General features: G+C 38.8%; 2 protein-coding genes across 4 annotated transcripts in view; one reads left to right on the top strand and one right to left on the bottom strand.

The window, feature by feature from the left end:
• Positions 1–48,624: 48,624 nt before the first annotated feature.
• On the top strand, positions 48,625–97,163 carry snx7 (sorting nexin 7). 3 transcript variants are annotated; one of them, XM_042400160.1, is made up of 9 exons: positions 48,625–49,057; positions 59,954–60,139; positions 62,912–63,022; positions 63,912–64,070; positions 64,283–64,481; positions 65,011–65,210; positions 67,620–67,706; positions 73,482–73,634; positions 91,737–91,813. In XM_042400160.1, exons 1-9 carry the CDS (start codon positions 48,974–48,976, stop codon positions 91,758–91,760), a joined length of 1,203 nt encoding a protein of 400 aa, XP_042256094.1. In that variant the 5' UTR covers positions 48,625–48,973; the 3' UTR covers positions 91,761–91,813. The 3 variants fall into 3 exon arrangements, with proteins under 3 accessions (XP_042256094.1, XP_042256095.1, XP_042256093.1); XM_042400159.1 differs by lacking the exon at positions 91,737–91,813 and adding an exon at positions 96,244–97,163 and having other exon boundaries at positions 48,628–49,057; XM_042400161.1 differs by lacking the exons at positions 73,482–73,634; positions 91,737–91,813 and adding an exon at positions 68,446–68,604.
• A 41,810-nt stretch (positions 97,164–138,973) lies between these two features.
• Positions 138,974–144,179, bottom strand: part of plppr5b (phospholipid phosphatase related 5b) — a 173,678-nt gene continuing 168,472 nt past the window's right edge. The window contains exon 8 of the mRNA XM_042399259.1: positions 138,974–144,179. This exon is cut by the window's right edge and continues 551 nt beyond it. The gene's annotated coding sequence lies outside the window, so the exon portion shown is untranslated.

The following is a 144,179-nucleotide window of genomic DNA, read 5'->3' on the forward strand; positions in this document are numbered from 1 at the left end:
CAAATTGGTCACTGTAAGCAGATTATTATAACTATTTTTTTTTTCTTTTTCTTAATTTCTCATGCAGATTACCATCTAATTGACATTTGTGTATTTATTACATGAATATAAAGTAATGAAGCGGACAACTTCGCTATTTACTGAATTTTACTTTTATACTTTTATTTACTGAACTTTTTCCTTTTCTTTTTCCTGTCATGATTTCAATGTGCCCGCGTCACCAGCCTGAGGTCACCCACTGGCAGCAGACGGGTTTTGCGTTTAGGCTGTGGGGGTGGGGGCTGCAGGGATGCCACAGCGAGAAAGTTGAGCCAGAATCAACTTTTGAAGAAACGCAACCTCTAATGCTGTACAACCCTGCCATGAGGGACGACAAAAACATTACTAGGAAGAGAGGAGGACATTTCTCTTCATTTGATAACATAAAAGTAAAGTTAGGCTTTGTTGATGGCTTCCCGACTCATTTTTAAAAAGGCGAGAGAGGTAGAGAGAGAGAGAGAGAGAGAGAGAGAGACAGAGAGCGACAGAGAGAAGCAGTGGTCGAGTGGACTAGAAAGTGAATGAGGAGACCGAGCAGTGGTAGTGAGAAAGCTGGTGAATGAGAGGAAGAAAACATTATTTTCTGATTTTCTGTTTCACCGCAGTTACAAATAAACACCCACACCCCACACTTCCACACAACCCTGCAGAGGTACACTGCAACACCTGATAATGGTGCCACAGCCACTAAATAGATATCATACATGAACTATGGGAGTAAAGTAAAAAATAGAAATAGAATAGAAATAGAAATAGAAATAGAATAAAATAGAAATAAGAAAAATAGAATTACCATAGTTTAAAAAAAAAATTTCCATATGTTTTCATGTATGACAAGATCCAAAATGAACACTGTAAGTGGACTGCTTGAATACTATAAGCAAATTATTTTAAACAGCATTTGTATAGGAATGATTCTGTCCTGAGCTTTTTGTTTCATATAAGTGGTTGATCACTGTAACCATGATCACTATAAGCAGTTTCCACTGTACTACAATACCTATGATCCTCAGCTGTCATTGCCATGGAGAAGAGGCCAGTCATAGTCGTGAATCAGAGTGTGATGAATTCAAAACGCTTTGTTGTTGAAGTTTTAAGTAAAATGTGATGCCATAATTGCTGAATTCATTCAAAAGTTACCCAGAAATTAAATGGCCGTTAATAATTTAACCAATTAGAAATATGTTAACCAGAAGTGCAGAGGAAGAGGGAGGTGCAGTGATTTATTGATTATTGATTAATTGCTGTTAATAATTTAACTAATTAAAAATATATTAACCAGAAGTGCAGAGGACGAGGGACATGCAATATAACGCTGTCTAGACAGCAAGCGTGATGCGAGCAGCACGTCAGCAGAGTAGCAGCAGCAGTGAGTTCTCCGCCTGTGTATCTAAACGTCTGAAAAATGTGTCTGACACGCTTGCTGTCTAGATATGCGGAAACAGCAGATTTGCTGTTGTACGCGGTTGCGCCACCAGGTGGAGCCTCTTACTTTTTAGTGAGATTGAGTTACAGGTGTGTTCGATGACTGCCCGTAACGGCTGCACAAACTGTGAAACAAATGCACATCCCTGCCTTCAGAGGAAGAAAAAAGTCGCAGTGTTCCTCGATCTGCTCACTGTGGCATATTTATCTGTCCATCATTTATGTCAATGTCATGTTATATCAATTTCAAAAACTCGTCAGATCTACATGAATCACACAAATCATATTTTGGATTCAAAATGGCAAATATCACTAAAGGGTGACAAGTTTGCACCCTTGAAATCCAAATCAACTCATGCTGCAGATTGTAAAATCAGTTCTCTCAACACTTTAGCTTCTGCCTGCTGTCAGAGGCCCATGTGACCAAATTTTAATTTCAGTGATTGACTGTTTCTTGCCTAAATGCACCTTCCACTTCTTACTAAAGAAACATATTTGCTAACATAGTTGTTCATCTTTTGTACTGAGGTTTAACCAAGTGAGTTTCATGTCGATCCAAGCTGTAGAAGTGCTCAAACTGTGAGTCACACAACATTGTCTATAGGAAAATCGATGGGTTTTTACTCCTGGAACCAGGGGTGCCTGAAATATCCTCTCCCACTACACAACTCACAACACCACACAATTAGCCTATCAGAGAAGTTTGTTTTCTTGCATAACCTATTTCTAGGTTAAAACATAACCCTAAACATATGTAGATATGATAATACCATAAGATTAATTTGTCAAACATTTAAGCAAAACTATAACAGAATCGTCCTGTTTACCTCAATTTCACCAGTGACTTAGAGCAAATGCCAAGACAAGAAACTGTCTGCTACTGTGGGAAGAAAAAGCCTCAAAACTCTGAAAACCTGATGTGTGGACATAAATGTTTGTTTCTCTAATGGTAGTAAACTGGGGGAAGAATGAGAAGGAAGGTCAGGTGAGAGGAAGAGAGGAAGTAAAAGCAGAGAAGGGAACAAGGAAACAAGACAGGAGCAACATCCTATTGTCCCTCCCCCTGTCCCCCTCCCCCACTTTATAAATAATGCAGAACGCGACGACCCCCGGTGTTGTGAAGTGTTTGTTAATGGCCGTGCTAATTGCAATAAACAGGAGTGGTGTTTGAGCCCTCTAACAGGCACAACACTCCTAATTAGGTTGGCTCGGCCTGATGGGACACTGGGACGGGAGAGGGGGAGGAGGAGGGAGACAAAGAGAGTGGATGAAGCAGAGGACCGGGGAAGAGGGAGGGAGGGGGGGAAGGCAGGTCAGAGTGAAGGAGGAGGAGGAGAGGGAAAATGGGAGGATGGTGAGAGGATGTTTCAGAGAGAGGCACTTGTACTTGTACAGACACTTGTAAGAGGAAGTAGAGGAGGAAGAGGGGGATACTGAGAAGAGGAGGGGTAACAAGGAGAAAAGAAGAGGAAGAGGACAATGTGAGGTTGAGAAAGGAAGAAAGAAAAGAATGCCAAGTAGGAGAGGTAGAGGAGGAGCTGAGTAAAGGTCAGATCATATCTGATCAGAGGTCTGATCAGGAAGAGGTCATGCTATCTATCTCAGCATCCCTCCATCACCTGTTGACCAGCACTGTTGCTCACAGTCTGAAACTGATGATTAGATGAAATCAACACACCAACACACACATAACACACACTTCAAGTTAAATACTCTTACTGCTCTGCAAATAATGCATGCACACAAACTTAACTATCACAATAAAATCACACTCAAACACCAATACACATTGGTGTATACAGGATCATTCTGGTTTTATTATGACTAAATCTTATTTTTGTAGTTTTTTCAGCCATTTTATATTGTATAATGTTATCATAGCTAGACTTGAGCCAGCTGACAATCATATCGACTGAAGATTGAAGATTATTATTATATATTGTTTCTGAAATATACATTATTTCTGACAATTTATTTATTTTTTGGGCAGGTGAACAATGAATTGTATAAAAATCATAATCAGTCTGTTTTAGAATTCCAAATGTCTTCTACTTCCAGTGTGTCTCCTGTATATTGGTACACATATCTGACGCTGGGCTCTTCCAGCTTCAGCTCTGTCTGTTCTGCACTCAAACTGATGTCATGTTTTGGAAGAGGACAGCTAGCCAAGCTGAAAACACAATGGGCTTCATGCAAAAAGCACTCTTACTAACATATCCGTTCTTAAATATCACGTACAAGTGATTTAAGAAAATGTGTGGCATTCACCAACATTCTTGTATGTATAATTTTCTCTTATTCAAGTAAAGTTAAGTCAATTTACATTTAAAAGCAAAAAAAGTTGACAAAAGTGCTTTACAGAGACTGAGAAATATGATCAAATAAAAACACAGACATAGTTATGAAGATCAAGGGGGAAATTAATAAAAGTTTAGAATAAAATAAATAAAAATTGGATTAAACCCTAAAAACACAACAGCGTTGTGAGAACAAATAAATAATAGAGAAAAACAGATCAATAAAGAAAAGCAGAGTGTGACCATTCATGTCTTGATGGTGACTATTAAAAGGCCAAAGAAAAGAGATGAATTTTAGGATGGGTTTGAAAAATGTCAACGGGGAGGATCTAATAATGAGAGGCTTACTGTCCCACAGTTTAGGGCCAACAATGGAAAATGCCTGATCACCTCTGAATTTTAACTGGGAGCATGGAATGACAAGCAGCGATTGGTCAGCAGACCTGAGGGGACCTGAGATGGTCTGGGAATAAGGGATGAGGGGTTCACTAAGATAAACTGGTGCCAGCCCATGCAGAGCTTTAAAGACAAATAAAAGAACAAATTAAAAACAATTCTGTAGTTCTCTGCTAACCAGTGAAGATAGGCCAGTACAGGAGTGATGTGGTCTCTCTTCTTGGTACTATTGAGTCCCTTTACACCTTGCATTAAAATGCATTTGTATCCAGATTGTATCTAGATATGATTTAACCTGATTACATTTACACCTGGTATTGATATTTGTCTCCAGTGTGCACACTGAGATCCGATCCAATCACTCTGTCCAGCTCAAACAACAAATGTCACATCCTCCTCATCCTCATCACCAGGGCAAAATGCGGGTCAATCGCCCAGCACTGCATCCAGTTCATTAAAAAAGGGACAAGTGCCCCTGCCACTTTTCTTGCTGTTGTCATTGGCTTTTCTGTATGCCAGTATCATGTCTTTAATTTTTCTTCGAAATTGCAGACAGGACCGGTTGTAGCCATTCTCCACCATTTGCCTAGCCACTGCTTCATAAATGGCTTGATTGTGATATTAATTGCCACGTTTCTTTGAAAGCGGACACTTGGTCTTGTCTTGACCCTACAAGTGTCTTGAATATCCATAGCTTTCCTTCCTTTAGGACACCTCAGGGTCTTCTCTTTAATTTTGAGCCTCTGCAAATCTGAGACAAATGTGAATTTATGTGAATTAAATATCTAATCATCATGTTATGTTGTCTGTTGTAGAAAAATATAAAGAATGGTATAACTGTGATAGCTGTGTTGTAAACTATTGAGGAGATATTATTTTTTGAATTTATTACATTTTTACTACATGTGACAATACTGCCATCTAGTGATAAGATTTTGAATTTTCTTATGAAGAGTTAATGAATGTTTATATGGTAACTGCAATGGTGTTCTACCTCGTAGACGATCATATTTAATAGTTAAAATAGATGAGTATTTGTATTGAATGAATTAAGTTTCTGAAGTAATAGGAATGTAAAGATATAATGTGTGAAGAATTTCAGGTTGAACATTTTCTTTCATTAGAAAATAATAGTCATATTGAATGTTTTATATTATGAAGTAAAAGTTATGTTGAATTTATATTTGAGTATGTTCTGAAAGTTTGATTTAATCCAATCACGAAATTGTTGCTTTAAACTTTTATTTCATGACTAGACATGTAGCTGTTTTGAGAAGGTTGAATCAAAGAAGATTGGATGTCTAAACATGGAGAATCGTTAATATGAATGTTAATGTTTGGTACGTTCATAGAAGGACTGACTTATAATGAAATGAACGTATAGAACATTGGACATTGAAATTCATCTTCAGTCAGGAGTTGTGGCTTCTTGATACTCGGTATCTGGAGTCCCGGTTGGCTGATGTTAGTTAGCTCCCATGCTAAAAACAAGCCAGTTTGTGCAAGGCTTGGCAGGCTGATCCAACCAGGAGACGTACAACTTAAAATCGCTTAAAAACCAGGTGGATAAAACCCATGTAGATAAAACAACCAGGATCTAAAAATGTAGCTTAAAATGCGACTTAAGACTTAATAAAAATGTCAATTTTTTAGAGAACAAGGCATGTGTACTCCCAACCAAACTGAGTGTGAATTTTGCATATAAAACTCAAAACTGAATTCTCCATTGTAGAAAAATAATTCATTATCCAAGTCAAAGTCAGACACACATTAGACTTCCCCTGAAACAAAGACATTAAATATCCACCAGTAATTTGGCGTGAAAACATTTAAAACACACCCAAAACTCTGCCTATCTTGTTCAAAATTATAAAAATGACCTCAGAGGAATCTTCCTCTGAGCTGGCGTCCACCTCATGAGCCAAGACACAGTCCTTATTAAGATGTCTCCTTTCTTATGTCTCTTTTCTAAGTATATGCATATTTTAATATTTTACTGAAACAAGTTCAGTTTGTTTTTGTTTTATTTGTAACATTAAATCATGTGTTTCCATGTACAATATTTCATTTTTGAAGTTTACACCACTCAAGATTTGAGTGTAGTCAGGTTAAACTTTATTTGGCACTAAACTAACATTACAAGAAGCCAGCCAAAGCCTGAATCCTCAAATCAAGAAGAGGATAGCAATGCTTAAACTGGATCTCAGCTGGCTTGCTGACCACAGTCAGCCAACTAAGAGTTAAACTGAAAAGACTCTTTCCAGAGCAGCCTGAAATGGCTTGACTCCTCTTCACTGGTGTTCAACACTGCTGCCTCCACAAGACGTGCTCACAGCCCACGGCTCGATCCGGGCCATGCAACTACCAAACACCACTGGTGACTCTACACCCTTGCTAACTACAGACTGACCCCAGCTTAGCCCAAAACAATGCTGGACCTGTCGAGACAACATCTCTGCAGCAACATAACTCGTCAACAGCAAAGCATTATATGGCTTTGTGATCAAGGGTTGATGTTAAATAACTTTAATATTAAATGATATTCTCTCCTCTAATATCTCTGTGACTGTCGCATGACCGCGTCTCATATTAGTCATGGAGTGCTTTGCTTTAGAAACATGTTTTTTAGCATGCCATGTCTGGCCAGTTCATCCAGTCAACAGTGTCCTTGGGGACTGGGGCTGGATTTGGAGGGGCATGATGAGGTAGGAGGCTAACCAACTCAGGAGCAGAAGTAGACTGGAGGCTAGCCATCCCAGGTGCAGGCCAAAGTGCAGAGGAGGCTGGAATGACTTGGAAGAAACAGGATAGCTTGGCTGCTGGTGGCTAACAGGCTGAGGGCTAGGAGACCGGAGTGCAGGGTTGGAGACTACAGAAGAGTCAACTGAGCTGGTCTGCAGGAAATGGCTGAGCTTCTCATGGACTACATCCAGGTGGGGAAGACCTTCAAGCCTCTCCTTGAAATACTGATGCTGTATAAAGATCTTCTTCAGGAGTACGTGATGAGAGCGAGAGGCAATGAGTTTTGCCACAGTCCAGTCAAACTCAGAAACCGTTGCCCTGCTGGGTCCATATCTATCACTTGCTCTCTCATGGTATAGCAGAGCAAGTGGACCAAAATGCAGAGACCAAGGCAGAATTACCAATTTAAGATCTTTACTTCTACTTTATTTTTATTTTCTCGCATGCATTGGTCTCAAATTGTTTTGTTTTTTGTTTGTTTTGTTTTTTGTTGTTTTTACAGTCTACACTTGTTCAGTCTTATTCTTGGCTTGTCAGTCATCTGTGAATCAATTTGAACTGCACTAACCTGTATGAAAGGTGTTATTACAAATAAAGTTTGATTGATTGATTGATTAATGGACAAAAATTACAAAAAGAAGACCCAAGTTTTAATGAAGCTGATTTATCCTTTAAGAATGCACACACATGCATATAGAATAAGTACTGTCACACAAGAAGCACATATATAAGAGTGCCTCCACACAGATATTTTATTCTCACATAAAACATGTCACACACAAAGTTAAATGAAAATATGAACACAAAAACCACACACATGAAGTGCTTGCACTTACATACACAAAGCACTGTCACACATTGCACAAGAACATCGAAACACTGTTTGACATGTCCACACAGTGTATAACACTCCAGACTAATGATGTCTGAAGGCTTCTCCTGTCTTTTGATGAGGGCTCTGCATGGCTGCCGGCACACTTTTTTGCACTGAATCCAGGCACGTAGCATCACATGGCTTTTTGGCTAAGTGTTTGAACCCAAACTTTGATGTTTGGCAATCAGTGCAGCCTCAAAAGTAAAGGCAACATGCTAATGTGAGCAGATGAAAAACTGCAGGGTCCTCTTATGCTGCATTCATGTGATATTGGATTTACTACTACTTATTGGATGTTCACACCAGGACACAAGCAAACAAACTTAAGGTTTGAAACTAACCTTTGACTGTATTGGACACTGCTAAATCAACAGGGACCTCCAGCAGCATCCCAGTGGGGCTCTCTTATGTGACTGGACTGTCAGAACATCCAGCCAGTCTTCAATGAGTCAGCACTCACCGCAACCATTCAACACTGTAGATCTCTGCTAGTGCACCCTAAAGATAGGACCCCCCCACCCCCCCTCCGGAGAGGAAGACTGGAGTGGTGTATGACATCATCATGACATCACATGTGACAGCTGTGGGGAACACTACATCAGTGAAACAGCAAGAGAAGAGATGCTGCATTCATATGCGATGGAAGGTAGAGATGGAAAGATTACCATGTTAAGAACTTGCAAGCATTCATTTCACACTAAGCATCAGTGTCCATATTTGTTTGGTTTTCAGGCCTTTTGTAACACTAGTGCAGTGCCTGTTCAAAATGTGCCCGTTTGGGACGGGCCGATCTCTCAATACCTAGAGAGAGTTGTGCCCGTCCCCTAAACGCCTCTCATGCAGGCTATCAGCAGACACTACAATTTACCGATGCTCCCTAAATGCCTGTGATGCAGGTTATCGGTAGGCACAACAATTTACTGATGCTCCCTAAATGCCTCACATGCAGCCTATCAGTAGACGCTATAATTATAACCATGTTTCCTAAACAGCTCACATGCAGGCCATCAGTAGATCCTACAATTTACCGATGCTCCCTAAATGCCTCACATGCAGAATATCTGGAGACTACAACTTTGAGTTGAGCTGAAGTTGATCAGATGACCTGTAGTGCCTGTTCAAAATGTGCCTGAGACATCCTGCACTATGTCTTGAACATACATACAAAGTCCTGTGTGTGAGGAACGGGAATAGAGCTTAACTCTCTAAACTTTTTCAGTTCATTCTCTATGGTAGTTCTTATCACTACAGGTGTAATCCCACCTCCAACCACAACGTGGGTTGTAATGGCAGACTGGTGCTGCTGATATTTCCCCTAATTGAATCCACACGCAGAAGAAGAAGCAGACAGAACGTTGTTTATGAGGTATTATTATATATTTCTGAACGTGCCTGAGACACCCAGCACTAAGTCTTGCACGTACATGCCAAGTTTTGTTCAAAGCGCACAGTTCAATAGTAGAGCTTAAGTCTCTTAAACGTATTCAAGTCATTATCACTGCAGATGTAATCCCACCTTCAACCACAATGTGGATTGCAGTGGAAGAGTGGTGCTGTCCATATTTCTGCTCGTGACTCCACGGGCAGAAGAAGTAGCAAATCCACGTTATCAACATGATTTATGAAGTATTTTTATATATTTCTTGAGAACCGCTCATCCAAACTACTTCACACATCGACATTGCACCTTCTCATTTCCCCAGCAATCCACCTGCAAGGTATGAAGTAAATTGGATGAACGGTTCTTGAGATACGCAAAAGACAAACTTACATACATACATACATACAGACAGACAGACAGAGAGTCTTTGCTTTATATAGAGAGATTATTATAAGTGCCAAGTTGTATATATCGGAGCTTTCAGAAAAACCTGTTTTCCAGTCATAATTATGACTTGTTATGATGAAGTCAGAAACTGGTAATTATGATATCTCTGACATAACATTACATGAAGAGAGTGATATGACATTACATGAAGAGAGTGAATGAACACCAGAAACAGACAATATCAGCTGTCTGTGAAAACCAGACCAAACCCACTCATAGCAGCGACTGACAAAATGACCAAGGAGGATACACACTTCTGACATCAGAGACCATTTTTGAACACAGACTGAACATCACCCATATACAACCACCTGCTATCATGTGATCAAAGTGTACATGATGAAAACTGAGGAAACTCCATTTGCTGATGAAGGCGATACGGTTGAACACTCCTGAAAAGGCTGTTGGTGGACCTTGGGACCAGATTATTTTTTCAACCCAAGTTCAAGAATGAACTTTCACTCCACATACAGTTTTCTCTTTTGCACAGGTAGCTTTAAGGTTGTTAAAATGAACTTCTACCATACTGTCTGGCAGTATCATATATTTTTATGTGTCATGTTGTTCCAGCTCTGAAGCTAACGTTGGACATAAGAAGCACCAACTAAATTGTGGATAGAAGCTTATAATTGGTACAGATTGACAGTGAAGTGCACATCTGTACAGACTGCATGTTGACAGGTGCTGATGTTTTCCATGACTTTTTAGTCACAAGAACAAGCCAGCTATACCAGCATTCACACCCAGTTGAGGCAACCTTTTTTTCTGGACTCTACCCAGATATATATATGAAGATAAATACTACAAAAAGATAGATAATGTTTGTGTTTTGTGTGTTTTTTGCCTCCAGAACATTATGGAAATTAAACATGGCTAGGTTCTCTGGAGATGGGACTGTGGTACTTTGTTTTCCTAAATAATTAACCAGCCCCCTAAAACATTACTACCGTGTGTGTGTGTGTGTGTGTGTGTGTGTGTGTGTGTGTGTGTGTGAGCAAGAGAGAGAGAGAGGGAGGGAGAGAGAGAGAGAGAGAGAAAGAGAGGGAGAGATAGAGAGAGAGAAAGTGACACAGGCAGAACAATAACAGTCTGCCATAATGAGTCCTTCTGGATGAGGAAGAGCAGGGAGGAGGAGGTAAGAGGGGCGCAGAGGGAAGAACAAAAAGGAAGGAAGGAGGAGGAAGGAAGATGGAGAGAGGATGTAGGATAGAAAAGTAAAGGGAGGTTGGGAGGTAGACAGGATTGGGAAGAAAACAGGAAGAAGGAAGGGAAGAAAGGAGGAGAGATGATGAATGAAGAAAAAAATAGAGGCTGCTTGGGCTGAATTTTGTAATACTTTTTATTTGTACACATCCTCTTAAATACATTTTACAGTTTACACACATCTATTTTAGTCGCAAATGCGAGTGACACACTCACACTGTCGAGCCCAGCAATGTGGTGAAAGACGTTGCTTATGTTGCTCACCTTGATCATATGTCAGCCATTTCTAGCTGCTGCGAGCATGAGCGAGAGTTTCCGAACAACAGAAACACAAACCACAAAACGTCTAGCGCTGATGTTGGGACTCTTTCAGTGCCCCTCTCTTTGTTGGTTGTATATGACGCCACCTTTCTGAGCCAATCCAGTGACTGTGATAACAATCAACTCATCTGTTGGCTGTGACAAAATGACTCTGTTGAGAGCATAGACTGTATATAAAGATGGACGCAATGACAGCGCCCCCAAAGTGAAGCCAAAATATCTCAATTGCCCCCTGATGAGTTGCAGTATAGGTCATTAGTCCTTCCCCCTTAGTGGATGGGACATGAGCCAAAGTAAAAAGTAAATTTTTCCGGTGGTCATTTTAGGTAGTTCATATCACGCTGATGTATGTTCAAGTACTCATTTTTCTGATAAGTTTGTTTTTAATGAGTTATTTGACAATATAAAAAGGGGGTGTGGCATCATGATTGACAGCCGCCCTCAAACCTCCATCAGATGTGGCAGACGAGCTGACTGGCCGCAGCAGTTTCTGATGGAAGACATATCAAGACAATTTTCGCCTATTTGGCACACCCAAATGGAAAAGCTTATAACAGAAGAACTGTAAGGTCATGATGCATGTATTAGACTTCATTTGACAAGTGACATCTTCTAGTTTCTGGAAATGTGTTTGTTTAGCATGTGGCTAAAACACAAACAAAACTACATCAGTTCAAATAAGGCTCAAAAAAGTGTTTTTGGTCCTCGTCTATTATGAATCATATTTGAATAACAATAATTAAGACATGCTTTATGCCAGAACTATGCAGAACACCATATACCTTCTACATCTTGTCAACATGTATAAAATTCCAGACCTCTAGGCCTAACTTTATGGAAGCTAGGAGGTTTTTAGTTTGTAGTGTCACTGGTGTCCCCGAACCTCTCCAATCATCTCCAATTGTGCCAATTGCTTTTACTCATTACTGCATGATGCTACTGCTTACAACTGGCTTAAGCGGGTCGCCGGCGACCCGGTGGATTTTAGGAGGTTAATCTATGTTTTCATCTGTGATTCACTACCAGCTGTAGCTGTTAGTTACCGACTGGTTTATGTCAACAGGACAGCTGTGAGTCAAGTTGAGAGGCGTTTCCCACAGCCATCATCCCGCTGCCCGACTCTACTGCGCAGACTCGGGTTGCAAATGACATCACACAAGCAAGACGGCACCTCCTGGAAACGAGATATTTTGGCTTCACTTTATACAGAGTGAGGCCAGATATACAGATATATCTGGCTTGTATACAGATGTCACAACATTCAATTGATGCACTTCCTGCAGCATTACCGCAGTGATGTCATGGCAATAAAAGTAGGGGTTAAGTGTGGGCTGCACTTGATAACTATAGATGCTAGGTGGCAGCAGAGTACACCCTCCGACCACAATGTGGGTTGCAATGGCAGAGTGGCGCTGTCTGTATTTCTGCTGACTCCACAGGAAATGAAGCAGAAGCAACACTTCAAAGTTTATGACTTACAGTAACTTCACTGAAAACTACAACCAAACTATGGAATATTCGTGCTGTGTTATATTTGTAGTGAATGAAACTGGCAACTTTCTTTGTTGGAGCTGCCATTTATTCAGCTGTTTCTCCACTGCGGAACTGGATGAATGGTAAGAGGAGACAATGTGTACCTGTATTTATGTTTATTTATGTGTACCTGTGTGCACGGGGACTGCCCAATTTATCTATTTTTAAAGCCTTGACATTTTTAGCCAACTAAAAAGGAAGCTTTTTGAAACAGCATCTGCACATTTGCATGTCAAAACACACTAAGATATTAAGGGCAAAAAACTCCAAGGAGAGTGTGTATTTTTTTTCAGAGAAACGGGCCCTCGGAGCAGTGGGCTTTTGTTTTTGGGATAACAGGCCGTCAGACTAATGGGCTGTTAAAGCTGGAGTGTGACACTTTTGTCTCCGCCTTCTGGCAGTGAAAGTAAAGGGGGGCGCTCGGCTGTGATTGCCTGACACAGGCATGCAGCATGCTCTCATGCATAGCCCGAATGACAGGCACACAGAGAGGGACAGTAAAAATGGGCATGTTTTGACGGTCCACTGACCCAAAAACTTATTTTTTGAGGGTCCACCATTTCACCAGGATTTGTCCCAAAACAGTATGCCTGATAGCCACTTCACCACTGGCCATAATCTACTGTTGCGGCTGTAACAGTGGATAAATTGTTTTGAGCATCACACAACCCCCGTGAAATGACCCCATCGGAATTTGATCCATTCGGTCCGATAACATGCTGTCTGCCCTTACCCTAGTCAGGCCAAAAGCTGTTGTAAGTTTCACTGGACTGTAGGACTGTTATTACTATAGTTATTAATAAAATCCTTGAATAATTCATTGTTGAGCCTGGTGATGGTTAATGCATTGAGATTCTTTTATGACACTTTTATTTACTGAAGTTGAGTAACACAGAGATGTACACCTATTGTAACACACAAACACACACACACACACACACACACACACACACACACGTTAATGTTTGTGTCTGGAATTGTCCACCATTAATATGCTAAGGAAATAAATGGAAGTGGCCATAAGGTATACTGATACAAATGTCCAAGCGTGAATGATGTTCATGAAAATGTTTCATGTAAATCAACCTCTCTTACACATTCGTATCACAATGTATCTGATGGCTAGAAACTGGCTGTCTGCAACAGATCTTGAATGCTCACTCCAACCTACATTCTATGATTAATTCTTGCTGATGCCTGCTTGGCCTTTCTGTTATTTTAGATTAGATTAGATTCAACTTAATGGTCACACTTTCAAGCAGGTAGCCCTCCCTGCCGCGCTGGGCTGACATAAAATGATGAAATTTAAGCTCCAATATCAGATTTTCAAACCAATTAATAGACATTAGTCTCTAACATTCAAATAAATGATCAATACAGTATTCTGTATTGATAATTTATTGAGGCTTTCCAGGTTAAATAGCGGACCACTATGTGCCGGTCAACATACCGACCATAATCAGCTGACATCTCATTCCCGAAATAAAGAAATTCAAATAAAACTTTAGTTTCCTACTTGAACCAGACAGCAGCAGCAGGGTGAGCGTTAACAAAAGGAAAACATGTGGCCAGTAACACATGGCCACACATGGGGGATGTGCAAAATTTTCATTCAAATATTCAATGTAACCCCCTAACCCACTCATGGAAAAGGGGAGAGCCTGCATTAAATAGTAAATATTTCTCCCACTAATTTCAAAGATGAATGTTGATTACAGATGCCACACTCATGTCACACTTGTTATTTATTATTTCAGTTCATAATGCTGACAAGAATTTAAAAATTACATAATCTTCATATTGTGGCCTATCTTTAATATTTGGTTATGTTTTCTGTTTCATTGCCCATGTGTGCATGATATCTGAGCAAGTCGAGATCAAGTCGGACAAAAATCTAACGGGCATGCATTGCATACTTTTATCAGCCAAAGAGACAGAAAACTTTTTTTCTCCTCCTGTCTCCTTGCATTTTGACTATTGATTGATGTTTTACTTTATTCCTTATTTGTTTGTACGTTACAAAATACATTTTTAACAAAACGTTTTAATATAATATTTGATATGTGCACAAAGTCATTCATATATATAAAAACACTATAAAAACATTTGTGCACAGCTAAAACCTCTTTAGTGATTCACTGATGTTTAGTATAATCTGCTATTCCTGTGCTGCTGAAATGGGATAATTTTATTGTGAAGTAGATGGTGGGTGAAAGTAGACCGTGTGTTTTTGCTGAAGGTTTGGGGCTGTTGGCTGTTGTTAATCCAAGCTTGTTGGGTTTTGGATTAAGTGTGTCTCTTTGCTTAATTGTAGGACTAGTTAGCCTAAAAGTCATATTTGCATGTCTGTATGGACAGTAGATCTATATGATTTACAAGATAATCACATCAAAACAATGTGAATGTATAAGAGTCATGATGCACAGGTGCAGCAGCCCCTCAAAAAATGTTCAGTTCGCTAGAATTCATCAATATCAAATAACGGGACAGGACTGTTCCTTCCTTACTTATTTCTCTCGTTCCTACTCCCTCTTTCTTGCAACGTGCAAGTGAAAAACTGCTATGCACTGTGCAGAGATGCATACATCGCAGGAGAAGACAAAGGCTCGGGAAACTTGGAGGCAACCGTGAGAAGGCAGGTGCTGTTCCCTGAAGAGGAAAAGAGGAGACAGCTGAAAATAAAATTTAACATCACATATTATATTGCGAAAGAAGAGGCAGCCTTTGTGAAGTTTGGACCACTTATTACCTTACATAAGAAAAACAGAGTGGAAATAAATCCAACATATGACAATGATAAAAAGGTGTGCAGAAATGATTGGGCAAATTGCAGACAAGATAAAAGAAAGCCTTACAGCGTAGCCGAGAGCAGAATATTATCTGGCTGTTTTGATTGACAGAGGCAATGATATCTCAGACACATAATGTGAAATTGTGTATGCGGGGAACAGAAAGCCAATAAACCTTGTGATTGGACAACGGACCCTTGAACATTCACATGCCCTTGGTAAGAAAGTTGAGTCTCTTTTTAACATAATTTATTTTAGAGTAACATTTTAAAGTTACAAACAGTATTTGCAATTCAAAGAATTGAATGTCAACTTGTTTTTTTGATCATTATGGATTTTATGTTTTCCTTCAAGGGGTCTTGAATGCCACCAAGGCCACATTTGATGCACTTTGCCCAGGGGATGATGGAGGGTGGATGAGAAAATGTGTCTTTCAGTGCAGATGGGGCCATGTGCACCCATGGAGGTGTGATTGCCCACCTGCAGAGCGGGGCAGGGAGCCATATAGTCCCAATTCATTGTACGTCACACAGGCTTGTAATTACAACTAGTTATAATGCTTCTCTCATCAAATTAGTAAAAAAAAAAAATTAGCACAGTTTAACACAGTTTGTGTGTGAGTAAGTGAGAGACAGCGTATTGTCTTGGAAGATACTTACCTGTCTGCGTCTTGCATAGATTGGAACTTGTGATACTCACCCTACAGAAGACGGAACCTGAGGTGTCGGTAGTCTCAAACATGGAGTGGACATCTGCAGTCCCAGCAGTGTCAAGGAAACTCGATGGATCCCCCACAAACACATAGTTATAAAGGTGTTCCTGCAGGACAAGGACTCTGCCAGTGACCATGATCAGTACTCAGTGGTTCTTCAACATATGGAGAATCTGGCAGCCTCATCATCCACTTCTATTGACGTTCAAGGGTGTGCAAGTATATTTTCAGTTAAAATTTTTATTTTATTATTAATTTACTCACTACTCAACAGATAATGAAGAGAATGGAGAGTACATTTTTCTATGTATTTTGCCACTTTCTTTGTGACCTGTTTGAGGAGGTAGCTACCCATAGCCTCACACTATTTAGGAACGATGTGATCCTCCCTCAAGCCACCTCAGAGTTAAACAAAAAGACAGTAACCAGACTAGAGGCACTCAAGATAAAGCCAAAGCCAGGTGACTTGCTTGAGAAGATCCAGACCTCATTTGCTCAGCAGCAGGGTGATGAGATGAGATTCCAGGTGTGTTTAGGGTAAGTCAATGTGTAGGATTTAAGAGAAATAGATCATCTTAAGAATTACAACCGGCACTTTCAGAATCATTGTATTAGGTGCACAGCAGAAGGGTTTGGGGATGAGGGAAATGCAGCTGAGATCACAGCCATGATTTAAGTGTGTATGTGTGTGAACAACACTGAAGGGGAAAGTCACAGGCATAGAGCACTTAAAGTAAACGAGTTTGAAAAAGCCCATATTTTATTTTTTTAAGCTGAGCTTTCAACATTACAAAATCACAATTTAAGCATTGTATAGTTGGATATTGGTTTTGATTATTGAAAGGTGAGAGTTGAAATGAATTTAAAAGATGTCATCTTCTCTCTTAGAAGATACTGAAGTTTGTGCAGATCATACTGGTACTCCCCAATCCAGCTGCCCAAAGAGGTTTTTCTGCCCAAAACCACATCAAGAATTCAACAAGAAGCTGCCCTGGAGTTTCCACAACTGATGACTTGATGCGGATCAGCTTGGAGGGGCCTTCAGTAGAGCAATTTGATTCCAGTCCTGCTGTGGACCTGCTGACTGAGCTTGAAGCGGGCCAGACAACCCATTCACAAAAGCTGCTGGACCAGTGATATCCTTTGTGTCTAAACGGATGGAGCAACTTTTTTTGGCATTTAAAACTAAGAAGAACTACTTTATTATAGACGTGTTCATACTGTTCATACCATTTATACAGTTTATTTCATGAATGATGGAAACACTGACAGCCAACATTCAAAATCCATCCCCTAAGTCATACAGCACGACAAAATCTCCATCTAGCCTGAAATTTCCAGTAAAACTTCAAAACCCATTTTAATGCAGTTTTGCTCCTTTCTCACCAAGGACCGATGCACTGTCAGGTGGAGCAGAATGACACGCAGAGGTGATTTCTTTAGATAGGTTTGTCTCTCTTTATCATACAATGATGCTGGAACTTTGTTCTCCATTATAATGTAAAAAAATAACAGTTAGCGACCTTTTTAGGCTTCAGATCTGTGCTCATACTGTATATTCCTGCCACAGCATAATAAAAGCCGGTCGTCTGTACGCTTTTGTGCATTATGCTTCAGCGTCTGCTACTGTTGGTAAGTACAGTTTGGTCTGTAAATACTGGAACATCACAGCAACTAGTGTCCCGAAATACTTCTGAGCAACACATTGAATCACCGCCCACCTGTGAACCCTTCTGATTTTCTTTCTCTGTGCAACTTACAGCAGTAACAAGTCATCAATATCCATTTTCCTAAGCTGACAACACAGCTGGAGCACGCAGCATGTGCTTGATGCCACTGTATACAGAACATTATCATTTGTTAGTGTGGATGCTCACATCATTATCATTACAGTTATTGTTATGGTTATAATTCTTGGTGTGGACAGCCCTTAACTCTGAGAATTCACTTTTCACTTGGGATTAAGGTTCTATCCGCTGAGGCTTCACAGAAGGCTGTTGTTGTAAAAAGTAGACAGATTAGTCTTAATTTGTTTTAATTGTTTTCATTGCTGCCATTTTTTATGTAGTCAGAGTAACTTAAGTCATTATTACTAACAGTAATTATTTCTAACAAATGCACTAACTGTAATAAAAGTCAGCAAGCTGGCTGACTAGCATGGTAGATGAAGGTAAAAATCTGCTTCTCACTGAGTTCAACGATTAAAAAAACAAAACAAAACTGAATTTAACTCAGCTGGTGTTTGTACCAGTGTTATATATAATTATGTCGATAAAGTAATCAATTTTGAGGTTTCACAACTTAAGATTGAGCAACTTTTCATGATCTTTCAGCCCCTTTAATTACGGTCACAAAGCGGTGAGGTCACATGTTAAAGAGGCAGAACCTGATTGGTCCTCCTGTCTACATTACAAGCACTGATTGGTGCTTTGCAGATGGAAGTTTGAGATTAATTTTTGAGATAGAACCTTTTCTTTTTCTGAAATTTCAAGACCAATAATGCAGAAATCAAAAAATAAACCTACAAAAATGTTAATAACATGTCAAAGAATCGTTTCATGTGAACAATTTTTTGACAAAAATGTCAGACAGAACCTGATAATCCTAAGGTCATGATATGACAGACCTGGACATTTTCCATGGTTGTCAGTTCTTCATGCATCTGAACTCGGAAAAACACAAGATCTCCATCACTATTTGAGTGGGTGAGTCCAAATAGCCCCTCTAGTAAGGTCCAGAAGAGAGACTTAATCAGATACATGACATTATTACATACTTAAAGTCCATAGGAAAAAGACCTGTAAATATAGTTTCTCAACCTTTGTATATCAGAGAAGGTGACTTACTGACTGCACTGCTGGGGACACATGGTCTCCACACACCTTCTCACAAGTTGAGGCAATGACATCACGTGCAAAACTGGGGTATTTTGTCTATTTAAATTTTAAAAGCTTACAAAAGTCAAAATGTTGGTGATAAAGTTTTGAACAAAATCACACATCATTCTGCTGGTTTTGGGAAATAGAAAATTTTGTGTTTTGTGTTTTTGTATTTTTTGAAGGTTGGAATGTGAAATGTCTATAAATTTAGATTTGTTGTGATAAGCCACCCCCAATTTGATCAGTCATTACTAAATGCATGGACTGAGTTGTGACCCTTGATTGTGCAAACCAAATTTCATACAAATCTGTGCAGCCAATTACAAGATATAAACTTTTCACATTTGTGGCGCCCCCCATTGGCAGAATATCCAAAGACTGCATATAGAAGCTCAGACCAAACATCTGAACAGGTGCACCAAGTTTGGTTACAACGGCTTAAGCCAATTTTGATTCATGAGTGTTTATGTAAAGTTTAACTTAAAGACACAGGTCTAAAAATGTATAATTTCAAAACAGATTGATGTATCAAAATTTCCTTGATAACTTAGGATCAGCAAAGTCCACAGATGATCCTGACTAAGTTTTGGAACGATTGGACCTACGGCTTCTGACGAGTTGTCGAAAATAGGATTTTGAGAAAATTGAGAAAAGCTTTAAAATTTGACATTTTTAGAGCAGAAGACCAGATGCAGATGACTTGAGAGATTAAAATGATTACAGAATTTTGGTTTTGCTGGATAAACACTTTTAGCTAAGACAAATAAAGAAGAAAGAAAGACAGAATAATAAGAACAAAAACAATGAGGCTAAAGCAGCGAGCTTCGCTGCTTGGACCTAATTAAAGGAAGACAATGACGGAACAGAGGATGAACATGAAGAGAAGGAGGAAGAGGAAGAAACAGCAATACAAAAGATGCAACAAGGTATGGAGGAGTAAGCAACAAAGGAAAGGTGGGGAAAGAGGAGAGTGGAAGCACAGGAAAAGAAGTCAAAGAAGTGAGGAGGGGGAAGAAAAAGAAGGGGGTTGGAATTAGGGTTAGGGTTAAGAGAAGAGTGAAAGCAGTCGAGAAATAAGGAGAAAAAGAAAGAGTGGATGAAGAGAGAGGAGGAAGGAGGATATAATATGTTTAATATTAGTCCCACATGACCATGTTTTGGAATGGAGATATCTTCATAACATTCACTCATTAAATTCATTTGAACTGATCTCATCTTTATTAATGTTGTCCATTCATTTGGCAGATGGAAAATAAATTCTTTGTCTGGGTGCATTGAGCCACACTGTGCCAAGTCTTATCAGCTGACACTCGATGCGTTCATGCAGAACTTTGTTATTAGGATCTGTGATGGTGAGAGGTGATGCTGCATCGTGGGGATGAATAAATTTCACTGTTGTTAATTATTTCCAGAGAGGATTAAGAACAAGAGGCCTGCAGGTTAGGTAAAAAATCGACAAGCTGACCCGTTGACCTGATGAAGTGAGGTGCATCGTGGCAGATAGTTCCCAATGGTGTATGAGTGTGTGTTAGGACTTAGCACTGCTTTCAGAGGAGATGCTATGGCAGCTTCCTTCCTCTTTGTCACTTGAATGTAAACATTTGTTTTGTGGCATTTGCTGAGACAACTGATGCTGTTATTCTTCGTAGGACAGTCTTGCACATTCACTCGGAAAGGCTGGGATTTGCCACAATAGCCTGTAATAACATGACATACTGTAAATTCTTCTAGATAATTTAAAGCACCATGCCAATTTTAAACATTTTACCCCATTTACCCCAAATTACCCATAATTAACATTACTGCCCATCATTTTCCAAACAAAATTATAAAAGTTTGGCATATGTCAGCCACTGAGTTCCATTCATGTCAGGAATATGAACATACGCTTGCAGAAGTTAGTACAGTTAAGTAAGTGCAGAGCTCGAAATGAATGGAAACTAATACCTGGACAATAGGAAAACACATAATAGAATCGTGTTTTACCAGTCATGTAAAATATATGTGATTTCTTATAAATTTACTGAAAATTACTGAAAAATAAAGTTACATTTTTTTAAACATCAGGTAGCAGAAAGTTTAGAAGTCTTTGCAACAGAGTAACATGAGAAACCTTGCGTTGCTAGTAAAGCATGGTATCAAATCATCACTTGGAGTTTTAGCTGGTCAAAAACAAAAGATCAACTCCTTGGCTGGTCACACTGGGAATGATGATTTGTGAGCAAGCAGCAGTTGGATAGAAATGGAGAAGATCCTGTCTCATGCTGTGCAGACACTGTGCATTTGTATTAATCCTATACAGCTCACTGCTTACTATAGTTTATATGTATCTTTTGACAGCAGCCATTTGAGAACCATGTGGAACTGCTTGAACTGTAGACAGCCAGAAATCCAACTGATCGTCATGACCTCAAACTGCACATCAAAGACAACCGATCTGGCAGAATTTTACCCCGATTCAAAATTAGTCAAGGGGCAACCAATTTTGTGTTAAAGCCTGGCTTAATCCATACATTGTCTTCCTGGCTTTAGATATTGTGTGACTGGATCCCAGTTGGACCACCTCTTAAGTGATTTTAGGCTGTAACTGAGGTGGCAAAAATGCTTTTGATTACATTATTTTGTTCAAATCAGAATCTTGGATTATATGGTGACTATTTTTTCAGAGTCTGAACATTATTTCCTCCGGAGCAGGAGAAGTGTGCAAATATTATTTCAGATAAATAAAATATATTAAATGTATTTAATATAGTCAAACCCCTATTTTCTGCAAAACAAGTGCTTTTACTTTAAATACTAAGTAAATGTACCTGGTAATACTTTTACTTAAGTAGGATTGTAAATGCAGGACTTTTAGTTTTAATGGAGTATTTTTACCTTGTGGTATTTTACTTTTACTCAAGTAGAGGATCTGAGTACTTCTTCTACCACTGACACTCGGCACATATCTTGGTCATAGTTCTTTAATAACCAAACTTAAGTTATCGCTATGTTTATGTTATCTCTTTATGTTAAAAAAAACAAATATCGGCAAATATATATTTTTCAGATTCTTTTATGTCTCAAATATTGATACTGATATTGGTATTGGACTCAAAAATCGAGTTTTGCTCAGGCTTTGGTTAAAAACCATTCACTTTATGGGATGAGATCAAATCTATCACAGTAACACACTAATGTCTGTTGGTGATTCAGGCCTGAGGAAATGAGCTTCTGCTGTTTACAAGCCGATAGAGGATTTGATGTGTATAATTCAGCAGCTACAGGCCTTTTCCTCACCATGCAACCATTTGGCTGCAAAACACTTTTATGCAGCATGAGTTGTTTCAGACACATTTTATATTGTCTATGAATTAAATATTTCATTCTCCAACAACTTTAAGTTTGGTTGAACATTATAGATTCATGCAGGTAAAGAGATAAATACAATATGCAAAGATAAGGATGTAAAAGAATAAAGATACGGAGAGGGATGGCTGATGGAGGGACAAAAGATTCAAGTAAGAATGAATGAAGAGAGACAAAGGTCAAGATGACTAGAAGGAAAAATCTGCTGGCAATTTCAGAACACTGAAGGGTGAGAGAGGAAAAAGTACAATGACATTTGAAATATATTTTAATGAATATAACACTGACAAATGTTGACTGTGCTGCTAAAACAGATTTGAGCTGAACCGAAGAGAAAGCTAAAGAGAGACAGATGGAGAAAGTGGGTGGGGGTAGAGAAAGACGATAAATAAAAGAAAGTGAATGCTAATGTGATGGAGTACTGCAGGATACACAGGTAGCAGGTGGACAAGTGGATTGGCCTTAGATGCTTTCAAGCCCAGAGCTAATGGAAGGATTGGGGGTGGGGAGTGTCTCATTAGGGAAACAGCAGTGGAAACACTCCTAATCCCCATGCTGTTGTGTCACTTTATTAATCCCTCCTCTGTGGTTGAAATAGTCTCCCGTGTTCTGCATGTACACACTGGAAACACTCTGACCAGAAACTTTGATTGTGGTATAAAAATAAAAAAAAATGCGTCATCATCTGGAGCTTTCACAATGTCTCTATGGTGTAAGATCACCGTGTGACTCACATCTCAACTGGCTTCAATCTGAATTATTCTGAATCACAACCACACCGACAATAAGGTATATACATTTGAAAATGTGCACATATCTAATTTGCTTCTCTCACAGTGGTTGTGATGTGAACAGCGTTGTTCATATACTTGTTTGCGTACTTTGTGTGTACCTGGAGAATAAAGAAGTAGGACTGAATCAACAATGGAATCCTCTTTGAGAACTTTGCATTTAGTGAAACATAATCATAAGTAAACATGGCTACACTTGAGGATTTTATCATATTGTTGCTATTAACATCATATTTAAAAGGGACATATTATGCTTTTAGTTATTTTCTGCTATTTATACAGTGTTAGCATATCAGATATTTATGGTAAACATGGTCAAAGTTCCAAAAGTTGAGGTGAACATGTGTAGAAATGCTCACTGCAAGTCAAAATTCAGGGCTTCAACCTGCTCTGAACACTTCATTTGCAACATTTTTTTCTACCTTGCTGACCAGCTGATGCCCATAAATGGCCGTACGTTCTGTAGCCTTGGTTGCTAAGATTGTTGCTAAGGTTTTTCTATGCGTTGTTAGCATTGTCCACTCTCATATTTCAGGTCAGATTTCAGCTCGAACATGTACAGATCTATTCAAGAAGTTGACATTTCGAGTAAAGAACAAGAAAAAGTAGTAAAATCCAACTACTACACTATTAACGCTATACTGCTATACTTTGTTTCATGAGTTGTTGAAGTAGCCTCCGGGGCCAGCAGATGTCTCCCGAGGTGTAGCTTCCATGAGCTGACCAATTAGAACAGAGTGGGCTTATCAGAGGGGGAGGGGCCTTAAAGAAACGAGCTAAAACGGCCTGTTTCAGACAAAGAAGTCTCAAATGAGAAGTTTTTTTTTTTTTTTTTTTTAACTGTAAATCATGCAAAGATAGTCCAGTAGAGCCCTGGATTAAAAATATAGAACTGGAAATGTGCAGAATATGTCCCCTTTAAAAAAGTGTCAGCAGTAACAAGCACTCTAGGATTTTCTTAAAAATTGTCTGACACTGTCATTTTTTTTCAATCTCCTGCTGACTTTATTTCACATCCTGATATACTAATATATAGGTGTTCATGGGCGCAAACTGTTGGACCTGATTCAAAATGGGCCTGTGGAAATCCTATCCAAACCCAATGTGTATAAATTTATAATTTATACACATACACACAATCTGAAAGTGTCCTAGTCAAATCTAATCAAAATAGACCTGAGGATAATAAGACCCGATCCAAAATGTGGTTGACTGAAATGACAAAACAATGGAGAGTGAAGACCAGCATTGGCAGCGGTACATGTTCACATCTACTGTCCGCCTCAAACAATACATTGGTAAAGAAATGGTACTAACATTGCTATGGATTGCTGGCCAGATAGGACTTTCTGTTATCACTTATTGTGTTCTATCATAGCTTAACACACAATACAGGTGTCAATGACATACAGTATCTTTCTGTTAAAAATTAATGTGAAAAATGTGAAAAATGAATTAATCCTTTTGTAATGCAAAAGCGCATTTTCATAGTGAGTATTCAAAGCCATACAGCACGGTGGCTTTTAACAAATCACACAGTGTGGAAAAGTGCACTAAGGCAGGAATCTCAACAGATTGTTTGAAAATTCATTACTGGCAATATACTTGTTTATATCCATAACTGTGTCCAAACAAGTGTCTTATGCAGGTGGCTACTTTTGCTATTGTTAGAGTGGGATCCAGGAAAATGGTCTGTCCTCAAGAGTCCGTGAGTTTGAGTGGAACAAGTAGGCCTGGTTCATATGGCCCAAGCTTCAGGATGGAAAATAGTAAGTAGTGACTCATACACACCATACTGCATGCTCAGTTAGATTACCAAAAGGGGGGGAAGTGCTTAGTTCTTATTGGCATTCAAATTATGCTGCTGATATTAAATATTTTCAAATTTAACACATAACAATTAGAATGTTAAAAAAAATCTTCCACAACACGTCTGTCAATGACCATTTAGACCTACCAATGAGGTGACAGTGCTGCTCATAGAAAGCCTCCCATACCCCTCTCTTTGCCACTGTCCATGATCAGGCTGCTTATGCAGAGGATTAGCAAGATCCAGTGGTACCTCTGCCAAAGTAGCAGCATAGTCAAGGGAGCATGAGTATGAGGAGCTAATATCTGCAAGCCATCAGTCTCAACAATAAACCCATCACAGCTCTCTCTGAATGTTGACTCTTTTTTTTTTTCATTTAATAAAAGACTCTGATGCCACACAGTAACCATACCTGGTTTGTGCAAACACTCCAAAGAATGACTTGGATTTTCAATCATTATTGTCTTTCCTCTTTCATATCAAGCTTTTGTATAACACTTGATGATGCAATGATTCTTTAAACATATGACGCTTTAAATGATAATTCTAGTTTATTGCAATTAAGGTTTTGCGAGTTTTGTCCAACTTTTCTAAAAATTGTGATAACATCATACTCACCAAAATCAGCATAGTGTCATGGCCTGGACACACCAGGATTAAAAACAGCGGCATTTCTGCAAATTTGATTAATTTCAGTGGAATCATTGGTGGATTCACTTGTAAATTAGTACAGGTTTTTCATGTCAAGTTCAATTTTGGTGAACTTTGACAAATAACAAGCCATCTTGACAATGTTCATCACACAAGAAAACTGCACACAACTATAGTAAGTGCGATCTCTTGATTTGTCCGACTTGGCTAAGTTTTGCTGTGTATGGGGGTGCCAGGTAACGATGAAGAGTGAAGAAGGGTTCAGGTTTTGTGTGTGTGTGTGACTGTGCGCGTGTGTAACTCGTCTCACAGTCTCAGAGTTCAGTCCACTCGGCAAAGGGTCTGTTTTGTTTTCCCCACAACACCTAATCAGTTCAGTTCAATCCAGTTTCACAAACATAAAGAAAGACAACTCAAAACTCTGCTCCGGGCTTTCACCGCAGATCCCCCCCACAAAACAAAACAAACCAAAGACACTAGCTAAGCAACACAGTATATAAATAAAGCCAACAGAAATGTCAGATAGGTCGGACCACCATGTTTAACTATATATCTTCATTACAGTTACGGCGTAAAATGACAACAGAAAAAAACAAGTTTGCCAAGTTCACATATCTCTGCAATTCAAATCAACCACCAGTCGTCTACCCAGAAATGACTGTTGTTGTCAGCGCAATGTCACAGTCTGTAGTTTTAATGAATGGCAGGGTAATATTTTTAGTGATGACGCTTTTTTCATTTGAGCACGGCAAGATGCGCTGTCATGCTGATTTGAGCACGTTCTAAATGTCTAGTTGACCAATCAGATTGCTTGGTCGGAACTACGTGTTGTATTATTATCCTTTAAGATGTGCCTATGCTTGATTGTTCTTGGACAATTGAGAGGTTTATGGAATTTCCAACTGTGGTAATTAGACCTTTAGAATGGCAGAACTCCATGGTACCTATTATAGATGTTTCAGTATTGTGCAGTGACCTGTACAACACACAGCAGTGGATGTCATGGCCTAGATATGAGAGCAGCTACATGGGAACACCTGGCCTCATCCCATGGAATTGCAAACATTCCAGGGGTTTTGCTTTGTTTTGCTGATGCCTCATCTCTATTGGCCACCCCAGGTAAAATACCTGCATACTTCATTCTAGTGTATGCATACAGATGTCTAGTTTGAGTGTTTCAACAAGATGCTTAAAGGAATGCCACAATGAGTTATGGACATGACTGACACCCTCTGCTCCCCTGTGAACTCTCCACCATCTGGGAAGTTGACCAAGCTGCTGCTAGTGATTCACAGCTGGTGAATACTACAGCTTCTCAATGTAGCCAGAAAGGTCTGAGATTAGCCACCACCACCTCATCACATCATAATCATAGTGTCACCCTGATACTGAGAGGAGGGAAGCAGCTGTCTTCCCATCATCGGCAGGAGTTCAATGATGTGAGGGAATCGATTCCAGATGTCCCATAGACCACACCAACCGTCATCCTCCACATCTACCAGGAGTGATGGGGAGGCAGTGACCTTACTAGCTCTGTTAGCACAACACCAGTTTGTTGGGCTATAAGGTAGTTGTGTATCACTGAGAATGCTTGGTCCAGAACCTCACTGATTGTGCCCAGGCAGAAAAAAAAGCTTCACTTCAGAGATTACCCCACACACATCGACATAAGGCTACTTCATTTTTACCTTAAAGATCCCCTTTAGACATGTTTTAAGACATGTAAAAATACTCTGATTGGAATAACAAACAAAACAACAAAAACCGCAAAAGTTTAAAATCATGGCACATCATCATCATCGGGTCAAAATTCAGTCCAATACTTTGGTTTATGTGTGACAATACAGCTGCTGATAGTTCTAGACACACCTTCATTGATGTTCCTGGAATCATCGGGTGCTTTGGGTCTTTGAACATCATTCACACCTCCTCCAGGCGACCCAGCTGATGCTGATCAGACTCCAGGTTGTGGTCAGATGGCTAGCTGGCTACTTTGCCCCCCATGGTTATCCTTCCTTGAGCCAAAACCATGTTGAGGCTCACTCTGCTGCTTCGGTTGTGTTGCGGATGGTTCCCTTTTCTTCTTTCCTTTGATGCTTAAATAATTGAAAGTTCTGGACAGGGATTGGGCTGCAAGGCCCTTGTACCTGACCTCCACTGACACCTTGCTCTCCAGCCATCTTGATTGATGTCACTGACTAGTCCCTTATACTTGCCGAAATTCTTTTCAAAGGCCTCTTCTAAGTGGTCTTCCCAGCGGACTATTAGCTCCAACAGCACTGCTTGCTTGGTGGACTTGGACAAGAGAACAATGTCCGGTCTCAAGGTGGTGGTGACAAGGTAAGGTGCCTAAAAGACTAATGATGATCCCATCCTTTGTGTTCAGTGCTAATTAACAAGTATTGGAAGAAGTAAAGTAGGACACAAGCACAACACAATTCGGTCTTAACTCCTTTTCACATTTTTATTGATAAGGGAAAATCACTGCTCTGATGTGGTAAAGTCCATAATGTTATCCTTGATACCAACCATTTTATTTACATTTATTTAACAACTATAGTTATATACCTTTCAGATTAGGATTTTACATGTAAAACATATGACCAGTTTGTAAGATACGATGCATTGTTATAGATTAAACAATATAATCACCAGTATATAAACTTATTAAAAGTAGTTTTGACAACATTAGTATGCATTAGTGCATCAGTAATGATATTCAAATATTATATATTATAGATATAAAACTCATGCCACTTTGCATGACTGTTTTAGTCTAGTTTTTTTTATACATTTAGATGACAATAATACTACTTTTATTCAGATACAGTTCTGAATGCAGGACTTTTACCTTTAATGGAGTATTTCTATGGAATTGCTACTTTTAATTAAAGATCCCCCCAGACATATTTTAAAATATATATATAAAAAACTATATTTTAAAGTTCAATTACCTTCATTATAACACTTCTCAGTCTGTCCTTGTATTCTGTGAGTCATCTTTGCCCTCATGAAATGCTTCAAAATGTTCAGTTTTCATGCTGCCATCGATGAAATATTTCTTAGTGTTATCTCTAAATACTTCTAAACCATACTTACAGTTGGTTGGGTGGTGTTCAAACCCAAAATCCATCCCCTTGGCTAGGCCTTTATCTAGTAACTATGTTGTAGCTATATTTTTACATTTTAACACGGTTGATGAAGCTACTGTGCTACAATTTCATAAAGACATAAATTAGGCAAATCTGTTACTTCAAGAATCAGGCTTTGAACGGCCAAATGTTCCTGAAGGAGGACTCCCAGGACTTCCACCAAGTGGATCCTCTCTAAAAGCTTCAGCTGACATGTCTACAGGCTATGGGTCAAACACACAGACACACAGCATGCAGCAGAGACTGTGACCTCTGAGGAGTGTAGTCTCTGTGGCACCAGAGCCGCTGAGAGCAGCTGGATGTTGGCTCAGCATGCTAGCATGTTATCTCAGCACTTCAGCCCTGCATCATGCCTCTCTCTGCATTCTTATTTATCTTATTCCGGACTAATTGATTAGTAATGCCTGTTTTCATTTATTTCTGCCACACAAAGTCTGGGACTTAATTAAATTTCACAGGTTACAGGGCAAGACTCTGAGAGCTGTTAATAATTACATCAACTTTTAATTGAGGCCTGTTGCTGAGACTGGTCTGAGTTGTAACAGCAGGTTAAGAATTATTATGTTTGAAGGAGAGGACAACTGCAGTCACATTTGTTAAAGTGCTTGTGTCAAATTGAAGCATTTTATGTAAACCCGTCCTCTATCTCACAGTACATTTATCATTTTTGAATATTCTAGCGTACATATTCAAGCATGTTAGCAGCAGTAAAATTTGGGACATTCTAGGGAGAGTTAGTGAAAAAAAAAAGCATCAAGTGGCCTCTACCATCTGTCTATCCCAACTCCCTAACCCACGCTCCCCTCAAATTAGATTCAGGAATGATGCACTCTGTATACTGATATCTCTTTGTACACGTACTTCGAGATTATGTTTCCACAGAATTGCAAACCTTTACAGTGTATACTGTTGTCAGATGAAAAAAGCTGTAGAAAAACATAACCAAAGAAAATACAGCATACAACAAAATGGTAAGACATGAAAAAGATGATTATTGATTCAGCTTTTAAGAATTTAGGTTTAACAATGACAGAAAGTGTTCTTAAAGAAGCCTGGTTACATTCTCAAAGGCTTCTTTTGTGAACAAGTCTCATGTACAGAGCCAAACTATCAATGGATGGATTGTATGTCTGATATATTGTATTATTCCAAGCCTTCTGCTCTGCTGCACCACATTTGTGGAACAGCTTTCCTGATCAATCTGAGGGCAGCACAGACCCTAAACTCTTTTTTTTTTAAAAAGGCCTAAAAGCCTTTCTATTCAGGAAGGCTTTTTCATCTTAACTCTTATTACTATTTTCTTTATGTTGTGTGTTCTATGTTATTAATACTGTAGCACTTTCAGTTTCACTATGAATGATAAGTGCAGTACAAATTAAATGTATTTTTTATTAATATTATTTGTTGATTTATATCTTTTTCATCTTTATCACAGAGCTCCATTGTTGTCCAAAAACTATTAAAACTTTCACTGAACCACACTGTTGCACTGGGTGACATTTTCTTTCATTAACATGAACACACACACTGTAATTTATAGTATTGTAAAATAATTGTATTGTATTGTTATTGTAGTGTAACAGAAGCACAAGCAAAGATGAGTCAAACACTGATGAAAATCTACCTGAAGTTTGTTGACATTAGCTAATATTAGCCACCAAAAACTACTGGTCAAGTAAGACTGTAGCAGCGAGTATAATAAATTGAGCAAAGGTGGGTTTAATTGCTTATGAATTCAACTTTTTATTCATGACAGGCACAATGTGTTATTCTTTCAAAAGTTACATAGTTTCACAGTGTGGGACTTTTGTCTCCCCCTTGTGGCAGTGAGAGTTGTGAGTGAGAGTTTAAAAAACACTGTCGACACGTGCTGTTGCAGCTTTAAAACGGTGGATTAATTGTTTTGAGCATCACACAACCCCCTCAAAATGATTCATTTCACTCTTAGAATTTGATCCATTTGGTCCGATAACATTAGGAAAGTCTAGAAGAGCCACATGATTAAATTTATCCCCATTAAAGTTAGCAGAGAGCTAACCTGAAGTTAGCCACTGCTAGCCGGTGGAAGTCTCTATTGTTCATACTCTGCCCATAGAGCATGCGCAGTTTGCAGCCAGCCATCCAGCCAGCGCAGGAATGTCAAACCTGACACCAGATTCAAAACTCTGGTATTCTGTGAACTTTAGAATGCATATTTGCACAGAACCATGACTGTGGAATTGGGGATTACTTAAACCTGCAGTGCAGAACTTTTACGTACAGTGCTGCTTGAAAGTTTGTGAACCCTTTACCTTGACATTTTCCTGTAGAATTTGCTAGTACATCTCAGAACTCATAGCTCCTTCAATGATTGCAAATCGTCCTGGTTCAGAGGCAGCAAAGCAGCCCAAACCATGATACTACCACTACCATGTTTCACAGATGGGATAAGGTTCTTATGCTGGAATGCAGTGTTTGCTCATTGCCAAACATAACACTTCTCATTCAAGCCAAAAAGTTTGATTTTGGTCTCATCCATTCACAGAATATTTTTCCTATCACCTTCTGGCTATCTACGTGGTCTTGAGCGAACTGTAGACGGCAGCAATTTTCTTTTTGGAGAGAAATGGCTTTTTTCTTTGCAACTCTGCCATGCACACCATTGATGTTCAATGTTCTCCTGATGGTGGACGTATTAACATCGACTGTAGCCACTGCAAGAGAGATCTTAATTTCCTAGACATTACCGTGGGGTCCGTTGTGGCCTCCCGGACTATTACACACCTGCTCTTGGTGTGTTTTTTGTTGTTCGACCACTCCTGGGGAGAGTAACAGTGTTGCTGGATGTCTTCAATTTGTATATGATTTGTCTGACAGTCAACAGATGGAGTCCAAACTCTTCAGAAATGATTTTGTAACCCTTCCCAGCTTGGTAAGCATCAACTCTTCTAAGGTCCTCAGAAATCTCGTTTGTTTGAGCCATGACACACTTCCACAAACCTGTGTTGTAAAGGTCAGACTTTGATAGTGAAGACCCAGATTTCTCTTCTTTAAATAAGGCAGGACCTCCCAGACTCACACTTGATTGTCATCCCATTGATTGAAACACCCAACTCTAATTTCCCCTTCAAATGAGGTGATAATCCTAGGGGTTCACATACTTTCCTCACACAATTATGTAACATTGGACCATTTTCCTCAATAAATAAATGAACAAGTGTAACATTTTTGTCTCATTTGTTTAACTGATGTCTCTTCATCTACTACATCAACTGCGTAAAATTTTTTTTTAAAAAAAGTAGGATTTCACTTTTCTTTCTAGTTCTTTACTTAAAATGGCAACCTCTCAATTACATCCATAATGTTCAATAAGATGTGAGCATTAAACTCTATAAAATGTCCCCTGATTAAAAAACAACGATCTCTGCTGAGCAAATTATTTCAATTTGTGCAAATCTATTCCATGCTATACATTCTAACATACAGTAAGTGGGAGGCCACATTGGTGGCACAGAAAGTCTCTGTTGTCTGACGGATAGACTTTTGTCTGCTGAGTTGTTTCTGAAAGTCAGTGTGGTGGGCAGAGCAGAAGTGCTGTAGGAAGAAAACACTGTTTATTGCACTGTGTTTGACTGAAAAGAAATAGACCACACGTCATGAATTATCATACATTTTAAAAAGCCCCTCTTGTGGCCTGTAGATGCTGCAATGTTCATCACATCCCAGAAACAAACGAACAAACATACTGATGATATTCTTAGAGTTTATCAGTTCAGAGCTAAACATTCTGCAGGAAAGGTCATGGGGTCATTCAATCAAAAGGGTTATCTGGTTGGAAGCATAAAGCAAATGTCATATTGAAATGTGTCCGTTAGATTATGACATTTTTTGTTAGCAAAGTTGACATTTTTCCTGATGCTTGTTCTTCTGAACAAGTGTTGTCTTCATGATTGCGCTAAAGATAAGGTCAGGGGGTCACCAGAAACATTAGGAATCATCCTCTGGAGCCATGAACATCTACAGCTAATGTAGTTCAATTCTTAAGATGAGTTAAGATAAGGTTTTATTAATCAAACACTTTTTCAAGGGAGATACATTAAACCTGTTGCTGGAAATTGGCGTCTTGTTTGACTGTAATTAAAACTTTGAGCAGCACATTACAACACTTGTACAACATGCTTTTATCAACTAAGGAACATCGCCAGAATTCCACCTATTTTAAATTTTAAAGATACAGAAACCATTTTACATGGTTTTATCTCATCACACCTAGATTACTGTAACAGCCTTTTTATATGCCTAAATAGAAAAACTGTAGAGTGGCTATAGACTGTGCAGAACTCAGGTGCCAGGCTTTTAACCAGAGTAAACAGGTTTGAACACATCACCTCAGTTTTGGCCTCTTTACACTGGCTTCGAGTATAGTTTAGAATTGATTTTAAGTTCTTTTCATTACTTGCAAGGCACTAAATGGTCTGACTCCTCATTATATCTCAGATCTTTTATCCCTGCATGACCTTGCTCGCACTTTCAGATCCTCGGGCAGAGGCCTTCCAGGCTCCCTGCTGAAGACTAAGGGGGACAGAGCTTTTGAATTAAGAGCCCTGAGGCTCTGGAACTCCCTGCCTGAGGAAATAAGGCAGGCTGAGTCAGTGGTTTCTTTTAGATCTAAGCTCAAAACATACTTTTATCACACTGTCTTCCCTTATTTCATCTGATTCTAGTTTTACTCTATTTCATGGGTTTTACCATTTTTATGTTGCTCGTTTAGTACTGTTATTCTTATATTGCTGTGTTTTTATGTGTTTCTATGTGAAGCACTTTGTTTTGATAATTGCTATAAAAATAAAAATATTATTATTATTATTTTGACCTGATGTTGGTGCTAGAATAACGGTCAGGAGGGTCACGATCAGGAATCATCCCCTGGGTACAGTGAATATCTAAATTGCAATGGCAATCTGCCCAGTAGTTGTTAAGAGGTCTTGCACAGAATCAAAGTCTGAACTGATGGATGACTGACAAACAGTCATCCTTAAAATGTGGTAAACCTACAGTTATCTCTGTTTTATGCCAATGTTTCATGTTGTGTTTTCCATAGAAATCTAATGTCTATTTCCCTAGAACTATGGACAGCTCTCACTGAAAATGAATTTGAAACCATGTCCATGGACAAATCCAACAGATCAGTGTAGCTGCCCACGAATGCTCATGATACCCTTTCTTGGCATGTAGTTGCTGTTGTTTAATTGTCAAATTTTTTATTTTTTATTTTTTGCATTTAATTATATTGTAGGTGGTAAATATATGATAGAAATGAGGGAGGCCAGAGAGAGGGGATAATATGCAACAAAAGTCCCCAACCAGACTCAAAGTAGGGTCATCACTATTGCACAGACAGTATGTTAGACCTCTAGGCCACCAGGACACCCCAACGTGTATTTTTTAAAGCCTTTCAAAGCCACTTATTTTGCTTATCAGCATTTGACTTCATGCCTATTCTTATTAGATTTGTAAGATTAATGATCTCACATAGTTATCCAAAACATTAAACTAAAGTCTGAATAATAGCTGGCTACATTAGCTGTCTTGAGTCAGAACAGCCCTGTTAAGTGTGAAGTACAGTATACCTGCTGCAGTTTACGGGACTGTGGTGACTGCAAGAAGCTAGCTGCTCTGGCTATCTCATAGTTAATTTAACAACACTTAATACTGCATACTGATCTGTGCTCACTGTTTGTCTGTGGATGAGGTATCATCTCTGGTTATGAGTTGAAGTGCTGGGAGTCGACTGAACATTTTCCAGATTTTACATTGTTCGGTTTGTCTCTACCTGCTGGATAGCTAATGCTAGCTAGCAGCAGTCTGCAGATATCAGGCTGATGTGTTGAGAAGAAACACAAACAGCAGCAGATCAATTAGTGAATGGACCTTTCTGCTCTGTCTGCGCTGAAACTGATTATTAAACTGGATTCACACTAATTAGTTGAAACATCTGGTACTGACAGTCCATAGCAGTGTGAGATAACCTGTATTTTATGCATGTAGGACAGCCATGCAGATGGTGCAGCTCTTTTATTATTCTTGCTCAGTTGTCTTGCACATGATGTCCCAAAAATATGATGTGTCAAGCTAGCATTTTACTGGTAGAAAAAAAGATTAGAGGAAATAACATTTTTTGGCCATATCGCCCAGCCCTACTTTGTCATTTCTTTTAACTATGAAGGACAGTGGTTAAAACAGTCAAAACAAAACACTCCATCACTGTGAAACGATCAACAACATGGCTTCCAAACAAAAGTAAGAGTTCCTCTCATAAAGAATCAGAGTGCTGGATCAGGCCTTTGTTTTCCTTGAACGTTCATGTATTTGTTGGTATGTGTACAGTGAGTTTCATGCTCTATGAGACATTGTCATCCGCATCAGAATAAAGACTGGGCCAAACCCTGCACACCTGCTGAGAATCAAAACAAACGTGTCTCCATTTTGGCAGATACATTTAGGCCTATTGTACTAGTCTGTGCCTGAATAATACACTATTTACCGCTGCATTATCATTATGTGGGCATGTAAGCAGAGGATGAAAAACAATGGGATAGTTAGGGGGGAAAAACATTAACACGAATATGAAACAATGTGCAAGGGGGGGAAAGCAGTGCCCTTCAACAGAAAAGCCCCTCTGGCCTGCATGCAGTCCTAATTAGAAGGCAAAGCTTTTTGACGGTAAATTGATTTTTAATTGTTCAGTCCCTGCATTCATCCAGGTGGCCAAGTTCCCCCATTTAATCTCTCTCTGTGTCTGTCTCTCTCTCTCTCTTTAAGTGGAACATGTTTGGAGCTGCCTGCCACCGTTAGCAGCAATTTCCTGAACAAGAGCAATTCATTCAACATTAGACAGAGAGGATGGATGTAGAGGAGGGGGGGAGGAAAAACATTGGAAAGTGACAAACAGAAGAGTTGTGCCATAATTGTCAGTAATGCTTTTCTACTTTAGTCATTTTGGACGTGGTGCAGGGCAAACAGTCACAGTGGATGTTTTCCATTTGGTTGAATTTTTTTCCTTCTGTCTTAGCAAGAAGCCACTCAGGCCTGCGCAGGCTAATGGCTATGACAGTGTGTAAAAGCAGTTTGACAGCAGTGATCAACGTAAGCCATTGTTGAAGGGGATTGGTTGATCTGATTATTATGCTGCTGGTGGCTATGCATGGATCCTGATGCTGTGCCAGTTATCTGGTGAGTGGAGAGTATGGGGAGTTTGTTTTTAGCAGGGTTACACCAACACATCCATTTGTCAATACTGATCTTTTATTGAGAATCAGCTCTGGCCCAGTCCACCTCTCCTAGGTTCTAGGACTAGGTTCCTCTATCATATCTACAGTCAGTCAATAGGTTTTGTTATTTTTATTAGGTAATACTTTGCAGGTATTTAACAATAAATGCTCGGGACATTTTACAGAAAGGGTGGTGCAATTTGATACAAATGATAAGAAAAAATAGGGGCCCTATTTTAACGATCCAAAGCGCACGGTCTGAAGCGCATGGCGCAAGTGCATTTAGGGTGTGTCCAAATCTACTTTTCCTAGTTTAACAGCGGAAAAATGGTTGCAGCGCCAGGCGCATGGTTCAAAACAGTTGTCCTTAGTCTCTTAATTAATCATGGATGTGTTTTGGGTGTAACATGCAATAAATCAATCAGAGTGTCATCTCCCATTCCCCTTAAAAGCCAGGTGCACTTGTACCTTGGTGGATTGCTATTATAATGGTGCATTTGCCAAGTAGTAAGAAAGAACACTTCTCTGCAGAGGAAACGGATCTGCTGGTGCACGAAGTGAAAGCGCACAATCCATAACAAGTACACTGGCCCCTGATGCTCCTGGACCCTCCTGTGGCCCCAGACCACCAGTTTAAGATCCTGTTCATTAATTTGTTGCAAATATCTTTTCATTTGTTTTTTGAAAAGGTTTATTTTTTTAATTACAACTTTGGTTTCTTTCAAATCGTTTTGTTCAGTCATGGAGTTACAGGAAAAATCAGCTAGATTTTAACTGCTGAAAGTATGGAAACCTGATCACTGTACTCTCAAAAATGCTAAAGAATATTTGTTAAATATTGTCAAAAATTAAATCATTAATTCAGTCAACTTCAGTCATCAGTCAACTTAACAAACTGAACCAAGATTCAGCTGGTTCAGTAGCACTCTATAGCTTCTATAATGTACAGACATTTTACTGGTGTGATTATTACACTAACATATCTAGATGATATCTTAGTACTTTACATGTTCTCATCTAAAATCATATTTATATCAACAACTATTGGTGAATCGAAAGGAAAGGAGTTATTTGTATCTGAGAATGTATTGGGTTCCATCAAGATCTAGATAACTGTGAATAAATCTGTACTTTGATAGATTTGGGCTCATCAACTTTTTTCTTTGATAGCAGTTCTAAAACAGAAAACCAGCTCTGAATAACTGAAGTATTCAGACTTGTGTTACATAATCAACAATCAAATCAAACTAACTCAGTTATATAAAGACCAGGCTCAATTGGTGTCACCGGATTAACAGTCAGGGAGTCATTAACATCATAAGATGTTGACCAGTTGACCCACATTGTCATCCATAGTCCTCACATGAAAATAAAAGCCGGGTGAAAGGACAATCCAACAAAATGTTAATGAATAATATTACTAGAGGGAAAAAAACAAGCACTGTGTATCAAGATTCAGAGTTTAAATTATTAAATTCCCAATTCTGCACTGAAATGAAAAATATCAGCACAAAATGTTCTAACAAGCCAGCAGACCTCCTCACTCTCCGGGCTGGAGATACCAGGCTGCAATGCCGCAAATGCTCACCCACTTTTTACACTCCCATGTTATAGGAAAAATTCACCACAGTGAATATGATCATTTCTTAAAATTATGTAGCATAAATGTGCAACTATTTTGGAAATGTATGCCCTATGAATAGAGAAAACTAAGAAAAAGGCTGTAGATTCCCCATACCGCTCTTAAGAGGGAATCCTACAAAAACCAGAATGCATTGCACACATCTTGTCCAATCAGACTGACTGACTCTACTGACGATGTGTTCACAGCCAGATTAGCACCAAAGACAAATTTAGTGCAGTGGTATATCTCTTTACTGAGGTTTATTTTGATTTACAAAACATTTTTCCTCATCAAGTCTGGATTAGGGATGTGCAAAGGGCCCAGTACTTGTATTTGTATCTGTATTTGTTTAGGCTGCAAAATTATTTGTATTTGCATTTGTATTCGAATAAAAGTGGAAACAGTCGTAACAATAAACAGTGTATTTGTTTTTATTACACTTCTAATTTTAGGATATTAAAGCCTAACTTTAAATCTAATGTTTCTGCACACAGACACACACATAACGTTACTGTTTTGAAAAGAGGACAGCTATAAGGATACACTCACTAACGGTTGTTAAAACTCAAAAACAGGTGCAAGATAACCCACATTGCCATGAGCTACAATTAGCAAAATAGCAGAAAAAAACATAATTTGCTCTGCACTCCCGTTTTCACAACAGAGAAAACAGCGTTAGCTCATACCGGGAAATGTGTCACACTGAGCTTACGAAAAATAATGAAGCATAAAAACCTCAAATTCCATGTCTTTAATCAGCAGAGGTGTGCACATACAGAGCTCTCCACAATCACAAACTATCATAACTTTCATGTATTTTGCTATTGCTATTTTACTTCTCTGGTATTTTGCATCTATAACATAATCTACTGAAATGTCCATCAAAATAGGCTACAGCTATTAATGTGACTCAGGGAGGTTTGAAACATATTAGATTAATGTCTGAATCTTACAATAATGTTGTTCAGGTGTCACTGAGCTTATCAGGGATCCGGGATTTCACAGAAACATCAGTACTGATGTTCTGTTTGTTGCCCACAGCTGGCTGTGTGTCACAGCTGGCTGCAGCATCACACAGCAGCTGAAACCATAAGTGCGTCTCCAAACTGAGAAAGAGGCTGTGCACATTTATACACATGGCACAGCAGCGGTAACTTCATTAACACTGAATCAGCCAGGATCTGACGGTAATTAATGTTCTGTGTTCTGTTACACATCTACACAGGTCAGCTGCTACACACAGATTCCAGATTTATACGGTGAAATTGTTTGTAATAAAGCAGCCCCTTACTGCATGGATGAATCCTGAGTTCCGTCAGCGCTGTTATTTTATTTTTAAATCCAAGATAAGCCCACAACCCCACTTGACCCCGGCCCTCCCAATGTCTGACTGAAGACTTGGCCCTTGATATAATTCAGTATCAATTCAATACCATTCAAAGCCTCACAAGCTTGAAGATTTGAAGAGAGAGAGACAGAGAGAGAGAGTGAGTGAGGAGTGAGTGTACGTGCAGTCAACACCAGCTATCTGAAGATGCTAATAACTTCACCCTGATTGTGTGTGGCTATTAGCGCTGGTCTTTGTGAATTAGGTCTTGATGTTTTTCGAGGCTTGTTTGCATAGATATTTGCTTATTTTGCGCTGAATGTATGAATAACACCTAATTAACATACATGCAAATGAACCAGGCGCACCATGACACTATTTGCTTGGCAGTTTGCATTTCACCTTTTGCAGGTGCTTTATGAATTACACACTTCTTTTTGTCTCATTTGCACAAGTTTACTGGCCACAAAAACTGCACAATCCTTTTGTGGACCTGGTCCATAGTTTTTATTTAACCCAGCTGTAAACAATACTTTCAAACACGGACACTTGTGCAATTTTTCTTGAACACTCACCTGAGGTTTTACTCGTGGTATACTTCCAAGTTCAAGACTAACTTGTATTGTGAAAGTATCCCATATTGTTTATGTTTTTTTGTTGTTTTTTGGTTTATCATATACAGATTAGCAGTGACACATACATACACACACACACACACACACACACACACACACACACACGCTCCATTCAGTGTCACGTCAGCACAAGCATGCTGAACACAAATATCCACCTCGCTCAAATGAGGAAAACCATGTGAGAATCGTTGACATGTTTTCTTTTTTCCTCCTATAAATATTCGTAAAAACCCACTATTTGTGCTTTGCCGAATACCATATTCAGATTTGGCTCACCCCTAGTCTGGATATATCGAAATGGTGTGCAAACAAACACTGTTTCTTTTACCTAGTTTGGACGAGGTAACAGTCACTGTTGTTCTGTTCTGTATTCAGAGTTAAATGGTTAATGGACTGCAATTCTATGGCGCATTTCTAGTCTTCCAACCACTCAAAGCACTTTACAATACAAGTCAACATTTACCCATTCACAAACACATTCATACACTGATGGCAGAGGCTTCCATGCGAGGTGCCAACCTGCTCATCAGGATCTAATCTAATGCACATTCACACACACACTCACACACCTCTGGCGCAGCCACCGGGAGCAATTTGGGGTTCAGTGTCTTGCACAAGGACACTTCGACATGCAGACTGGAGGAGCCGGGGATCGAACCGCCAAATCTTCCGATTAGTGGATGACAAGCTCACCCAGCCGACTTTTGCCAGCGAATGAGTGGGGAGCACTCATCATCATCACCATCACAGGCACGAAAAGTAGACGTCCCTCTTCCTGTCTAACACTCACAAATCTCCAACAACCGCCTCCCCACCCCCCCTGCTTTCACTGTGAAAGAATAAGCAGCCACACTGAGCCTTGGAGGAGGTGAAGCTTTATTTAAAAAAAATCAATCAGACAGACAAACTGCTATGAAATGGCAAGGAGATAATGCGATGGTGTGGCGTGGTGACCTTTAAACACGGCCTGCCGCTACATCCCAACCACTGAAAAACCCTGACCTTTGTAGAACCATTACAGAAGCCTCTAATCTGAAAGGTGGGGGACAGGGAGACACACACACACACACACACACACACACACACGTGGGTAATTTGGACAGGCACACACACACACACCACATACAAGCATGTATTGCATCGGCTTTATGCATATGTACCAGTAAACACACATACACACACACACACACAGTATGCAGCCATGTACATGCAAAATACTTACGTGTGCACACACACATGCATGCACAAAAACAATTAACACAGACACACAAGGTAGAAACATGCAATCAGACTGAAACACACACACACACACTAGTGCACACACTCAGCAGCCTTCCTGTTGGCTGCAAAGGCCAGATGTGATAATGGCTTCCTGTATGTTAATGCTGCTGGCTGAAACGCATATCTGTGCTCCTCAGTATTCTGCTCAGGCGCCGCTTGCATCGTTTTGAATTGCAAAATGCCAAAAGTGGAACGACACATTGTTTGTAATGCCATTGGCACTGTGCATTTAGAGAAAATACAGAAAAAATATCCCGTGGAGTGTTTAAATAGATAATTATCTGCACCACTGTGTGTGTGCATATGTGAATGTGTACGTGCGCTGAGTGTAGACTGAGCAATCTGACCCTGGCAAGTGGAAGACTAGCTGTAATTGTTACTGTAGAGGCAAGAATGGATCAATACGTATTGATTATCTTCTGTCCATTAGAAATAATTGGTGATGTTTCAGCGAGCAACGAGATGACACATCGACATAAGTGAGTTGGGAGTAAAACACCATTGATTTCAAAGAAAATGCAGAATTTGACCGTCAGTTTAGTTGATGCGTCACAACTTGATCATCCACAGCCTTGCTTTATTGGGATCAGTCGATATAAGTGGAAACTCACTGTTGGGAATTTTCCTCCTCTGGATCGAATAATCAAGGGTCTTTTCTGATGTGCTGGTTGCTTTTCTTGATGTAACAAGCTTTGATGAAATTTAAGGAATTTCAAGTTTCATCTTTTAGAGTGTTGAACTGAAACAGCTGCCAGTTCAGAATTTCAATTTCTCAGAAAACCTTTTATTTCAAGAGGTTGTATTTTTCAAATTTCCAGTTATTTTCCTCAGTCTGATTATTGTTGCAACACTCAATGTTTTAAGAATGACTTTTGTTGGTATGAAACCAAGAAGAAATTGAGCAGAAATCATACTTTAAGGGGGAAAATATAACATCTTTTGAATTCTGATTTTATATTTTATATATAAAACATTTGGTTATGTCAATGAAGAAAACAGTTTGGAACAACCTGAACATTTCTATAAATTCTGATCATAAACAACCTGATATATTTTAAACCTTTACTGTTCATAGAATATATTTAACTCTCAGAAAACGGTTTCTTTTGACACTTACTTCCTGTGCACTTTGAAAGTTTTTGTTCAAATAATCAAATTGTTTTTGAATACTGGTGTCTTCAACTCTACCTATTTTATTCAATATGGAAATATCTCATTGCCCCAAATTATTGCTAATGATTGACAAACCAACAACAGTGTATCTTATTTGCTGGTATATATGTAAATACAGTGTTAACTGTGCAATAGAGACCCCAGCACTCTCTTGACTGTATAGTTTCCTTTCAGATCTTTTATTAATATTTTCTCTGGTAAATTCAATAGAGAAGGTGCCAAGATGCTTATCAAACCACCTACACACCTACTACATATGACAAATATTCTGTGTTTAAAAAATAACTAATCAATACGTATATAAGTAAATAAATATTACTATTACCAACATTGTCACCATCACAACAAAGGGCAATCAGAAGCACATACCATAATGCCTACGCCTAACATGTATGGTTATGTCATATCCACATTTTGTTATAGTGTATAATAGCCAGAATGCTTCATATTCAACAGAAATAAAATGAATCAATAAGTAAACTGCATGAGACTAGACAACACATCATGTATCAATGGAGCTGATGCGGTGAAATGTTTTTTGTTTTGAATGTTTTTTTGTTTTGTTTTTTAATTGTTGTTGGAATGAAATGAGTTCAAGGCTGTTTTATGGTATGTCATCAATGTTGTGAATCATGTTTTCTGTGTTTTCATTTATCTAATTATTTACTTATTTATTCAATTCACTTTTTTCTATGTAATGCAAGGGTGGTGAAGTTAGAAAACATCTGTATGCTGAGAAAAGAAAGATTTTTTTTGTCTTCTTTTTCAAGATACATAGAGTATTTGAATGAATGAAGAGGTGAATATTCTCCAGCTCCTGTGGCTTAGAAAAATAGTTCTTAATATAAAAATATGTATTTTAAAATTTATTTTTATGAATTTAATTTTTAAAAATCAAATTTTTTCTTCCTGCAAGAAGTTTTTCTTTGTCTTTCAGAAGAGCTGTGTTTGCTATGGAGTGAAGGAATGGGGAATATGTGAGGTAGCAGCTGTGGTGATGAACACAGAGAGGCAAGTGATCGATGACCAGGATGCGTCTATCAGGGACGGACTGAAGCGTGACACACAGCATGGCTTGTGCAACAGTGACATCTTTTGGTTTGTTCTCTGCTGGTGGAGCTGGGGCTGTCTGTCAGTGCAGCCTGCAGGCCAGCCACACTACAGTAAATAAAGATTATGATCACATTATGCAAATGACTGCTCCATCTGTACACAGCCCCTTCGTGTTAGTCTGCACTCTCTCTTTGTGCTCTGACAGTTATTTGAGTCCTCGAGGCGACAGAGAGTTTGACTGTGCAGCGGTGTGTTGACAAGGCTGAAGGTGATAGGAAGTCTTGCTCTGACAAATACACAGGAATACATTATATTGTTTCAGGTGCTGGCTGAGCATGACATGAGCTTTCAGAGGTGAACTGAGGCAGCCAGCGGATAAGAGTCTGGACATAGAAATGCTGACAGGTTTATACTTGTAGCTTTGGTTGCTTTTTCTCCTCTTTTTTTTTATACCTGACACACATGCTTAGTTGTGATACATTTAAAGGGACATGCAGATAGTGTTGGGTTTATTTGTACATGTTTTGATATCTGTCCATGAGATTTCTGCCTCCACCCCAGTACAGTGGAATTTAATTTGTGGTGCTCACAGCATAGAAGAATTCAGCAGCAGTGTTTTTTTTTTTCCAGCAACAATGTTTCTGTTACTCAGGATATTCCACAGTGATAATCCAATCACTGTGGATACTTTTCATAGGAACTCCTTTTTCAGAAGAAATAGTCCCTATGGAAACATCTGTTGGTAAAAAAAAAAAACCTGGTTTCATGTGACAAAAATGTATTTTGTGAGAGAAGAAAGTGAGACAGAGAAAATTTGTCATTTCAGTCAGAACACTCATGTCAAGGACTTCATTGTAATATCATGTGTTTTAATTTGGTGGTGTTCTGAGCAAGTTTGACACAGACTGTCCCTGAGTTCACAACCCCCCCCCCCCCCCCCACCCCCGGTCAGAGCCTCAGATACGCAACCATTTGATCAACATGTACACATTAAAAAGACATGTTCAACATCACAAACAACCGAATGTTAATGCTAAGGACAGGTTCACAATTTTAAAACAACAGTCAGGTACCTAAATGAACACTGAAGCAGATTTTTCTTGCCATAATCATTCCTCCTGTTCATACTGACCATTAGAAGATCCCTTCATAATGAACTTACAATGTAAGTGATGGGGGACAAAATCCACAGTCCTCCTTCTGTGCAAAAATGTATTTAAAAGTTTATCTGAAGCTAATATGAAGCTTCAGTCATCCAAATGAGTCAAATCAAGTAGATATCTTTCAATGTTACAGTCTTTTTAGTGCCAAAGTCCCTCTTTTTGTTACTATACTTCCACCAAAGCTCAACAGGGAAACACTGTCCGAGGAAACACAAAGAGGGAATTTGATGCTAAAAAGACTGTAAATGTGTCAGATATCCACTTGATATGACTAACTCAGACTGCTGAAGCTGAATATAAGCTTCACATCAACTTTTAAATGCATTTTTGCACAAAACGCCTCCATCACTTACATTGAAAGCACATTTGAAGGGGATCTTTTAATAGCCAGTATGAATAGGAGGAATGATTACAGTCAGGAAAACCTCTTTCACTGTTCATATGGACCTGACTGTTGCTTTAAGACACACTTAAAAATTATTAACCGGTCCTGTAAGTTTTATCCGTAAAAGTACTCATTATTTAGAATGGCCCCTTTCAGAGTGCTATACTATTATAGATTTTATATTATTTGATTGGATACATTAACAGTTAAGCAGTATTGTCATGTTGTAGCTGATTGAGTTGGAGCTAATTTTAACTATCCTGTTGGGTCATAAGTAAATCAGTTCCATCTCAATCAGAGGCCAGTTTGGAGGCCATGCAAAACACCAACAGATAGAAAGTGACAGGACTGCATGAATTGCAGAGGGAGAGAAGAAAAAGACGGGGATGAAAAGCAACATGCTATCATTAGACTACTGCCAGTGCAGGGGACACTGAACAGCACATAAACGTATTAACAACGCCGGAATGAGAGACTTTCAATAGAAGTGATCTCGGCTCACATAAGTCAAAAGCAGTGATAGATTTTTGTCAGATACTGAGCCGTCTCTGTGCCCTGGTGCTGCTTGTCGCTCTGGGACTGGGTTCGGAGCTGTGGGTCCAGGTCTGGCTCTCTGACGGACTGGTGACTGAGGAGGTTTTGGAGGTGGACAATGAAAGAGACTCGATTTCAAGCAGGGAGATGGGATACTCATTACTTTTGTGGTGGACTTAAAATATGTGAGAGGCGGTCCTGTTTACCATTTACAGTTTACTAAAGGTTGTTGTGTCTTGAGATGAAGTTGTGTGTGTGAGTTAGCGCAGTCGTAAGGTGTTAAGCTGTTGTGTTCAGGAAACAGGTGAAATCCTTATCATGGAATCTGGATTTGAGTCATATCTCTGAAGACCAGCAGTCTCAGGTGAAAGCTTTGATTCATCCAGAAATATTTCAAGACTACCCAGGTTGCACAAAACTTGTAGAGTATGATGTTGCGTTGAAACCGAGTTTCAGGATACCAGAGCATCTCCGTGAGTCACTAAAGAAGGAAGTGGACCTCATGATATCCCTAGGAAAAATTCAGCCTTCAAAAAGTAAGTGGTGTAATCCATTGGTTTTGGTTCCTAAGAAGGATGGAACAATATGATTTTGTACTGACTTCAGGTAACTTCAGGTAACTTGAACTCAAAGTTTGACTCATGTCCCACTCCATGGATTGATGATCTCATTGAGGGCCTGGGGAGAGCAAAATACCTGACCACCATTGACCTCTGCAAGTGCTACTGGCAAGTGCCTCTGACCCAGCAGTCTCAGGAGCTGACGGGCTTCCGGACTCCCTGAGGGTACTTTCAGTTTACAGTGTTGCCATTTGGACTACACAGTGCCCCTGCAACTTTTCAAGCCAGAGCACCTGGACCAGGTACTCTGTGGGCTTTCTGATTTTGCATGTGCATATCTTGACAATATTGTCATTTACAGCGCCACCTGGGAGGAGCACTTGGGACACCTGAAGGAAGTCCTGGAACGCCTGCATTCTGCAGGCTTGACAATTGATCCAGCCAAGTGTGTCCTTGCCAGAATGGAAACTGAGTACCTGGGCTTCACCATAGGAGGTGAGTTAAACCACAAGTTTATAAAGTCCATGCAATTGAATCATGTCCTCTTCCACAAACCAGGAAGCAACTCAGATCTTTCCTTGGGATGGCTGGCTTCCCCATTCTCATAGTCAAATTTCTCAACCAGGGCTGCTCAACTGACAGACAGAACCGGCTCGAGATGCCCCAATCAGGTCCAGTGGCAGCTTTCCAGGACATCCAGCAATCCCTGAGTAAGAACCCAGTTCCCCAAAGTCCATATTTTGATGAACATTTTATCTTGCAAACTGATGCACTTGAGAGGGGTGTTGGAACTGTGCTTCTGCAGGGATCAACAGTGTGGCCTACATCAGTTGAAAGCTATTCCCCAAGGAGGTCTGCTATTTGACAGTTTAGAAGGTAGCCTTGGTGATCAATTGGGCCCTGGACTCCTTCAAGTATTCCATCCTAGGAAGTGAGTTCACCTTGGAGACTGACCACAAAGCACTATAATGGCTGGAGTTGATGAAAGACACCAACAGACAAATCAATCCGATGGTACCTTGCCATGTGTCTGATTTTTACCTATTGATATACCATAAGTATCTTTACAAGTCAGAATCAAAAAAGCAAGTGACCTTTTTAATTAGTTAATTAGTTGTGTTTTAACATGCGCCAACATTCAACTCCACGGACCAGATGTATGTACGTACAAAAGCAATGCATACACCATTTCCAACATATGTAAATTTTTATCCAATCAGAATGTGCAGTGAGAATGTATGAATCTAACTCCAACTTCACGCTCAACTTTCACGCCCTGCAAGCTTGGAATGAGCTGCAAAGCATACCTCAATTGGGATCTTTACCCTCTCGACATGTTTAAAAATGTTAAAATCAGTTTTTTCAGAACAATGTTATTGCTTTTAACAAGTACCGTTATTTGCCATGAATCTTTTTAGCTGCATGTTTTGTGTCTGTTTGTTTTGTTTTGGTATGTTTTTTGTGATTTTATTTGTCCGCATATGTACTTTTATGTGAAACCTTTTTTTTCTGTTGCCATCTTGACCAGGACTTCCTGGCAGAAGAGATATTGTACCTCAATGGGACCTTTCTGGTTAAATAAAGGATAAATAAAAATAAATTAAAAAACATAAGACCATTGAACACTGTTTAATAGAGAATTAAGTGAAATATTAATAATTTCTCACCTAAGATACAAGTTTGCTGATCTTTGTTTATCTGTATGTCTATTTGTGTCCTGTGAATTTGTTTTCTTTACTGTGTACACTGAGAGTTTCCCTGTCAACATAGTTGGCCAATAAAGTTGACTGTGATTTTGGAAGTTTGACTATTTAAACTGCATTGAAAGCTCAGTAACCTCTGCTTCAACAGTGGTCACACTGCAGGGCCAGTTCTGACTTCTCTTCCCCTCTGAGAGCAAAGTTTTGGCCTGCAGGACATTCCTTGCTGCCACACAGAGATTCTCTCTGAATTCCCTCCTATTAATCATTATTTCTTCCATTAGTTTTTCCATGTAAACCTCCATCATGGCTCGTTTTCACTGGTTGGAGTCTGCTGGAAAACTTAAAGTGCTCTGTAAGCAATCCTGTTCTGTTCCCACAGCTGAATCATGAAGGGAGTGATTGCTGTTCTGATCCTTCCGCATATGCGCGCTCATGATATCAGCTGCGTCAAGAGGAGCGATCCAAAGCAGGACCATACCGGAAGTATCCTGCTGATCGCCAAAACAAAAGCCTGGATTTTTTTAAAACATTGCAAACACGAACATGTAAATTGCAAATAATTGTATGTGATAAATACAATAAAACAAAGAGAAAACATATTCATACACCTGCAGCAGAGCATAATTAATATCTAATAGACCAATTAAATACATTTAAAGAAACACACAAAAGGCAAAGGCTACATACAGAATATTTAAAGTCACCTATCAAAGAAAAAAATAAAAATTCCAATGAAAAAGTTTGAATAATTAGACTGAAGATGAGAGAATCACATACAGAAAAATAAATATCAAAACTTATTGTGTGAAAATTAAATCATTTATAATGATGTTTTGCTTAAAAACTTAAAGTATTAATTAAATGGGATGTCAAAGAGATGCTGGCACACACTCTCACACACGTGTGAACATTTAAAGTGAAGCATGTATAGAAGTACATTCAAAATGACATCTCTCTACATGGCTCAGACTAACTCTGTTGTTTAATAGTGTATATAACATGATCAAAAGGAAAAAATCATGATAATCATGATCATGAGAAATCACGAAGAAAAGAAAAAAATACAGCAAAAAAAAAAACATTTTATTTAACAATATCTTTTTTTTGTCTTTATTTTGGAACACTGTCCACCTTCCACTGTGTATTTCCCAGCATGCTGCTGTTCTGACCACAGTTTGTTGGCTACAATTGAAAAATAAAACAAATCTATAACATTTTGCATTGTTGTCTATTTTTTATGCTCATTTAACGATATTGATCCGATTACTGTAACATCTGTACGTCCAAGAAAGGTGAGAAGTCTTCAGGTCGTTCAGAATGTGAGAGAGTGAATGAGCGGCGACCTCCCGCCGTGTCGACACGCAGCTTCATTGTGAAACCGACCACAGGAAGTAGCGATCTCGCTTACTCTCGGTGTCTTTGTGCAGTTCTGAAGTTGTCGGGGAAGTTTACCTCTCATGTCTGTATCAGTTCATTGAGAAAGTTGGAGAGTGAGATGAGCGGACAGACGGTTCCTGCGGACTTCTCAGGACACATGTTGGACCTGGACGAAGACGAAGACCTGGAGGTTTTCAGCAAGGTAAAGAACAACTGCCCGAAAAGCTCTCAGCTGCAAACACGAACATCGCTCTTCTTGCTACGTGGATCGATCTGACCCTGACTGGCTGTGACATAGCCGCTTTACCTTTAGCATGTAGAACAACACACAGCCTATTTCATACTGTTGTTTTATAGGTTGTGCCAGTCTGAAGTCTGAAGTGCTCCTAGTGACGTAGAGAAGGAATCAGCTGATGAGCTGACCTTAGGACCCGACTGTCCCATCCGCCTTTTACTGCTTTTTACAACACAAACGCCAAACTCCCTTTAGTTTTCTATGAAGTTGATGTTTGTTTGCTTAACTTCAAAGCTTTACACCAGATAGACAAGTACTTCAGAGATTTTACTAACCTAAAGGTTCGACTTTTCAATTCGGTTTGACTTTAATACAACAATCAACACTTGCAGTGGATTGCAACAGAGTTTCAGCTCAGACTGGTTCACCTGTTGAAAACCTGTTTTTAAGCAAACGAATTTGATCTTGAACTTCAAGTTAAAATGCTATTGATTGAGTGCTTAATGGTGCATTATGTAGATGCCGAATCAAACGTTTTAAGAGTTTACAATTCTCAATAGTTATGTTTCATAGGCCATGTGTTATGCTCATAATAGAGGGCACTATTAATTGTGAAATTTCTGAATGATGTCTGGTGTGACATTATTTTCCTCACAGTGACTTTAAAGTTGAATAAATTCTGTAACTACTTGCCAAGTTACATGTACCACTGTTCTTTAAATGAGCAGTCATAGAGCTCCAAGTCTAAATGTGATCTGATCACAGGAGTCAGAGATAGTAGATATAAATGTTGAACCACACATTTGTTTAAAAAGGTAGAAATGGTGTTGATAATAATAATAATCAAAAGAACATAGCCTTCACGACCTAATGTAGATAACATATTGTGATTTAATACATCCACATGTATTTCTGTGTGAGGGCTTTAAAAAGTGTACAAAATGCTGTGGTTGATTTAGTGCCAAATGTGAACTGAGGGAAGCTCAATCAAAACAGAGAGAACAGCAGTTTCATTCTACTTTCTCACAAATCATGAATGTAAAGGGCCGTAGTGTGTATCACCAATACAATGTGCAACCATGCGCATGGCTGCGTTACCTTGTAAACCAGAGGCCTGTACGACAAAGCAAGTTCAACATACCCGGGATATCTTTTCCTTATCTGGCTTCACTGAGCCTAACATTGGCCGTCCAGATAACCAGTACTATGAAGCTGGTTATCAACCTACTCAGTCAACCTATGGTTTTACTATCCAGCTACAGAGGCAGGGTTGTTAATTATGAGCGACATCATCAGAACCATGAATGAAGTGACCATTCTGAATATGTCACATAAAAAAAGAAACTTAAAAATAACATCAGACTGTTTCTGCTACTGAAGCAAAGAGTGGAAAAGTAGTTAATGAGTGATGAGGTCTGACTGACCCAAATGTTGCTTTATAATCACAGGAGCCAATTAACAGTGTGGATTACTTCTCTAATAAAAGACAATATTTTGTTTTTATTTCCAGTTATCATCACACAGTTGTCTCATGTTGTTCTGAGCTGCAGTGATGGAATCAGAGTGTAAAATCACTGTCAGCTTCACTCTACTATTAAAATGCAGCTAAAATCATCATCATGTGTTTAGTGTTGTAAACGATCTCTCTGTTTGTTAGAAGCTCTGTTTTAAAACCAGAGTGGAAATAGAAACATGGAATGATAAAATGTTTCCACTGACCTATAGAAATATATATATCACACTTTTTTACTTGTCACTTTATTGTAACTCAGGACTTCTGTCCATGTCGGGATCTTGTAAGAATGATGACTGATTGGTCAGTGGTTGGAGTGTTGACAGGTTGTGATCCAGTCCTCTGAAGTTAACCTGCTCCAGAGCAGGTTAGCTGTTCAGCATAAGTTACTATGGTGATGAACCCCGGTAAGAAGTGAGCCAGCGTTATAGGACTGAAAACCCAGAGTTAAACCTGAAGTTACCTCGCTGCTTCATAGTACAGGCCTCTGGTGCATTATTGTTGTCAACAGCAACTGTGTTGTCATCTCCTGGCTGGCAGAAGATGTAAAGATGCTTGTTTGGAATATCACCTGACATGTGAAGATGCTCTGTGATCAGATGATTGCTGATTGTTGAGGGTTTTATGTCAAAATAAAAGCACCTATTCAAGTAACATCTAGAGCTGAAATGATTAGTCAGATAATTAGATCCATTATAATCAAAACATACAACAGCACAACAACAAACAGTATATGTTATAGGAAATTAAATTGCATGTCTTTGGGTTTCTTTCTTAGACAAAACAAGTTATTTGAAGCTTTCCAAGTTATTGTGATGGTCATGTTTCACTATTTTTGAACATTTATTAGTTTCACCCACAGTATGATCAGGATCATCAAGCCAAAATCAATAGTATGATTACAGTATGTGGTTTTTCAACCAGTGACAGGAGTGGAACCTGGTGTTCTGCTGCTGTAGCTCTAGTTCTACTTCAAAGTTCCACATGTTGTGTGTTCAGAGATGCTCCTCTATAGCTAAAACCAGTCTGGCCATTCTCCCCTGACCTCTCATTAACAAAATTAGCAAAAGCCCAGACCTGCCACTCACTGGATGTATCACATGTGTCTTCAGTCTGTTAAGTTTAGGCAGCTAACACTGCTTGGCTGAAGTTAGGAAAAGATTGTAGTCATGTTAAAAAGAAACTAGCCTAATGTTGACTGATAACAGCTTTTACAGTCTGTGGTTGTAAACTTCCCTCTTTACTCCACAACAACAGTGTCAGTCAGTATTTGCAGGAAGTAGCTCGTGAACAGGCTGTTTCAGATAGTGCTGCAACTAATAATCACATTCATTGTTGATCAATCTGTTGGTTATTTAGTATGATTTATGAATTACAAGATGGTGAGAAATTCCCATTACAGTTTCTCAGAGCAGTTTATAAAGATATAAAACAGAGGATGGCTTTGGAGAAGCTGCAACCAGAGAATATTTGGCAGATTTGCCTGATAAATGACTTTTGTTGTTTGACTAATCTATGAATCAGTTGCTTTGTTCATATTCATACTATACAAATGAGATATCAGAAAAAATAGGCCCATCATTTTGGAATCAGTGCTGAAATTCTTACATTTCAACATTACCCTGCTGTTAGTTGTAGAGATTATATTACTGCTGTAAAGTTATGATTCCAGGTTGGAAAAATAACATGACGCGAGGAACGGTGGTGGCTCTTGGAAAGTTTTCGATACATCAGTGGGCCGATTTTATCATCTAATAGAAGCTAATTGCAGATAAATGTGTATTGATGTTTTCACGGCCGATAAGTAACATGAGTAACTTTATTAGCAGTAGTAGTTGCTGTTGTGTAGTTTGTCCACTGTTGGCAACACACTAATCTCAATTCACTTGAAGGCATCACAGCTGAGCTGGCCCCTGACAAAGCAGAACAGAGTCTGTGTTCGTGTCTTCATGATAAGGTGCTTACTTGTGAGTGAAATACATGAGTTGAATGATAATAAAGCATATCCGCTCATAATTGTATACACTAAATAAGCCTGACAGCCTGGTTTTGTTACAGTAAGCTACAGTCAGCACCTCCTCCTCCTCTTCCTCATCAGCAGCACAGCAGTCGAGTGGTGTGAAGCCTGTTGACAAATTTGGTTTTACGTTTCATTATTAGTTAGACAATTCTAGCGAGTGAATGAACAGCGGCCCTGTCGTTTCCTGTCTTGTCAGTATAACGCTGACAGACGCTATAAAATGCTACAGTTGAACTGTATCTAAATTAGTTCCCAGTTAGCCACCGAGCCAGTGAATGTCATGGCTTGCCAGTAGTGTGAACGATAGCTAATGAGTTGTTAACATGTAGCGTGACACTCATTCTGTGTAAATGACATAATAGTAATATGATAAAAACTACATAATGTCTTGCTCAGTACATATCTAGGTCAGGCTTTAGTAAGAATGTATGAAAAAAACAGGCTGATCAGTGCGTCCTTACTGCTCTGTCAGGGTGGAGGGTGTGTCATTTCACCTGCCGCAGGTTTAACCTCAAACCTGTAAAGAAGCTGTGCTGCCCAGCTCACTGTGATACTGGCCTTTTCTATTTCCATGAAGGCACTTCCAGGCACAGCTGTTTTTCCCCTCAGAGACTTACATACACATCAGTATGCTGGTAGAGTTAGACAGGCTTGTAGAGAGGCGGTGCGCTGAGCTTCTGTATGTGAAAGATACAGAAGAAAACACTGACATTAAGGTAAAGATTACAATGTATATGAAAAATGTACCCAAATCACGTAACTATGATAGAGAAACAAACAGAACTAACATACTTTAAATGTGATGCATATAAATATATTCAGTGAATTTATAGCTAGCTTCCTGGATATACTAATCACTATAACCAGGCAGTGATTAACAGTTATTATGTTAATAATGTAGATCTAGTTTATATCATACATACAGAGAGTTAGAATAGCTGTCACTTCAGTTCCACACTTGTTAACAGTTTATCATAAAGAACACATTTTCAATGCATAGAGAGAGTCTAAAAAGGAGTATTAACCTCTGGATGCCAAAGGAACTAAACTAAGAGTCATCAGCCATGTTTGGCAGTGTTGCTGTCATAAAATCTTGTGATTTTCCACTTCCAAGATGAACCTCTTGTTGTCCATGGTGTCAAATATCTGCTGAGACACTCTTGACCCGGCTGACGTCTGGCCCGGTGCCACCAGTTATGACGTCATGTTGATGTAGTGATGCGACATACGATCTTCACGGGGTGTTTTATTTTGAAACTTGATTGGATGCTCTATGCCATTACCGTGTCTGACGTCCTGCCCGGTTTGATCTGCTCTGTGCAGCTTGCTGCGGCTTCCGTCAAAAATAGACGAAGTGCGTATGTTTAGCGGAACGGAGCCAAGCGGAGAGCCATCTGGTGTGATCACAAACATTGACTAGATCAAGTGGATATCTGCCACGTTTACAGTCTTTTTAGCATCAAATTCCCTCTTTGTGTTTCCTCGGACAGTGTTTCCCTGTTGAGCTGCAGGTGGAAGTTTAGTAACAAAAAGAGGCACTTTAGCACTAAAAAGACTGTAACGTTGAAAGATATCTACTTGATTTGACTCATTTGAAGCTTCATATTAGCTTCAGATAAACTTTTGTAATTGTAAGTGCATTATGAAGGGATCTTCTAATGGTCAGTATGAACAGGAGGGATCATTATGGCAAGAAAAAACAATTTCAGTGTTCATTTGGGCTCCTAACTGTTGTTAAGACAGACGTGAAAAATCATCAACCCGTTGTTTAATTTAGCTTGTGAGCATGCCAACATTTGCTAATTAGCACAAAGTGCAGCTGAGTTTTGTAGATATTTGGTTATAAACCAAAGTATTAGACAAAGTAAATTGTTGCCTTGATGACGGCACTAGATGAAAAGTGATTACACTTCATCCTGAGGGAACATGAATGTGAACCAAATTTTACGGCAATCCATCCAACAGCTGTTGAGACATTTGGTTAAAAATCACAAATGCCAACGTCATGAAGGCGCTGGAGGAAGTCAGAGAATCACTAAAGTGGGAACCATTAGTACAGCATCCCCTGGCAATGCATCCTGTGGTTGCTGAGATATTTCCGTCTGGATCAAAGTGTTGGACTAGAGAGACATTCATTGCCATCCCTGAAGATAGAGGACAAAAAAAAGACAAATTCAAACATGGTTACTATATAGATGATATACTGCAAACTCACTCCATTAAGTCTCATTACTGTAAATTATATTAGAAAAGCTGTCACTCACTTATTCCCACTGCTTTCGGTTTGATTTGTTTGTTATATGAAGACATCTGGAAAAATAGTTTAACCACAATTCTAAATCAGTGTGCAAGATACAGTGAATGAAATTGCAGGTAGCCATAGCAACAGTACTGATGCTGACATGGACCTAACCATGGTTAAACTGACTACAGACTTACACAGAAAAAAATCAAACGCAGTCTGTCTTTTCTCCTGTTGATAAGTGGTGTATGGTTTTACACTGAGACGTGTCCCAACATGAAGACAACAGCAAACCCTCTTTGTCTCCAACTGTGTCATTATATTTTGATATTGGCACACCTGCTCCTACATCTTACCTACTCATACATGCACTGAGAGACAGACAGCAGGTTGTAATGATACATGCATAGTGGTGATAAATAAACAACAGTGTACAGTACATGATCTGCTGCAAGATCATGTTCTAAATATGCTAAACTGTTGCTTACTACATGAACTATTATTTTTAGCACAGAGCTGGATTTTTGTTTCTCAGTTCAATACAATTTAATTTCAGAGAGTATCAATTAAATGAGTTTTAATTCATTTTGATTAGATTTGATGTTCAGTCTTTAAGATGACAGTTACATATATTTCTTTTCTTTTCGTTATTTTTCAAGATTTTTGAACATTCCTGCAGAGCTGAATTTGTTCGCTCAGTGACTCCTGATGCCAGAGCTCATTTAGTTCTAGTCAAACATGATATTAAATGAAATAAATGTAGCCAGGAGCTTTCGCCTCCTCTTGTACTGAAACACATTAACACAGTTACTATAACAACTGAGCTGCTACATGATCCAAAGCAGTTTTTCCTGTGAATAACAGTTATTTTTAGTTGTGGATACATTTGGCTCAGGTAGTCTCACATGTTGTTAAATGTAACATATGCATACGATGACATTTGTGGACCCCAGAATCTTGTAGAAATTGCTACTTCCTTCTCCCCTCAGGCTGTTACCATAACAACCAGTCTCGTGGCGAGCTCATCACAAAGAATTTAGTTGTGGATATTAGTGCGTGCATACTGTGGTCTGAATTAACTTCAGTTTTCTGCAGTTAAAAGCAGAGCATGTGTTGCCATTTTGGTTTGTTTGTGGTTCCTGGAAAAGGAGGCAGAGTGAGTACTCCGTGCAGCATATGCATAGTCAAATGATAAGCAGACTATCTGGGAGAGAGAAGTCATCACATGTTTGTTGTCACCGTGCTGTAGTGTGGAGCGGAGCAGGGGGCGGGGCTCTGGAACCTCTGCTGACCTCAGCAGCTTCTCAGCTGTTTTTACAGGAAACAGACCTGCAAGCAGCACACTAATGCTCATGGTTCACTGCTGTTTGCATAAACTGGATCATTTGAATGTGACAACATAAAGTCCACTGTGAAAAGGCCCGTGCTTCCAAATGAACCACACACACAGTACAGTATGTCACCATTAGCTGCTGGTGATAGATGAAAAGGCGCCAAAGTCAGCTGAATATTTGTTCCAGAATTTTGTGCTAATATATTATAAGTGAAAACTTTGACTTGCTGTTGTTGTGGTGCGAGATGAAAATACTTCTTCATTTGTCAGGATCATCAAAGTCATGTCATGGCAATCAATCCAATAATAGTTGAGACATCCCCCCCCCCCCCCCCCCCCCCCCCCCCACTCCGGTAGAGTAGCGTGATCATAGACCATAATTTTTTCTTGGAAACCTCACGTAACTTAGCCTATATAAAGAAAATAGTTTCCAAAAGTATTGCAACTGTGAACAAAGCAAAAGTGTATTTTGGATTATAAAGCCCTTGACATGTTGCACTTCTCACTTATTTTACTGGAGGGGCAACACATATAATAGAGCAGTATGAATTATGAATCAGGCGGTTTATCAAGTCAAGAGTCATAAAACTGAAGAATTTAGCCTACTTTTTTAGTTATATTTATAGCCTAAAGTGGATTATTGCCTGAAAACATGTTTGTGTTAAGATCAGGTGATGATGATCATAGAAGGAAATTTCATTTTAAAACTCAGTTTGCACACATTAAAGCAGTCTTATTTCAGTATATGGAGTCAAACTGTGGAATTATCTGGTGAATAATTTCAAATGTTTATATATTATTCAATCTAAGAAAAATTGTAGAGACCAAATAATTGGATGATATGAACATAATGAATGATTTTTATGTTTAATAGTCTGGAATGTCAGCACACTGGAATAGCTCCCAAAATCTTTTTATTATTGACTGAAAAAGACAATGTCACAATGTTAAATTGCATTTGAGTGTGTGGTCAAGTGCTGTTCAAAGTATTAGCCGACTAACCGTCTGTTTCTTGTCCCTGCTCTTTCCCGATCATATTTTGTTTGGAATTTGATGTTGGAAGTGATATCAATAGAATCAAATATCCTGTCATTACCACTTGTACCAGCAGAGGTCACTGCTCGTCAAAAGCCCCATAAGTAAATCTTGTAAGTAATGTGTCTGAAATGGCTTGGCTTACTGTAACGTAACCTAAATTAACCACTAGGTGGAGTGCTGAAGATGTTATTCATATTAGGCCTATACATAATGGATAATCATTATTTGGGTAAAATGAACATTTCTTCAAGCTGTATGAGTTTTATTACTGCTGATCTTTGACCTTTTTACCATTTAGAATGTTGTTGATCCGGGAATCAAAGTTTTTTTCTCAAATTGATGTCACTGCTGTGGATTGCTGTAGAGTTGACAGCTCAGTTCTGACAATGGCAACACTTTCACTCTTTATTATTGAATGTACTGTACAGTCCAGTCTGTGTGTGAGAGAGGTGGATGGACTAACTAGGGATTAATCCAGTCCAATTTTTGTACTGAGCATATTTATCCTCAATCGAGTTCTTACCCCACACACCATCTGGATAGGTTTGCAAATTGTGAATGCGCCCACAGGGTCCAGATGGCGTTCAGAGTTAGTCCTCAAAGACAAGCTGAGTGTATCACTGTTGAAAATCCCAACTTCTGAAAATCCTCACAGTTGCAGTCTTCTAGAATGATGAAATATGCTCCTTAAATGTTGTGTATTTTAAGTATTTGGATGCAGTCATAGTGGTGATAATTATAGCAGGTGATATACTTTTATAACCTTATTAAAGTGACAAGTCAAGGGATGCAAGTAACAATTATTTGTTGGTCTACTACTTTGGTCCAGACTGAAATTGTCATGAAATTGTGTACAGATAGATAGAATGAAGGCCAGAAACTGAGACACATTAGTCCCATAATAAACAGAGGTCACAACTCCAGTAACGCTTGTAGTATGTGTTCTTTCAGCACCACCATGAGGTTGACATTTTTGGTTTTAAGTGATATGTCTTAACAGTGTTAGATGAATTTTCATGAAATTTAGTAGACATTTATGCTCCCCTCAGGATGAGTCCAGTACTTTAGTTTTGCAGGTATTTCATCATTAACCAATAATATTCCCATCAGCCTCAGCTGTACTTTGTGTTTAGTTGTAATTGGCAATTAGTCTATAAAGTATGAAAAGGGAAAAAAAAGAAAAATGTCCATCACAGTTCCTCAAATCCCAAAGTTATCTCTTTAAATTGCAGTTTTTGTCTGACAAACACTTCAAAACTCAACAATATTAAATTTGTAACGTTATAAAAAAGTAAAAAGCAACAAATCCTTACACTTGAGAAACAAGTGTTTGGCATTTTCGCTTGATAAATGACTTTGGGTTAATCACTTATCAAAATTGCTGTCTTCATTTCCTGACCTTGATAGTTCATTCTTGAACTTGTAAACAGCAGATGACAAAACAGTCTTAACTCAAGGTCCACTTACTTGTTTTGGAGCTAATCAGAGTTTTCATCAATGCAATATTTTTTCAGTCGTCAAAGAATCTGACTATTATTCTGTATGACACAACAAGCCAGTGAGTTGACCTTGAGTTGGAATTGCCTTGTTAGCTGCTTTTTCCAAGGTCAAGAATGAACTGTTGAGCATAACATTTAACCAACATGGATAAGAAGTGCTAACAGTGTTCAGAATCCTCACATATTCAGCTGTATCTAAATGGACAGCATTCATTAGTAATAATTCAAGGTTTTAGATGGATGCATTTGGCTCGTCCACTGACCTTGTTCCAGATGTTCCGACAACTCCACTATTGGATGGGATAGAAAAGAATAATAATTAAAAAAAAGACTGAGCTATGTGACCTACTGTGTGAATTTCTAGCCTTTCAAACACGTGCTATACAGCAGATCATTTATTTCCAATGGCTGAACCCTCTGTTGGAAAACAGGCTTCTTGCTCTTGGTAGTTTATGGGTTGAAACTGAAACTTTGTTGAGTTTGAGAGGCAGATTTACAAGTTGGGCCAAACACATTCAATACACTTTTTTTAAAGACGAAGAACTAAGGGTAGAATGACACTGCAGCCAAAAGGTTGTAAAACTCTAACAGAGGTTGCTATGGGTGTGTTTCAACATGATTGATGAGGTGAAGCCATTTGTGAATGTTAAGCAAAGCTGGAGAGAATGTCACTTGACCTCACAACTTGCTTTCACAGATCCAAGAACAATAAGTGATAGAGGGTTTCAAGCTTATTTTGCCATGATGCAAATCGTTGCAAAGAAAAAAAACATCTCCTGATACCTATTCCAATACCTTAGGTTTCTTTTAGCTTCCTTACATGCTCCTGAACCTTGTTTAAACATGTGATAAAGTGTATGTACTCTGTATGAATGTATTTTGTCCATGCCTGCCCAACTGCAATTCAATCATGATTACCTGCAAAAAGTGCAGAAAATCTAGTGTCAGAAAAACAGTATGGAGCAAATCAGTGGTAACATTACTACTAACTAGTTAATACTAAGAGGAATGGCTACACTTGAGGGTAGGGTGAAAAGCCTGCCATCATAGAGAGAGGTAGTAGTTGTGTAAAGAGTGAAACAAGACAGCTCGAGAGAGAAGTTCAAATCCTTTATATAGCTACTGTATTTCTATAGTTTTGTAGTTTGGATAATGGAGAGCTTTTGCTTGTTGTAAAAGTCACTATGGATTAACAGTGACATTGTCTTGTTGGTCCAGAACACATCCCTGGCAGATGGAGACCCAATGCCCAACTCTCCCAGCTCCATGGTCAACCAGTACCGACTGGAGGAGGACGAGGAACAGCAGGATGCCAACACCAAAGACCTCTTCATCACTGTTGACAACCCAGAGAGCCATGTCACTGCCATCGAGACCTTCATCATGTACAGAGTAGTGACTAAGGTGAGGAAGGAGGCCTTGCATGTTTATATGCATACAATATGTTAAAGATCCCCTCCAGGCATGTTGTAAGATGTGTATAAAATACTCAATTTTCAATAATAATTTTGGGCTAATATGATTTTTTTCCACAAAAAGAGAGAAACTTTCCACTTTCAGCAGATGAATGTGAAAATAAACTCTGCACATACATCATTCTGTGTGGAAAAGCTCAAACATCCAACTGTAGGAACAAGAAGAAAAACACATTTTTTAGTGGAGGGGGACTTAACTGATTTGACCCATTTTAACAAGTTCTTAAAATGAACTGGGCCTGTATTTATCAAGAATTTCAGAGTAGAAATCTGAAAGAAAGTCTGAATTGACCAAAATTTGTCAGAGGCATATTTGGTCCTACTTTTAGGACTGGGTGTAAAAGCATTGTAACGACTTTCTGAAAGGAGTACTCCTGTAATATTGTCGGACTCATGAAAGACAGTTTTATAAAAGGACTTAAATTGATGCAGCAGAACCAGAGATATTGTTTGTGTTATTGCATGCATTCTTATTCCTTTTAAAAAACCCCGTGCCTACATTACCCACAATGCAACTCGACCACAGACTGTTCGGTTGCCTGTTTAGGTGTGTTATGCTAGAAGCAGCTAATGTAGCCTGGAGCTGCTAGCCTCCAGCAGGGATGAGGAGCATCTACAGAGGTCTGGTAACCTCACTTCTTTCTAACTCCACACCCAAAAATTCCTTCATTTTCAAACTTGAAGTCCTCAGCCCCAACCGACACTGACTTAAGTGACATCACCTGCTCACTCTGGAGACACAAAAGACTTAACACAACTTTTTACACATATAGTTGTTCCCAACACCTGGAAACACACTGATGTGTGAATAAGTGGTTTCCCCTTAACTTAGAAACTTAGAAAATCACTTCAGACTTTGGTGATAATTAGGAGAGCTCCAGGGGTTCTTAACTGTGAGGAGCTGCCAGGACATGGAGGTCAGCCAGAGACAATCATGGGAGGAGATATTTTGCGGGAACCTTTGATGACAATCACCTCATTTAAAAGCTAGCATTGTGATTAAAAATTGAGCACATTTCTTGTGCTGGGTGGAATTGTTCTACCAACAAGGAGAAGACATGCTTTCCCCACAGAGGCTGAGTTCCTCATAACGTTAAACAGCTGTGACTACTCCTACAGCTCATCAGATAAAGTACTGATTGTTGCTGAGGTTATGGAAAAACAAACAGCACAGCTCTACTATAAGCATAGTAAACCATGTGATTGGATAAGACTAACTGGGATAATTCCAATCATTCCCCTCTTTTGATATTTAAATTTTTGTTAGGTCAATTCATTGGCTTGTCCATGTTTACTTACATTTTACTATGCAAGTGGAATATTTTTGAATATCATTATAACATGTATGATATTTATTCATTTTAGCATAATTTTTTGCATATATGCTGCAAAGTTCTACAAAGTTTGTTTTCTTTAATAATTAGTTTTTGGGCATTTATGGCTTTATTTGTTCACTTACAGGAAATGAGGGGTAGAGAGAGATGGGTAGTGAGATGCAGCAAAGGTCTGGCCTGCCATGAAACTGTGGACACTGTGGTTCATGGTCAACCTCTTAACCCTCAGCCCACCAGAGCCTAACTGCAAACCTAACGGATGTGATGGAAATGGAGAAGCCTGAAAATAAGTTTTGTGCATGCATTAGTACTCTACTCTCAGCCCCAGCACCAAATGCTAGTGAGGTCTGTTGAAGTTCAGCACACTGTGACACTGCTTCTGATGCAGTCCAGTGTGATCAACACTTCAGCCACTTAAGAGAGGCTGCTGTGTGAGGATGTTATCACTGTACTACAGTGTGACCAGGACACACACCTCTTATTCCTTTGACTGTGAGAAAATCTTACAGCTTGATCCCACCGGGTGGGAACCTACCATTCAAAAGTCTTGTTGAATCCTTCACTCTCAATAAAATTCATAGAAATAATTATACCTGTTTTGTTCTCCTGTTTTAGATAACATGAAATCATAATATAGCATGACTGTGAACGTATTTTCTCTATAAACAAATAATGTCAAACCTAAAGAAAAACTCTGCTCCCTGAAGCATTAATGAAGGATATATATATAGACGCAAAATACATTTGTGGTTCAAAATTTGATGTAAGGACTAATTATAAAGGGATACTTGAGTCGGGTCAAAAATGACCCGCTCCATACTATCAAGGGTCAGAATATGAACAGTATATAAGGGTTAAGACAGGTGCTGAGGTGTGACCTGGCTGCAGAAGGGCTTGGGGCAGTTTTGATGTACAGCTGGGTATCATCAGCATAGCAATGGAAAGACATCCCATGTCTGCTGATGCCACATCCAAGGGGGGAGCATGTAGAGGGTAAACAGGATGGGGCGAGGGTTAGGGTTGCGTTTCAAATGTTCCAGTTGTTTAATATTCCAAATAACTATCAGCAACCATCAGAAAAACTGCAAATTTCAAGTTTTACTTTGAGACAAGAACGTCCCTGCTGAAAGTCAATGTGGGAAGCTTCATCAGTATATCTCAGTCCTACTCTGAGGTACTTGAAGTGTTTTAGTCCCAGTTTAACTTTCGGTGCAGTTCCAAGGAGAGTTTCTGAGAGACACTTGATGAATACAGGTTCAGATCTGTGTAACATCTGAATACTAGCATGTATACAGTATATGGAAACACTCCATGTTCTTTAAAAAGGTGCATGGTGGCTTGGTAATGATTTGGGATTCTCTCTCCAGACCACACGGAGCGAGTTTGACTCCAGTGAGTATGAGGTACGCCGACGCTACCAGGATTTCCTTTGGCTCCGAAGTAGACTGGAAGAAAACTACCCAACGCTCATAGTCCACGTATGTATCCGCACACCACATCATCTGTTCTGCTCATCTGTGGGCTGCTGCAGTGACTTCATATGTCATCTCATATTAAAGGTTGGAAGGCAGTCAATGTGGTATCTCATTTTCCTTTTTTTAATTGATTTTCCTTTTGGAATAGTTTGCCACCTGGCCCATAACAGTGTTTTTGAATTATTCAACCACAAGTCATACATACTTAACATTACTGCTAGTATATATAAAACTCAGAAGAAATGGTCTTAAGAATGGTCCCTCACTTGGATCATGAGCAGGGCTCTAGTGGAGGGTAAACGCGTTTAAATGCCATTTATCCACCTCTCAAATTCTGGAATAGTGTTTACACATCCCCCCCTTGAGTCCTTACACAGACTTTATACCTTCTAATACAGCCAAACTAGGCTCCTTCTCCAGTTCCTGCACTGTTTTTTTTTTTGTTTTGTTTTTTTTTAACTGAAGCTTTTCATATTTTCATGCTGAAGGAAGGGATGAGAATAGAGGAAACAGATATCTTTTCCAGGAGCTCTGGAATAATTTGGGAGTTGAGTCTTAACACTTAGCTTTTCTGATACACTTTTATATTACATTGCTTTATGTGTAATATCTGCTTTGCACACATATAAAGATGAAATAATTTATGATTATTTTTAAAATCCACACAAATGACAGAAGTTGATAGAGCTCTGAATTAAAGAAGCCAAAAGAACAGGAAGAGAATCGGTATACATGTTCTTACTAAATGCTCAGTGTTACACTATCCACTCTTTACTTCCCTGTATGAAAGGGAACTGACACCATACTGGCTCTGTGGAACTGCATCAACATCATGGCACGCTGCCTTTGTTTGACTCTCTGACTGAGCACAATGTATGGATCTTTTCCTCAGCCTCTGCCAGAGAAGTTTGTGATGAAAGGCATGGTGGAGCGCTTCAACGACGACTTTATCGAGACCAGGAAGAGAGCCCTGCATCGCTTCCTCAACAAGATCTCTGAGCATCCCATCTTGTCCTACAGCCAGCACTTCAAAGTCTTCCTCACTGCACAGGTCACACACACACACACACACTCACACACACAGAGAAAATCTGAGAGTCCACATTGTTTTTTTTTTTGAAAGAAAGAAAGAAAAGAAAATAAATATAAATTTTCCATTGTGTTGAACTATTCCTTTAATACTGAACATCATTGTGTCATGGAGCACTTTTACTAACAGTGATGCACAGTTTAACTGAAGTCTTGGTGTTGGACCACCTTCAGGACTTGGCGTCTCACAGGAAACAGGGTCCAGGCTTCCTGAGCCGGATGGGAGAGACGGTGAGGGCGGTGGCCAACTCGGTACGAGGCCTCAGGAACCGACCGGAGGAGTTCAGTCTCATGCAGGAGTATGTGGATGACTTCAGCAACAAGATCTCCTCTGTGGACAAAGTCACCCAGAGGATCATCAAGGAACAGAGAGGTACTGCAGCAGTCACAGCCAGGGGCACAAAGAAATGTGTTGGTTTTTTGTCATGTCATGTTCAATTAATTAAAAATACTTTGGCTAAATGTTCAGCATTTGAATATGTATGTATGTCGTTTATCTTTTTATGCCACAGTGAAATCAAATCAATCATTGGTTTTTCTGTCCCCAGTCACAGCTTGGGGGCGGAACCATGGGCAGAGCTTATCATTGCAAATTTAGTGTTTTTATAATTTAATTTTGTGCACACAAATAGAAAATGACAGTTCAATTTGATTGAATGCTTTCATTTTAATATTGGCAGCTATAGACTTCCATAGTCTGGTACAGGGTTGAATGGTGGCTGAAGCATATAGCAATTTTTACTTTTCATTTAATAAAACTTTTGTCTCAAAAATCATATTGTATGAAGAAATTCTAAGTTGTTGTTTCATCCCAACTGTTATTTCAATCTGACATGAATGCAGCACAGAGCTAAAGCTACCTCCAACTGGATTGTGGTTAAATGTGTCCCTTGTGTCTCCAGAGTATCTGGATGAACTGAAGCAGTACAGCCCCACATACACCCAGTGGGCGGGTTTAGAGGAGGAGCTTGAGGAGCCGCTGAAGGGCGTGGCCAGCTGTGTGGAGCGGTGCAGCAAGGAAACAGAGGAACAGATCCACCATCTGTCTGAGGTCCTGGTCCCCGCCCTGCATGAGTACGTCCTCTGTGCTGAGACGCTGAAGGTGAGCCGCAACCACACTGCTCATGTCTCCTCCTCCACCTCACATCTGTTCCAAACTAACAAATTTGCCTCAGGACAGGTATGGAATTTGCACATGTCCTGGAAAACCTGGAATACAGCAGACTGGCTTTCCACAACTTGATAGTAGCTGGATAATGGAAAAAAAAAACTATGGTACGAGCCCCTGAATGGTATGAGCCCCTGAATGCACCTCAGGACAAATAGACAACATCCCAGCTGGCTCATGCATGTAACTTCAACTAAAGACATGTTTTTTCTACTAAACCCTTTGGCAATTTGTTAAGCAGTCCAGTATGAATCAGCCAAATATGATGACATAACAGGAAGCCACTGTAGCATCACTCGCTGTAATGAAACTGTCTAGTCAGAGAGACAGGTTTCCAAAACTGAGGTGCAACAGGTTCAAGTTATCACATGTGCAATGAGTCTTTTTAGATACAGTATAAACTGTCTCTTGGTTCCTCGCACAGCTCAGCACTTTATTTTTCTTGTTTCTGATTTCCCTGGTTACCAGCAGAGAAGACGGCTTCACCCTGCTTAGTACCAGCACTTATAATGTATTCAATTGTCTCATTGTGTTTGTGTTTTTATGTTGCCCAGCTGCAAAAATAATTTCCTCTTATGGGACCATAAAGATCTGAATTGAACTTCCAAAAGATGCCAAAAGATAAAATGACCATAACTGACAATCCTTTGTGAATGTATGACAGTTTTATTTATATATGTACAGTACTATGCAAAAGTTTTAGGCACTCTAGATGTTTAGATCCTAACTGGGAATCCACATAGAAAGTGAAATGTGAGTGGCGCATAAGTGCTATTAAAGTGTTCTGTCCGTTCAATCCACACCAAGTCCGACCTGCAGTCAGCATTATCCATAATGCAACACCATCAGGGAGGCGTCTGATTGGTCCCAAATTTATTCTACAGCATGATAACAAGCCCAAACATCAGCCAGAGTCATAAAGAACTATCTTCATCACCAAGAAGAACAAGGAGTCCTGCAACAGATGGTTTGGCCCCCACAGAGCCCTGATCTCAACATCATGGAGTCAGTCTGGGATTAACATAAAGAGACAGAAGCAGCTGAGACGACTAAATCCACAGAAGAAGTGTGGCAACTTCTTCAATATGCAGGAACAACCGACCTGCCAATCACCTGAAAAACTGTGTGCAGGTGTACCGAGGAGAACTGCTGCTGTTTTTAAAGGCAACGCTGCTCACAGCAAATATTGATTTCATTTAGGTTTCTGCTGTTTACTCAACTTTGGATCAAGGTGACTGATCAATAAAAACTATTCAAAGCATCCTCACTTTACTTTACTGCCTAAAACTTTTGCGCAGTACTGTGTATCTGGGAAAATATACATGTTTTGTAATTAGTTGTGCTCAGAGTTTACAGTGGGAGGGAAATCTGTTTATGCTAAGCTAACCAACGTTATTTGGTCATTTAGTCTAATGTTATTGGCAGAACGTTTAGTAATTACAGGTATATTGTTTTTTTCATTAAATGTAAAGTGTCAAGTCAAATATGTCAACTATATTACCTCTTTTACAAGGTATCTGCAGGTCTTGAATCTTAAAAAGCTTTGATGTAGGTTTCCTAAAAAAAAAAAAAAAGGCCTTAGAATGTATTTAAAAGTCTTATATTTCATTCACAAAGGCCTTTTTAAATGAATTTTAAAAAAATGATTTTTTTATGTGAGTTTAGCAAAACTTGGCTGGAAAACAATCCCTGATTCTATTGTTCCAGACCTCTGACCTTAAATCAGTTCATTATTTTTTGGTTGGTTAATCTATCCATCAGTTCATCCATTATTTTTCTGCTGCTTGCATTCTATGCGGTATTAAAATGTCTTTTAAAAAGTCTTAAATTTAACTTGGTGAAACCTGCAGAAACCCTGTTTTACTCTTCAATGTAAACAAAATAACAACTAATCTCTACATTCTCTTCTGTTGAGCTCTGTATAAAATCCATAAAACCACATCCACATTCCTGTGAGCAACAAAATTCAGGTCCAGATGTATAGCCACACACTGACTGATATCATTTAAAATGTCCTGGAAACTTCCTAGAAATTGATCTCCTTTAAAAAGGGTGAGAACTTACAGAAGACTTACAGGCAGCTCAGTCAGCATTGTTTCCTTCAGATCGATTCAACAACCTCTCTCCGGCACCATTGACTGCCATGTTAGGATGCTTTTAACAGCTGTTTGGGGGAAACGTGTGTAAAAAAAAATGAGCAACATTCGTGGAATCACACTTCAAAACACTCACAGAGATCGATTGTTCTGGGAAATGGGCCCCTGGGTAATTAGTGAATTCTTTTTTTAAAAAAAGGTGACTTTATTGAATGAAACAACAAAACTCTTTGCTTGTCTGTCTAAGGCTGTGATGAGACGGAGAGACAACATCCAGGCTGAGTTTGAGGCCAAGAACGAGGCCCTGGCATCCAAAAAAGTCGACCAAGAAGCAGTAAGTGCAATTTCAGATCCGCACACACTCTCCCCCCCCCTCCCTCCCTCCCTCCCTCCCTCCTTGTGTCTCTCTGTGCCAGCAGATGTGTTTGTGTGTCCTCTGTCATCTTCCCGGAGATTATGTGTAATAAAGTGAAGCGTGGAGTGGGGCATCTCCCACAGGGCCACCCTCAGCTCATATTGGGGAGGAAAAAGGCTTCCTAGGGGGATTATCTAAATATCCAGGCTAGTCGGATGGAAGTCAGTCATCAGCTCAGTGGGAATAAGAGCTGTCAATATTATTTCACAGTGTAAGCCCAGCAGCTAATCGCAGCGTAATGAAAATTCCCATATCCTTTTTAGATGATGACTCACTTCAAAATGTCAGGAGACAAAGAATGAAGACGGAAAGTTAGGCGAGCAAAGGACAGAGCTATTTTTAGACTGTAGTTGTGGTGTTTGCCTGTGTGTGTGTGTGTGCGTGTGTGTGTGTATGTGTAGATTTGCAGGTGTGTATGCCCTCACCCAGCTGATATCAAAATCCATCTGTGAGATTTTAATTAAGAAGCAGGACTGAGATTTCCCCCATAGACTTGTATTGTATTCCTGCTTTAATTAGCAGTGTGTGTGTGTGAATGAACTGGCTTTAATTCAGTCCTGCAGCCTTTAATGCATATCAGTCTGTTTCTGCCTTTAACAGATCTCCACTAATGAGGAGGGAAATATCAAATGGATGCCTTTGTTACTGTTTCCAACAGGGCTTTTATCAAAGAAACGATGTGGCCACACACTGAGCTGAATGAGCACCCAGGAAACACACTGGCTTTCATCCGGCTTTTATTTAAAGAGGCTTCCTTTCATTTATTCATGTATTAGTTAGGTGGGAAAAATGTTGATCTGTAAGTAGTTGTCATATGGAGAATTAAAGAGGGCCAGCTGCATCACTGGATAAAAACTTGTATATACTTATTGACAGAGCTTAGAGTACAGGTTAAAGGGGCATTTCACCAATGTTCTACGTTAAAGTCACTATCCTTATTATGGTTGCATCTACTCAGCCTGTGAAAACAGTGTCTCTCTCAGACTTCTCAACTTTATACAAATGCAACACTGGAGTAGAGCTTGATTGATCAATCAGCTGTTTGGCTTTTTACACATATATTGATGTGGGTGCATATGAAAGCTGATAAGTAACTAGACCGAGTCACTCGGCATGGTTTGACAGCCAGAGGGCATCATTGGCTGTGCATATAAAAAAAAAACTAATTTAAGTGATCCTTATCAAAATTCCTTATCAAAAAACTATCATCAGTCAATATATTATTACTGTTGTTTATACTCTCAAATATCACAATCATATCAGCCTAAAAAAATCCAGTATTGGTCAGTTTAAGCACTAAAGCAGCCCTGAACAGGCAGGCTTTCAACACTGATAATGTTATGTTTAAATTGAACTGTTAATAGTCCGTATGTTGTATTATTTTCTTGTGTCCGTTCTCACACTTCAAGCATTGAGTGTGTTTTCATATTTATTTGAAAGAAGCCAAAGTCTTCACTGGTCCTGTTGGTTCCTACTACCTGAGACCTGACCTGGGTCAGGGTCAGGCTGTCTAATCGGGTCAGTTAGGATTCTGTTGTGTTATTGTGGGTCAAATATTGTGTCAATATTTGTAATAACCAAGTGGATCAGAACAGACATGACGTGATTTCACATCTGGTTTGGCAGAGTTTTCCACATATCCGTCACTGTACTGAAATTTGTTCCCATGAAGACATGTTACTCTAGAGCTTCCCTCAGTACAAGGGTCATGGACGGCAGAGGGACTGCTAGTGGGCCTTTAGATTTCAGATGTCAGATCTGGACTCCAGACAATGAGCAGTTATCCAGATATGTGAGCTATAAGCTGTAATTCAGAACTGTGCTGGCCAATATGGTGAGAATTGTTCTGAACTTCAAACACTACAGAATACAATTTCTCTCTTCTGTAAACATTAACTTGACCTTTACTGCAAAAGAAAATATTGAGCTTTTTGTATGAGTCAACCTTTCCAGAGAATGAATGTGTTTCTCTGACAGCCAGCAGGGGGCAGTGCTGCTCTAATTTTGCAGCTCACAGCAAGGAACCAGTGTCACTAATTCATACACTGTATTCCACTATTAACATTTTCTAAATCTGTGTGTCTTTATAGAGTTACAATAGCAGACCTACTTTATACTTTTACTTGTAAAGGAGTCATTTCATATTGTTATAGGGCTACTTCAACATAAGACTGCTCTGATTAAAGGAGTCTTAAATTATTTAGTGTTGTAGTCTAAACTTTTCTTATTTTTAAAAGTTTACCATAGTGTTATTAAATGGGAAAGTACTTAAAATAATTATTGAAGTCACTCTATGATATTAGTAGTTTGTTAAAGGGCGGGTTCACAATTTTTCAAGTGTGTCTTTAAACAACAGTCAGGAGCCCAAATAACCAGTGAAACCTGTTTTGGTTTTTTTTGGTTTTTTTGCTGTAATCATTCCTCCTGTTCATACGGACCATTAGAAGATCCCTTCATAATGCACTTACAATGTAAGTGATGGGGGACAACATCCACAGTCCTCCTTCTGTGCAAAAATGTATTTAAAAGTTTATTTGAAGCTAATGTGAAGCCAAATGTGTCCAAATGAGTCAAATCAAGTAGATATCTTTCAGTGTTACAGTCTTTTTAGTGCCAAAGTCTCTCTTTGTGTTACTATACTTCCACCACAGCTCAACAGGGAAACACTGTCCTCCATCACTTACATTGAAAGCACGTTAGAAGGGGATCTTTTAATAGTCAGTATGAACAGGAGGAATGATTACAGTGAGGAAAACCTCTTTCATTATTCATATGGACCTGACTGCTGGTTTAAGACACACTTGAAACATCGTGAACCTGTCTCTTAAAGACACTGATGCATTGGTAAGTCAAAAGGACAATACGGTCTTCTTTGCATATTAATTTGTTTGTTTTTTTTGCAATTTAACTATGATGATGATTTGATGAAATGGATGGTTTTTGTTTCAGAATCATGAAACCAAACCTGACTTTGTCTGTTCACATCATTCAAGCCAGACTTTTCAGCTTGTTCATGTTAATAACATGGTTTGTTTTCTATATTAATCATTACTTTTCATTCATACTGGAAGTTCATTATACAGTTACTGTACTACACTGAACACACTGCTTGATTCCTGAAGCTGTGTTTAGTATTACAGAGTTTTATAGGAAAGACAAGTGATAGTACACACACACACACACACACACAGTTTTGAAAAGTTGGCTGGATCGATACCACTGCAATAACAAGCAGGCCACTGAGACCTGTGTGTGTGTGTGTGTGTGCACATACTGTGGATAAGCCCATGTTAAGCATGCTTTGTTTATTGGACTTGAGTAAATGCCATTGTCAGTCTAAATGTCAGACAGCTAATCCCGCTCAGACTCAGTGAATCCAGCAGCATGGTAACATCTGATTATCTGCAGTGTGAGGATATTAGTATAATGTGTACTTTAGGCTCTTCATACAGTCTGCTTAGATTTACTGTCCATGTTGTTATGCTAAAATACACATGACAATAGGTACTGTATACTGCACCTAGTGTAATAACTGTTCTATTGTGTCTCCAGTCATTCTCTAATGGTTATGTAAGAGGCCACAGACTCATGAACCATACCATAGTTCAGTAAAACATAATCTCCACTTATTTGTAACTCTCTGCTCCCTCCTGTTACTCTGCTGTGGTGTAGCAATATTTATTTATGGAGGAAAACAAACAGTGTGACTGAAATGGTCTGTTCTAATAGTGAGTGAGTTGCTATTGGGACTTACATATAGAACATTTAGACTCATCAGAGACTGATGGATTTGACTCTTATCCTGGTTTTGATCATATTCTGGATATGACATTTACATGGAACATTAGAAACCTGGTTATTCATCTCCCTGTTCACATGATTCCAACAGTATTCAGGTTTCTGATCATCTGTGTCCAGTTGTTTGTTGACTCCTCAGCGTCTTGGCCTCTGTGTTCTATACCAGTAAAGTAAGTTCAGAAACCTGGATCAGGTGTTTACATGCAACAGTATCCTGGTTTCTATTGGAGTACTCCAGGTAGCATATCCAGGTTTCTCAAAACTAGGATAAGGTGTTTACATATGCAACACATAACCAGGATACTCCAAAAACATGATCATAACCAGGATACTAGTGAGCATGTAAACACACTCATGTGAGCAGAGAGATGAATAACCAGGTTTCTAATGTTCCACGTAAACACCATATCCAGAATATGATCAGAACCAGGATGAGAGTCAAAACTGGGATACTCATGCGCATGTGAACATACTCACTATGAGCGATCCATTGACAATGTGAAAATATTGATTAGTGCAGCTTTAATGAGGAATCAGTCATGTAGTGATGGATAACCAGACGCTTTTAGTTTAGTTTAGAAGACATTTTTCTTGTATCATTGTTTATGTTTAGCATTGCTCCGCATGTGTTGAGAGGTGTGTGTATTTGTATAAAGGCCTATCCAGGGACAGGCACTGCAAACCAGCTTAGGCTCTAAACACTGTGCTATGTGGCATCGGTCCATGTTTAATTAAATAAAACATGGACTGATGCCACATTGGAGGGGTGCCTTCATTGGACAGTTTATAGTTGAGACAGACAGGAAACAAAGAGAGAGAGAGAGAGAGTTCAACATGATCATTATGGTTTTATGGTACAAATCATAACCACTCAGCCACCAGGATGCTCCTGAGTGTTTCTAGTTGCGTGGTCATCCTGAGCTGTGTGAAGTACATGAACACATGTACATGAAGAGCACTTCTACAACATCTGCATTTCCACTGACAAACATTCTGTAAAACTTTTAGGTTGATCGTTTTTATAAATAGTATGCTTTGAGTGCCTAAATATAACCATTATCGTATCAGTATTCAGAAGTATTTAGTTTTCCCCATGACATTCTGTTTAAAACAAATAATGATAATCCGAATTAACAACCAGCATAACAATAGTGAGAACAGAGGTGTGTCTGACAGCAGGCAGTCGGGTAGTGTGAGCTGGAGGTAAAGGTGTGTTTGTCAGTGCAGCAGACGCTCAGACTACAGATGAAGCTCAGATTATCATAGGACAGAACTCTCTCTCATGCACAGCCAGTATTTTCAGTCAGGTGCCGGTCGGTCACAGGAACATAATAAGGTGAAAATCAAAATTAACCACCGTACTGAGCGAACCTGAAGAGGCTACAGGCGAAACGCGTCATTTGCTCTTAATAAAGTCACAGTAAAGTCATTACAGTGTGCGCTGGTTCATTTTGATTTTCACCTCAGATTATCATATTTGGATGTAAAGATTCTAATGAGTTTGACAAAAACAGACAGACTATGAAAAACATTCAGCACAGAAATTATGGATTTTTTTTTTTTTTTGTCATTTTTATTTGATGGGGTTTAGTAAGTGTCTTAGACCCCACTAGGATGCCCCAAATGTACCCAGTTTCAAAAGCATTCTTTTTTATGTGCTATAATAACAAATACATTGTTTAAAAAAACTGACTTGTTTAAGGCTCATGATTCAAAATGTAGGACTTGACTCCACACACCCACCACCCACACAATAGTAATAGACAACAGACCAGTACTACCTGTATATACTTGGCAGACTCACACCACTACATAGAAGCAAGCTCAGTTCAAACTCAGCTCAAACTGTTGTATTTGCCAGACTTCCTCTCTGAAGTGTGTGTCTGTAATTGGCAGCTGCAGGAGGAGGTGGATGGTCTGGCAGACCGGGTGGAACAAGCCAACAACGTCTTGAAAGGAGACTGGTCCCGCTGGCAGAACAGTATGAGAACTGACCTCAAGTCAGCATTTATCTCCACTGCTGAGAAGAACATGGAATACTATGAGAAGGTAAGCTTCAGATTCATACAACATTAAACTCTGCTGTAAAACTGTGAATACATATTTGAGGGAGGAGAGACTGGGGATTATGATTTTAAATAAGCTGTTAGAATGGACTCCATTTGGAGCTAATGTGCAGTTAAAGAACACCATCAGTCTGGAAAACATCTTCTGTCTTCACACATGAAAGCAGCAGTTTGTATAAATTGGGAATAAGGTGGCAGCACGGAGATTCAAATCAGTATGCAGAGTTGGAAGACAGAGGTGATACACAGGAGGTGTTTGGATAATGACAAAGGACACTGATTACTAATTGGCTCCAACACTGACACAAGAGAAGGGCGATAAACTTCTCTCACAGTGTTTTCTCTCTCAGGTACTGTGGTTGTGACTGCTGTGTTCCGTCCTGTGTGTGTGTGTGTGTGTGTGTGTGTGTGTGTGTGTGTGTGTGTGTGTGTGTGTGTGTCTAAGTGTCTAAGCTCCTCTCGCAGGTAATGAGCCTCATCACATCAGTGTTAGTGAACCTTTTTAAAGCATATTGTGATGGTTGGCGAGTCAATAAGGTGATCCAGACATCTCATTAACAAAATGAAACAATCCACCAGAGGTGATTATTTGCACAACTCTGCACTACCATTTCACTGGGTAGATATATTTTGCAGCTGCCTGTCAGAATGATTTTTGAAGCTTTTCAGAGGGAGAGGATTTAACCTGAGAATAGGATACAGATATAGAGGAGGGAAGAGTGTAAGAGATTGAAATGTAGAAAAAAAAAAAGATTTAGGAGAGAGCAGTGGGAGATGCAGAGAAGAAGAGACAATCCTATATCCAGATTAACGAGCAGGCAGCCCGGCAGAGACAGGAGGGAATTAGACGATGAGAAAAGAACAATGCAGCGGGGCTGGAAGTAGAACGCATTACAGCGGGAGAATGAAACAATAAAGCTGTTACGGTAACAATCATTTAATCACATAAGCATGAAGTTAAATCAGAAATTTGCCTCCATTTGCTTTGGATGTATTTTAGTTCTGGAAGCTGGAGCTCTGCCAGCAGAGGGTAGCAGCGCGCCAACTTTATTTCTCCTCACAACTCCTGTAGAAGGGTTGTCAGCCGTTCTATTTCCTGTGGACGCTGCTGTTGCTTCTCCATCAGTGTAATGTCTGCTGATTATCAAACACACTCCTGGTTGGTCAGGTGTCCTCTTTCCTCTCTGGATTTGAATGTGTGCTGCATGGCTGTTCTGTTGAAGTGCTCTTCTCCAGGACTCTCTGGACAGATGGCTGACTCATCACTTCTGGATGTCACTGCATCTTCATTACATCGTATGTTACTACACTGCTATTTCCTGTTATACTCAATAGGTTATGAGATATCAGTGTACAGTTTATAAGTAGGGATGTCCGGATCAAGTTTTTCTGATCCAGATCCTGATCACAGTCCTTTACATAGCCTAGATGGATGTAACCAGGTGTGACCTCACCCTCTGGTTTGCATTGGAGCTGGTTACAACCCAGAGTTGCAGCTTGTGATTGGCGCCATCTTTTCCGTTTGGTGTCAGGAGCTTCCAAATAAGGAGTGTGGGGTGTTGCCTTTCATGCTCTGGAAACACGCCCCACTACCTTGTTGAGGCTTTTTGAATTGGTATCTGCAGATGGTATCTGCAGATGTACTTTAGCAATGTCAAGTAGATGGACCTGGAGATGTTTTATATCTGCTTTAATACTGTGACTAAACAGGGTGTTGCTGAAAAACAGCATCCATATTCAGTCAGCCTTCTTTGTTTAACAGTTTTCAGTGCTGCTAACATATTGAAAGAGCACGATATATGGGTGTACTTTTCTTTTTTTAACAGTGAGTGTAATATTAGGGTGTGTGTGTGCGTGTGTGTGTGTCCTTGTCATATTTGGGTTTCTCTGCAGTGCCTCTCCCTGCAGCAGCCCTGACAAAAACACTCATCACCCAGTACAGTTACCCCCTCCGAGCAAATGCAATACAACAAATGAGTAGTGGTGTGTGTGTGCACGTGTCTGTGTGTGCATGTGGAAACATGTATATAGAAGCAGCCAAAGGGCTTTTTGCTTCTGAATGTGAGAGCATTTCTAAAGAAATAGTATGTTAGAAACTGAGCTTTAAAACATTGATTATGCCTAATTTATGGATATGACCACGGACATGCACAATAATGAAAATGAGGTTGACTTGTGCATATCTAACAGTTATACCACACATACATTTAGTTCTTACTCGGTACATACTTTGAATATTTCAGAAATGAAACATTAATGACAGTCAAAGGCTCCTAAGCATTCAGAAGTTAAGAACAGTTGTGTGTTTATTAATGTTGCATGAGCAGCTTCCATTTTTTGATGTGTGAACGTAGTATTACTAAAAACATGAACCGAGAAAAATATTTCAAAGCGTCGAGCTACAACAGTGTAACATACTTTAATGTACTCAACCGCTAGTTCATTTTAAAATTGGAATGTGGAATTTTGGCCAAACATATATAATATATATGTCACAACTAATCTGACCGAGTTCGTTCCAATCTGGGTCAACTGGAGTAGACAGTCATGAGATTTTTCTTCTGATTAAGTCGATGTGTCATGTGTGTTTAGAATAGAGACAGTCAACGTTATGTAAGTGGTAGAACCGTTGAGGAACCTGTAAAATAGGTCAAATATGTTATGTTTAAAGTGTTAACATCCCTCTATCTGCCATCTCATTCACACATTTCACTGTAAACTGCATCTTAAATTAGCAGGACAAAATACTTTTGATGGATGTCCATTTCTGTCCAAAGGAGAATTTGTGTTCTTGCAGGATTTCAGGGGTTGTCTAGTGATGTGACACTAATCATAGTCTTCTTGTTGTCCACTGTGTTGTCTCTGTATGTACTCAGTAGTTCAATATTTGCTCCTTTTTGAGGGCCAGTTCATGCTTTCTGCCTCTGCATGGACACGAGGGTCTGCGTGAAATACATTTTGTCGTTTGCAAGGTCCATGCAGACCCCTCTGCAGACATCCGTGTGCAGCCCTAAATTTGTGACCGTGTGGACTGTACACATAGCAAGTCTTCTGCCCCGTACCACCTTCCTAGTCACTGTGGTCAGGCTTCCCCACACAATATGAGTGACCCTTTTCACATTACACACAATCATTTGAGCCATTGTTTATATAAAAATAGTAATTAGTCCCAAGTGCGGATTAGGTGCTGTTTACAGCACAATCAAACATGTAGTTTTAATACAGAAGTTAGTCAATAATAATTACAACCTTGACCTGATGTCATTCTATGCATGGCACAAGAAGTTTTCCACACAGCAGGACACAGTAAAGTCGGTTACCTTACTGAGTTGGAGGTGTGCAGCCTGTCGCCTGCAGCTCTTCATCTAACAGCTCACTGTGGCTGCTGCTGACTGTTCCATTACTCCCTTGAAAAGATTCAAAGTGACTTTTGTCTTGTAATGTAGATGCATTTTTGATGAACAATCAGTGCAGTGGATTATATGCATGTTTCCTGTGAGTCCCTTGAACCTAAGAGTGCAATCTGAATCCAACATAGGAATGGCGGACCATGCGACTACCAATGAAAACTACTATAAAGAGAGAGATGTACAGGATGCCCGAAAAATGCAGACCATGTATGAAAAATGGGGTTTGATTTCATGAAAATCTTAAGGATTGTAACTGTACAGTGTTTTAGTAAAAAAGTTAGGTGAACTCACTCTGGCCAGATGTAGTGGTATGGTGCTGTTATTGAAAGATGTCCTGACTCTGTTTCACTTTTGCCTTTTTTGTGTGTGTGTGTGTGTGTGTGTGTGTGTGTGTGTGTGTGTGTGTGTGTGTGTGTGTGTGTGTGTGTGTGTGTGTGTGTGTGTGTGTGTGTCTCAGTGAGTGAGTGAGTAGGCAATTCAGTACCTAATGATTCTTACCTGACAGCTCCTTGGAAACCAGAATCTTGTCTTTCCTAGTCTATTGTCACTCCTCTTGTTTCTGCCAACCAGCACAGACTTCTAATCAATCCAGCCTCTTTCATAAAAACAATGCAGCGTCCATATCGATGAAAGATTAAACCCATCACTTTTTTTCCCTTATTTGGCCTGAGCTGGACATGTTTTCTCTGTAAGACAAGTTTGTCTTTGTGCAAACAGAACAACTTCTTGTTGGAAGGCCAGTTGGAGGCACACAGATCAATCGTGCCCTGCAATGTATGCAATAAATATTCCATGACTCAGATTATTAGAAGATGTTTGCACTGGCAAGTCGGTACATCAAGCTGATGCAGCTCAGACGCTCACTTGTCTTGTTAGTGCTGTGTTCTCTACATTTATTAAGCAGCAGTGGCCTCGTCAGGAGAACTGCTCTGTCACTGGGAAAAGACAGAAACTTTAAGACAATATTTCAGGTGCAGGTCATGAAGCAAACTGAAATGGTAATAGACAATTTACTTTCCCTGCTTTAGCACCTTTATAGTCCAACTGAAATTACTATTTATTTATTGCTACAGTATACAAATCACAATCCTCTGCAGTCCTTCGGAAAAAAAAAAGTCATGACAACATGATCTGTATTTGCATAAAGCAGTGACATCACTGCTCAATAACTGGCTGACAGTGACATTGACAAATAGCCAGTAAACAAGAGCCAAGGCTGTGACCAGCATCAGCTTTCTAGTTAATGTCTCCTCCTTATCTGCACACATGGACACATGTCGATACACACATTGACACATGTCCTGTCCTGCCCCTTAGCCTGTTTGAGGTTCTACCCAACAAATATCCACCAAGGAAAAATGCATTGCTAACATCAGTCTGCAGGCTAGATAGCTAATCATCTGCTCAGTTGCAGCTCATTAAAAGGCTTCAAAACTTCCTTGCAGATGTCAACATCAGTATGTTTAATTGGTTTGATCCTAAACTCCCTTTAACACATATGGACTCACACACTGGAGACACAGCAGGATCCCTTTCATTGTGAATGGGACCTCCAGATACCTTCTTGGCCCATCACCATTCCTCCTTGACACAAGACTCTAAAGTTGCACCATGACATCACCTGGAGAAGTTGAGAAACGATCTCCTTGATGCACATGATGTACAGGGGCAACTACCTGGAGACAACCAACCACATTCAAGTCCCTCAAGAAACAAAAACTCAGCTCATTTCTGATCTTCTCAGTCACCTAAAAGTACTTCACTTATTCTTTAAATAAGAAAAACATTGTGCAAACACATCACTCGGGAACTAAAGTTGAGTAGGTTAATTACATACTCACCACAAACACGGCTGCAAGCTTTAGACTCACAAGAGACAAGACAAAGGGGTTATTTTTCACCAGCACTGCCAACAAAACACTTGTAAGATACATTTTGCAATGAGGTGTGTTGAGACCTCTCTGTGCCCCTGGAAGCTGAGCTGTCAATCAAACACATACACAAGGGCCTGCCCACTCAGAGCAGCATTCCTGATGTATCTACAAAGACCTAGAATTATTTCTTAGGATAATAAAAATATTAACAATAAATTAAAAAAAATCACTTTAATAAGAAGGATGACTTTTGTAACTACATCTGGACTACGGATGTTAAGTTGTTTTGGTAAGTTAATATAGTATTAATGTATAAAAACGAACTAGAACTAGGTTCATCTAATATGAGATTGACGTGAGGGTAGGATGAAGGGCAGAAAAACACACCAGTGATTCTCAGATTGTCAATTATAGTCCCTTGAGCCTACCGGGCAGCTCTCCAGTGAGAATGTGTGTAAATCAGGACAGTGCTGAAGCAGAGCATTCCCTACTCAGCCTCAGTTGCAATGAAAAAAGTTCTGTCCTAGCATAAAACCAGTCCACAGAGAATGCAATCTTACCTTGCCAAAAACAGGGTTATAAGGTATTACTGCGGTAATCTAAAACCAATGCTATTTTGCCCCATCATTTATGTAAAGATATTTTTTATTGCATTCAAATTTACAGCACTGTTTGGACAGGATGCTGGACTGCTAGGTTGATATTAGTATTGCATATTCAATGATTTCAATCCTGTGTTGTAGCACGTGTTTGATTTTTCTCTACCTTCTCCTTGTATTAATTACAGCCCCAAATACCTGCTGTTTTTTTGGCACATTCGTGGATCTTCTGAGAATTTGTCCCATCTGGATAATACCTGGTGTTTCTAAATGTATTCAGAGCATGTGAAGAGCTTCAGTTCCTGTTTTTGAGGGTTTTTTATGAGCTCTGCACTCAGAGTCATGTGGGGTGTAGTTAAATAACTTTTAAAAGGTTTTTGAAAACCTTATTGATATACTGTGAATCAATTTACCCCAACGTACTGTGCAGTGCTATTAGGAATCCCATGTGGTGAAAAAACAGCACAGAAGCCATTAGTCAGACTAGAGGTGGTCAGTATGGATAAAATCTTGTCATAGTAATTTTATATCACAGTATTAACTTACAGTTTACTGTGATGAAGTGCATTTTCTGGAAATAACTAGATAACAAAATATGAATGTCTGTTCTTGGTTTGTCCAGTGATTTAAATACAAATCAAATCACTTCATCACATTGCAAACTTCAAATCAAACACTGCTATGCAACATCGCCGGCAATAGCCTAATGCAACCAGACATATTAGAGGATAACTCTGGTAAATTATAACTTGAGTCGTAAGCAGTTTTGGTCATCATTTCTATCAGTTGTGATAACACTATTTATCAAAGTCATTGCAAATATGTGGATACAACTACATCCAAAGGGGTACGAAACATGAGCAGTCAGACAATTATCTTATCTTATACATAATATTTATTAACCACTATTTTTGGAGCTCAAACTAAAAAGGAGCACACCTGAAATGTTGCTAATAATCCCGCATTGCACAGGAAAACTGTGAGTGCACACAACTTTAAGTACAGGTCAAAGTTGAAGCAGGAAGCAGGTCTGTGAACGATTTTGGGAAATAATTTTACCCTTCACCTTCATAATTTTCTCCTCCAAATTAGTTCAGTTTAGTATGCTTGAAACAATGTTGCACAACATGTTGCCCTATCTCCTCTCAAGGTAAAAGTCTTTCTTCTGAATGGCCACACTTTCGCAAGTCTTTGTAATCCCAATGAATCATACAAATAGGGATAACAATGCACACTGCTGGACAATCTCTTCTCAATGGTTCATGGTGTTGTGTTCAGTTTGTAGTATACTGAGGCCTTAAGACTAACCTGAGGGTTTGTCTAAGATGTGTTACCATCTGACTGCTTACCATAAGCTATGGTGTATAAAACCCCCTGTTCCTTACATATAGAGGTTATGGACAAAACTATAAAAATAAAACCAGACTGTGAGACGGTGATGAAGATTATTCTTTATATGGATAGTTGCCTGCCATGGTATAAGTAGTAAAGCAACATTGTTGACAGTCCCACCGTATAATCTGTAACTGTATCATCCTATCATCCAACACTAATTCAGACAGCATGTTTTCATCAAATGGCCTGTGGTAATCTCAACTACATGTGCACATACCTTGTTTATCATAGGGCATTACTCAAGCATCACTAATGACAAATTACATACTCATCATTGCTCTCTGTTTATTTCCTTATGGCAGAACTTCCTTACTGACAAGAAGAAATAATCATATCATGATAGGCATCTATAAAGCTCCACTATTTAAGCTTCCAAACTACCTCACATCTCTTCTCTCATTTAATATTTTGAAACTACTACTACTTATCTCTAGATATTGCAAATGTTATCTTGACAGAATTTGTTTCAGGTATTGTACATGTTTTTAAATGGAATGATCTGCAAACTGCTCTCAAGCTGCCCTCAAGCTTTGAAGAATAACTACACCTCCAAATTATGCAAGCTCCCTCCCCCCCACCATATTTAAAAATGCAATAGAGTGTAGGAGGTGTGGCTACGTAGTGTGTGACATGAGGTTTGTAGGGACACCGATTGGCCACCGCACCGTTTAGCATGGATAGCAATGTGAATTCATACAGTGCTGGTTGTCAGAGCTAACCAACCATGAGCAGATACTACTTGGATAAACACTAGAAGTAAGTTCATTCATACATTTATTGCCTAAAATAAGAGCAGTCCTGCTGTTAATTGCAATTAATTAAATGTTGTTGTTCATCAGCCCTAACTATCTGAATATAGCACAGTAGATGACGGGCCTATGTGTTGTTTTGACTGCTGCAGAAGAGGAATACATCTCTTGTTTGTGTACGGTGTTGTTGCTCTGCCAGTGCTTGTGAAGGCTTGCTATGTTACCAACAGCCATGCATGAGTCTAAGTTTGTCACAGTAAAGGAGGGGCCAAAGTATTTGGCACAAGCAAAATTTTTAGCAGAAAAAGCTGTTTTTACACACAATAGGTGTATTTTTGAAAAAATGACGAACAAGAATCTATGTGATTGTGTGAACAGCACAAAAAAATTTGGCCATTTGTATGCTGGTTGTGTTGTTATCCAATTATAAATGTTTATTGTTCTCAGGTCTCTATTGAAAAAGAGATCCCAATCTTAACTTAATTAAATGAAGTTAATTAATATAAAGTAGTTTGAAGATTGTGTTGTCTTTTACCCCCAGATGCCATCCAAAAGGATGGGTGGAGTTACTAAGTGTAGTTACTAAATTAATTTCATCTCAGTGACTCATTTGGCAGAACTCTTGATTTCAACTCTACAAGCAGCAAACCACTCGCACTGAATTTAAAATGTTTTTAACACATTGTTCTCCAGACACTCCATAGTACAATAAGCAAATAATAAATCTCTTAGTGTCCTATGGAGTGATTCCAAAAAAATGAGATCACTCTTTGCCATTGCTGCTATTGTTATTCAGGTACAGATGTGGGCTACTGTAGCCATGGGGCCTGTGAATGATTTATTGGACTTGAGCACAGTGAGACGGCCTATAAGAATCTAATAAGACACCTGCACCTGGGAGGGTTTTATACCACCTAGAAGAGGTGTAGGGAAAAAGTGGGAAACAAAGGGGGAGGGGGAAGAGGGGCAGGATGGATGAGGGTGGTTGGGGAGACTGAATAAAAAGGCAAAGTGTCTGAAGGAAAATAATTTGTGACCAAGTCAACTTGTGCTGAAACGTTTGTCAAACAATCAGTTGTTCCATATTCTCAAATGTGAGGATTTAGGACATTATGATTGGCATTGTCCCGTTGTTCTGCCATTTTACAGATTAACCTTCAACATTTATTTAATTTTTTTAATCAATACATGCATGGATAATAGAAACTCTTAGTTGCAGCCCTACTGTCAACAAAGAACTTCAATCATATAATCTTGAGGGATTTAGACATTTTTCAACGCTTGAACACTACCAAGTCATCGCTCTGACCGTGAAGTCCTTCTGACAGTTATTCCCATATGACATGCATACACCATTAACACAGTGTGACAGAGGAGCAGGCAGGGGAGGACAAGTGTGACGAACTGTGTGTGGATGGCATGACAAACTTATCCTTACCTTACACAACTATTTTCTTTTTTGTTGCTTTGCTCTGTGCCTCAGCACATTTGATTTGAAATGAAACAATGACTATGAACTGTGACAAGCCATGGGGTCACCCACCCAGCTCACTACTAAACAAGAGGAGTATGTTAAGCTGCCGTTCCTTCACACCTGTGTTGATGCAAAGGCTGACAGGGGCATGTAGACAACAGTGTACAGGAAACCAACTCACGTAGACCAATATCTTAATGTGTATTCCACTTAAAGTATCAAAGATAGTGGTGGAGTGGATAACGAGAAAACTGATTTAAAGGATATGGATATTTTTCCTATTGTCAACAAATCTCATGTGCAGAGCCAAACCAACAATGAATTGTTTTTCTATCCAAAGTCTGATATATCTTATTCCTCTGCACCATAGACCTCCTTTGTTGTCCAAAAACTATTAAAAACATGTGAATGAGCCACAACCTTTACTGGGTGACATGTTTCTTCGTTCCTGAAGATGGTGGTTATGGTAGTTTGTTAAGAAACGTCTCCGAAGAGTAAAACTGCGCCAAGATAGTAACCCTCAGGAGTAAGGATCCTAGTACAGCAGATGCCATTGTGCATGCATTGAAAAGTGGTTCTGTTTATAGAGCTTCTCTAGTTTGTTGTGCTACATATCATAACCTCTTGACTTTGTACTACAGCAATATCAGTTTTTACACAGAGAGACACTGTTTCTCTCCTTGTGTGCACAGCTGTCTGGATGTTTGGGGAAAGCAGGAGCCACTCTTATAAAGAGTGAACCGGAATTGTCCCGGTAACCAAGGTCAGGGAAATGGCCTGAGACTCCCTAGACACCACAGATAGGTGACTGTGTAGATTCCATGGGCATAATCATACAGTCAAACCAGAATGTGCTGACAGTGACCTGAAGCTCCATGCAACGTGACCTGAACTAGCACAGATCCTTGTAGTACTTGTTTAGAAACTAATGAATCAATAGAGTAATTTGTCATATTGTTTGATCTGTTGGGGTTCAAGACCAAAAGTCAGACCTTCATCTTCAGAACAGCAAGAGACAACATCTACGTGCAGAACACCTTGATGTTCATTGTTTCTGTTCTCCGCTTGGCCATGTGTTCAATCAATATTCTCAGCATAAGACATCAAAGGCTTCTGGAAACGTTCTTCTACCTGATGAGTGAACCATTGATCAGCATTCCTCTACAACACTAGTGAAGCTCTACAAATGGACCCACAGTCCTGCACATGCACAGTTGCGGGATACTATCTTATCACTGTTATTACTCTTTGGAGCCGTTTCTAGCTACAGTCACCACTGTCTTCATGGATGAAGGAACATGTCACCCAGTGCAGCGGTGTGGCTCAGTGACATGTTTTTAACAGTTTTTGGACAACAATAGAGGTCTACAGCACAGAGAAATAAGATATATCAGACTTTGGGTACATACACAATACTTGTAGGTAGGATGAATAAATTGTTGTTTTGGCTCTGCACGAGATTTTTTTGACAATTAGAAAAATATAGAAAATCACTAGACATATCCTTTAAGACCTGACACTGCTGAGTCTAAATGGACCACCAGAAGCATCCCAGGCTGGGCTTTTGAACATCTAGCCAGAGTCTTCAAGTCACAAGTAGTCAGTGCCACTAACCACTGAACACCGTACAATCTCGAGGTTCCTTGTTGCTAGTCAAGGTTGGACCTTGATTCATTCTCTAGCTAGTACTGTTAGCTAATGCTATGTTTGAAAACATCATTTGAGACAGGATGAGGGGCTGCTCTATGGAGGTAGTCCAGGCATGTTGAGCAAGGAAGAGACCTCAGGATACACATCTTGATATCCCCAGTACATAAGCACCACCTTGCACAGCCTGCTGCAGTCACAACCCAGACTAGAATATACAGCAGAAAATGGACGGAGGGATAAAGATTGGTACATCACTTTTCAAGTATTGTCTAATTCACATACAGTCTGATGTCCATCCTGTTTGGCTTTCCCTCAGAATCAGCACTAGTGAGTGTTTTTTTCTTGTGCAGAGTTTGTTTTTTATCTCCACCTAACATGAGTGGGTGGTGGGTTCATTAGGTTGATGGCTCGTCTGTGCTCACATGGACATAGCATGTTACAGTGGCGACAAAAGGGCAACCCAGGAAATAAGTGTGAAGGGAGCACACAGAGCTGTGTAAGCTCTGCATAACCCCCCGGGGATGTGTGTAAATGCTATTTCAGATTAGCAATTGCTACACCCCTGACCTTAGAGTACCTTCTGACCTCTACATATCCACTCACACACATACTGAGAGTAGAAAGAACAACAAAAAAAAGTATAGAAAAAGAATGAGAGCTGCGTTGAAGAGAATGTTGAACATAAAAAAAAAGAAAGGGACCATGTTCAGCGTGAGACACACAGTGAGCAAAGTAAATTTTTGACATTTAGAAAACAATGGTAGTAGCATTGTAGTGTGGACAGGAAAAGAGAGCTTTTCAAACATGCAGATTTAGTGTATGAATGTGGATTTGTCAACCTTTCGTGAGCGTTTCTTTTGACATGTCTATTTATTTCTGTTGTCAAAAAACTACCACTATAGCTGAAGTGATTAATTGCTAAGTTGATCAACAGAAAAAGGGCCTATGACAGTAAAAATCTACAGTTAAAATGCCTGACAAGACTTTGAGGATGTCTGGTTGGTGGTCTTGAACAGTGCTCTCCTGCTGCTTTTGCAACTTTTTGCTAACAAATTATCTAGCCATCCACTCAACTTGCCTCCCCCTAATAAGCCAAAAAACACCTTATAAAATGAAAGCAAGTCACATTATATTGACATCATGACCCTGGGAAGATTGGCGTATCACCTGCAGGCGAAATTGGACTTTGGCGTATGCACTGCACACAGTTTGAAAGTGTAAAGTCATGTTATTTGTATGCAGATTGAAGAGACCAGCATTATTTAAACATCAAGAAATTGAAAAAGCATGACTACAAAAATGTTGAACTGTTCCTTTTAAGTTGCGGTAGTTGGGAAATGTCAATGTGGGGAGTGAATTTATTAAAATAGCTGCTTTTCTGGAACATTGTCTCACATCAGTGCTGGGACACAGGACAGTAGCATGTCCTTATGCATCATGCGTTGTTTCGTGGCTGCTAGTGTGTGGGCTTGAATAGAAAACAGTAGGCATGTGTGTTTTGATGCATGTCATACACTGCCAGTGAGTGGGCTTGCATAGAAAACAATAGATGTGTGTTTTGATGTGTGTCATACACTGCCGGTGTGTGTTGCCCTTCAGGCACTTTTTTCTCTGCGTTAGATGATGTACAAGAAGATCCGATGATACTGTTGCAGAAACATGTTCATCTCTGATGGACGACACATTTCTCTGTTCTCTGTTTAGGAGCATCTGAGATTGACACTAAAATGAGAATAGCTGGTCCACCTTAAAGGTCAGTCCACCTTACATGAGCCAGGTCACTAAATTTGAGGCTAACCTTCACTTTTCCAGCAGTTGGAGAAACAATAGACAAGACTTTTCTTGGTCTTGAGAAGCAGCAGCATTGCAGTCAACGCTGCATCCTCAAATGTTTCTCCTCCACATGCCATCTCCACACTGTATTCTTGCCTCTCAGCTTCATTCCATTTCCCTCTCTCCAGTTCCATCTATGTGACCTGTCATTGGTATACTGACAGTTGACTGGACAGCTACTCTCTGGGGAAGGGGATGGGGAAAGGGAAGGGAGAGTGCACAAGACCTAACAACTTTTGTTTCCTTGTATTACCAAAAAACTACGACTCACGTGTGCCGGACCGTGGGTTTGTGTAGTGAACGGTTCATTTTTTCACGGTTTGGTTTTGCATCCCTAACATCTACATGCAGTTCTCATCAGAGTCGTTCCTCCTGCACCTTCTGCATATTGTTGAATAGCAGCAAGACAGGAGAGATGTGAATCCATCATTAACATCAGAAATATTCAACACATGTGACTCCGCATTACAATAACCTTCATTAATAATGTAAAACTGGTATTAATGATTGATTGTTTTTTTTTCTTTAATACCCATGTACTGTATCTACATGTGTGGTCATGGCTTGTCAGAGCAAACTTGAAAACAGATACAGGACCGTGCAAAAACACACTTGACACATGTATCAAATTCAAACTTACACCCAGCACTCATTTCACATTCAATATGTAAGTGATGGCACACTACAGGCAACCAAATCAGTTGATCAACTGTTTGCTTCCCACACATGATGAAGCTTATGTTTACTAAATCAAGCAGGTATTGATGATGCAGTAATCTTTCATTCAGATGCAGGGCTGTGATGAGTGTTTTGTGCTCCGCTCTGCCTTCACCATGGATGGCAAAGGCAGAGCCTTGTCAGCATCACCATGGTTACCTCATAGCAACAGGGAATGTGGTGGAGAATGATACTGATATAAATATGTGAAGGATGTTGGTTAGATTTCAGGAGTATTTTTACTGTCATTATAGAATTGGACAAGCTGTTGACTCATATTTTTGCTGATTGTTTGTTCCAGTTAATAAAACAGATCGTTCCGGTCCTTGATGATGATTGGCTGAGCTGTGTTTGAAACCGTTGCAAAATACTAAATACTAATATTGTAAAATAATATATAAACACACACCTGTGAGCGCATTACAACAGTATTACTGTGCCAATTAGTCACTTATACGAATTGTTTCAAATGTCAGATTTTGTTTTGAATCTTGATTTACTGGGTGGACTAAGCGTGGATGAGTGGTGGAAAGAAATGGACAGGATAGAGGAGGAAGATAAAGAAAGGAGACATGCTGAAATTAATGAGAGAGAAATGAAGGAGCTGGAAAAGTCAAGAAGTAAGATTTTGTTGTGAGAGAGATTTTTTTTTTGCCCGAAATCACATTATCACCGTCAGTAAACAGCGTAACCTACCTGGTTCTCCCTGACAGAGACAGACGCTGTTTTTCGGGGGGGGGGCAGTGTGCCAAAGAGTCAGTAGGGAGACTGACCGGGTTGTGGCAACTTTTCCCTGTATAAATTCAGCACACCTGTCCAGAGTCAAACACCCTTGTACCAGCACAGAGGAGTGTTATCATAATTGAACACTGCTTCAACAATTGCACAATTAATGGCAATATCCAGATAAATGTTAATCACCCTAATTTTTAAGCATGCTTGACTAACCTGATTAGCATGCTTTCCACTGCGTCTGTGTGTTGCTTGGCAACCATTCTGCTAAATGTTGCTGAAGAACTACATTGCCTGGTGGAAGAATGATTATTTGTTATCAATAAATTAATGCATTTTTTTGTTGCTGTGCATTTATTTTATGAAAGCTTCCCAGTTATATGTAGTAACTGTTTCATAAAGGCAGTAAGCCATGTGAGGCTGTGGTTTACAGTGATTTTAGAACAGATAAGGCCTCTTGTGGCTTTAATATGTATTTTGTTTGTTTCTATACCTGAATGCCATTGCCTTCTCTGGCAAGTGCATATGAACATTTAGCTAAAAAAGCTGTTGCACAAATATAAGGCCATGATTACAATTTTATTTCAGATTTTCATAATTATAATGTAATATTGGATTAAGAAGATATTGGATTTGATTAACTTTAAAGCTAACAAATGCAGAACTACACCAGAGATGGTTAAGACGTTTGCACAGTGTAGCTACACTAGTGGCTCTGTAAAGCTCTTTGTAATGAAAACCACATTGTGAGGTGGATAAATGTTGAGGTCTAAAGTTAGTTTTTGATCATTAGCAGTTGTAATGAAGTAAACATTTATATGGTACTGGTTTATATGGTACTGGTTTAATGCTACTGTAACATGCACATAATGAGAATGCTTTAGCAGGTATAACATTCATCATGTTCACCGTCTTAGTGTAGCATGTTAGCATGATAATATTTGTTACTGGACAATGGACCTGATGATGGCACTATGAGTGAGGGGATCACATAAGTTATTACAAAGTTATGACATTGATATCTCTACCAAATGTCATTACAATCCATCCATTAGTTGTCAAGATATTTCAGTTTGGACCAAAGTGTTGAACCAACCCAACATTGCTATCCCTGGGGCCACACTGCTAGTGTGGCTAAAAACATTAGCACTGTTAATAACCACGCATAGCAGACTGGCTATGGCTGAAAATATAATGTCTTTATTTTTAAGTCTTTTGATGCCACACTGTACAATACAGCAAGACAGTATCTCAGTTTAGATCTTCTCTGAAATGGCTTTCCACAAGACTTTTAATGACAATATAACAACAACTCAGACTAACCGTCTTTTTCATAGCAAGAGAGGAGACAGTGACAGTGTTCTCCTCAAGTCTTTGGTTTGTTAGATCTTTGACACTCTGTAGCTAATTAGCTAGTCGGCTGTACGTTGAACTTCAAAACTTACCTTCAAATGTTAACATCAATCAGCTGACAAACACATTCACTGTCCTTCGGTGTTTTTTCTTCCTTTCAGTAATAAAAATACACAAGAAAATCCCTTTGACATGATTGTTGACTGCAAAAACTTGACTGTGTGTGTGTGTGTGTGTTAGTGAGAGGGCTTGCAGTATGTGTCCCTGCTGTCCATGTGTGTTTGTCCTGATTCTCAGTGTTTACCTATTCAGCAGCAGTGGAGCTTGGATAGCTGTCGGCTGATCAGGCCTCTGCTTTCCTAATGAACCCTGTAATTAAAGCTTTAGCCCTGGCTGTGTCTGCTTGTGTGTGTGTGTGTGTGTGTGTGTGTGTTTACTGAAAATGAGGCTGAATGCATGCTGCTGTGCAGTATCATGGTGTATTTAATTAATAGATGTGTCTGTTTCTGTGTATTACACTGTACATGCATGTGTTCATTTAAAGCTCTTGCTACCTTAAAGGATTGTTCTGGTGTATTACACTTGTTTCTTATTTTTGTAGTTTAGTTCATCCTTTTTGTCAGTTGTGATAACAGTGTTCTCACTACACTCCTGAAATGTCAGTAATAATTCCTCATTGCACAGAAACACAGTGCTTGTGCAACTACTGAAAGTGCAGTAGGTCAAAGGTGAACCAGCCCAGGGTACCTTGGAATAATGTTAACATTGTTCGAATAGGCAATGCATGATTTAAACGTCAAGCGGAGGTCTGGGTGGTGTATGTGTGTGTGGCGCTCCCCGGACATTTGTACAGAAGACAGGAGTTTTAGTTTTGTCACAGAATGTCAAATGATGTTAGCTTATTTCTTTTAACCTTTAAAGGTATAATCTTTAGGATTGTCATGAAATGAAACCCATTGTTTTTACTATATGTGGTCTGCATTTTCTCTGCAATAGCCATTCAATGCATTACATGCAGTAATTACCTACTATATAGTAGTTTTTATTGGCAGTGGCGGAGTCCCACATCGGATTCAGATCAGCTTTCTAAGCACGCAGCACTCACAGGAAGCTATTACTGTTTACTGGTAGCTCTCTTTACATTGTGTCAGAGCTGTAAGTAACTGCTAATGCTAACATCTGTTGCTGCTTCACATTAAAAGTGTTTAACTAACAAAACATGTGTTGTTTATTGTGAAGCAGCCACAGGAAACGCAGTGCGATTAGTATTGACACCACTGTTCAATCAAAAATGTCGTCACTGGGCATTTTTTCTTCAGCTGATCATTTTGAAACTTTGCAAGGGAATAGTGGAACAGTCAGGCTCAGCAGTGAGCTGTTAGATGAAGAATGACAAAGTAGCTTCTCAAAGATTGTTTGCTATTAACCTGCACTTGCTGTTACCAGGGTAACCATGGATTGAAACCAGAAGGATTAGAACTTTAACCACAATGTTTCCCTATCCTTAACCATACCATAGTTGCCATGTGTAGATATAATAGAAAAAATGGTACTGGACATTAAATTACATTGTGATTGAACCTAATTGGGGTTTTGCTAAATTGTCAGATGTCATTTTTCGTTTTTTTGTCAATATGGTTGTTACAGTCTGTTTGTCTGACTGCTGAGTTTTTTTTTTGTTTTGTTTTGGGTTTTTTTGTCCAACAAGAATAAAGGTCAAAACTTCGAAAATAAGACTCAAGTTGCGTTGAACCAGTATTAGCCAAAGGCAAGGTATATTTATTTAAATAGCACAATTCAAATACAGGGCAGTTTCAGAATTTTTAACATGAAAATGAATTACAAGCAAACTTTAAAAGAAAAGCAAAGAGAAGCAAATTCATTCTTTGAACTTTGAAGAAGAGAATAGAACTTACACAGAGAACATTCTCTGCAACATTTTATGGAAAACCAAAATGTGGACATAAAAACAAAATAAAGTGATGAACACAACATTTGAAAGCAGCAGAGAGTCAAAGGTTTCAAGCCTGCTTTTAAAGATAGTCAGAGTTGAGATTGACTTTAGATCCTCTGGTAATTTGTTACACAAATGTGGCACATAATAAATAAATTAAGCTTCACAGGCATTGACCTTTGTTCTTGGAACAGCAGCCTGACTTTAAGAAGTCTGTTTCATATTGTACAAACAGTTGTTAGTTGCTCTAGGCAACATTTGATTGGATATATGTTTGTACACGCCTGAGTGCAGGATGAGAACTTGGAAAATGTCATTTTTTTTCATTTCGCTGTGACTTTACAGACTGTTGGTTATCCAGAAAGCTGAAATAAATCCAGACTCCACCCAATCCAAAGCTACAATACCATGAATTCTTCTTCTGTTTGTTAACTGGAAATGAATAAATCCTGTTTCCTTTTCTACCAGGTTTCTCTGTTGTTGTCAGATTAATGCGCTACAATTTCCTTGTCTCGTGGCTTTCTCTGTAGTCCTCTTTAAAGTAGGCTATGCTGAGTCAACAGCCTGTTAAATCCAGGCTCCTTGGACAGATTTAGTGCTGCACAAGAACATCTGAATCTGCTTTGTTAGAAACACCCTCAGTGTTATAGCTGTTCTCTGCAGCTGAAAGCACCATATCTTTGAATTTAAAATAACACTGCAAAGACATCAATTAGTACTAACTCTAATCACATTGCCTTGTAGACAAACATTTAAAACATTATCTGATATTCTGCACATTTACTACTGGAATATCTCTACATGATTACAGTTAAAAACTTATTTATCTTATACTGGGCCTTTATGCGTTGAGTATGTTTAACATCCAACATCATAACAGGATATAAATACACAGAAAACAACAAAAAGTGATCTAATAGGTTAATTCACAGAAGCTGTGAGTATACTGAAAGCTGAAGCTGAGAATAGTAGTGTGTTCAGCAACAGTGGTGACATACTGTACAATGCAGTCGGTGATATTAACTTCTGTATGCTGGAATCTTTTGTTGTGTCAGACTGGGTGAGGGGACCAGATGAAAATGATGGGATGTAATGTTTTATAAATAGCGCAAGATGAGCTGGTGACAGAAAACATTTGACTCGTGAAATCATTTGAATAAATGTAGAAAAAGATTCTCTGAAAGGTCAGCAGTCACTTTTCATTTCCCATCACAGTCTGCTGTGATGTGCCTCCTGCCTTATGTCGCCTAGGAACCTGGACCCCTGCAGCAATACTGTCTTTACATGAAGGAACACAGCAGAAATGAGTCTTAGATTTTATTGTGTTACCCTTGACATGATCATATATTTGACCCTCCCTTTCTTTGTGTCAAATAAACTAAAACTAAAGCAAACCAGGCTAAGGCAGAAAGGGCAAAATGGTTGATTTTAGGAGCCATTAAGTGTTTTGGGGTTTTTTTTGTGAAGATGCACACTATTCACAAGTGATATATAACTCACATATACTGGGTTTCAATCAATTAGTCAACTGACTACTAAAAACACTAGACAGCAACCCCGTCTAATGGCAGTTTGTGAAATAGTCACCAAATTTAATCTATAGATAGCACGACTTTCAAACTAATGTATTTCAGTTGAAAATATGGTTTGTGCCTGCACCAGATTTTTTTTCTGTCAGTCAGGACTCGAGAGCAAAAACACTGTATTGTTTGTAACTATAATCACTACATTACTCAACATTTAATCCTGCAAATTTATCCTTGTTTTTATTTCTTTATTTTATCAGTACGGTCAATGGTCCACATCAGTCCGATGGGCGGATCAGAGGACCTGCTGACTTGTGTGCAGAACTCCATTCAAAAATGTTGAGATTGTCAGATTAAATTTTGTGACTATTTCACAAACTGCCGTGAGACTGGGTTGAGACAGCACTGTGGGCAGCAGTCAAATACTGGAAGATAATGTGATTTCATCCATCACCAGATTTACAACAGTTGATTTATAAAACAACATCCAACATGCATTTAAACTGTTTAGGTGTGGCATCATTTCAATCTCCTCTGCAAAATATCGTCTTATTTATTAGATTTTACGAGCACAGACCTGAAAAACAATGATCGATGAGCATAAAAGTTTTACTGGAGTAGAAAGACAAATGTTGTGTAGGGTGCAGTGTAGGGCTGAGCAGTATCTCAAGTAAAAAAAAAAAATAATAAAAATTTTAAAAATCTAGATCTAGATTAGATTTTTCTAGATCTATTTAGATTTGACTTTTTTAGCATCCACTTCTATAACAGTGTAGTTTTGGCTTGTGAGAATAAAAGTCAAATACTGATCCACACACAGGGGAAGTGGTTAGATGTAGGGACGAACCTCAGACTTATTATGAAGATGAGCAACTAGTTGAATACTACTCCACTACTATTTTGCCAAATCTCGTGAATTAAAGATAAACTTTTGTGAAACCCCTAATCTTGGGTAGTGCATGGATAAAAACACTTAGCCCTGGCAGCCGTGTCTGTGGCATCAGTGCTACAGCAAATATCAGTGATAGTGGGTGGGAAGCTGGTGAGGGATCATGCCTTACAGCTGCACTAGCAACTCCTACTGATGGGAGGGGAATGGGATCTGATTGTGTTCATTTAGGTTTTGATGTAGGAGTTAAATTCTAGGTAAGTTGTTTAGTCTTCTTTCTTTAATGATGAGTTTGAGTCTTAACATCAGCCTCCTCCTGACTCACCTGCTCCCCTTTCCACTGGACTTTTTTTGGGGCTCTTCCTATTGAGGTTTAACTCGACCAATGACATTTCTGCCTCCTAAAATCATTCCTATCACCAAACCTCCAGCCTGCTCTGCCACAGTGCCACCAAGGTGCCGTCCGTGCAATTGAGAGAAATTGGCTGTTAAATGGAGAGTCGGCGGGCCGAGGCTCTGACTGATTGCTGCCTCTAAACAAACTGCTATTACCTTGGAAAAAGTGCCTGCACTTTATTGATGTGTGCTGACAGACTGGAACCCAGGTTCATTTTCACTTTCTGGTTGCATGGCTTCCTGCCTGCCTCTCCTGCTATCTAGATAACTGCTTTTTTGCCATAAAAGTGCGATTCACTTTGTCAAGTCCTCTGCGACACACACACATACAAACACAATGGGACTGTCTCAGTGCCTCTGTCGGTCCAACAGTGTGCCTTCACTGATGAGATAGCAATGGAGTTAGGCAAAGGAAGAAGAGAGAGAGAGGGATCAAAAGAGAAAGAGGCGAGAAGTGCTGGGATAGACATTGGGGAAAGCACTTCAGACACTGACAGAACACTGTTTCATATCTGATGCTCAGTGCTGATTAGAATCATGATGCTAGCAGTGGTACAGTGGTAAAATAAAGAAATACTGTGATGATTATCACCATGATGATTATCTCTAAGATGAAAATGTTCAAAACGTATTTTTATCCTCAACCTAAAATGTGATGTTAACATAAATTGAAGACAATGTACAACAAAGAATAAGTAAGAAAAGAATTGATACTAGTTAGTAAGCATAAGCGGCTCTATGATGGTGGATATGATGCAGTTTATTTAAAAAATCTGTGAGGTACTGTTATCCTGTTTTTTAAGAGGAAAACCATAGTTTTCTATGAGGTTCTAAAGCAGGGGTCAGCAATCAGATTCAAGCGTGGGCCAGTTTTATCAGCATTGTTCACTGGGAGGCAACATGACGCCGGAAACACACCTGTATGTCTTTTTATTAGTTTAATTCTTTTAATTAATCTAAGAATAAACAAAAAAAAAGTTTGTTTTATGATTATATCCAATAAGTTTGAATGTACTATGAGACTGACGCGGTAGACTGCCTCATTCATGGTAGAATGAAAGTACTGCAGTTGTTGTTGCCTCAGAAAAATGTCATCGGCACACCATTTCTGTCACTGCCAGCTGTTTGTGTTTGTGACACACAAATCTGTTCTGGTCAAACAGGCAGTGATTCTACATATTTTTTTAATCTGTAATTGATCTGGTACATTTATCAGACTTTATTTCAGCTCCATGATATGTTCAGCCTGACACATGACATGGCACCGTACCTGTGGTTTCATGTACAGGCACTATTAGTAGACAGAAAGACATATTTATTTGGACTTACATGCACTTTGTATTTACATTGTTATTTACTGTAGCTTTGTGAAAAGCCATGTAAAACATTTGATGTAAACTATGAAAGGGAAAGGTTAAGTTTCCCAGGGGCGGCCTAATATTTTTCGTGGAGGGCTGGATTGCTCTGGATTCCACCATATTTCTCTTTTGGTTGTTGCCTTGACAATGTGTATCCAGGAATTTGGGAGCAGAGCTTCTTAAGGAGCATGAAGGGAGGGGTGTAATTGTTTGGGTGTTTAGTTCAAATATCAGCAATCTTTAACCAGAGTGACTGACTTTACCTTTAAGTGGGATTTTTCATGCAGGACTTTTACTTGTAATGGAGTACTTTTACATCACTGTATTGGTACTTTTACTTTAGTGAAGGATCTAAATACTTCTTCCACCACTGCCACTGGTCTAAAGCCTGTGTCAGAATAGATGCATGTAGAGTGTGGGTGACATCAACCATAAATTTGACCATGAAAGTTTACTTCTGACCTCGGAAATAGTTGTTAAAGTAAATAATCTTAACTCAAGCTCAACCTTGTTGACTAGTTTTGTCCAGAGTTTTTAAACCACATCTTACGGTCTTCATCAGTAGTGTTTGCTCAGTTGTCATGAAGATACAGTAGGCCTTTCTACAGAGGACATGTCACAGTAGGGGTCCACCAAACCCGATGATGATAATGAAGATGATGATGATGTGTCTTCTCTTCCAGTGCCTGGCTGTGTGGGAGTCATTCCTCCTGTCTCAGAGAGTGGAGGCCAGCGAACAGAGAGATGGGGAAGACGCCTCTTAATATGTGGAGATGATCCAAAACTTGAAGGTTGCCTGCTCTTTCGGAACTACATAATGCACACCCACTTTTGTCTGTCCTCCAAAAACCTCCAAATATAGACTTTGAACCAATGTCAACTCATGCTAACATGCATCATGTACGAAACAAGCACATTCTGCCTCTCTTCCTTTTCTGTCTGTCTGGCCAAAGATGTTAATCCCAGTCTCACCATTCCAGTGATGATTGTATATCACTAAAGCCTACACTGTGATCCAACTATCCATATATTAGTGTTTACACAACTCCATGTGCATGGCCAAAAATTAAATGAAGACTCCTGGTGTTTCTAGCTCCATTTTACAGTTTTCAGTTGCAATTTTTACTACTAAAGTGTGGTTTTATTATCAGTTCCCACTCCTCACTTCTCAAAAAACCAAAACTAATGATTCATTCAGGTCATCCTCCTCAGCTCCTCAAGTTGTAACTTTACCATCAGGAAGTTGCACTCGAACAGCTAACACAACACGACGTGCAACTGGTTTGTTTGACCTAGTGTCCAAAACATATATTAACTCTTCCGTACTTATCACAGTTTTCCTGTGCTATGGTGGATTAGTCATGATGGTGAGTATAATGTTATTCTAACTGATCTGAATGATGGCCAAGACTATGAAAATAAGAGCCATTCTGTAATAAATGGTAAATATATCTACAGGATTTCCATTTTTCTACAGCTGCAACTAACAGTTATTTTCATTTCTCAATCAATTTGTCGATTATTTTCGCAATTAATCAATTAGTTGTTTGGTCCATAAAATGTCTAACGCCCAAGATGACGTCCTCAAATGTCTTTTTTTGTCCATAACCCAAAAAATAATCAGTTTACTGTCATAGAGGACTTAAGAAACCAGAAAATATTCACATTTGAGAAGCTGGAATCACAGAATTTGGACTATTTTTCTTAAAAAATGACTCAAAATGATTCATTTAACAGTTGGCAACTGATCGATTGTCTGAATTGTTTCAGCTCTACATTTTTCAGTCATAATATGTAAATGACTCAAACAGCAACATGTAGTGATGAACAACATGTCCAGGCTGCTGACAACAATAGACAGTATAGTTCATGGCTGGTTTCCAGCGTTTACTTCTTGCAGTGCAGTGGTTAAGTGATGTATACACCAATGATCTTTCTGAATGTCAATAACTGGGAGGTAAATGTCCAACTTCTTTAGCTGAACGGCCTGAATGAACCATTAACAAGCACCTATGTGCAACAGGTTAGTGTATACTGACACCTGCTTTTGTTCTCATCCAACTGAGACAACAGGTCTTTGTCAAGCCGCTGTGACATATTCATTCATCTCAGAATGTGGACTTAAATGGATGGGGCCCCTGAATTGTGACCCAAATATGTCACTAATACCATATCGATGGAACCATGTGACTGACCAAAATCTATCCTGAACCTTAGCTAGATAGCTTATTAGCAAAGAATACAGCTTTTCCTGAATCTTTATCAGACTGCCATCAGGGAGCTCATATAGTGACATGGTTCCAAGAGACTCGTCTGTATTAAGTGTGAAAGTTCATTCTCCGCTTTGGAAACAGATCTGTAAAAAGCTAGTAAGTTTTTTTTTTGTTTGTTTGTTTGTTTGTTTTTTTCAAAAACTGTCTCTATACTATGTTACCGACATGCCATGCAGCCTGAGGACCTGATTTCAGTAAGAGGTATGGTCATAAACACACATACATGATGCCAGGATCAGACTACCCACTATCAGCCTGGTAATGACAACTGCTGGTTTTATCTTGTGTGGGGGGTTATAGAGGAAAACATCTGGAACACCTCATAATGTCTTGACAAAAACAACTAGCAGGTCAGATTTTCTTTACCTTCTATCACAGTTTGACAACACAGAGCACTCTAAAGCCCCTTTCAGACATGCACCTTTTTATGTTAATCCAATGGCAATTTAACGTCGGCCTCGTGTCTGAGTATCACTTTTTCAACATGATACAAGTCTGAACTGAATGCTGTCAGATGAACGTAAAGGCTGCAGCAGCACAAGATTAAACATGCAGAGAGAGAAATTTGCTTCTTCTTTCACCTTCTAACATCACTGTGATAAATATAATGTCTCAATAATCATCTCATATGCACACAATTACATTTAAAATCCATCAATAGTGCAGGCTGCAAACAAGCAAAAAAGTCCTCTTCCTTACCATTGTAACATGTTTTACTCACCTTTCTCTCTCACACACCAGGTGGCAAATATCGTCTCTCTCTGTAAATGTCCTGATAATGTCATTAATGTAAAAGTCATCCACGTCTGAATGACAAAAAGCATCACTTTAACACACAGATGGAGGCTGGAGAGGAATGGTGTTTTATGTCATTTCAGTGAGCCTGGAACCATTTGACTGACTCAGGAGCATTACAATAGAGCCCACCTTCACTGCTTATGACCGTAAATGGTTCCAGCTTCACTTTCATTCATAAAACCCTGATAGAATAACCCAAATAGAAACGTTCATTATTGGTGCTGCAGTCAGTTGCTGGCATCTGACCTGTTCATCTGCAGGCCACACAAGTTGTGAAAGAACATATGATTGGTCGAGGTCCAACATGTCTGTCAGCCAGGTTTCAGCAGGAATTTAAGCCTCTTATTGCCTAATACACAATGATCATTTGAAAAGACAAAAATACTGAGTAGTCTGATCCTGCCACAGCTAAATGATCAAACGTTCAAGTTAAGGTCCTGTGTCTTTAATGTATTTGCTCAATTATGAACTGATGAGGAATCTGCCAGTGCAGATTTATTCAAGGTAAAAACCAAAAAGAACAACTATAATATTTCATCAAAAAATTGCTCTAGAAATGCATTGAGCATCACATATTGTGATATGTAGATGATATCTAAAGTTGGAGTTTTCCCTTTGGGTGAACATGTGAGATCAGAATGGTTTGAATTACTCACAACACTATTGATCTGCTGTGAAACTTTACGCAAATTAGCCTTAAATGCTTTATTAAACCCTCTCAAGAATGTTTGGTTGTTTGTGCCGATGGAGATTTCAAGTTTACATGTTTACATGTTTCATGAAGATTCGCTATCTGCAATGTCTTTGTAACATAATACTTCAATGATCCTTTTATACTGATCTTTTTTTTCTCTCTTTTTGCTTTTATTGTTATTGAATATGTAAAAAAAACAGAAAACAAGTCAGAATTAAATTGATTTTGAGATGTTGACATAATAATAAAGACTGATTTCACACTATTACCTGCTATTGCTTCTGTTTGTGAAGTGAAAAACAAATGTTGGATGTCCCTCGTAAAGTGACTCACCCCTATCAGCATGAAAAAGAAGCTTCTTGGGGACTGTTATTCCAACAACAAGCATATTATTTCTTCCTCGCTGTCAAAGAGTCTTACAGAGTTCTGCTGGTTGGCAGGGCTAATCCTGAATGAAGCTGTTATGATCAACAGTTTGCCGATCATTCGTCTTCTTCTATGACAGCATGTCGATAGAAACGTCTTTTTAGCAAATGTTTTTGAAGCACCTGTAATTATTATCACTCCTCGGCTGAACTGAAAAGCCCTGCATGTCTCTTAAAAAGGTTTAAGCTGTTGAAAAAAATCTCTCTGCTGGAGTTGAGCTGGAGTTCACACACAAACTTAGGGTTTATGCTTATCTGTTTTCAGTTACAGAGGAGCTTCAGTCCATAATGAAGAGCAGGTCTAAGAAACATTTGTGCTCACCTCATTTCCACAAACACTGTCAGAATTCAGTGGAGTGTGTCAGCTGATGTGTGTGGGTTTGTTTTCTTAAATGTCTAGTTATCTCACTGTGCATGAAATAGTTTCAGCCTGTTTTTACACTGAATGTGTAAAATATTCCAAAAACTGCTGGAATGGAAAAAAAACAAAACATTTGTGGTTTTGCTCAGAGAGGAAAGGTTTGTGTTAGGTTTAGATTAATGCTACCTTTAAAGTATTCAAAGGTCAGACTAGTTGAGTTATTATTTTTCTGGAATCTGTCTACTAGGGATGTGCAGAGAGCCCAGTATTTGTATTTGTATCTGTATTTTTTGAGGCAGCAAAATTATTTGTATTTGTATTCGAATAAAAGTGGAAAGAGGTTTAAAAATCCTGTTTTTTGTTTTTATTATGCTTTTAATTTTAGAATATTAAAGTGTTACAATAAGTGTTCATCTTTGTCAGATGTTCATCTTTGTCAGATGTTCAGCTTTATCTCTGAGGAACATCCCCAACTCTGGGAGTGATGTCCAAATTAGGAAATGTGCATCATGTAGCAGGTGGATGTGACTCCCCTCATTAAGACCTGATGATAGACATCACAGCGGAGCAGAGGAGAGAGACTGAGATAGTGATGTAACCAACCTGTGCACTGGTATTTAACATGTTTTTTTTTTCTTCCCAAAAACAAATAATTTTTAAAATATTTGTATGAAACAAATATTCTTTAAAAAAAAAAAAAAAAAACGCATCCAGCAGACACACAGCAACATTAGTCTTCATTTGGAATCATTCTGGTCACCTGATTATTGTTAAGTAAAGGTGTCATTCAGTACATGTACAAACACATCTCTAACATTGAATCCTCATTGTCACTGACTGAATCACTAGCTTGTGGGAGTGGAGATGATGTATGTGAAAGAATGCCAGTCAAATCTAAAACAGTGAAAAACAATGTAGAAAACATGATGTAAATATGACATTTTAAGTCCCATGCTTCATGTACGTCATGATTTACTCGCTAAGTGTGTTTCCGTTGTCACATTTTGCTTTTATCAACACGCCAACTTTTCCACCTCAGCAAAGTGTTATGACCTTTTTTGAGATTTTTTTTCTCTAATTTTCAATGTTTCCATTTTTTTATGCGTTGACTACTCAGCTATTAACCTTATAACAGTGCTAACTGAACAAAATAACAGGTTGAACAAGCAATATATTGAACTTTCTACTGAACTTAAGACAGTTAGAATCAGCAGTGAACATCACGGTATTATGAACTGTATTTACACCATTCCATACATCAAAACTATCTGTCACTTTAGCTGCTAAATGCTCCACTGTGTTCACTAGCTAGTCTCTGGTCTGTCTGCTGTTTGGCGCTGGGCAGGTAGTGAACAGTGGGCTTATCAGAGCTTTTACACTGAAAATGAGAGTAGAGTTTACAGTCTGGAAAACCCAGATAATGAATTATAAAGAGACTGAAAAGCTCCGTAGAGATGAGGAGAATAATGGGACTGTCCTCCTAAGAAAAGCATCTGTACATCACTCAGATGATTTAATCAACCAATATTAAGTGTACCTGACAAGTACCTCTAGTGGCCATGTGAATTATGATCATTGTCTTTCAGGAGTCTTTTCTTCTGTGATGTTATAGTGCTGCATAGTTACTGCTGAGGACACTGAAGTCATGTCCTTTGTTTTTTTTGGGAATATGGGATTTTTTTTTGTAACAGTTGTATGCATTTGCGGACATATTGATAAACAATGTCATTTTGCTGATATGGGGCAAAAAATCATGAAATATGTTGTCATTTTGAAAGGCGATGACGATAATGACAATTGGTGATAAATCTCTGGGTTTGCCACCACAAGCAACCCCATTCACATTATACATAGTAATTTCAACCATTATTAATATAAGAAAAATATATATGTTAATGCAGCTTTAAATAAATATGGTCAAATTAATTTAGCAATACAACAACATGGCACAGTAGAATGTTTATTAGAATGTTCTATCAAAAATATCTGTATGTAAATCAGTCTTCATAAACCCATATCAGTCAAACCCTACTCATAAAAAGAAGTTAGTATTACCAACCAAAAAGCTTAGAATAGAATAGAAGGTCAGAGGTTTGCACCTACAGAACAATAACTGTGTGCAATTGGAAACAACCTCTTCAGCTTTGCTTTAAGCATTAAGCAGAAAAAAAAAGACATTCACTGTATTTCTCCCTCCCCGCATGATGTTCACAGGCTAGTACATCCTACTACCAAGTAGGTTATCCTACACACTTAATCATATTAAATATTAAAGAGGGTTCTTTAAATAAAGCAGTGCTGTGAAAATTAGGCCCTCCACCATCACTTTTTTCCTAATGCAGTAGGGAATACAAGCGAGTGAGAAGAAGTGGGGGAAGGAGAGAACATGTGTTTGTACACGTACGTGCAGCAGTGCTGTACAATAATGTTAAGTGTGCTGATGAGTGCTGTGCTCTCTACTGGCTTCACTCTGCCTGGAGTTCCTTTTACAGAGAAAAAATACTGTATATATCTCTTGGTATTGAATTGTTTGCACATGTTCTTGTGTGCAGATGATATGAACAGCACAGTAACCTGCTAGTGAAATTAGTTGGAAGAGGAAGAGTAGGTCTGGTGATATTCTATATGTTTCCTCTTGGGAACAAATCTCATGACATAGACCCAAACCCAGAATGAATATACCCTACGAACAAGTACTGTGGGATTACGTGTGTATCCAAAACCTGATATATCTTATTCCTCTGTGTCATAGAGCTCGTTGCCCAAAAATGACTGAAAACACATCAATGAGCCACATTATTGCACCGGGTGATATGTTCCTTCATTACCATCAACACACACACTGCACGCACTCCTACTGCCACAAGTACTCACTAGAGCAGAGAATGTGGATTCTTCCACTGCTAAAAATAGTCCCCAACAAATGTAAATTTCACCCTATTTGAGTAACGTTTGCTAAACTACAGTGACCAGCTGTTTTAGGAAATTACTTTTTTTTTGTTTTGTTTTTTTCCGTCCGAGTACCTTCTACATAAAAATGTGTATAAATTAAATACTGTCAGGCAGAAGTAAGTCATTTATATCATTCTTTTTTGCACAAACTGGGCATTTTAATTCATTCTCATTCACAAAATAACCGTCATAACTATAATAACAAGAGTCCCAGTGAGTCAGTAAAACACAGGTTGTTTTTTTTACATGTGCCCATACATATTTTCATTGTATGCATTATTGGGGCATGCTACAATAATTTCAAATAAACTTTATTAATGATCATTTTTGACTTTTTTTAAAAAATTTCAAGTATCAAGTAAGTGCTTTTGGGGTCACTGTTGACTGCTACAATTTGTGAAAGGTTAAAAATGAAACTATATGAAGATTTACATCTTCAGTAGGAAACAATGAGCTTGGGGCTGAAAGCCACACACAGGAGACACATTGTTGGTTTTGGTCTTTTCATGGGATTTGTAGACAATAAGAAAATGAATAATAAGATGAGTATATAACATTGGCCTTGTCTTCCCATGGAAACCATTTGAAGTGGATGTAGTATCATATTTCTAACATCCCTCAAGTTTGCGTACAGATGAGTCCATTAGCACTTTATATCCTTGTTATTTTCTTCTTCCTAATAATAGCAGCTTGTTGGTAATGGTTTAATTCATTCCCTAAGCTGCTTATATGAAACGTAGCCTCTTCACTATTTGATTATATGCTCAATTCAACTGTATAATCTACATTCAGTATATATCATCCCAAGCCCGTTGTCCTGTCTACTCAGAGTGATGCGTCGCTCTCACTCTGACATCAGTGACGCTTAAACTGCTCCACAAAGGGCTTTTATTTTGAAAGAGGAGCAGAGGGCAAAGAAGAGTGTGGAGCAGAATCATTTGAAGTACAGCTGTAGGATGTGTTCACTCTGTTGACAGATGTGAAGTGAAGCTGTGCAGCAGCCAGACATGTTGAACAGGTTTCAATAATCTGCCAATCACTGGTCAAGACTTCATCTCTCATTCAGGAGACATTTCTAAATTGGTTTGTTCTCTGTTTATTATCATTTCTCTTTATGACAATGAATGGATGCTAGCTGTCATGAGTTGGATATCATACGTTCTTATGTTGCCACCTGATGCAACACAGTGTCAACACAGTATGCCTCTGGAGCTGCTTAACAGCTGGAGTGCTGCATGGGCTTACATACAGTAATGTTGTAAATGACTGCAATCTATGAAATCCATCGAAGTGTTGTAGTGTAATGTATGGTACACTGATAACCAGTGCTGGAAATTAGCTAAGTACATTTTCTCAAGTACTGTATTTAAGTGCAGTTTTGAGGTACTTGTACTTTACTTGAGTATTTAAATTTTCTGCTACTTTGTAGTTCTACTCAAATGAAATAAGACAATCTTCTAAATTACGCTGCATTATTTAAGATTAAACCAGCCGCTCCCAAACTTCACATAAAATCAGTGTGTAGTTGTGTCTACTTGTCATGTTTCAGATGTCTGTGAGTTGTTAGCTGCTCTAAACTTTGTTTCAAATAAATAAAACCCAAAGAGGTAAAACTCCAGTATATCATAAAAGCACAAAGACGAGAGAAGAGGTTCTGAAATGAATCCAAATGTATGTAGTAGAATTTAGGTTTTTCTTCTACACAAATTATCATCTCACAATCCCTCAGATTTATCTGGTGACTCTCATAAAGTCCTGAGGATCAAATAATAACCATAAAATGCTGCTTATACACTTATTCATCAGTATGAATAATGTACTTTATTAAATGTATTTAACAGTCAGACCCAATATTCTGCAACACAAGTACTTTTACTTTTAATACTAAGTAAATTTATCTGGTAATACCTCTGTACTTTTACTTACCTGGAATTTAAATGCAGGATTTTTACTTGTAATTAAGTATTTTTACATTGTAGTATTGGTACTTTTACTTAAGTAAAGGATCTGAGTACTTCTTCCACCTTTACTAATAACTTTATACTAAATTGAATCATTTAGGATGGCACTAAGATCTGAAAAATGACCCTTAATGACTTTAAAATCATCACAGAAGCTGTATTATGCAAATAAATGTATTTATCTCATTAAATAAGGGTTTGTCAAAAGAGGCATACATTACCTCTCACTCTGCTGATTCCCATCCTTTTGTTCAGTTCAGTTCAAAGATTTGTAGTCACAGACTTTGTCATTTGTTCACAGTTGTTCTAACCATGTCACAGTTCAGCTGCACTTCAGTTCATACTGCACGTCAGTAAATGAAAGCATCATGGTTCATAATGCTGTGTCACACTGATTCTGACTGTCTTCATTTCAGTAGTACCCTGAACACAGCCAAGCACTGTTTGTGTGTGTGTGAGGTCAACAGCTCAGCTTCCAATTATCAGCAACAGAGTTATCATGTTATGACTGTTTCTGTCACTTTCACAGTAATTTAATAAGCTTTTAAGTAACAAACTGAACCCTGCCTGAGCTCTCAGTCACCACTGAGCAGAGTTAAACACCTCTATTTGTCATTTCTTTGGAATGATAAATTTGTGATAAAAAGCCTTTTTTGGTTACAAAGCCTTTTTCTAAACCCACCAGTTTCAAAACACCTCAGCCTGTTTCCCAGCAACAGGGAAGTTACTGGGTGAAAAGTTGAATTTTAATTCATAAAGCAGCTTCCAGACCAACAAAGCAAAAATTAGCTGCTTTAGTGATTGTTTGTATAAAATGCAAATCATGTTAATAACTTAACAATGCACATCATTGTAAGTGTTAGTGGTCTTGACATTTTTGATGAAAATCAAACTACTGCTGCAACACCAAGTCATATAAGTTTGTTGTGCTGGTTGTAAGCTCAACTCCCTACATACATCTGTAGCAAATATGGTCTTTTTAATTTGATAACTGCAGTTGATGTGATGGTGTCAGGTCACATGACCTCCTCATAAACGTGGACATGTCTTCCCAACTTTGAAAGATGTATAGTAGGGTCAGGAGTGAGACTGCTGACTTGAGTTTACTGTGTATTTAGTATAGCCGATGATAGCAACCAGAGGTTAAGAGACAAAACTGTAAATGGAATAAAGAAAAAATCGAGAGGCTGAATAAGGTCAGTACAGTCATTCAGTGGGAGGAGTGTCCTGATTGGATAATATGTGGATGGTGATGAGTATCATTCATAATGAACATCCCCCAAATTCACAAACCAAAAGTATGATAGAAAACAAGAACAACAAAAAACAATAAAAAAGCAATAAACTAAAAGTGATTCATCAGTCTATAAACAATCCCCACACAGAAAGGATTCCAGACCCTCACTCCTTGATAAAGGATCATTGTTATTATTAAGACACATTATCATACATCTCACATTGCTCCGGCTCCTATACATTTTTCTTTAATAGCACTTATATGGGACCAGGTTGTGGTGGCATCAGACTGAGAAACCCAGACATCCTTCACCCTGGCAGCACCCTCCAGCTCCTCCTGGGGGATCCCAAGGTGTTCCCAGGCCAGAAGAGAAATGTAGTCCCTCCAGTATGTTCCAGGTCTGCCCCGGGGTCTCCTACCAATTGGACGTTCCTGGAACACCTCCAGAGGGAGGCGTCCAGGAGGCATCCTAACCAGGTGCCCAAAACTACCTCAGCTGGCTCCTTCCGATGCAAAGGAGCAGCGGCTCTACTCTGAGCTTCCCCCAGATGTCCGAGCTCCTCATCCTATCTCTAAGGCTGAGCCCAGACACTCTCTAGAGGAAACCTATTTTGACCGCTTGTATCCATGATCTCAGTCTTTCACACCACTATTTTTCTTGACCTGCATTTGGAGACCACAGTTTAAGAAAAATATTTTCTGTTTTCACAGGTATGAAAAAGTGTATATAAAACACAATTTTGTGTTTGTTCACAACATCTGTCTCCTTCAGTTCCTCGCATATTTGAAACTGTCTCTACTGCACTCTGTAGGAAAGTCCCTCACCGCACACGCGGCTGAATAATGTATCTTATTCATTAAAATGCTGGTTCCTCCACAAACAACACGACTACTATCTCTCTCTCCTGTTTCATTTCTCGAAGCCTTTAGCCTGCACATATGGACTAATGGAACATCCCTCAGGTGGAGCGAGAATTCATAATTTACAAAGTGAGAAAAAAGTCTTCATGGCTACAGTGCCGCTCTGGCAGAGAATGAAGATTCTGTTAGCACAGATGAACCTAAGCCAAGTGTGCTCACTGTGTGACATGCTCAGTATGATGGAGTCGATCCAAGTATGGCAGCACTGAGAGACCTCCTGAGGCCCTGCAGGCATGGCTCTGTGTGTGTAAATGTGCGTGTGTACATGTCTGTATGTGTCCATTACACTCACACTCACATTATTAATGCATTTAGCCATGCATGTCCTACTTCTTCTCTGTGTGCTGCCAATATGGGCAAAACATACAATGTGTGACAACATGGGTTTTATGCTTCATGCTGACTTTAGAAGCATTGACATGAGAATGAATCAATGTCACACCCTTTGCATGATGAAAACTGCCCTCAAGTCAGGGATAGGAGGAACATGTGCTGTCCTCTGTACCTGGAAATATAACCATATCATATAACCATATAACCATGGTGAGTAAGTGAAGTAATAGTATTAATATGTCATTCTTTGTATTCTTGTCTAAGTGGGGAATCCTCTGCACCAAGAATATAACTGATATCTCTGGGAAACAGATATGGCAACACTTTATTTTATGTGTCCACAATTTCCTAATAATAAGAAACTTCCTGGACAGAACTAAGTAATTTGGTACTAATTATGAGGGGGAATGGAAACACTTCAATTGATACACTTACAATTAATGACTTCCAATTATTTGCCATTGTAACCCATAGGGCAGTGGTGTAACCAAAAATCTTATTGTAGGTGGGCAGAGAGAAAATTAGGTTGGCAAAAACTAGGCAACTATTACCATCCTTGTTAAATCATTGGTGTTTAATCAAGTTACATTACAGGTTCTAATGCCAACAAAGTGGAGAAAATCATTACACCTGATGGAGGGCATGGCCACATAGCTCTGCCAAATAATGGTGCATGCATGCACACACAGACAGCGACGACACAGCAGCAGCATTAACATTAAACCCTACATATACACACACACAGGCAAAAAAAATATCAACGAACTAACTGGACATAAGAGTATAACAGTCTGACACAGCAGACAAATAACCACACAGTTACACACCTGCAGAAGTAGCAACATCCACTCCTTATAGGGTCTGACCCATATGTACAATAAACTGAAACTAAAACTAAACTAAAATATGATTAGTTTACCTGTGATGATTGCACTACAGTCCATTGAGCTAGTCTGTTCTCTCTCGGGGACTGACATGTGTCGAGAGTGATATCACTGTACAGCTTGTCATGTACGGTGTGAAGGTGCTGTACAGCACCACTCATCATGGGAAAAAAATGTCACTGGGGCCTAAATTTACATCCAGTTCTTCATCAAGTGATGGAAAGTCCTCTCTAGTGAGCTGTCCATTAAACAGCTGAACAAACTTTATGCTCAACATCCCTCACAGTTGCTAAAAAAGTGGCTGCTAACAGGTTGTTTTAGCAGTGAATTAGCAGCTGCGCTAGTCTACTCACAGATCAGCTCTGTCTTGTAGAAGGTGAATTTGAACTTTTTCTATTCCTCATGGCACAAAGTCAAGGAAAGTGTTTTGTTTCACCGTTATATGAACCTGAGGCTAACTAAAATAGAGTTTACTTTACTCTACCCTGCAATGCTCCACTGAGTGACTGAGTTATAAAATCTAGCTGCTGTCAGCCAGAAACAGAATTATCTTCAAGTGGGAAAGAAGACCCATACCAAATAAAAAACATTTTCTTTTCAGTAGTCACATAATATAGACAACATTAAAATATTTGTTGACTGGTACTCATTCATACAGCTTTGACCCTGTGTGATTGAGTGGCTGCCCCTGTAGGTGGGCCCAGTTATGCCCACCCATGGTTATGCATATGCCAGAGAGTCTTTTAATTATTGCACAGCAGGTCAGCTGATCATGCAAAATGATGCTGAACTAATGAGGTAATCGCTGTGCAAATGCATGCACACAACAGCATCAGAGAAGCAGTGAATGAAGCCCCAAGAAGAGTGTTCATGTGGTCAGAACATGATCTGTCGTGATACAGATCAATGTCTTTGGGTATTGATGCCTCGGGGCATGAAGGATGTCAGGAAAAAGACAGACCAGAACTAAAAGAGGCAGCCCTTCCCACCAGCCATGAAAGGAAATGGACAGTTTTGGAATTAATGGTTTTGTCTTCTTCCAGATATGGGCAGACTGCGCCAACCTACGTGTTCACACTATTGTGTTTCAGAACACTTTTGTTATTCTGAAAGGATAGGAATATTCAGAAACTGCTCCCAAACCTTGTTAATGTACATGCCACCTAACGACCTTCACGGTAACTTTCTAAGACAATGATATAAGTAAATCTGTATAATTGCATCAAATTATTTGATATTAACCACCAGTGTATTATTTAGCTACAGTTTGATTGCTGGGATCATAGACCTTAAATGTGTTTCGCTGCAACATAGTTTTAGCTACAGATTAGAAAATTAAGGTTTATTGATTTTATTCTGTATTTATTTGGTTAATCAATATTATGCAATTTCTAAATGCTTTCCCACTGGTTTTTATGATATGTCAACATTGATGACAGAAATGACTATCCAATTGCAAACACATAGCCTTCAAATATTCTCCCTAGATAGGATGGGAATAAAATTGGGCTCATCCTCAAATGGCTCCAGCACTTTGTGTAACACGCCCCTGAGAAGAGACCACTCATACTCATCATGGACCACTACAAGAAACATGTCAAAAGATGTCATGTACTGCAGAGAAAACAAGGTTGAAATACTCTGCTTACCTGCCCACAAAACACATGTCCTTCAAGCCATAGACATCGCCGTCTTCAACCCACTGAAGACAGCCTTCTCCACCATGGCTTCCAGGATGGGTCTGGTGTGAGGGGGGTCTTGTGGTGGGGAAGAAGCAGTTTTCACCTTTCCTCAAACATGTCTACCCCACTGCTGTCATTGTCCAAAATATCATGGCTGGGTTCCGTGAGGGAGACATCTTTCCTCTGTCCAGGGAGGCTGTGGATAATAATGTTAACATTAATACAATGATAATTCATCCTCTAAGTTACTTGCATTTCGCTTAAAAGTGTGCAAATGAGTTTTAACCATGCTTTACTTACTAGGTGGTGAGAGTGCTCCCATCTGCACATGGAACTGATGCCACTCTATCCATCGCTCCCTTCACTCCCACAGCCACACCACCCGGCACTCCACCTACTCACACCAACACACCAGCCACTCCCTCTGCCACTCCTACACCTTGCCCCATCTGTAAGAAGATGAGTCCAAAAATCTACCTGGTTCCTGAGAGTGTGGCCTTGCCCCCTGTTGAGAGAAGTTTTCTCTACTTTGATGAAGATGGCCTCCTTCACTCCTCTTTCAAACCATCTGTACTCCCTATCCAAAAAAGTTTGTATTTATACCTCAGGGCACTGACACTTTACTCATTGAAGAACTTAAAAGCTAAAGTCTCAAGGTATAGTAACTTACCAGAAAAAAAAAAAGACAGTGTCAAGCAATCTTGCCTGGTCACACACCTCAAATATTGAATTGTTAAACTTATGCATTGGGAGGACTTGGTCTCAGCTATGTAAAAACATTTATGGTGATGACGCCATGTGCCCAGATCCCAGCAAGTTGTGTACAATGTTATCATAACTGATAGAAATGGAAATAAGACCAAAGTTATAATAAACATCTAACTGTTGTACTATGTTAATATTTTTATCATATCGTCTCATACATAATACATCTCATACACAATACATTTTTTACACAATCTACTGATAATTCAAATCATATTTGATGATTATGATATATATTCATGTATAAGCACTGAGACTTAAACAATACAACTGCCTAGGATCATTTGAAATCATTAGAGGGAATTTTGTATAATTTTCTGTGCCGCCATCTTGTTCTTGTCTGAAGCAGAGAACGTGTACACGCAATGAATCACCACATTTGTGTGTAATGTTTCATCCTGCAAACACTGGCTCGGCTCACTCTTTCTATTTCTGACATCATGTGAGCGCTGCATCCCACGCAGTGAGCCCTGAGGCCCACTGAGATCCAGACTCACAGTCAGTGTGACATAATACGACTTAATGACCGCAGCCCACTCTGATGCTACGCAGGCATCACCGCTTCACCACCTTATCTTGTTTCCATTTCATCAGCCTGCCCTGACCCTGTTTATAATGAATACTGTGCTTATGTCAGTGTTAAATCTGTCCCTCCAGAAGCTGAAATGAACTCTCTGTTGGGGAGTAAAAGGGAATTCTACCTAGAGTTGTGTCTTTGCTCTGTACATATCCACAATCAGGAAACCTTGCTATTTAACAAGACAAGTGAGTGTGTGGAGAGTCGATGTGGATGATTGCAAGTGCTGCTCACTGAGATCGATTTCCAGCCAGTGACTCATCAGCCATAGAACTCTGGGGGCCAAAAGGGCCTTGCTGAGAATCAGGATGAGCGGACAGAAAAGAGTAGGATTCATCAGTCCTCCTCATAATAATATTGTACAATTTATGGCCCTGCGAGAGCGGTTATATTAAAACAGCATTAACCCTTATCCCAGAGTTAATTTTGACAGGCATTTTAAATTTAGTTTTAGTCTAAGTCACTTACTGAAAATCGTAGTTGGTTTAAGTCACATTTTAGTCTGTTTTGTTTTGTTTTGTTTTGTTTTAGTTCACATTTAGTCAGTGGAACTCAGTTTTAATTTTAGTCATATAAAATGAATGCATAAAGTTTGCTAGAAATAGTGCAATACAATCATATTTCCTTCACAGGTCGTATTTATTTTCTGCATTATATTATTCACAACAAAACAATCCTTTATGGCCTCTGCATATTTGGTTGTGCAAAACAATCTCATCTGACATTACTGATGTTACAGATGTTATAGTAATTAAATTAAGAAAAAGCCCCTCTGGCACCATGTGTGATGAATTATAGGACATACACACACAGACACACACACACACACACACACACACACACACACACACACTATTTTCAGCCATACGTACTCATATCCTTTCTATGAGTGAGATGAAAAGATGAATATCATCTTTCATATCATGTCTGTGTGTTAAGTATATGCAGCTGTAGATACTGTAGTACACGGTTAGCCCAGCTTAGCATAAAGACTTACCTTGCAAGGCAGCTGGATTCGCAAGACCCATCATGTCAGTTATGCGCTCGTGTCCGAACCACCAATGGTTCAGACCAGTCGGCGTCTACAAGTACACTTGTTCGATTTGTTTGTTTTTTTCCTTCTCCATTCCCTTATTATCCCTAAAAATATACTGTCTCACTCAACATGTGAATTTACGCACATTTAAACATATTAAGCACATTTAATCTTGAATGTATGTATGTATGTATGATCTACGTTCTATATGTCAGCAGGTGTGTTGCAAATTTCCCTTGCGGGACAATAAAGTATATCTTATCTTATCTTAACATCTAGCCTGGCTCTGTCCAAAGTTCCAAAAGCTGTGTCAAAAAGTGTCACATACATATATGTTTTGCTTATTATAGTAGTATTTGTGAGTAGTCAAACGGGTGGAAATTGGTCCACTTTCATAACTGATGCACAAAAAAACTATGAATTAAATGTGGTTTGTGGACCATGTGAAATGTCACTGCATGACCTCAATAGCTAGAAATGCTGCACTGAAGAACTTGTTAATGGCTCAAACATACAATTTGACATTTAAAATGAAAAACTGTTGTTTTTGTTGTTTGGGTACGGGTTGCGAACAAGATACAGCATTAGTCAGCTTTCGAGGAGTTGGTAGGTGTATTTTTGAACTTTGGACAGAGCCAGGCTAGTTGTTTCCCTTGCTTCCAGTCTTCAGGAGTGGATTAAGTATTTAGATCCTTTACTTAAGTAAAAGTATCACTACATCAATGTAAAACTACTCCATAACCAGTAAAGGTCCAGCATGAAAAATCCTACTACAGTAAAAGTACCACGTGAAAGCATGTGAGAAGTTTAGAGGGAAAAATCACTATTTGGTGGAGCTGTTAACAACTCATAGACATTTGAAATGTGACCCCGACTACACACTGCTTTTTGTAAGACATCAAAACCAAAAAGGTTGGAAAACACTGGTTTTATCTTGTCAGTGTATTGTATTTTAAAAATTCTTAGGGTTCAAACCCCGAAGGGGTAGAACCCTTCTGAGCTCGTGCCTGTTTATTATCAATATTATTATTATTATTATTTGTTGTCCTCTGCCACAGCTCAAATTGCCATGAGCTGGAATGAGCTAAAACCTAGAAAATGATGTGCATGTGCTTTCCAAGAAACATGAGCTCAATCAGCCAGATAGTGGCTCTGTCATTAATGCCCAGAAATGCAATTTTGGAATCAGCCACGCCCCTCACACGGTAAGTCCAATTAACTTGAAATTTCACGCACAAGTTCAGCTCACTGCTCTGCAAAAAGTCTCTCGGACTATAAAAGTCTGCCATGATGGATTTTTTGCTAATATGCATAATGTGAAAAACAGTAATGGAATTTTTACTCATTCAACACCAAATTTGGTATATGGTCTTGGGGGACTGAGATACACATTTCTATTATAAATAAGCAAGATCAGTCGAAAAGCATGGCTGCCATCAACCAAAATATCTTCGCAAAGGGCAGGGTTTAGCAAATATTGGCCATAACTCTTTAATCATTTGTCCAATCATCATAAATTTTGGTACAAAACTTCAGTCCGTGATTGGGAATAGGTCTAACAAAGCATTTTGAGCCTGATCCATAGGGGATACCACAAATGCCGCAAACATGAATCTGAATTTAGATAGAATTTCACCAAAATTGGTGTGTATGCTTTGGAGCAAGTATTAACCAACATCTGAAGTGCAAGTTGGCATGGCCTATCCCATATTTGCTCATAACTCAAGATGCCTTTGAGCAATCCTGATTAAACTCACTGGAGACATCCTGCGCTATCTCTTATCATACATACCGAGTTTCGTTCAAATCCGATGAAATGGTGGAACTTTGAGTGCGCAATTATTGAAATGCTGCAGGCTTTCTGATGATGAAACAAGTGTTTGAATGGTCTCACTCTTTCCTTAAACAGAATTAAACTAGCTGAAGTGACTTTGCTCACCTTTGTGAAGCCTGAGGCCAGATAGTTTTTGTTTATGGCTTTAATTTTTGACGGTCAAGCTGCTTCCTTCTGTTGAGTGCAAAAGAGTTCAAACCCATGAATTGCTGCTTTAGGCTATATTTATATTATCTATTGTGTCAAATCTTCATCTGAAAAGTAATTTGTAGGAGTAATTCATTGCTTTTGTGTTAAATTTTCACTCGTAAGACGGAGCACCACCTCCATTAATGAATTAATTAGAAGGAAATAATTAAATCAAATTACTCAGCCTCATAACCAAGAATCGGAGTCATTTCCATTACATTGACTTCTGTCCTCTACTTCCAAAGAACACAGACAGACAGCTTCTTGCTGATAAATGAGGACATTTATTTATAGCTAAATGTCTAATGAATACATGATAAGGAAAATAATCAAACAAAGGAATAACAGATGAGATAAATGGTGAGATAAACCTTAACTCAGTGGATGATAGTGAAGTGAAGTATGTGACTCAGAGTTATAAAAGAATGGTGGGACACAGAGGGAAAACCAGCTTCTCTAAGGGAATTAACTTATTTCTTATTCAACATCAACTCTTAATCGCAGAAAGCTACGGGTCATACCTAATTTGTTGGGGTATTGTAGAGATGACACTGTTTCAGCAGGTCCTGAAGTTAGTGTGCAGGCTTCCTAGCGGGATGCAGGCCTGTTAGCCTGCAGGGCTACACCATGAATATGCCCCCGGGGCTGCTATGCTCCCAGGCAACTCCATGGATGCAGTTGGGTAGCTGAGCAGTGAGCCCAACAGCAGGGCCTCTTAGCCAGTATGGCGGTCGTGCTTCGGGGCCAACGGCAGAGGTCCTGGCCGTAGCGTTGCTGGCAGTTCTCCAAGGAAATCAGATGTGGACCAGTAGTCAGCTGTCTGGTAGTAAGGTCTCTGTGATTTCTGGTGATTCATGGTTGAAGTCAAACAGATCTTTCTGGCTACACTGACTTCTTATTCCATTGGCTGGATGATGGAAGCTTCAAAGAAAGAAAATATTATAAAACCGAGAGGCTTAATGGTACACAATATAAGAAACAAAAGAAAACAATTATTCAATTTGATACTGAGGTACTCTGAGGCTTGTTTAGAAAAAGGTTAAACTGTACACATACTTTAAACAAAGAAACAAAAGAAGAATAAAGAAGATGTCTAGTAAACTAAAATAAACAAAAAAGCAAAGTTTTCGGAGTTCAGATGAGCAATCACCCTAAAGGGACAAGAGTCTGTCAGGCCTTTTATCAGTTCACAAAGTTTTGGGCATGGGAAAGATACTTCCTGCCCAAACCTCTAATGAATATTAATTCCCTTGTTCCCAGTTTGGGACTTTCCTAAGATAGCGGCTTGTCCTTTGTGACTAAAATGATTGCTCATATTTCCTGTGAATTCTAGTGAATTAATTCAATTGAGTTTTTACACTTTTACACAACAAATCACATACTTCAAACATCACTATGGTCACTCATCAACAGTGATTTTAAATATGGATCGCAGGTTACAATGTATTACCCAAGCATTCGAAAAGAAAACATGGATTAAACAACAATATCTCAAGTATCATTAAATCAGTGGCCTAACATTCCTCACTACTTTAACTATCAAAATAATTTCCACTATTACTAGTAAATACATAAATGGTTAAAGCAGCAATTAGCTGATCACACAATATAAGACAAGATAGAATACAGTCTTAAATAAAACTCACTCGTATATTTTAGTGTTCAAAGATTTCACTATCCATAGTCAACAGATGGCAGTGTTGCCACACGGTGAGGAATGTATTAAAATAGAATTGTATTAATTCAGTTATTTTATATCATACAGACATGGGAGTCAGACGACCTTTCAAGAAACATTTGCTAAGTACTACTAGCTGTTACTGAGTAGTTAGACAGATAATTCACATTGATTCAGACTTGGTTCAAACAAAGAGAATATAGGGAAATCACTTCAGGAACGCACCCTTGGATTTATGACAGAGGTCTGGAGATAAGCAAAACCCAAAGTTAGGAGAGAAAAGAGGGAGGTGTGGGTGTTTGTGTGTGTGGGTTAACATGGGGACAGAGAGAGAGGAAGAGAATGAGAGAGAGAGACTGAGGGTAGTTTCTTAAAGGGAAAATTCATTGCTGTGAATATTATGGTTTCTTGAAACTAGGTCACCTATGTAGTAGAATTGTGCATTTATTCTTGAAATTGGCACACTACGACAAGAGAACACTGAGAAAAAGGCTGAAGATTCCCCATACTGCTCTTAAGGGGGAATCCTACAACAACCAGAATGCATTGCACGCGTCCCATCCAATCAGACTGACTGACTCTACTGACATTTTTACGGCCAGTAGAACAGCCATTTAGCAAAGGCTGAGCAGCGTTATATCTCTTTACTGAGGCTTATTTTTATTTACAAAATGTTTTTCCTCATGAAGTCTGGATATATCGTACCAATGTGCAAGAATCATAAAACAAACAGTGTGCTGGAGTCAGTTATGTCGATCATTGCAAACTTACTGAGAGCTGCACAGCTGCACACAAGCCAGAGTTCCTGATGGACAGAACACCACAGAGTCTGCCGTCTCCATTTCAGCTTGTTTTGAGATGTTGGGAAGGATGACGGGGTGAAAAACTGCAACCAAACATTGTGTCTTTAATCTATTTTTGATGACAAGGAGCCAGACCCTGGCTTGTACTCAAACTGAATGCAGCAGCAAAAGTTTACTGACAGGTAAACTTAACACCGTCACTGCTCACTGTTCTTACTCCTAAACCTCTATTCCCTATCCCCTTACCTACCCGCCAATCCACCCACCACCATCCTCTGTCTCTCTGTTTCATTCCCTCTCCTCTTATTCTTACAGAAGAAAAAAAGGATGAAAGCAGCAACCCTGGTAGGTGCCTAGAAGTCTCAGGAGGTAGATTACTGACACGGCAGTAAGTAATCAACCTCCCATTCAGCCTGGCAGCCTTTCGTTCATGCACAGTATGGCAGGACTGTGAGAACGCTGCATCTGCTCTGTACATAAGGCTGCTGTTTCTGCTGGATGGACGGATGGTGGGAAAAGATACAGACGCTAGGAAGGAATGTAAATTTGATTTCACCCTTTATCTTCCTGTGGTATTCCTAAAAGTCAAATGCAAATGAGTGTGATGAAAGTATTGTGACATGCAGTGAAAGATTAAGACATGCCTTGTTTATTTGTGTTTGAATGTTCTCTGATGATAACACTTTTAAATCCAGGAAAGTGTGTACCTTCTTACACATTATAAAAAACAGATTTTGAATCACAACTATATTAATATATAACTATGTAGAAGAACATTTCAGCATATGAATTGTTTTGAAGTCCTCCAGATTGTTTGACCATGTGACTCCAGAACGACACATAGGAGCATCTTCTGAACTGGCACCCATATTGGCAAATAATAATGAAATAATGATGTTTTATAACGTGACAACACTGTGGATAAGGTCTGGTTAGTTTAGGGAAAGATCATGGTTTGGGCTAAAATGATCACTTTGTTAAGGTTAGATAAACATGTGGTGTGGGTTAAAATGACTACAGTTGAGTATGTATTGGTGACTAGGATAATTATTCAGAAAGTAAGAGCCACTGTCTTGAGGACATCAGAATGATAATAATCTTTCTGCTTGAACTTTACACTAACAGCTCCCTCTCTAAGCTTGTATAATTTTATTGCTGAACTGTAACTCAGATGCAGTTCATGTGCAGATCTAAAGCATATATGAATCCAAATAAAAACCATGGAAGCATTTAGTGTGACAAACTGATGGAGGTGTAGGTGGTGCCTGGTGGTGTCCTGGTTGTGTCTGGCTGTGCTTTTAGGTGCAACCATATCTGTGCAAATAAAACATGAGTGGACATCAGACCTAATTCCTTGAATCAGTACCATTATAACAAAGTGTTATAACTATCTCATCACAACAGTGTCTCTTACCAAATACTGTGTTTTATAGCTTAATTGCTACTCAGCAGACTTTCACTAGCCTCCACACTCAAGTTAACTACAAGAGCCACCACTGGCCATATTCTCCTATCCAATCCTGACTAGCCAAGTTAGGAAGAACTCCTAAAAATAAAGGGTGTGTAAGCACTAAATTGAGAATAATTCACAAAGCATGTTAGGGCTAAAACTAGTTCCTCTGTCCGAGAGAAGTTAGAGAAAGACTAAGTGATTCCTAAGTCCTGCTCACAAGACCTGTTCACGATCAGTCTACTGCTGCAGGTAATGAGCCTTATCACATCAGCGTTCTGAAAAAATACAACAATAATGATCTTTCAAAAGCATATTTAGATGGTGGGCTTGTTAATAACAATCCCATTAGTTGCACAAAAAATATAAACCAAATACTAACACTGGAGACGATGGTCTGCACAACTCTATATTACTTTGATACTGGAAAAATGCAGGCCAAATTGTTTACCAAACCAAAATGTGCTATCAGACCCCACACCTATCTGATTTAATTAATTCTGCACCTGTATGGTGACTAGTATTTTATTTCATATTCACTGACACAGGTGGCTCACCTGTCATCCAATCACTTTAGACAAAGTGAGTAATTTCATTCAGTAAACATGATGTCATCCATAGCAACAGTGTCAACCCTGTCCATTTTCTTAGCTTAGGAGTTCTCTCAGTTCTTTAGTAAAAGTCGCTCTCAGCTGCTTTGTGAATAGGCTTATTAGAAAACTCTTAGTGCTGTTTAGGAGGACTCCTAGAGGGAACATAAGATCTTTTGTGAATACGGCCCCAGGAGAGTATGCGAGGTATCAAGTTTGAATTAAAATATGACCTTTTGATATATATCATCAATTAGGCCAATCATGGTCATTTTGTTAAACTCCGGAAGGCAATGCAAAAACACATCATTGCACATGGGAAGGACTGGGCGCAATATTATCCTATATTGAATTTTATTGTGACAGCATCATTATGCTGTATATTGTTGTCAAAATTATTGATTACATTCAAATCATCAATTAAACTATTATATTATTATCTATAGTAATCAAAATACAGCCACAACCATGCTGAGCCATACTTTGACTGAAGTCATGCTGGTTGTGTGCATGCGTTTATCTGCGTGTGTGTGTGTCCATATGTGTGTTGGTCCATGTCCAGACTCAGCAGCACAGGGTGTAGTTGTACAGTGAGTGTGAGCGTTGCCACAGGGCTAAATGATGGTAACGGATCCAGAGACCTTCCATTATGTGAGCTGGGAGGACAGGCGAGACAACAGAGCCCTGCACTGACTAAGCAGCATGCTGTTCAACAGACACAGCTGCTGCTACGTCGAGGGTTATATTGATGATTATGGAATGATCCAAAGTACAACAGTTTCCTCATGAGTCTTGTCTGAATGTACAATATGTGGTCATTTTTCAACATTCGGCGCCACTCTCCAGCTCAAATTCCCATGATCATTAAAAAGGTTAATCAAAACCTCAAAAAACTACTGGGCAGACTTCCTTGAAAGCTACTGTGGGTACTCATAGTCCCCACAGGATGAATCCTAATGTGTTAGTGACACCCTGACCTTCAATCCGGCACCCCCCTCAGGCCCCTGCTTCCTCTGTACACAAGTAGTATTTAGTACATGTCTAGAATTTGCAGAGTGCTCTACAGAGGATGATCTGTTGCTATTTTGGAAAGTCCAAGTGATGGACTTGGACCTTCATGCCTTTAGGCTGGCCCTCAAGAAGTTCTTGAACTGTCTCTTTCTTTACCTCGCGTTTTCTTTAGATGTCTGTTATAAATTTTGTTCTTTGACCTAAAGTATGCGCACCTTTTTAATCCTTTTATTGAAAAGTCAAGTTATTATCGCTTTTAAAATTTTTAGCAAGAAACCTCATGTTTTGATGTGTAGCATTTCCCGTTTGAAGTTTATCCTACCAAAGTAATTACTCTAGCCAATGAAACAGAACAGCTAGAGTAAATTTTCTGATGCTCAACAAGATCACAAAGACTCAGCAAAACCCTGAGCTCAACGCTGGCTCACGTCACTTTGAAGAAGACAGCACCGCTTCAGCCTAACCACTGGTCGCCTGCCCAAACTAGAGGGCCACACAGATTGAAATAACCCTCTGTCAGGCTCACTAGCTCAGCAACAGATTCTTTCACTGCATCACCTGAAAGCTAAGCTCGTAACAAAGACTTTTCCCGGCAGTCTGAAAAAAAGACTACCCAGCTTCATCGGTGGTCCACCACAGCAGCGGCCCACACTCTGCCACAGCAGTCCAAGCCTGCACAACCCCAGCTAACAACAGCAACCAACACAACACAGGACCTGTTGAGACGACATCTCTGCAGCCACTAATCTTCAGAACAATGAGGCATAACATGACTTTGAGATCAAAGTTGATGTTGGATAAAATAAAATGATAAATAATGTCATTAGATGAGCTGAAGCCCTCTTAGCATTCCCTGATGCTATAACATTAAGTTAGGTTCAAGTCACACACTTCAAGCCACTATTTCCCAGTGATTTAAAGTTCCTAATACCATTTAAAGGCCTTATTATTCTTTGGTTTTATTATTCTCTTTGTCATGTATTAAGATGTTTTGTTATATTAATAAATGTCTTCATTTATCTTAAGAACTAAATAATAATAAAAGTAAATAATAGAAATAATAGTTTTTGTTCTCTTTGCGGAGCTTTAAACCGCATATATACAGACCAAGAACTTTAAAGAAAAAATAGTGCTCAGCATTGTATCCCTGGAGTTTGCCAATGGGTCCCTCACAGTCACTTCAGCTACCCAAAAGTTTTAGAACTTAACAGTAAGTCAAGTTTTTATATAACCCACAAACTGTCTACTATAATGTTCAAAATTGCAAATCACAACGTTGGGCCTTTAATCTGCACAGCATGCAACACCTTCTCTGCTTAGACTCATGATTTGGATAAAGAAAGAGGAAGGCTTAAACTGGAACATGAGTAACTTTACATTTTAGTGACAGGCTTCCCTGTTTTCTGTTCTGCTCCTGTTTTAATTTGCTGTTGATGCAATTGTTGTGGGAAATCTTCAGATGGGCCAATAAATCTTCAGGTCACCCACAACTTAGTATTAAACTCAAAACTTATAAGGGAAAGACTCAAAGAAATACAAACTGGTAGAGTTCAATGTGAATAGGTTTACTCTGCATAAAGAGCAATACAAAGCAAACCAAGGCCTTGATCCTGGGATAAAGAACCTAATGAAAAATCATAAAATATTAAAGTATATACCTCTCATAACCCCTTCTAACGTGGAGCTTAATTGCTAAACCCCACCTCGCTTGATCTTAACACTTTGCTAATAATCCAGACATGACTCAGCTACTCAGCTACAGAAAAAGGTGTCTCACACTTCTCTAACAGGTCTCAGTTCAACTTGGCCTCTTCCACATTTCTCCCAATACACACCTAGTGGCCTTCACTCATCACACACAGAAGATTAAAATATGACATTGCTGATCCCTTCCATAGTCTCTTGGGAACTATCTCTTATAGATGTAAATGTTTTCTTTGCACAATTACTGGCCTATTCATGGAAGGACAGTTTACCACCACACAATACTCCCTCCATATTTACCTGTTATCTTAATGATTTAAGTATAATGTTCAGTTACACAGCACTACAACAGGGTCATATGATACTCACCACTCTGATGTTCTCACTTTCTCTTTTTAACACAATTTATTGTTTTCATTCATAACTTATTTCAAGTTGCTTCCAATTTGCCATTTTTCAAGCATGTTAAAGTTACCATCATTGCAACTCAACAATAAAAGCCTTCCAACATGTCAAAGTTGGTTTTGAGAGATTTGAATTAATTACTGAATTAAAACAATATTTTGTATTAAGAACAGAAACTGAGTCAAGTCAATTTTATTTGTATAGCCCAGTATCACAAATCACAAATTTGCCTCAGGTGGCTTTGCAGTCTGTACCACTATACAACATCTTTTGTCTTTACACCCTCAATTTGAATAAAGAAAAACTCTCTAAAAAAACCTTAAACGGGTGAAAAAAATGGCAGAAACCGCAAGAAGAGCAACAGAAGAGGGATCTCTCTCCCAGGACAGACAGACATGCAATAGATGTTATGTGTACAGAATAGAACACAAATGACAGAAATACAGCATGGAACAGGGCAACAAAATCACATTGGATTTATAATAAATATGAAGAATGTGATGAAGAGGACGCCAAGCAACTCAGGTGCCACCAGAACAGAATAGGACCTGAGCCACGTGATCTCCATCAACATGGAGACCTAGAAGGAGGACAGACTACACATGCACACAAGGGAGACTCACACTACACCACTCACACAGAGCCGGCACCAGACAATTGTCACAGGTGGGCACTCCTTTTTACAGGGTCATAGATTGGATGTTTTTTTTGTTGTTGTTGTTTTTTTTGTAGTGTAATGTAAATGAGCCAGATTTATGGCTATCTATACATAATAGAAGAAATAACACAAAGTGGAAACAGCTTATAGTGATCACGTCTGTCCGGGTCAGATTGATCACTATAAGCGGATGATTGTTATAATTGAATTTTTTTTATTTTATCTTTATTTCTCATGCAGAATGCCATCTAATTGACATTTGCATACATATTACATGAATATAAAGTAATGAAACGGGCAGCTTAGCTATTTACTGAATTTTACTGACTGTTTCAAAATACAGAACACTGGTTGTTGTTTTGCTGCTGCATCGCGTTGGCTTGTTTTTGGCAGTTTGTAATGAGCCTCGAGGAGTCTATGTTTTTCATTGAGAGAAAATGACTTTCTTTTTCCCATCATGATTTCAATGTGCACATAGCACCAACCTTAGCAGACGGATTACCGATGGGTTACCACAAGGCAATAATAATGCTGCAGCCGCTAAGTACACGTGTATCATGTGAGTAAAGTAAAAAAAAATAGAAATACCATTGTTTTAAATTTTTTCCATTTATGAAGTTGTCATTTATGAAGAGAAAATCCCACAAAATCCCAGTTGGACAGGCATTGCCCCCCAATATCCCCCCGTGCCACCAGCTCTGCATTAACATACACGGGAGAAGAGAAAAAGAAAAGACATTTTTCACTGAGGTGAGAGAGAAGAATAAAGACATCATTCAGAGAGAAAGACATGAGAGGAGGCTGAACTCCTGCAGGATGGGGAAACAGATCCAAAACCTCAGGAAATGGCACCGACAGCCAGAGTGGTTCCAGGATGGGTGATGGTCCAGCAAGAGATGCCTGAGAGACAAAAGAGGACAGGAGGAGAAAATAGGGAGAGAAGAGAGAGGGAAGAGAGAGGGGCACACAGCTCGGATGCTCATGTGCTTGTGGGACAAACAAAGGTTAGAGAGATACAATGGTTATCAAAACAGTTGCAATAATCAATAATCTCGTCGGCAGGACAGCGCTTAGTAAATTCACTGAGACAGAAACCGACCCGCCGTGCAGTACAAGGTCATGAAGTTATTAATTAAAGGCAACTAATTGTAGGTTAAGGCAAAAAGATGAGTTTTAAGTTTAGATTTAGAGGACTCAACAGACTCAGATTGTCTGACGTCAGCAGGGAGGTTATTCCATAAGAACGGGACCTGATAGGAAAAGGTCACCTGCTGACTTCTTTTTAACTTTGGTTACACACAGGAGCCCTGCATTTAGAGAGCAGAGAACTTAAGATGGAATGTAAGCTTTAAGCAGCAGAGTGGTGAATATGACATGACTCTGTTATACTGATGGAATGAGTGGTTTGTACATGTACATTATACTGAATTTGCTATGTCTTATCTTAGGTAACTGAAGACACAGATGAGTGGACTGTCAAACTGAGATGATGTTTCTTTATGTTGCTAATGGAATATCAAACTTTGCATCCATCTGATTTTATTTTTAAGAGAAGTCACCTTGTGCCAATATTGCAATTAATACACTGTGTAGTTGTAGTGTTCAAGTATGTGTGACAAGCCGCTAGACTGTAAAACTGCAATTTAAAAAAATATTTTTTACTAATCAGGGCATTTTTCTGTATGCCAGGATGTTTGCATATTAAAGCACGGAGATGGTTTCAGTTTGCAATGGTTTTACATTTTGTGCCAGCATTTGTCTTTGTTTTTGGCACATAAGGTGTTTCATAGAAATGTGGCAGTTAAAACAAAGCTGTGCCAGTGGAATATTTACAGCAGGTACTGTGACAGGCCTGGTTTATTGTTCCAAGAAAACAGGACTGTTCATAGAAGTGGTGGGTTCCTGCTGCCATGTCTCTTAAAACCAATGCCAATATTTATGGATTCGAATGCAAGGCAGTAACTGTTTGTGTTACTTTGTGCTCATTATCTTTAAATCAAATCATATTTATGCAAAAAGACCAAACATTTATGTCAATGAATGCTAAACCTCTATAACCTCAAATACTGCTACCATCTGTAACTGTACATAAATTGATACATGCAGCAGATGTACATTACTATGGTTTTGTGGTCTCAGTTCAGTATGGTGTCAGTACAGCAGGAAAATCTAAAGATGGCTTTCATTACCATGCTGCTTTTTTAATAATTTTCTGCATTCCTGAATTGTTTTTGGTTTTCCATTCATTTCCATGTATGAAAATCAAACTACTGTAGTACACACCAGAAACCGATATGAGATGTCACGGTGAACATCAAATCTGTGTGTATTTTATGTTAACATTACATTATAATTGTACAGTAATGTAGTGCACACTGCTAACTGATTTTCATATGTTACAGAGATGGATAATGTTCTGGAAGGTCAAAAAATGCATTTAAACACCTGAAACCATGCATATAACTAGGAAGTGTCATGAAGATTCATTTAATTTCAAATTTTTTTTTTTTATCAAATAGTTTTTCATTATAATATAGTTTCTACTTGATGGTGACACTAGATGAAAGATCATTATAAACCATCCTCTGATGACCAACACTAAATTTCATGGCACTCTGGGCAGTTGCTGTTAAAATCATATTGCTCTGGACAGATAAACACAGGGGCTGAGAAACTGACATCATCAAACCTTCAGGCCCTGCTGCTGTTGGAGCAAAACTTTGCCTCAACTATGCCTGTGTTGTTGCTATTTCCACCTACACCCAAAGGTTCTACACTAAAGCTTCTCATCTCTGAGGTTGTTGAAAAGCATTCTCACAAATGTAGAAAACCTCAGACTGAGGTAACCTCCGAGACATTTACAATATTTAAAAGAAAGACAGAATAACTAAATGGAACGACTGTATCAGTCTAACTGTTGGTGTACATGTTTTCCTTTCTACCGTAACACACCTCAGCCAGCAAGTCTGAACCACCCACAGTTTGAGACAGGAGGCTGAGTACAGTCATCCATCAGGGTCTGGGTCAAGGTAGACTCTGTGCTGATGTTTATAGACCCGGCTCTGCTGGAGAGCTCTGGCTCATATACAAACGTATCTAACAGAGAAATATGGTGAGACAGCTCCCTGCTCAGCATGGAGGACAGGAGGATGATTGGAAGAGAGAAAGACCACCTCCTGCTGATCAGAACGCAGGGAGTGGGGAACTGTACATTTTAATCTGACTGTCTGGGCTCCCTATAGACCCCTCTTTGTTTAATTTGAAATTCATTTCACACTTGGGCTAAGGATAACTAATATTAAATAAATGCATAACAGAAAAGACTGTAGACATGGTGTATGTAGTGTCACTCATAGGGTTTTGTTTTTAAAGCTCTGTGAAATTCCCTCTATATTTAACATATTTATTCTAACTTGACACTCATTTTCATAGCTGTATCATTTTTATTAGCTATAATAATATTGCACTCACCAAAGTGCTTAGATCTGGGAACACGGTAACTAAGGATGTACAGAGGGCCCAGTATTTGTATTTGTATCTGTATTTGTTGAGGCAGCAAAATTATTTGTATTTGTATTTGTATTCGAATAAAAGTGGAAAGAGGCTTAAAAATCCTGTTTTTGTTTTTGTTACGCTTCTAATTTTAGAAAATTGAAGATGAAAATTAAAGTGATGTCCAAATTAATTGATCCACTTCCTGCTTCAACTTTGCTGTGGTGGTGACATTTCCAGTGTGCTCACTATTAATTTGACCTACCAGACTTTTTAATGATGTCACAGTGTTCACAGATCTCAGCAATTAACTTGGTGAGTACAATGTATCATTAACAATAATGGACAAAACAATTTAAAAAATTGTAATTACCAGAATCATTTTATGTGATGTATTGTGCTGTTGAAGCAGGATATCAGTCAGGACATTCTGTGACACACATTAAACTGATGTGATATTAATTATTGAGAGGAAGGAATTGTGATTTGATAGAACAGAGGGCTTGAATAGCTGAATGGCCTTGCACACTCATGATAAACCCATGCAGGTGATTCATTATTTTGCCTGTTGAGACAGGTCTGAGCTTGACTGACATCTCGAAAACCTTTTTTTTTTCAAATGTGTGTCAGTTTTTATTAGTTGCTGCTGTCTTAAAATATAGGTGACATCCACATTGTTTTGTTTTCACATGTATTATTTATGCAAGCAGCAGGCAGGATGGTGTGTAAGGGTTGCCTCGGGGGGGAAAATGAACTGAGCTCTCAATGTCTTCATTGTTGTGAATCTTTACCTGTATCTGTCAGATTAGAAAAATTACAAATATTGACCAAAATAAACTATATACGTGATTTTGCTTTAACTTAAAGCATTTTGACAACATTCAGAGCATTTCAGTGTTGGTTGGGTTATAGTTAAATTTAACACCATATATTTTTTCAGTGACAAAAGGAACATCAGAAACTGTGGACCTGACTCAGTTAAAACTGTCCTCCAGCAGGTTTCTTGCTGTCTCATAGTGTGGACAGAGCAACAACACAGCATAAAGGTACATACAATAAACAAAAGTAACAAATTAGACAAAAACACTCTTCATATACATACTGTGTAGCGGCTAACTAAAAACCTTTTTTTTATAAATTGTTTTTTTTTTTTTTTTAAAGTATACAGTATTTAACAAGAAACAACAAAATGGTGTATATAGAGTCAGGTTACATGTGTTAGGTAGTTCAATCTATAACAATGATGTATATGAATCATACTTCATAAATCATGTTTTGTCAGTAAGATTGAAATCTGCAAATAAATGTAGTGAAGTAAAAAGGTGTTGGTGTAATGTCTGAAAAAGCATCCAGGACAAAAAGGGGTGAGAGTAAGCACATCCAAAAAACTTTCACAGGTGCTTGATCAAAAATCACATAGAGGTAAAAGTCAGAAAAAAAGAAGAGATCCTGCTGGGAGCTTCTACTACAGTGTGCGGATCTCTTTTTTCTGATTTTTACCTTTATGTAAAAGCATCCAGCTCACTTTCACGTAAAAGTCACAGTGACAATCTAACAAGATCAGACCTGAAACATTTCCACATCACTTTCAACACGACACAAGTAAATGTTGTCAGATTAATGAAAAGACTTCACAACACGAGATAAAACATGCAGGGAGAGAGAGAAATGTATATCTCCATCACTGTCATAAGTGTAATATCTCAGTCATCATCTCTTATGCTCAAAATCAGTTGAATAATCTTGGAAACACAGTGAAAGAGAAAGTTTTAAAGTGTTCAGGAAATTATACCTCTTGCAGTATGACTGAAGCAGAACAGGTTAAAAAGACCTCTTGTACAACTACAGTAATAATCAGACCAGTACACCCTCTATATATTTTCAACTTTCATTCATGCCAACTGAGTAAATGACTATCCAGCAAAACATACAACATGCAAGCAAAACTACATAAATAAGAGTAGCAAATGAATGCCCTTTATTTAGTATTGGATACAGAGATGCACTGGAGGATGAACAAGCACTCTGTCTCTTAATTGCTGCTGAACTTTATCTTTATCTTTCAGCATACAGGTATTGTTGCTGCAGCACCAACTGTGGTCATAACTAGTGCCACATTTCAGTCAAGAACATTGCAAAAAAAAAAACTGCCACAGATTATTCATTATTCATAATTCAAAAGCCAAACTGATTGTAGATTTATACACTGAGCTAGTTGAAATGTGGGCCTTTGGGTGCAGATTTTCTCTGGGTAAATGATCCACTTCATCTTCTGTGCTGTTGGATACGCAATGAAGCGATTTCATCTGCAGCGATCCAACGCTCACACCCACAGATAAGTAGCAGGACCAGATTAAAGTCATTCATTTCACACTCTCTATATAGATGCATTCTTTCCTTTCCTCTCTGGCTCTTCTCCCTCTCTGATCTCCTCATACATGATGATAATGAATTTCACACACGCCACTGGGTGAAACGGGATCTCAACTCTAAAATGCAGATGTTTGGAATGAAGGATTATGATGGTGTGGTGACCACCCTGCAGCTACTGGCTGGGCTGTACTTCGGTTTCATCTGTCCTGCTTGTCAGTCCTCTCCTTAACACGCATCCTGCCAGGCCTCCATCCACCCCTGCTGGGAGCAATTTAACATGTCCAACCCCCCCCCCCCTAGCTGAACTGAGGCACGTCCCCAAGCATGCCCCTCCATTTCTCTGCTTCACAGGCTTCACTGAGCTTAGCCCCACCATCTCTGCCAGCAAGCAGCATCCAGTCTCTTGCACTTTATATCATTGCGTATGCAGATGAGGATGATGACGAAGAGGTGGCTCAGTGGCACTCCACAGCACTCTAAGGATCAACTCTCAAAGCACGGCTCTACTCCAGTTTCACAGATCTATAGCAGAATGCCTCAGGAAAAAGGTTTTGTCACCACTTGACCACAATTAGATCCCTGTAGTCTCTTTCTCATTATTTTTTTCACTTTCACAAACATCTGCCAGAGGGGGACTCCCCTTCTGTCCATTCCAGCAATATGTTCCTGCATACAAGCTCCATACAAGCTGTGAACACCTCCATCCACCCAGAGTGATTCTGAAAGATTCTCACACCACCGTGGATCAGAAAAAAATTGCAAATAGCTTCCCATCCCAAAATATTCAAAGCAATTTGGAAACAAAAATTGTGACATGATTTGTTACATACTTTAAGACCAAGAATTTAAGACTCCTTTTTATTTTAGAAGTGTTTTAGAAATAGTTTCTGACAAGCATTACTTCAAAATATATTTGGAAGTGTATGAAACCTTAGAGATGTGGATTCAAATATTCCCTTCATAATCATTGAGGCTATGTTTGGTGTGATTGTGTCAGTTTGATCTATGTCTCAGAAAAATATGTAGGTTGCTTCCAATACATCATTCTCAGTTACTTGTGTTCAATATACTGAAGTCTTGGTGAAAAACCTGTCATATATTGTCCTATACCTACCATACTCTACCAAATGCAGTTGGTTATGTAGACAGTGAGAATGCTTTTATGGTTTTATGAAGTGGTTAACAAGTTTTACATGTTAATTATAGGAAATGTGTGGATATGGATGTGTATACTGTATGTATGTGCATACTGTATATACATATTTATATGTACATGCATGTATTTGTGTACCGTACCATAGTTTGTATACCGCACCGTAGTTTAGCTTGTAACCAAGGGAGGATGTAGGAGGGGCTCTTGTGTTCTGTCTGTCTGTGTGATTATGTCGTGTGTTGCCTGTCAATAAACATATATTTATATTCATTTTGCACAGATAATGTAGAAAGGTTTCAGTTGATGGGTGGTACATGTAGGGAAATTGTGGGATTTTAAAATGGATGTTGCAGAGATGATAAAAGTTGAAACATCAACTTGAAAATGTCCCAGTTTTATCAGTAATAAATGGAATTTGTTCAGAGAGGAAACATAAAGGTCACTCAAATGAAATGTGACTTAAAGGGTAAGGCTGGCCATTTTCTATATTTTTCTTATTGTCAACAAATCTCATTTGCAGAACCAAACCAACAATGAATTCATCCTTTAACAAGTATTGTGTGTGTATCCAAAGTCTGATATATCTTATTCCTCTGTGCCGTAGATCTCTGTTGTTGTCCAAAAACTATTAAAAACACATCAGTGAGCCATAACGCTGCACTGGATGACATGTTCCTTCATCCATGAAGACAGTGGTTACTGTAGTTTGTTTAGAAACAGCTCCAAAGAGTAAGAATAGTGATTAGATGTAACCTGCCACTACGCATCTGCGGGAACGTGGTTCCATTTACAGAGCTCCACTAGCTTGTTGTGCTACAACCTCTTGAAGTTCTTAGAGAAATGTATAATAAGAGGTTGTGATATGTAGCACAACAAGCTAGTGAAGCTCAGAATTGCATTTCCGCGCATGCTCAGCGGCGTTTGTCATACTAGGAACCTGAGGGTTACTATCTTATTGCTGTTTTTACTTTTTACTTTTTTACAAACTGCGGTAACCACTGTCTTCAGGGAGGAAGGAACATGTCATCCAGTGCAGCAGTGTGGCTCGTTGATGTCTTTTTAACAACAAAGGAGGTCTACAGCACAGAGGAATAAGATATATCTTTGGATACACACACAATACTTGTTAGTAGATCAGTTCATTGTTGGTTTGGCTCCAAAAATGAGATTTGTTGACAATAAGAAAAACATAGAAAATTGTCAGACATATCCTTTGCTTGTCATGGATCTTCATCATGGTAGTATTTCATTTTAGATATGAGACTGGGCATTTTGGCCACAGATACTATGGGATTATAGGGAAACATCAGCCGTGTCAGCGGCATCTACATCTTCCACCTGCTTCATTTGGAGCTTCTGCTGGACCAGCTGCTCCTGGGTCAGCTCTCACATTATTGCAGTCCACCACCGGCTGCTTGTATTTTATCAATGATATATCATTTGTGCATCTTTTGATATCATCTCCTTTCCCTTTTTTGTTATAAGTTCCTCTAATTACTCAATTTAAAAATTATTATTATTTTTTTTTTTAATCCTGTATCTACTGTATGTAAACTACTGTATCTCTGAACTATCTCTTTAACCAAATCATACACATTTAGACTATTCTATGTGATCTCCTTTTGATAAATAATGTAATAACTGAAGTCATATTTTTTTACTTCCATTCACTGAGCCTCCTCTGTAACTGTTTGGAGCCCCACTGGGGAGACCCGCCTCCCACTTTGAAAACCTGTGATCTAAACCATTCTATAGATTCATGAATACTATTTTAAATAGGTATGTCAGTACATTTTCTCAATTGGTCTTAGTAAATGTTTTTGAATAGTGTAAATTCCTATTCCTATTTCATTTCTATTACATTTTAGTTTATTTGCTGAGTTGGCTGAACTCAGGCAAGTTTTCCCACTGAACTGTTGTTGAGTTCTCCTCCATTCATGAGGAGATTACATGATAAATAAATGATACAAGATAAATCTTCATACTTCTACTCTACACCACAATGCTACAGAGTTTTGGGGTGCATTTTAATGCACAGTGTAGTGCATATTGAGAAGCAAGAAGGTCAAATGGGGCTCTTAGAGGCTTCATAACCTCTTAAAACTCTTAAAAATCTTTAAAACTCCTCTGACAACAAAATAGGTTGCTTGTTGATGCCCTCAGGAACAACACAAAGAAACATTTTCTGATTGGCTGGCTTGTCAGTGCCTTCTAAACCAGTATATAAGTGTACAGCTCAGGGCTGTGACAAGCCATTCCAACGTCAAAGGACTAGTCCTGACAAATTGCCCAGTGCTGCTTTGTGCGGCCTCACATCTTCTGGTACAGTTACACTTGAACACACAAATAATAGAGTAGAGCAGACAGTCGACTGCTGGACATCATATTTAACCGTCTGAAACAATGAAAAGAAAACCCCATATCCCAGCTTCACTGTCAGACAAGCAAAACAATAAATCCTACCATCTTCAATCTCACTCTTTAAAAGGCCTCATATGCTTGCCATACTACAAACATGATACATAACATTAGTCATTCAGATAATAGGTTTCTTTGACGTTAATGTTCCATATGGTTGTATTCAGACATGGAAGGACATTTACAGACAGAGACAATGCTTGCACAATATTTGGCACCTTGTACATGAGAGCAAGCAGAGAGAGAGAGAGAGAGAGAGAGAGAGAGAGAGTGAGAGAGAGAGAGACTGTTTTCTGTTTTTTCACAGGCTGCATCACTGTCGGCTTTAAGAATTATTTTTGCTATATTTAGCCTGAATTAATGGCCGTTGTGAGCATGCGGGATGCTCACCACCGCTTCTCACGATGAATCTGAGATATACTGATATATTTTCATGGCAAAGTGGTTAAGGTGCATACCACATACCCACGACAACCCTGGAACCCGGGTTCAATTCCATTCTGTCTGCCTCTTAACTGCCAACTGTCCAATACAGGTGACAATGCCCAAAATCTAATCTTAAAGAAAACAAAACATTCAAATTGTACAGGCCCAAAAGTAGTCCCCACATTTTTATCCAGTCTTGAGACCATGATGGTTCCTGTGTCAAAATAGTTTTAATACCTTTAATATTTCAGTACATATTAAGCTTACATAGTTGGTTTCTGGACAAAATGGGGATCTGTGTGTGTGTGGGCTCTGTTACCTTATCGTATTTGGACAGATATACTCATTGTATTCTCACACAATGTGAATTTAGTTTTCAGATTGTATTTAAGTGTATAGCATACACACATAAACACACACACACACACACACACACACACACATATATATATATATATATATATATATATATATATATATAGTGTACTTTTTCCTTATTTCCAGCAGAGCTTTGAATGTAATAAAATGATGTTAAAATGCATTGACAGTATATTTCAAGCAAATTTATTTTGTTTTCAGAATATAGTCGTAATACACTATAACTTTAATGTCAGTGTTGTGACCTGGCTCTTAGGCCAACACATAGGAGACACACCATAGTAATCATTTTAACGAAAGGAATTTATTTTAACAAAGTAAATAACTTAAAGAGGATTAACAAGGTGTGGAGTGAGAAATCAATAAGATCAGTGGTGTAAGGTAGGCAGTGAGAAGAGAGCTGCACGCAGGACTTTTGTAACCTGGGAAACACTGGGGCCCAAGTGTTCCCAGCTGCGATGATGACCCACCTGTTTGCATAGACAGACAGGTGAGTCACATGAGCACACAGTAAAACAGCAAACAGTGGAGTCATCACAGTCAGTATACATTTTGTACATTTGAAAAAATATACTTCTGATGCTTTAAGTATATTTTAACACTAGTGTACTATTTTGGGAAGCAAAAGTTCCCCAAAATACAGGAAAAGTATACATTTAATGTATTAAATCATGCCTTAAGTGCAGCTTTCAGTATATTATGTACAACTTAAGTGGTTTCAATTTAATACAACTTCAAGTATAGTAATTTCATACATTTAAAATATATGTTGAAGTATATGAAATATACTTCTAGAAAATATACATAAGTATATATTTTTTTCACTTGGGCAATAGGGGCCCTGAGCTCATTTTCACCCTGGGGTCCCCTTAGTGGGTTAATGCGGCCCTGTTGAGAGTGCAGAGATCATCAAATACAATGTGACCTTTTAAATTAAGCTATGCCAGCATGTTCCTGTGGACAGGCCAGTAAATTACATTCAAGTTCATTCTTCAAATCCCAATTTTTCATTTAATATTTTTCATCCTGACTCAAAGTAACAGCAATTTGTTAGTCATTAGCAATTTTCAGCACTTAACTGTGATAGAAATATTAGTGAAGAGGAAAACCCGATCACTGGTAAATCCTTGAGCTTTATGTATTAGGTACCTGGTACAACAGAAAGGTTCTTAGCAACTTGATTGATGGTCTGTCTATTCTGAGACAGTTATTAATACTGGCTCTGCATCCCTGTAGCCACAGCTGTGTGTTATATAAGTCAGCCCCCATAGTCTTTGAGATAGAATTAGGCCAAATAGTATCACTGCTCAGAACCACCATATACATGCTGGCCAGGCTTTTTATTTCATAACATAAAGACCCTTTATTTAATAATGCACTATAATGTAGTCTATTTAGTACATATATTTATATTCATTTTGAACAAATAATGCATAAAAGTTTCAGTTGATGGGTGGTACATGTAGGGAAATTGTGGGATTTTAAAATAGATGTTGCAGAGAGGATAAAAGTTGAAACATCAACTTGAAAATGTCCTTGTATTATCAGTAATAAATGGAATTTGTTCAAAGAGGAAACATAAAGGTCACTCAAATGAAATGTGACTTAAAGGGTAAGGCTGGCGATTTTCTATATTTTTCTTATTGTCAACAAATCTTATGTGCAGAACCAAACCAACAATGAATTCATCCTTTAACAAGTATTGTGTGTGTATTCAAAGTCTGATATATCTTATTTCTCTGTGCCGTAGATCTCTGTTAAAAACACATCAGTGGACCACAATGCTGCACTGAGTGACATGTTCCTTCATCCATGAAGACAGTGGTTACTGTAGTTAACGACATTATAGTGAGTTAAAGACCATCTATTAATTGTTTGCTTATAAATGCTACATAGAGGAACTTAAAGTAAAGTGTTAACTTTTATTCTTATCTGTCTGTTTATTACTACATTGTGTTTGAATTTTCATTATATTTGTTCTTCCATTCTCAGCTTTTCTTTGCTGTGATTTTGTTAACACTGGCACAAGCTAAAGCTCTAATAATATTTGTGATCATGACTGTGTTGATCAGCGTGTAGGAAGAGAACCCCTTGAGCACATGTGGAGTATGTAGTCCTTCTATCTCCAGCCGTTTCATGTTCTATGTTTAATGTCAGTGTCTCTGCTTTCCCTTTGACATTAAGGAAGAGAATACTGAAGTCAGACTGTGTGCTATCCCTTGGAAACAGTGAAGTGCAGTCTAAACTGGCTTTCATGTATCTTTGATGTATCATTGATGTTACTTGATATTTATTTCATCAAAAAATGCAAATTATGTCTGAATTTTTATTTTGACAGGCACCTGTGTGACATTTACACTACATAGATTATTGCTATGTTCCAACATAAAACTAATTTTTCACAATGATGTCAGTACAGTGTCACTCTGATATTGACATGGATTATGATACCTGCCCTGTCTGAACAATTTAGCTTTTTTTTGACATAGATGGCCTCCTTCACCATCTACGTGAAGGAGGTCTACGACACCACTTATCCCCCACCTACAGTGCTGTACCTTAATCCCTTCCCAGAAGACTTAACAACCATCCATCAGGAGCTCTTTCAAACATCTGTTCTCCCTATCCAAAATAAGCAAATATGTCCCAGAAAGAGTGTCCCTTATCTTTCATACATATATATATATATATATATATATATATATATATATATATATATATATACATATATACATAAATAGATAGATAGATAGATAGATAGACAGATAGATACTGTATTTTTTCTAATAGTGGCCTGTATTCAATTAAAAGCCAGGTCTCCAATAATGGCCGGGGGTTTGGTCGACACAATCAAATATAGGCCGGTAGGCTGGGAAAAAACAAGGGTGGATTGAGGCAGTATTCAGACCAAATCAGGTGTTGCAGCACATTGCCGCGGGGTTGCACTGTGGTGTGTGGGCATGTTTATTTGTGCTCTAGAACGTAACTGCTGTGAAACAATCAGATAATACTAGTTTATGGATCTGATTCACCGGTTCCCCTATCTTCATTCACTCTCTAGCTCACTGGAAATAAAAATGAAATGTTTGTGTAATGTTTCACAATAACGGTCAGGGAATTAAGGCATTATGTCCATGGGCTTTTAATTTTATTAATAGCATAATGCAGTAACAAAAAATGAACAGAGCAAATGGAAGCAGATCAGAAAACAAGGAGGCTTTGTACTAAAATATGAGCAAATATACTTATCAAATAGAGGGAATTAGAAATAAAGGCCTCTCTCTAATATAAGCCTGCGTCCAGTAAAGGCCTGGTACCCTCTGCAGTTGAGGTAAATAAAGGCCTCAGCTAGTATTAGAGGAAATATGGTAGATAGATGGATAGATAGAAAAGAGCAAAACTCAAGAGAACCTTTGTGAACTCACCCCTGACATATTATTAGTGTCATATCCATACAATTTACTCCTCAGAGAAATTATCCTCTACATGACAATTCAAAGCTAATTAATATCCACGATACCATACTGGGTTTAACTGAGAGTGTACTGTATAAAGCACACTGTACTGTATAAAGACGGGAACACAGAGAAAGACAGAAGAAGTGCTGCATAGAGCACTGTAGATTACATCAACCAATATAAAGGACATGGACTTTGTTGTACTGTCAGGTTTCTCCCAAGAACTAAGATTCCAAAAATGTCCCTGCTTTATCACCTCGTTAGACAGCTTACTGTGTGCAATACCAGCAAGTATACATTTTATACAGCAACATTTTTTGCTTTATACATGCATTCAAAAATTTCCTAGGGGACGGGCTGAGTGCTCTCTGATATGTCCCAACTCAAAGGTTTCTCCTGGGGGAAAAAGCTGTCTCAGACTCACTGGGAGGAGTGCTGCAAGACATGGAAATGTACTGTTTTTCAATCCTATCTTTGTGTCAGATTGACAGATACAAATGTTACCAAAGCACCCATCCATCACAAAACACCAGCTGTGTGTTCATTTGCCCTTTTTCAGGACAAATGGGTCAGAGACCTTACTGTGTGGTAAGTAAGTGTCTTACAGCAGGGGAAGACAGTATTTTAAAGTTCCAGTGAACCTCATCATCAAAATGTTTCTTCAGGATAAAATATGTGATAGTGTTGTTGGGAGTTCATGAAAAACTAAACCTAAAAACAAAAACTTCTCCTGACTAATTTCTACCACCTCTTTCCAGGTCTTCAAGTTGTAAAACATTCCAAAACTGAACATTTTCAACTTTCCCACACTGTCAGAGCTTGTCTTATTAACAAACTTCCTTAAACTAACTTAATTTCTGACTTCTATAAACCAATCACTTGATGGACACTGACTCTGAAATGTTGTTGCTGAATCTGATTCTGTTTGTCAGACTGAGTAGAATTAACCCTCCACCTCTCTCATCTCCACTGTCATCCTCAGATTGTCCCAGAGGTTTGGTTGGGGAGCTTCTGTCTTTACTCATAATCTTATTCTCCTCAGATTGTTCTGTCCTTTTTTCATCACTTTGGTCCACACTTGGAGGATTGTCGTGAAATTTGATACAAGCGTTTATGGGCCCCAGTGGATGAATCCTACTGATTGGTGATCCTGTAACTTTTTGGCAGTGTGAAATATCTCAGCAACTATTGGAAGGATGTATGGCTGTAGTATTCCTGTAAATTTAGTTACAACAATTTATACAGCTGCAAAATTCTCATGTTTACACTGTGATGAACTTTAAGCTGTGGTGCAGGCTGTTTCTGTACAACAAGCGTATCGTCAAGAGTGTTTAACTGTTTTTGATATATGCATTGATACTTTTTAATGGGAACATGAACTTTGCAACCCTGTTTTCTAGAAAGTATGTTCATATACTTTATTGTTCTCCCAATTATGTTGCATTGACATATGTAACCGCTGCCTGTATTAGATTCACAGGTTACCATTTTTTGAATGAATGAAGCATTACATTAATATATCACGCTGAAGTTGGAGGGAGGAGGTAAAGATGGACGGGGAATGTACAAGATGCAGGACTCCGACACCAGAGACTCTAGGTTCACATCCTGAGTCCTGTGTGTGTTCAGGTTTAGGCAGCAAAACCACTTTGGTTCAGGTTAGTGAAAGATCGTCGTTTCACTTAAATGTTAATAAACATATTGTGCTGCCAGTGCCTAAACACAACCATAAACCATAACCATAACCACAACCATAAAAAGTACTGCTGTAGTTACTACTAGTGGATATTGTGCTGCAAAAGATATTTTGGTGGGAAACCCCCCCCCCCAAAACAACTAGGTACACTGTCTCTGAATATTTCACTCATACATTCAGTATCAATATTTGTGCCACTTGCAAAATACATTAATTAACATTTTCTCATTATGTTGAGAGAAAATGTTATTAAGCAGCATTATGTTTCTAGCAAAACATATTTGCTGTTGCAATGTAGTTGTATATGAACATTATTTCTAGGAGACAGGGTTGCTAAATAATATGATTTATTGCATCATGACTTTGAATTATGAGCCACTTCAGTGCTAAACTGAGCACTTAGTTTCAGAGTTCATTCAACTGGTCCCAGTCTAGCCCCTGTGGTTTACATAGACCAGAACCACCACTGGCAGTTTTTGTCAACTGCTCTGAAGTTGGTTCTGTGAAGCCAAGAATGAACTGTAAAGCTAAATTAAATAAAGACTCAGATTCTCCCCAAACATTTTTGCCACAGAAGAACCACAGAAATAAAAACGACCATAGGCTACAATGCAAAATACTATTCTGAGGAATTTGGGACTCAGAAAAGACAAGTGCTGAGGAGGTTGACTTCAGACAAAATTGAAGCAGTGGGAGGTGAAATGCAACATGATTATTATTTGAATATTTCTAAATGAATGAAGTGCAGAACACATAATTCATGTTTGATTCCCTTCAATGTTTTTTTTATTCAAAGGCTGTAAATTTCTTATTTTCTACAGTGTAAAAGGTCACAATTTAAACTCAGGTTGAAAAGAAAAGACATTTTAAAAATAAATATGAATAATACAAAAAGAACTGGTTTAGAAGAAGAGCAACAACATCCATACAAAATGACCCACTAGAAGCAAACAAATCACATGACAGTGTGGGGGAAGGTAAAAACCACATGTTTAGAAACATTTGTAACTTATGTCTAAAACCTCAGAAGGAGCTTGACTGAGGAATGATATGAAATACAGAGCTGAGTAAGAAACATAATGTAATATTAACATAACAAACATGAATATCACTATTCACAAAACAGAGTATAAAATGTAGCTGTAATTCTGAACAATAACATGAAGTATACCTCATTTAGTAAAATGACATGAAGAAGCAATAACATTATCTGGAGGAGAAAAGAAACATTTATCGTGAACACTCACACAGTACACAGTCATAAGAAAATAGACTGCAGTAATGTAGAATATGACCAAAAGGATATATATATATACTTTAAACATATACATTTTTACAATTCTCTTTTCCTTTAAATATGCTAGGATAGCGTAGTAGCTCTTGCAATGCACATTTGAGCAGATTTCATCTTTTAGAGTCCTGAATATTCATATGATGTTTGTTTTCAAGCTGCAGCGACACAGGTGGCCATTTCATTAGCAATGAGAAGAGTTACAGCTTGATTTAAAGTGCTGCTATTTGCGTGTTCCTGCCTGGAGTCCTTATTCATAAGTGCTTCAGTGATTATTACAAAAATAGAGATTTGAAGGGGCAAAAGAATTAGACCTTCAATGTTTTCTTATCCTCTGTCGTAATGGGAAAGAAAGCCCGACGTGTTATAGTAATGTGATAGTTATTGCTACGAAGGAGAATGACTTCAGGGAGTGACGTGGCATGGCACTTTGACTTGGATACACTGCAAATATACGTGTCACTTTATCGCCAACATTAAGAGAAGTAACTGCTTAAAACTATTTTATAACAGTTCAATCAAAGGACAGAAAGGTATTCACTTGATGAATCAGTTAAAGCTGCATTCATCCATTTTTTTCACTAGGGGGCAGAAAAACATCAAAACAACCTAAAAGACACACACGCACACACACACACATCACTGGCTAAAATGTTAGCAACCTTTACGTACTTGAGAAAGTATCTGGCTCTGTAGTGGCTAAATGCTCCACTATTGTTTACCAGCTAGTCACTAACTTTGTGTGCTGGCCAGGTAATCCTAGTTTGTATATTCCAGTCACAGAGCTAAGTATCAGTTTTTCTGAAAAATAAACACAGCGAACTTCGTAAAGTCCGAAATAAACTTTTTAAAACTTTGTAAAAGCCCAAGACAATTTTCCAATCTGGTGGGCAATAAAGATGCATTGTGTTCTATTCTACAAGGTGGATTAAAATCACTTTTCTTAAGGTATCTTCAAAGACTCCTCTGACCATCTGGATGAAGAAATATTCTGTCTGTTGTACAATATAAGATAAAAAAAATGAACCAGTTTCCCAAGCTGCAACTCTGTTTCCTATCCAGACAGCCTGAAATGACATACAGTATGTTCTTGCTCATTTTGTACGACAAGAAAAATTCTCAATTTTGGATGAAAACATAAAATAATGAAAGTATCATAGACAAATATAAATGATAATTAAATTTGCCGTAGACAGAATTATTTTTCATTCACATGGTTAAACGAGTCTTTGATGATTCTGGAAATACCCTCAGAAAAAGTGTTGTTAAGTGACCTTCTAGGGTTTTTGAAGATTACTGGGTATTTATTTTTCAGAAAAACTGATGCTTGGCTCTGTGGCTCAAAGAGAATGTAACACATGAGAGTCACAAACTGGGGCTTCAGTGGGTTTATCAGAACTTGGAAATGGCTGCATACAGGGGTTGATCAGAGCAACTCAGACTTAAACCGTCCAGTAAAACAGATAGAACGGGTTAAAACAGGCTAAAAAGCCAAGTAGAACTGCAAAGATGGTTGATGATTGCAATGTTGAAGTCATCACATCATTGATCTTTTGATGATGAAAATACTCCTCAGCTGCAGCCACTGGGAATACAGCATACACAGAAAAACAGACAGCTATCATGGCTGCTCTGGTATCTTTGTAGTCTTCAAAATCACTATGTTGACAGTTTGACAGCTAGTGCTTCAGAATGCCATTCCACCAGATTTCACTGGATGGGGCATTGCCGTTTACCGTATTACCATTTAAAATGAGTATAGTTCCTGTAATAAATTCAAATGAACATCTTGTAATCCTTGTTTAAATGGTTTAAAAGAAACACTCCAACATGTTGGGTAATATATTTGCTGCCCTATAATCTCTGTGTATCCCGTACACAGACTTCCTACTTCCATCAAAGGAGAACAAATGTAGCTGCAAATGTCTAAAAATGATCCAAATTTACATCAACATGACAAAGATCTCTAGTGGCTGTTTGACTCATGACTGTTGTCTGTTAGATGTAAAAGTCAAAGTAGCATGATATTGTTATTAGCACCACAAACCCGGTGAACTTTAACCCTAACCAAATAGTTTTTTGGCCTAAACTGAACAAATCCTGGCAGTGGCTGAGAAGATCAGAAATGGTCATATGAATCATTTTTGTAAAGGTGACTTTTGGTAGGCACTGACAAACAATGTCCTGTCAACAGGGGCATCGGGCATTGTGAGGAAATGCATTTGATTTAGTTTGGAGGACAGGTGAGGTTGGAGCTCTTTCATAAGACAGTTTTTCTCTTTTGTTGGAGCTAGGCTAGCATTTCCCCTCTGCCTCCAGTCTTTGTGCTCAGCTAGGCTACACACATCTTCGCCTGCCTCTGAACTGGACACACAGCAATGACCATTTTCTCAACTGGGGATGACAGACAAGAGAAAGATTTCCTAACATGCTGGAATGTTCCTTTAAGTCCTTTAAGTGTGAGGGTTAAAAAGCACTTGACACTAAAACTCTCCAATCACATCCAGGATAGTCTTCTCACTGACAGCTAGTATAATAGCAATTTGACTGATTGACTGGTATTACAACAAACTGCATTTATCTATGTGAGAGGTCCTGACTATGTGGCTACAAAAACTGATTCAAGTAAAATGATCCTTTCATGTTTAATGTTACACTTAGCTGCATGATTGAAATTTTAGAGAAAGAAGAAATAGTGCAACAACAAAACTTGTAGTCTCGCCAATGATCAAAGGCGTTCATGTCCAGATTGGCCATGAGATGGAACTACAGAGACTGCATTTCCCCAGTGTGAAGGCGGCCCAGCATGTCTCCATGTCTCTTTGATACTGAAGACACAGACCATGAATAAATGCTCTCTGACAAACAAGGAGAAAAAAACAACTTCCTTTTACTGTAACATCACTGTAACTTGATTTGACATCAGATGTGAGACAATAAGAGAACTACATGTATCTGACTAATAAATGCATACAATAAAAATCTCAGTTTTGGCCTGTGAGTCAGACTGACGTTTGTATTTTTTAGCTTTCACATGACAAAAGCAAGCAAATGTCATTATCTTTGACAATGGGTTGCAGAGACAATGTGTGCTCTGTTCTCCACGTCTATTCCTCATGTACAGTGTTAGATGATTACACCTGCTACCACACACCCAGTACTTAACTACAAGGAAGGAAGAAAGAAAGAAGGGGGTGGTGATTGTCTGGTGCGGCTTAGAAACCCTTGACAGTTAGTGTATGTATGTTAGAACACACTCAGTGTAGTGTTTAATGTTTTCATTGGTTGGAGTTAGACACACACACATACACACACACACAGTCGTGTTTCTATCACTTCAGAGGACATAACATTGACTTACATTCATTTCCTGGAGACATACCCTAACCTTAACATAATCCTAAATTTACCTTGACTTTAAATAGATTTACATCCCCACAAAATGACATTTACAGTTTGAGCCTTTTACGTACACTTTTTCTAATTTGCTACTTTGACCTGGGCCCGTATTTATCAAATGATCACACTTCAAAATATTGTAAAGAGTCAACTTAAGAGTAACAGTTCTTTGCTAAAAAAAGTCAAGAATAAGATATGCATATCAACCGACCCGTCGCTACTCATAACAAAGTTAGGGAACCTTTTTGATCAGCTCTCAGCTGATCACATGATTGCTGGGAGATGTTCATCCATTTAAAGGAATCCTTACATTTCCTCGGTGCTATAAAGAAAACCAAACTGGATCATGGAAGAAACTCTGCTGCTGGTAAGTGAGATACATTAGAGAAAACATATAATACATGAAGAATCTATTCTAACACATTAACAGATGAAGAAAACAAAATCTTCACTCAGTTTTTCAGTCACATCTTGTCTGCTTTTCTTTCCTTTTTCATCAAAGTGTCTGATCTTGCAGCTGAATATCTGCTAGTTGAAACTACAGCAATATTAAACTTCATGTTTAGACTCTGGCAGCACTTGGTTAAGGTTAAAGAAATATCATGGTCTTGGTTTAATACAGAAAAGTCTGCAAATACTTGAAGTTTTTTGTTGTATATGAACATAATCATGTATACATACATGTGTGCATGCAGGTGACCTAGTCCTGACAATGGTTTCACACAATTCCAATGAACTACAGATGGCTGTAATACACCAAGGTATCCAGCAATGTGCCAACAAAAGCAGAAAAGAAGAAGACTGCAAGATTGTATCAGACAATGTCTGGACTTAATATTCCTAAATTTGTGAGTAGGAGTAAGAATGAAGGGTTTTTTGTTTTATCTTTCATCAAATTTAAAAAAAAAAAATCACTTTTTTATAGTTTGATGAATACGGGCCCAGCAGTTCTTAATTACTTCAGAATTCTGTCTCACATTGTAATACTCACAGCAGAACTCTAAGCAGAATCAATGGTTCCCAACCCATTCAGCTTAAAATGAAACACTGTCAATTACTCGTTCTTCTCTAAACTTCTCAGATTGTTTCATTTGAATCACTGTTAGGAGTCTGAACTGTCCACTATTTCACACACAGAGAGGTTAAACATTAAGATAACTTTTTTTTTTCTTCTTTCCTTTCCCATTAATAATATTATGACCTCTCAAGATTTATCATGTCCACCCTCAGGTTGGGAACCACTGCTCTAAATGTGATGGTTATGTGATAACAGCAGTAACAAAATCTGAAAGATGGAAACTGACTGTAGAAACT

This window comes from Thunnus maccoyii, chromosome 21 (assembly GCF_910596095.1).
Source record: "Thunnus maccoyii chromosome 21, fThuMac1.1, whole genome shotgun sequence".
In the NCBI taxonomy this organism is placed as follows: domain Eukaryota; kingdom Metazoa; phylum Chordata; class Actinopteri; order Scombriformes; family Scombridae; genus Thunnus; species Thunnus maccoyii.

Coding starts and splice junctions, on each gene's coding strand:
- snx7 (XM_042400159.1), top strand. CDS start 48,974: ATGAGCGGACAGACGGTTCCTGCGGACTTCTCAGGACACATGTTGGAC. Junction 49,058..59,953: donor ACCTGGAGGTTTTCAGCAAG/GTAAAGAACAAC, acceptor TTGTTGGTCCAG/AACACATCCCTGGCAGATGG. Junction 73,635..96,243: donor ACATGGAATACTATGAGAAG/GTAAGCTTCAGA, acceptor CTTCTCTTCCAG/TGCCTGGCTGTGTGGGAGTC.